The 144,179-nt window shown below is 31.7% G+C and overlaps 3 protein-coding genes and 1 pseudogene across 10 annotated transcripts in view; 1 reads left to right on the forward strand and 3 right to left on the reverse strand.

Moving 5' to 3' along the window:
• The first annotated feature begins 11,350 nt into the window (after positions 1 to 11,350).
• Positions 11,351 to 19,449, forward strand: LOC143227833 (enolase-like). 2 transcript variants are annotated; one of them, XM_076459116.1, is made up of 9 exons: positions 11,351 to 11,557; positions 12,812 to 12,909; positions 13,131 to 13,285; positions 13,852 to 13,921; positions 15,003 to 15,070; positions 15,665 to 15,882; positions 17,314 to 17,670; positions 18,028 to 18,144; positions 19,040 to 19,449. In XM_076459116.1, exons 2-9 carry the CDS (start codon positions 12,825 to 12,827, stop codon positions 19,269 to 19,271), a joined length of 1,302 nt encoding a protein of 433 aa, XP_076315231.1. In that variant the 5' UTR covers positions 11,351 to 11,557; positions 12,812 to 12,824; the 3' UTR covers positions 19,272 to 19,449. The 2 variants fall into 2 exon arrangements, with proteins under 2 accessions (XP_076315231.1, XP_076315232.1); XM_076459117.1 differs by having other exon boundaries at positions 11,420 to 11,510.
• Positions 19,450 to 19,530: 81 nt separating this feature from the next.
• Positions 19,531 to 78,193, reverse strand: LOC143227831 (condensin complex subunit 1-like). 3 transcript variants are annotated; one of them, XM_076459109.1, is made up of 32 exons: positions 78,057 to 78,193; positions 76,161 to 76,294; positions 73,219 to 73,294; positions 72,056 to 72,114; positions 69,700 to 69,881; positions 67,036 to 67,178; positions 65,699 to 65,820; positions 61,953 to 62,076; positions 60,264 to 60,411; positions 59,829 to 59,951; positions 56,340 to 56,549; positions 54,411 to 54,498; positions 52,952 to 53,099; positions 51,861 to 52,001; positions 50,813 to 50,898; positions 49,609 to 49,769; positions 44,809 to 45,062; positions 43,975 to 44,059; positions 41,680 to 41,816; positions 39,526 to 39,658; positions 38,515 to 38,599; positions 34,985 to 35,131; positions 33,284 to 33,525; positions 32,251 to 32,362; positions 28,626 to 28,749; positions 27,353 to 27,508; positions 26,321 to 26,498; positions 24,893 to 24,987; positions 24,063 to 24,143; positions 22,829 to 23,018; positions 22,450 to 22,585; positions 19,531 to 21,379 (listed from the first exon to the last, which is right to left on the reverse strand). In XM_076459109.1, the coding sequence occupies exons 2-32, from the start codon at positions 76,279 to 76,281 to the stop codon at positions 21,144 to 21,146; spliced, it is 4,323 nt and encodes a 1,440-aa protein (XP_076315224.1). In that variant the 5' UTR covers positions 76,282 to 76,294; positions 78,057 to 78,193; the 3' UTR covers positions 19,531 to 21,143. The 3 variants fall into 3 exon arrangements, with proteins under 3 accessions (XP_076315224.1, XP_076315223.1, XP_076315225.1); XM_076459108.1 differs by having other exon boundaries at positions 33,284 to 33,549; XM_076459110.1 differs by lacking the exons at positions 73,219 to 73,294; positions 78,057 to 78,193 and having other exon boundaries at positions 33,284 to 33,549.
• Positions 78,194 to 84,910: 6,717 nt separating this feature from the next.
• Positions 84,911 to 120,962, reverse strand: LOC143227834 (dnaJ homolog subfamily C member 16-like). 4 transcript variants are annotated; one of them, XM_076459120.1, is made up of 12 exons: positions 120,713 to 120,952; positions 118,433 to 118,701; positions 108,017 to 108,083; positions 104,024 to 104,229; positions 102,754 to 102,887; positions 98,744 to 99,428; positions 95,570 to 95,738; positions 94,773 to 95,032; positions 93,574 to 93,648; positions 92,587 to 92,748; positions 90,963 to 91,176; positions 84,911 to 87,809 (listed from the first exon to the last, which is right to left on the reverse strand). In XM_076459120.1, exons 4-12 carry the CDS (start codon positions 104,221 to 104,223, stop codon positions 87,567 to 87,569), a joined length of 2,142 nt encoding a protein of 713 aa, XP_076315235.1. In that variant the 5' UTR covers positions 104,224 to 104,229; positions 108,017 to 108,083; positions 118,433 to 118,701; positions 120,713 to 120,952; the 3' UTR covers positions 84,911 to 87,566. The 4 variants fall into 4 exon arrangements, with proteins under 4 accessions (XP_076315235.1, XP_076315234.1, XP_076315237.1 ...); XM_076459119.1 differs by lacking the exon at positions 118,433 to 118,701 and adding an exon at positions 119,408 to 119,544 and having other exon boundaries at positions 120,713 to 120,850; XM_076459122.1 differs by lacking the exon at positions 120,713 to 120,952 and adding an exon at positions 119,408 to 119,540.
• A 2,636-nt stretch (positions 120,963 to 123,598) lies between these two features.
• Positions 123,599 to 144,179, reverse strand: part of LOC143227835 (uncharacterized) — a 35,772-nt pseudogene continuing 15,191 nt past the window's right edge. Inside the window, exons 2-9 of the transcript XR_013015105.1 lie at positions 143,731 to 143,794; positions 139,894 to 139,927; positions 136,634 to 136,724; positions 135,335 to 135,466; positions 134,342 to 134,491; positions 130,288 to 130,464; positions 127,949 to 128,287; positions 123,599 to 124,376 (exon numbers count right to left, since the gene is read on the reverse strand). The product of XR_013015105.1 is annotated as an uncharacterized LOC143227835 (transcript). The remainder of the gene's footprint in view (positions 124,377 to 127,948; positions 128,288 to 130,287; positions 130,465 to 134,341; positions 134,492 to 135,334; positions 135,467 to 136,633; positions 136,725 to 139,893; positions 139,928 to 143,730; positions 143,795 to 144,179) is intronic.

Genomic DNA, 144,179 nt, shown 5'->3' on the forward strand with positions numbered 1-144,179 from the left:
AATGACTTTAGGCAAAATACAGTCCTGTAACGTAATCAGTAATCTTTAGTAGTCCTGTAACGTAATCAGTAATGACTTTAGGCAAAATACAGTCCTGTAACGTAATCAGTATTGACTTTAGGCAAAATACAGTCCTGTAACGTAATCAGTATTGACTTTAGGCAAAATACAGTCCTGTAACTTAATCAGTATTGACTTTAGGCAAAATACAGTCCTGTAACTTAATCAGTATTGATTTTAGGCAAAATACAGTCCTGTAACTTAATCAGTATTGACTTTAGGCAAAATACAGTCCTGTAACTTAATCAATAATGACTTTAGGCAAACTACAGTCCTGTAACTTAATCAGTATTGACTTTAGGCAAACTACAGTTCTGTAACTTAATCAGTAATGACTTTAGGCAAACTACAGTCCTGTAACTTAATCAGTAATGACTTTTAGGCAAACTACAGTCTTGTAACTTAATCAGTAACGACTTTAGGCAAAATACAGTCTTGTAACTTAATCAGTAACTTTAGGCAAAATACAGTCCTGTAACGTAATCAGTAATGACTAGGCAAAATACAGTCCTGTAACGTAATCAGTAATGACTTTAGGCAAAATACAGTCCTGTAACTTAATCAAAACTGTTCAGCTCAAGAATTAAAAGGTATTTATAGAATCATAATTGCTTTTAAGACAAAATATTTTGTAAATATTAAAATAATTCTTGAAGGAGAGGGAGAGAAACTTGATTTGTAAGGGAGTCTAAAGTTGTCTGAACATCCATCTTGTATCAGTATCTTTAGTCAGTTATTTGAAAAAGTAGGATAGAAGACAAATAGAAAACTATGGGTACAGAAGTAGGCTTGTGTTTCTACAATCATTTAAGTACTTATGTTCAAAGTCGGGAATAAATATTTGAAAGCGAGTACAGTTAACTTGCGTGACAGAAAATATGTTCTTATCCTCACATGGGAAGAACAGTAATTATGTTTCGAGCTGGTTGGTATATAGAAGTTGGTTCAAAGTTGCTTTAAGTTGGTAATTAGAAAGAAAATAATGTATTTTTTCAGAAACTTAAATTATTTCTGTTTTTAAGATTTTCAGTAAATCATTCAAAGTAAAAAGAACATGAATGCATTTTATTCAGTTACTAGCGAGTAATATATATTGGATTTCTCATTTGATTGTGAAAAAGTTACATTGATATATGTAATGCCTTCATGGGATTAATTTTATAACATTTCATTTCTGTTTTTAAGGTAAGCCTTTATTTGGACCACAGCAGGTTGTTATTATTTAAAAAAACAACAGGTAATACAATGCTGTTTGGAGCATGGAAAAGATTAATTTCAGATCTGTCAAGTTTTATCTCAGCTAATATTTAGCTGATCTTTTGTGCACTTTAAACAAAGTTGAGAAGTGTTGCAATATTAAGAGTTTTGTACGTTCTGTTAATTTTTGAGACTTATGAGATGGATTAATATTTTGTAAATTTTTCTTTACTTGCTTATCTGGGTTTGAAATTCTTTCAAAGTTAATTCTGATATAATTATTGGTCTTTAGTAAGAACATGAGCTTGTAAAAAGATATGGAGAAAAGTAAAATAATGTTCACCCAGAAAGTCTAGATTTTAAAATACAAGTGAAGTTTATCAGTCAGTGTTTTTACAATGTTAACTTCATTAGTGAAGGTCTTACAAGACTAAGTCTTCTAAATCTTACATTGGATAAAAAATATAACAAGTATGAAACAATAATTTCATTTGTTTGAATCAAGATTGTTCTAAGTTATGGTGAGCTATAGTGTTTTTGTTATATATTTAAAAAGAGTATCTGCAGAGTGATCACTAGTAGGGGAGTGAACAACATTTCAACCTTCTTCGGTCATTGTCAGGTTCACAAACAAAGAAAGGGTAACTGAGTGTAGGAATGTAGAGGGCGTGCTTAGATGTTGGATGTATTTATTAATATAGGTATAAAGGTGTTCCTTTGTATTGGTTTATTTTGGGCTTGAGTTGTCATATAACTAAGGCTTCTTTAATTTTGCAATAGAAAGGAACAATTTTATACCAATATTAATAAATATAATCAAACATCTAAGCACGCCTTCTACATTCCTACACTCAATTACACAACCGCCTTCAAATATTTGGTCACCTACCAGTCAGTTACCTCTTTCTTTCTTTGTGAACTTGATGATGACCGAAGAAGGTCGAAACGTTGTTAACTCCTCTACAAGTGGGTTTTCTCGTCATCACAGATTGTAGGGTTTTTGGTTTAGATATAAGAATAAGTAGCAATAACTTTTGTATAGAATTAATTGTGGGTATTCTTTTAATAAATATTCAGAAGGAACAACAGAGATTTTGTTTTTAATTTACAGGTTTATTGTAATTTAGCCACCAAGGTGAGAGTGAGCTGTTAGAAGGCTCGTGTTGGTTCTATGACTTTGATCATTTTTAGTGTTTGTCCAGATATTAAGTGGTGACTCTAGAGACAAGGTGATTTGTTTTTAATTAGAAAAAAGAAAAACCTTCTTATAATTTTAAGTATTATAAGGCTAAAAAATATTTTAATTTTCCATTAAAAATTTACAGCAGCAAGGAATGCAACATGTTTGAGCTGCAAGAAAATAAATATTAAATAGTTTCTCTTCTCTCTCTTCTTCAGTAGCTAATTTATCTGAATATATTTATGTATTCACTTTTTTTTACTGTGTAAATGTTGAGGTGTCTATCTGTGATATTATCTGATCATATAAGTCCATTTTTCTACATTACCTTGAATAGATTGTGTTATTTCATGATCTACATTAAACTCATTGTTATGTACTGACTTGTTATTTACCCATCTGCTTGGAACTAATCTTTCATGAAATAACTGCAACATTTGTTTGTCACTGTTAGTTTTACTGGCTATTCTGCAAACAAATTTAATCCTATTTTTTGACAGAAGTTCAAGGTTTGTATGATATATATCAATGTGTGTTTATTGAAGAGCTCACTTGCAACGAAACAAATATTTGTGTCGTTTGTGTTATTTTTCAATATCTGCAGTCAGTCTACAAAACAGAACTAGAATTGTCCCTTCTGGTAAAATTTCTCCACCTTTCAATTTGATCTTCGGATTCTTGCATCAGACCCCAAAGAAGATCTGAACTGACCTCAGATTAACTCACGTGAGCACTGGGTCATTTGAATCAAGTATAATTACTGATTGTGCGTGAACCTCACCACTTTCTGTATCTAACTAGCTGGGACCACTCTGGTATTGTTTACAGAAGTATGGTCGACTATATTTCTCTGTATCTAACTAGCTGGGACCACTCTGGTATTGTTTACAGAAGTATGGTCGACTATATTTCTACACAGTTTCTTAACAACCTAAAGCTTCAATACGATGTTGTCTAACATATATGTCACTTTCCTAAAACTCTCCCTCTAAATAAAAAGATCAACAGACAGGGATCTGACAGGAGACAAATGTAATTCATCTTACAGTACATTTAGGTACAATATATCATGAAGAAGTAACTGTGAGTGTTAATTTACATTAAATGGTGATGTATACTCTCATTAAATTTAAGTATGATTTTCCATGGATAATTTATTATGGAATTGATCATGTGTAATACTAATAACAAATTAGTTTTTAATTTTCAAAATGGTTGCAGCAGTGTTTATCCTTGTTTTCCATCTTCTGTTGCTACAAAGTTACTTGTTTCTAAAACAATAAAGTATTTCTGTTGGTTTTTCTGTTAATGACAACACAATGTTGTTTCTCCAGTGGCTTTTTTTTTTCTTTTCTGTGGTATAACAAAAATCTAAATTCTGATTTTAGGAAATCTTGATTGAACAAATTGAGCACGTGTGTTAAAACTGTTATAAAATATTGTGGAATTGCACATTTTTCTCATTAAATGTTCGTTACAAACACCCTTCGTTTGCAAGTGTCTGGTTGATAGAGCCCTACTGCTGACTGACTGCTCTCCTTGTGGTCAGAACTGCACCTGAACCCTAGACGTCTCTGATCTGGTCATTTAACCCACGTATACATAAATTACTTGGTCCAAGCTGAAAGTTTCATTCATTAATACTTACCTTGCTTAAGAATTAACTCCCACAAAATTTTATTACAAATTGGAATTCAGTTATTTCTGTTAACTGGAGATGATAAGTCAAGCATAAAAACATCCAAGATTTAAAGAAACCAAAAAGTGTCCAAAAATGAATATACCAAAATTTGAATAACTTTGTTGCTATTTACGATAAAAAGTGAATATAAAAACAAATAGTAGACTTGTAAGTTTTAGTAATTAATGAACTTCTAGAGGTTTTCCATCATTTGCTATAATTAATCTAATCCTGCATTCGTATTCTGAGAAGAAATTTTCCAACGCAGCAGCATGGATGGATAACATAGCATCACAAATCCGATGTTTCAGTTCTTAAAGGTTTTCAGTTAGTTATAGTAGACCTTTGTTTTCCAGAAACAGTTTGTACGTGAAAGAAACAAGAACAACACTTATAGGAATATTATTTGTATTCATATTCAATTTTTATTGTTATCTGAAGTAACAATAAAGATATTCAATTTCGTGTTTGATGTAATCATTAAAGGTTTAGAAAATTGGAAAAGAAAGGAGTAGGATGACACTTTTCAAAGTTAATTTGTTGTCTAACTGTGCTGTTTTCAAAATCTTAGAGTTTTAAAGGCAGAAATTAACATTAAAATAAGTGATTTTTTTCATGAGTACATGGATTACACATTGTTTATAAATAAGATTTTCTTGGTTGAAGAGAAACGTCAAATTAAATGGTGAATATGACGTATGCATCATGATAATGACTCCTTACAACTTAGAAAGCTGTAGTTTTTTACAAATGAAAGTGTGATACAACTAATACACATTCATTCTCTTATTGTATCTACAAAATCTATAAACTTCTCGAAATTCTGACTTCGAACACCAAATCTGTTTGTTGTCGTGTGCTAAATTCAATAGAACGTGTTCTGTCCATAGTGGCCAGGTGGGTTATGGCGTTCGACTCGTAATCTGAGAGTCGCGGGTTCGAATCCCCGTCGCACCAAACATGCTCGCTCTTTTAGCAATGGGGGTGTTATGTGACGGTCAATCCCACTATTCGTTTGTAAAAGAGTTGGCAGTGGGTGGTGATGACAAGCTGCCTTCCCTCTAGTCTTACACTGCTACATTAGGGACGGCTAGCACAGATAGCCCTCGAGTAGCTTTGCGGGAAATTAAAAAAAAAGTTATTTTACTACTTCCATTTTATTGTTTTAATCTTTCTTTGTGTTCCCAGTAGTTACATGGATCTTAATGGATGGCCCTTTAGAATTACTTTGTAAAAATAATTCCAAGTTCACATATTGATAAATAATTGATTTCTTCAATAACAGTTACTTCCAGCTGTCTTCACTTTGACATAAGAAGCACAACGTAAACCAATAAACTTACATTTACAGAAATTGTTAGTTAATGGATAGAGTAAATGAATAGACGCCATAACTCTCTGGTAACGCTTAACTGAATCACTCGCTAATTAAATAATATTCATTGACTCACTAATTATTTTATCTATATCATGTTTATTTGCTATTATAAGAATTTTTCAAACCATAATATCACGCACCTTCTAGAAAACAAATGATGTAACACTAGCAGCTTTGCCCGGGTTTTCGGGAAGGGCTACTCTCTTTGTTTACCCATTCCAAAAAAAAAATATTTGTTAATTTATGGATTGTTTTTTTGAATTTCGCACAAAGCTACACGAGGGCTATCTGCGTTAGACGTCCCTGATTTAGCAGTGGAAGACTAGCGGGAAGGCAACTAGTCATCATCGCCAACCCTTTGTGCTACTCCTTTACCAATGAATGGTGGGATTGACCGTAACATTATAACGCTCCCACGGCTGAAAGGGCCTGTGAATTTATGGAAAAAACATATTAGGTTTGAGTTTTTAAAATAAACCACCAACCTGTTTTAAAACGGGGCTTCGTTACGAAAAGCTCCCCGCTAGTACAGCGGTAAGTCTACGGATTTACAACGCTAAAATGAGAGGTTCGATTCCCCTCGGTGGGCTCAGCAGATAGCCCGATGTGGCTTTGCTATAAGAAAACACACACACACACTCGTTACGAAAATTTTTTTTTTTTTACTTCACTAGCAGAGATAACTAAGCCCTTATTGTTTACCAATGTAATGTTGTCCATGTGATAAATAAGGTGATGTCAATTCAATCCCCGTTACTGTCAGAGATTGACCACCCTGTGTTTTAATGGTTGATATCGCAAGGTTCAATTCGATTGGGAACTAACTGCAAGCGTTTGAACTCGGAGGGGAGATCGGTAAGAATTAATTGGAAACGTGGGATAAAAACGTGTTCCTTTGTCGTCCCCAGTGGGCCTGGCATGGCCTATCGCGTTAAGACGTGCGCTTCGTAATCTGAGGGTCACGGGTTCGCGCCAAACATGCTCGCCCTCCCAGCCGTGGGGGCGTTATAATGTGACGGTCAATACCACTTGTCGTTGGTAAAAAGAGTAGCCCAAGAGTTGGCGGTGGGTGGTGATGACCAGCTGCCTTCCCTCTAGTCTTACACTGCTAAATTAGGGACGGCTAGCACAGATAGCCCTCGAGTAGCTTTGTGCGAAATTCCAAAACAAATAAACTTGTCGTCCCCAGTAATGTATTATGTGGCAATGATTAAGATATTTTCTAGTTTCTTTTGGAACCTGTTTTGATATTAAAAATAATATGTAAACATTGTCAGTGTTGTGTGTAAAGTAACAGTATGAAACAAAAATGTGATTTTTTATCTGAATAAAATTGTTAGTTAATTTATAGTGATCTTTCTAGAGTTTGCTTCACACCTGTCATGTTTACTTGTATCTAAATATAATGTAATATATATAAATAAGTTATAACCATAATTTTAAGCCATAAATAAAACGCGGACTTACAGCGCTAAAATCCGGGTTTCGATACCCCTGGTGGGCAGAGCATCGATAGCCTGTTGTGTAGTTTTGTGTTTAACTCAAAAAACAAACAACAATAAAACGCGTTAAAATTGAAAAAATATTCCCTTCAAATTTTTAAAAAGAACCCAGTTTTCAACAATATATTACTACCACGTTTAATTAGTGTATTGTAATAAATTACAAAACAACAATATTAAATTAAGCTGCATTATTGTATTACAGTGTCACAAACAGATATTTTAGAACCACGCTAATATCCGGGATTCGTTTACTCTCAGGAAACACAGCAGATAGACAAATGTGTCTGTGCTATAAAAAAAACAAGAACAAAAAGTGGAAATCTTTAAACATAAGATTTTTAAATATAGTTCACTGGAACAGAAATAAATTAATGTAGTGTTAAATAATAACAAAAAAAAGAAATAATATGATTATAAACTTATACTTTGAGAACAGTTTTGTTAATATGTTTCCGAATTCGGTAATCTCTCTCTCTCTCTCTCTCTGTGGTGTTTAGGTATATATATTTGTATACCCAGAAGGGTTAGATACACTAGACCTCTTCCTCCTTCCATTACTTAGTTGGAATGGACTGATTAATAATACATTTAGAGTAAATACAATACGGCTGAAGTAATAACGTAACTTTAAATCTGGTTCTTTTCAAGACAATATCCATTTATATTTTTCTTTCATTTTTTTAACCTTTTTAAGTATAGAACGTAGGTGGCCTGTTTTATTTTAACACTATTTTATTATTATTTCAAATTTGATGTTATCTTAAAGATCAGATGTACAAGTTCAACGGGGAGAGGTGTTAGAAGCAATAACACCCTGGATATTGATGTGTAATACTGTTAATTTATCCATGTTTAACAGAGTTCGTGATGTATGTTAACATTTGAGGTAGGTATTTTTCGATGTTTTTCACAATTGTTTTAATGATTATGTCTGTTAGACTGTTTTCATTATTTGGATTTGTGTACTCTGTCAATATTTCAGAGAAGGTAGAAGTAATGGCATTGGTTAGTGTGTTTTCAATATTCATAGGTGTGGTTTTGTGTGTGTGTCTTCAGTTGTTTCAGGTAAACTTCATTACTTGTTCATGGTTTTTGTGCATGATTGATGTTTTCTTGACTACTGCAGCATATGAGTTTGTTTGTGTTTTGTGAATAGTAATTTGTTTGTTTTGAAATTTCGCACAAAGCTACTCGAGGGCTATCTGTGCTAGCCGTCCCTAATTTAGCAGTGTAAGACTAGAGGGAAGGCAGCTAGTCATCACCACCCACCGCCAACTCTTGGGCTACTCTTTTACCAACGAAAAGTGGGATTGACCGTCACATTATAACGCCCCCACGGCTGGGAGGGCGAACATGTTTGGCGCGACTCGGGCGCGAACCCGCGACCCTCAGATTACGAAGCGCACGCCTTAACGCGCTAGGCCATGCCAGGCCTTTGAATAGTAGTTGATTTTGATTGTTCTTGGATTTTGTTTGTTTGTGGCTTGTTCATGTTTGGATTTTTAAGTTTGTATAAGTGTGCCTTAATTGATTTGTATCCTTTATAGTTTGCCGTGTGTTCTTCCCCACAATTGCAGCATTTAGGCTTAGGGTTTTGTTTGGTACATTGTAATATGTGGTGATTTTCTCCACAGCCTACACAGCGAGCAATTGCTTGACATGCTGCTTTAATACATGTTTATATAACGTACATTTAAAAATACGCATCTAGTTATCCTAACACTCATCTAATAAAAAGCGTTAAAATAATCTAATCTAGAACATGGATATAAATAAACTGATGTTTGATAAATCAGCAAACGGTTTTCAAGTACAATGTATATTATGGTTTTGTATTCGTCGGCATTCCAAAATTATTTGATATTGTTATTTTCTTGTCCTTGTTTTGCAGCTGATTTGTACATAAAGAAATATTAAAGGAAGAAGGGACCGGGCTAGCCTCGTGAATAGTGTAATCGGACTGTAAATTTGAGAAATTTTTAAATTCGCGATCCATTACCAAAAAAAGGCGCTTCACGTAAGAGTGACTTCATATCCTAATACAATCGATCAGGAAAAGTCGGCTAACGGTGATTTTAACTAACTGTCTTCCCTCCAGTTTATTGGCTCAAAATTAGATGCTGCTATGCGCAGGTGACACATTTTTTTTCGCTTACCATGAAATTTTAAAATAAAGTACAGAAAGAAGTGCACGATATTGAGTTAGACCATGATTTTCAATGTCTTGTAAAGGTATTACGTATGTTAACACGACAATCTTCATTCTGGAAACACACATTGATCAGTTAAAAAGAACTGTGGTGTAATCAGAACCCCATTAACGGTGGCGCAATTGCGACAGGGCCCCAGGAGGTGAGGTTCTCCTACTGGACGATCTGGACCATCAGTTTAACTCTTAAATTTTTCGATGCGACTGGACCATCAGTTTAAACACTCCCAGCCGTGGGGTGTATAAACGGTCAATTATTCGATAGCCCAAAGTTGGCGGTGGGTGGTGATGACTAGCTTCTAGTCTTTTAAATTAGGGACGGCTAGCACTATTATTTGTTTTGTTATCACTCAATACAACAAGATCAACTTGACCGACCTTATAACCACCAAAATAAATCAAAATTACCATTTTTATTATTTCTAGAATTACTTCAAATTGTAGCAGGAAACATTTCTTTACATAAAATAGTTTAAACCTCTTAATCTTGTACAACTGCTTAAAATAAATGTTTATTGTCTTTTGGACCTAGATTTTTAAACTTCCCGCCGTAAGAAGTGCCAAAACACGCGGTAACATATAAATGTTATACTAATCAAATTACATAAATAAAGTTCATGCTACTCGTGAGCTGTTAGCCCTAGCGAACGTACCTCACAGAAGTGACGTTTGGTTTTCTACCTAATTTCAAAATTTTAAATGATACTGCTAAAAGATTGAGAAACGTATACTCTCCACATCTACACAGCTCTTTTTCCCGATGAAATGGTACAGTTTACGAAATTGTGTGATAGTGAAACACCATCTGTCCAAAATACTTCAAAGCAATTATAAAAAACCTCGAATCTGTTTTTCTTTGTGTTCGCGTGGCATTAAGAATAAACTTGTGTCTGATCGCTACGAATTACATTGCAGAGATTTTTCCAAAATGGCTTGAGTAAAAAATGATTTGCGTACTTCGATGTAACTTCGAATAAACGTTTAAATGCCTTTTCCTTGCTCGCAATAGAAAGAACATAGCTCAGACAAATACAGGGTGACCCATAAGTCCCTACCCATCCATATGCTATTATGTTCTATTCAATTACGCATCTATTATAATTTTTTTTTTTTCAGAAAAATATGGCCGATGTAAGCCCATTTACACTTGAAGAGCGTACTGTGACAAGTACGTGGGTACATGAACGCAAGAATACTGGTGACACCCTGGATGCAATACGATATATGGATGGGTAGGGACTTACGGGCCACCCTGTAGATTATGAAGATGTAATTAGAAATTTTGCTTCCGCCAAAGCAAGGAAAACAGATTTTAGAGTAATGTTTTGGCATGCTTCCGTAATGTTGCACAATAACTATATTTTTTATATACCTAATTCATTCTTACTTGCCATGCCCTACAAGTAAATAATAATTATTATAATTGTTTAATTTTAACATATCACCTCAGAAATTAAATGCATTATACTGTAATTTACTTCGAATAATTATCTCACATTTTGTTATTCTTCAAGCTACCTTAATGTGGGCTTGGATATCGTTTACAAGTCAAAATTATTGATACTTAGGCTAATGTTTATAATGATACAGAAAAGTTATTACCGTGATAGATTTACTGCAATGACAGCTACAGATATCTAGATTTCAACGTTGACAACTTGACATCCGTTGAAATTGTACATTATTAAAACTTATTAATAATAGATAGTTTTAATGTAAGCAAGTATACTTTCTTATTGCAAGTAATTTGTATGGCATAACAGGCCATTGAAAGGCAAAATCAAAACTGTTCCCAAACACCTAAAATACACACCCAGCTTTTATGCTGAAATTCGTGGGTGTTACTTTTCATATATTATCACTATGCCTATGTCATTCATTTTTCTTCATATAAATTAACAAGTATTATACGTCAGTAAATAAAAAGATATCTCTTAAAAACTTTTGCTTCACCGTACGGAATTATTTAATAATATCAAAAGTGAAGTAAATTTTAAAGAAGTTTCATAATCTATTCACAATCAGCATTCTGAAACGCAAGAATAAAATTAATATCCACTAGTATTACACTACTAAATTAGAGACGGCTAACGCAGATATGCCGCGTGTAGCTTTGCGTTAAATTCCAAAAACTAACAAACAAAACGAACTGTAATTTCCGGTGAAAGGACAAATCCTGTTCGTTACGGTTCTTTGGCTCAGCCCTCAAAGTCTATAAATCGGCGTCTTTGCAAACGTTAAATCTCACACGTTCCTGTCACACAAAGGAGAGTTGGAAGGAAGGGACCAGTCACTTTAAAGTAAGAAATTTCCAGTACTTAAAACTTGCCCATCTCGAGATAAGTTAGTAAGTAAACATTTTATTGATTTTCATTTGCAAATTTGGTTAAAAACCTGTTTTATTTATAAACATAATTTAGTAATTACTGCTACAATTCGAGGTAAAACTAAAATATGCCGGTATAGTATGCCGCATTCACATTGAGTGACCTTGGCTTCAGTTGTGTGATTCTACTTGTACTAGAGTATTTCTTCACTTCGAGTATTACTGAATATAATACAAAATATCTTTTATCGGTAATAAAACTGCCGTTATTATGTAATTTCTGTATTTCTTACAGTCAGTTTTTAGCTTAGAAACTGTGATGTATTGAATATTTTTCACCTTCAAAATGACCTATTCAATATTCAGTGGACCGGGTATTGTGAGAAAAAAGCTTAAAACAAAATCCTGTTACTTTTTAAGCCAATATATAATACGTTCGAAAAACAAAATCTCTTATTACGTGAGAATGGAATCAAAACTCAGTGAAGAATAACACAGTTTGTAAATTACAAATGATTAATTAAAATGAGTAGGGCTGTTGATGGATTAACAAATTGTAATTTTTGAGTATCGTTTTGTGGAAAATGTAAGCTTCAATAGTAACTTGCTTGATCTGTCTATACTAAAATTTAAATATTATCGTACTTAAGAAATAATTCTACTCTTCAAGAAAAGAAAACATTTTATAGGTTATTTTCTCGTAAATTTCCAGAAATTTTAGCGGTATGATTATAATCAAGTTATCTACTCACTAGGCATAAAAAATGCATACTTTGTTAACATGCATTATTTTCTCTTATGTGTCGTTTTTATTTAACGTATTGTTAATTTTTGTTACTTGGAAACTAAGAGCACGTATTGTACAACTAATTCTATACCAAAAGTAGCCAGTTTAATTTTATTGTCTAAAATAATTTAATTTAAACTAATTCGTGTGTAGAATGGTACTGCGTAACATGAAACACGTATCCAATAAATATATAGGTGCATCTCCGAGTTTGTAGTATGCAGAACCTAATAGAAAATATACACACACGCACATCATTCGGTTATTGAGATCTGTTATTTGTGGCTGTTTCTTCACCTTTACGACAGAACCTTTTGGTTTATAAGTAAAAAATGTGTAAGATCACAAAGCTCATTTGAAACTGAATTACTGTTACACCATTTTTTATATGTTTAAAATGTTGTAATTAGTTGCTTGTTTCACAATATGAGAGGAAGTTAGATCATGTCTTCTTGGTGTATGCTCATAATAATATTTTCTATCTTTAGTATCCATAGAACCATGCCTATCACCAAAATATTTGCTCGTCAGATTTTTGACAGTCGTGGAAATCCAACTGTTGAGGTTGATCTCACCACTGACAAAGGTATATAAAAACTTTTATTGTTATAAACTTTGGTAATATAAGCTGCTGATATCCATAGTGAGAAATTATATTTAAAATGGTGCCATTATCAGAATAGCATCTGTATGTATGTATGTATGTATTGTATAATATTGTATTTATTGATTTTTTATATATAAATTTTGTTTTCTATTTTGAAAAGTGCTTGTCAAACTACAGATACAACTAACATTTTTCTACAGGCATGTTCAGAGCAGCAGTACCAAGTGGAGCATCTACTGGAATATATGAAGCTCTTGAGCTGAGAGATGGAGACAAGACATCATATCACGGCAAAAGTGTTGGAAAGGCTGTCAACAATGTCAACAGTGTTATAGCTCCAGCCGTTTTGGCCAAGGTATGATAGTGTTTATATGGTAGTAAAAATATTTTTAAACAGCTCAGTTTTCTAATGCTCAGCACTTTTGTTGATTCAGTTTTCACAAAGTTTACCCCACAGAGGTATGTCTTCAGACTTGTAGTGTTAGAAAACAGGTTTTTGATACTCATGGTGGGCAAAGCACAGATAGCCCATGTTTATCTTTTGTGCTTAATATTTAACGCTTCATTTAAACACAAAGAAAATATTGTAGTGTTCTAGGTTAACATTAATAAGTAGCATAGTTTTGCTGTAAGAAACAAACATTTTTAAAAATAATTAGATTTTGTGAAAGAATACCATTCTGAAAAACTCAAAACACAATGCAACCTTTCTTTTTAGTGCTTATTAAAACTTAGCAGATCTGAACACTATTGAATTCACTGGAATCCTTTTAAAGTTTTGTGTTGACGGATACAATGAAAGTGTAAAAACAATGGTTTCTGGACAATTGGTTTCTTTCATGCAGTTGTGACCATGTTTGAAAAACAAATTTAAATAAAATTGTATACTCTTTTTTTTTTTTTTTTTTTTTTTTGAAATAGAATTTTGAACCAACTCAGCAGCAGGAAATTGATGAATTTATGTTATCATTAGATGGAACAGAAAATAAAGGTACTTAGCATTAAATTCAACTTTCATAATCAGTTCTTCTAATAAGTGATTTGAAATATGAACCTTTTGATAGGCACATCACGTTATTTGTTGTTGTTTTGAACACTAAGTTTTAAATATGACTAATTTAATTTGTGAACTGTTTTTGCAATTAAATTTTGTGAATTGTTTAAATGCACAAAAGTTGGCTTTGGAATTTGTTCTGTATGAAGTTGTACAATTTTCAGGATGTACCTAAAAGATTATCAAAATTGGTAGAATATGCAACAGATACATAGTATTACTCATGAGGTGTGGGTGGAAGTGGTAGAAAAATCTTAAACATGCTGTAAAGTTAGATAGCATGTAACACACATAAATATGTTGTGGTACGTAACGTGTAGAGTTCCATACTTCAAGAAAGAACACTGGAATCTGTGGAGTAATTGTTTGAGTAGAGACTATTTATAATCTTTATGATGTGGAAAAATGTCACTCGAGAGTTGTAAAAAGTCATTTTGTGCTTAACAAATATACATATAATGTTATACACTTTAGGAAAAAATGTGTAGTGGTCTTGCACAAGTTATGTCACTTGTATATATAACACTTATTGAGTTGTATTTAGTCTTAACTTGACCAAATAAAATAAACTTGGAAATGGTGTGTGGACAATATGTGATACATTAATAGTTCTAATAAATTACTGATAGGGTTAGTTTCAGTTGTGATGTGTGTACAATTTATTCAAAGGTGAAAGTAATGTATGTTGGAGGTAGTAAAATTGTTGTGTTGTGAAGATTTTCATTATTTACTTAAGGTCACATTGCATTCTTATGTGTAGACAATAGATTAAATTTTATGAACATAGGTTTACAGTAAATTTACATAGTCTTATATTTGTTAAATGTAGTTAAATTATACATACAAAGAAAGTGTTTTTGTCCTCCCCTCCTCCAGGAATCGTAACCTTGATCTCTGTCGTTTGTTTAGGGAGAATTTGCACGAATTTGCACTTTTGAAATAAGAGGGAAAAAAATACAGTTGAGATAGGATATTTGTGTCTATAAATAGGCTCATGTTTCTTGTGTCCTTGGTATAGCTAAGCTTGGAGCTAATTCTATTTTGGGAGTGTCCTTGGCTGTTTGTAAAGCTGGAGCAGCACAAAAGGTAATTCTTTACTTGTATCAGTTTGTTTAATATAAACTTGCTCATGAACTTGAGTTAATTTTATAGTAAGCAAGTTTAATATGTCTTGCATCAGTTCATATTACTACAATGTTTGTTATTTGCACCAGTTTCATAAAACTATTAAAATCCATATACCTGGCTGTAAAAAGTTGCACTTATGAAACGCATGTGTCTTAGGTTTTTTTAACATCAATATTATGTTGTCAAAGTAGGAGTGTGATGGAAGAATTGAAGTCCATATTTTAATATTTTACATGTTGAGAAATGACTTTATCAGAGATCTTGGGTAAAAGTAGACCATTAATTACAACTTACCATTTCTTAAATGTGTTAGAACATGGTTTACTATATCCTGCTTAGTAAACTTGGCTTTCATAGCATTTTACAACAGCCCTGCACAACTGTCTAGGTGATTATATTTATACTGATAGCTGGACAGTCATACTCATAAGTTTGTATTAAATTATATTTTCCTGATAATATTCTATTAATTTTTTTGTGAATAATCAACACACTCTTTAGTTGGTATTTATAATATTATTAAGTACTGTAAGTGAATGGCTTGTTTCGCAGGGTGTACCTCTGTACCGTCACATTGCTGACTTGGCTGGCTATGGAGAAGTGATCTTGCCAGTTCCTGCTTTTAACGTAATCAATGGTGGAAGTCATGCTGGTAACAAGCTAGCTATGCAGGAGTTTATGATCCTTCCAACAGGAGCTAGCTCCTTCACAGAGGCCATGAAGATGGGCAGTGAAGTTTACCATCACTTGAAGAATGTAATCAAGAAGAGGTGAATTTAGTTTTGTGTACACTGAGTGAAGTAGAGGATAGTAGTAAACTGTAACTGATATATTCCAATGTACCACAAAATGGGGTTGTACAGTTTCCATTTTCACCCTGCAACCCAATTACCAATACTGTTGCTTAAATATGAAGGTACGTCTTAGGAAGTGCAGCATCATTGTATTAAGGTGAAAACATATTCATGTAAGCAGTTTAACTAGACAAATCCATAAGTGTTCTTATGCCTTTTATTCTAAAAGAAATTACATAGGCTGCAATAAGTATACAGACGACAAACATGAGCTACTTGAAGAACAGGTTAGCAATCAGTTAATAAAATAACCATTGCAGAGAGAAATGGTCAGATAACAACTTTGTAACTTTATACAGTTTGTCTTTAATGAGCTACAAGAAGAAAGGATTTTTAATTAAGCTGTTGAATGTATATATTCAACTTGTTCTTCTGTATATATTAAACAACTTTTATCAGTGTGTGCTAATACAAGTAGGGTCGGTATAGTTCATAATTCAAGTTATAATCATATACTAATTAGTTTCAAAAGGATGTTAATAGTAGTCTAAATTCTCCCCTTTTCGTGTATATAACTTCAGTATTATAGCATCTACAGCATCTAATTTATCCTAGATGTTGTATATGAATAACTCCAAGGTTAAATGTGCACGCTTACTTCTGTAGTGAGAAATCAAAGTTTTCAACCCCATCAATGCTTAATTGTTAAGCAATTTGTAAAAAGCATTTACTTGTGTGTTAACAGAAATAGCTTGTGTTAAACTTAACCTTTTGAGGGGGAGGGGGGTTTACACTTGAACATTTACACAGAAAATAACGCAAAACAGGGTTATGTTGGTACAAATGAACAAGTCCAAACCTGCACAAAACTCTTTCCTCTATGAGGTGTTGTTTTCATGCAAAAAAAAAAAAAGAGTAAAAATGTAATAGTTCAATTTCTTTAACTTCACAATTTAAAGAAAAATATATCTTGTTTTGTAGAATGATAGATAAAGTAATTGGTGAGATTTACTTTTATCTTAATTTCAATAGGCTTCAAAATTTAAATACAGTTTCTCTATTAACTAATCTTAAATCTTTATAAAGACAGTCTAAGTGTGCATAAAGCATGTATTCCAACCTCATGTAAAAATAACTTGTGCTTGGATGTTTAAGAAAAGATTAATACTTGTAAAGTACATTAAATTTCATATAAATCTACTCAGAAAGAATAAAGTTTTTATTTTTGACACTGTTTTACAATTAACTACAGCATAATATGCAATCTGATTTTTTTCCTATAAGGCTTTCTTCTGTGCTTAACATTGAAATATCATTTAACGATTTCCTGTCCAATTTTGGATTAGAAAGAAGTTTGAGTACATAATTGCTTTAGTCTGTTACTTAAATGTTACTTTGTGGCTCCAGGTTTGGTCTTCAGGCCACTGCTGTTGGAGATGAGGGAGGATTTGCTCCAGACATCCAGAGCAACAAAGAGGCCCTCGAACTTATAAAAGAAGCTATCCAAATAGCTGGTTATGCTGGTAAAATTGAAATTGGGATGGATGTAGCTGCTTCAGAATTCCATAAAGAGGGCAAGTATGACTTGGACTTTAAGAATCCCAATTCAGACCCTTCACAGTGGCTTACACCTGATGCCCTTGCTGCCATGTACCAAGAATTCATTCGAGATTATCCTATTGTAACTATTGAAGATCCATTTGACCAAGACCACTGGGATGCTTGGACTTCTTTCCAGGCGGCTGTACAGATTCAAGTTGTTGGGTATGATGGTGTATTTATTTTCAGAATGAAACTACCCATGTTAAAAGCACCTCAGCTTTAATAAAAGTTAATTTATATACTTGTGATGTATTAACAGAAGTTAACTCTAAACTGAATTTTAAATAACTTTAGTTCTATGATATATATACATCATAGAACTAAAGTTGTGTGTGTGTGTGTGTGTGTGTATACACACACCAACACTACATAAGTTCAATAGATTTGGTGTGAGTATACACTCTCAACAAGGCCTGCTGAAAGTTGGAATTATATGAGGTTGTGATATTTCTTTTAAGTGTTAACAAGGTAAGTTTTGTTGTGCAGATGGGTGATGCTAGTAACTGTTTTCTGCTTTAGTGATGACCTGACTGTAACAAACCCAAAAAGAATCCAAATGGCAGTGGAAAAGAAATCTTGCAACTGTCTCCTGTTGAAAGTCAACCAGATTGGAAGTGTAACAGAAGCAATCAAAGCGTAAGTATAGCAGGATGGTTGAAACATTTGCTTTTTATAAGGGAAAAATAATTAGATGTACCTCCTACAACAAATAAAATCTCATGGAAACAAACCAGAGGGATGGAAAGTATTGCCTTTAGACATTAAGTTTTAAGTGATTTCTTCTTCAAGTAAAATACATGAGTAGGGAAGCTAATAACGAAATATTGACTTTGTTGTAGAGCTCTTAAGATTAATGTTTGAATTTATCATAATGAAATAATGTACATTCATAAAATTGAGGTGGTAAAGGGCAAGTTTGGTATACTTCATAAACTGAAAAACCCACAGGGTCAGTTGTAATTCAAATTGGTGTTATAAAAATGTTACTGAATAATTCTTAACGTGGAAAGTGAACTTTCCAACGGGGTGGAGGAAATACTGTAATGAAACAAAACCTTTTGTTTGGGCTTTTTTACATGATGGTCTGAGTACCTCCACTGGGAAAAGAAGAAAGATCATTCCCAGGACTTGTAGTTCAGAGTTAATTAATTTTTATCTTCTAAACTATTATGTAAGGGCATTTTAAAAACTACAGGTTTTGCCTTTCTTACAGACCTAATCTATTGTCGCTGAAGGGGTGGTAAATAAATGTAAATTAGCAGAAGTGCAGTTCCAGACAGGTGTAGATGGTGTGGAGATGATACTGCCACAACTTACAGGGGGGGGATTTGGACGAATGACTGACAATACTGTTTCATATCTGCCCTAATGGGCTTAGTAAAGTCTACCACACCTTTAAATGTTGAAGAAGAATGGAAGTAAAACTTAAAGTACAGCTTAATTAGTGTTCAAGGGTTAAAAAATAGCATGTTACTCAGCACCTTTAAAGGAGGTACCCAAAAATATTTACACACAACCATCTTCTTCCCAGACATCAGCTGGCTAAATCAAACAGTTGGGGAACCATGGTGAGTCATCGCAGTGGTGAAACTGAAGATACAACCATTGCTGACTTGGTGGTTGGACTGTGCACAGGTCAGATCAAAACGGGTGCTCCTTGCCGATCTGAGCGCCTGGCCAAATACAACCAGATTTTAAGAATTGAGGAAGAGCTTGGACCTAAAGCAAAGTATGCTGGCAAGAACTTCCGCCATCCCGTCTAAACTACTTTACCTCACCCAGTTGGAGGTTCTCCTAGTCCTTTGAATGCTTCATAATTAGAGTAGTGTCAAAATTGAAAATATGTTTTACTGATCAAACTAGAGTAGAACTCTCATTTCTCAGTGGACTATGTAATCTCAATGTTCCATTAATAAAGATTGAATTGTTTCATCCCCAGAACCCCTTGTACTCTATCTCTATTACTTTTATAAATTACACTCGTAGTAGGTTATTAATAAACATGAGCCACCACTCCTACTATTATATCTAAATCAATATTTATTTGTGGAAAAGTTAAAATTGTACACAGGACTCGAACGTCAGTAAATAAGCAGGCTAGAAAAAATGATCAAAACCCACATCTTGTAAAGATGAAAGTTTCCAGTCCCAAACAAAGAAAGCTAGAGTAAATTTTTTATTAAAAACGTACATGGCTCACTGGTTGGGGTGCTCAAACAAGTAGTGTCTTAGAGACATTGCCCTAAATATAACTTAATGGTGCATAATTAGAAAGAGAGGAATAACATGGAGGCATTATGCACTTTTCTAATATGTATTGAATTAGTACAGTGTTGCACACAGGTTATAGTGTATTTTCACATGAATAATCTTCATGCACTGGTAATGAAAACTACAGTTTAATACTTCAGTGCTATAGAGAAGGAGATAAAAGCCTCTTTTTGAGGTGTTAAAGTATTTTTCTACCATCCTTTTGTGATAAACATACAAATACAATACCTAAAGTAACAAATTATTCAAACATTAACTGATAACACAGCATTTATATCAAAATGGAAAATAAATTTAAAAGTAAACTGCATTTTATTAAACCAGCTCTCACTAGATATGAATGGCACGACAACCTGACCTTATGTGAAGTCTGTTTCAGAAATACCACCCAAAACTGGTTGCTTGTAGAAAGAATATTGAATAGTCCTTTTACTTCAATCATGGACTTCCAATAAAGAGATATTTCTTTAATTAATAGCATTGTAAAGCAAATGACTTAACGTGGGACTGCCAAAAAGCCTGTACTATGCAACATAATAAACTCGTCTATCTCGAGCAACTGGAGAATGGAAGTGTGTATTCAAGAAATTTCATACAAAAGTATACTTCTCAAGTCAATTGATTCAGTGAATATAAATTTCTATGCAAATGTGTTCTTTCACAAGGTGGCTTACAGAAAATCTTATCAGAGAGCCTTTCTTCAATGGAAACTACACTGGAGGACTATTGCCAAGATGCAACAAGGCTATATCATTTTAAGCTGCTGTAGATCTTCACAAGTAAAAAATTAATATTTATGACAAGGCAGCAAATATAATCATGTTTAGAAATAGCTGAGAATTGCTAACATTTATTGGTTTATGGAAGCTTGCATTATTACAAAATTGTAAAAAATTTACTAATAACTAAATACTGGACAACACTTATTGCTTAGCTTTTTTAGTCACTGAGCACCTGCTTAAGAAAGTGTAACTTTCTAATCCCCTAGTTAAGATAAGTGCTCAGCCACAAGGACATAAATGTTATTGAACACTGCCATCATCCATGGTCAAACTGGTATGTTTGGACAGATGCTGAAAGCATGTACTCAGGTTGAAAAAGTTAAATTTACTGGCTACAATATTAGAATATGACATATCAATATTTCACACCAACTTTGACGTTTTCTTACTTTCAGAAACTTCTAGTTTTAACTTCTAGTTTTAACTTAGCTCAAACCTGTATTATTGTTAGTCAAGAAACCTTCTACCTAAACACTAGTAGAACTTAACTTTTTTCAGTTCTTACAGAATAATCAAACAACATTGATGCACTCAGGTTTTCTTAATAATCTCAGTCAATTTGATCATACTTTACAAACCTGGTTAGTTACTATTTTCTTCTGAACTGTCTGAACTGAATTCTAACACTGGTGGCTTTCTGCAGTTTCTCCGTTGGGAGTGATTTGCTTTACCCCTGTTCTCATCATTGCTAATAACATTGGCCCTCTTGGCTGTTCTCCGTGACTGAGTTTTTAGAATATCTTCATCAGAGTCACTTTCTTCTGAACTGCTGCTAGAGGTTTTTTTTCTTTGAGATATTTTCACAGTTTTCCTTTTCCCTAGAAAAGGGTTGTACACATGCAGGTATATATTTACGCATTTGTATATAATTGTGGACTTAATCCCAATGATGCAAAGTCATTGCTACATTAGATTGGCCAACAACGCATAAAATACTTGTACGTCTAAATTTTTTGCCACTTTTTTAATATATATAATTTATTCTGTACCTAAAACACTGAACACATTTATACAATATATATATATACCTCTATCAAACATTTAGAAATTACTATCAACAAAAAAACTAATATTAGGGTCATGCTGGTTGTATGCATATCCACAACAAAAGAGACTTGTGATAATTTTAACTCACAAAGGCCCAATCGTAACAGTTCAAACTTGGAAACTAGCGTTACTTCTAGGACTTTTCTCAAGTGGGCCATCCATGTAATACAGTAGGTATCAACTACACAAGTCATAAAAGGTGTGAAATGAACAGTAAATTGAATAACTAATTTATTTAATTTGTGAATGTACTGGAAATATCAATGGATTCTTGACAAAACTTAAATGATAGTTGTCTTTTCTACACCTTTTCCTCTATTTCTATTTTGGCATCATTTTGATGGGAAAAAATAGTAAATTTTTTTTTCCTTCCATATTCAATAATCAATATCTCATAACATAAAATGAATCTCCCATAAAACCAAACGACATCATAATCCAGCCAATTATGTTCCATTGCACATCCAAATAAACTAATTATTGCTTGGAATTTCCTAGTTATGATCCCAATCTCTCATTAAGAGTCACTCATAATACATTTCAAAAGGCAGGAACACATGAAAAATTAAAATACGTGCTTACTTCAGTGTGAAACAGTACACACACAAATGATTGATTTGCACCAGTGAAAATTAAAAAAAATTCTTAAATATGCAATGCACACATCCTAGGGGCAACATAGGAACTGTGCATTAAATAAATTTTTCAAACAATTTTTGAGAAAGGCATTTTATCAATGCCAAACATAGAAATTAAATAAACCATACATTTTGTTTTTTTAATTTGCTCTATTAGATTTACTTTTGATTATTTGTTTTAGTCTTATCAACTTAAGTCTTACCATGTGGTGTTTTGCATCCTTTTAAGCCTGGACGAACCGAGACAGAAGCTTTCTGTGCCTTTTCAATAAGTTGATCTTCACTCATTCCTTTCAAGTGGCATTCCTCAATCATCTGTTCTAGTTCCTCCAGAATAATCTATACAAAAACCATAAATAGTACAGTTTTTTAATGCACTAACTTCTGAATTCTACAGTAAGAAATACCTCAATAGTTTCACTCTCAGCTAAACACTTAAAATTCTTCATGTCTTCTACATAAACAAAAATAATTATCACGCTTTAATGCACTACCTTGTGTTATTCTTCTACTAGGGAAATTAATTTCCTGAAGGTAATAGTAACAGAAGTCAAGCATAAGAAAAAAAACAAAAAAACTCACCTTAACCTCTGATTTGAGATTAATTCCTTTTTTTGTTGCTGTTATGATACACACAAAACTTTCATACACAGCATTATCATTCAGTTTATCAGCAAAACAAGTTACGTTTTCTTGCAGTTTATGTATACATCTCTCACTGTATGGTAATAGGCTTAGACAGAAAGCAAGGTCCTGATTTTGTCGATCAGTCCTATTGAGACAAAGTTCTTTCATAGCACCAACAAACTATTCATATACTTAACTGTTTGAACAAATATATTATATGCATAATCCAACATTTCTTTAATGTTTTATTTTAAACCATCATTCAGAAGATCATGTAAAATTAATATTTACGTTTACAAAAAATAAATACATAACGATTATTCACAGTCATATTTATAATTTGTTTTTTCTGTGGTAATGTTACTCTAAAAAATAAAATTATTGATCAGGTATTGAAACTGAAAAATAAAATTACTATGAATATTACAATGGAAAACTAAGTCCTCGAGGTAGAGGATAGTATATATATGTGGAGGCTTACACAAATGATAAAAAACATCTAAAACAATTTCAAATACAAATTCCATGTGTCACAATCTAAATGGTTTGAATATAAGTAATTTGAATAACAGACAATTATAAACTTGTAGAAAAATGCTTGGTTAATTTGTGTCAACATTCAGACTTTACTAGTGCTGCTACTGCAGGGATCTACTGGTATTTAGTTGGCAAGCCTACATACAAATGTGTATTTCCTTTAACCTCCAAAGCATTCTTTGTCTTACCAGTTTTACTGTAGTAGTAACGTACAAGCAAACAGTAAATTTCAATCATCAACATTTTATCATTGCATAAATTAAGTTATAGCTCAGTCAATTAGTCAGGTTTCATAATTCAAATTTTATCTTGTCATATAACATATGGAAACAAATACTTTACAAATGGCTACTTCTAGTGAATGCTGATTGCAGCAGAAATGTCCTCTTCAAACCACTACTGTATCTATTAAAAAAGTTTCATGTTGCATTAACCAACCATTTTTGGACATCTCAAATGTGTTTTAGAATAAAGGCATTTAGGCTATCTATTGTGTACGCTGCAGAGAGTCAAAGATTAAACTTGTGCAAAAAAGTAGACCCAGAGCTGATCCATTGAGGATTATATATCAAATTTCTTGTGTATGACCAAAGTTTTAATACATACAAACTGGTACATTAGAAGTTTGCTAACAAGCTAAAATATTAAATACCTCGTAGCTCTAAATCTATGACAAAGTTTTTCCACCAGACTCTCCAGTTGTTTGTCTTTTTCAATGAATGAAAACAGAAACCTAAAATAAAAGGAAAAATTCCATGTGTAAAATAATACCCTGCAAGTTACTAAAGAAGATAACATTTAAGTACAATATTAAAGTTTAAAAGAATTGTGTAAGAGTCAAACTAATACACTGAAATTAAATTGAACATATATGGTTATGTATAATTATACTATCAACAAAATAACTGTTAGCTTGATGCAAAAGACTTACCTAATTTCAGTAAAACTAAATTTTAGCTCTCCAGTTCTCAGCCTTAAAGACTGCTCAAAGTATAGAACATCAAGGAAGAAACATATTTAGCAATAGAACACTTTTTTTTTTACTATAACTAAAGTTTCAAGAATATTATTTTTTTCTATGAAACTGTTTTGACAGGTAATTATTTATATACCTTTCATACATTTTCATACAGTTTATCAATACACACTTCGATTTTAACAGTGAAATTAATCACATTTCATACCTACTGTAAAAATCTATCCCAATGATAATGGAATAAAAGGTTCTCATGAATTGGAAAGAGTAAATCTGGTGAGGGAAACGTAACTTCTATTTGTTAATTTTGTTGAGTCACTCTTTTGGTCTGGTAGGCTGTGCCACAAACCCAAAACTGAAATTATGACACACTGTGATTAGATGCCCATAACCATCTTCAGTGGTTTTTAAAAACCTTAAAATTTAATTGTGGAAAAAAATTACACACACAAAATGTGTCAGAAGTCTGGGCGTTTTAAAAGATTTATTATTTTCAAGTTACATACCTTAAGATTGTACGGAAATTTTCCCCATTCGTACCACATTCAGGATCTGACAGTCTACTAATAATGTCGGGTAAAATATTGTAGATTGCATTACCCTGATGAGAAAGTGAAACAATTTAAAATGACAATTTCTCAACACAAGGTAACTTTAAGCTTTACTGTACATTTAATGTATAGTTATAATTAGTAATTACTTTAGTAGATCCTAAAAACTATAAATAAAACGTGTGATTACAGCATATGCTCGATTCACTTGTACAAAGCATGTTCTATTTTCAGTTGAAAAGTCAAGTAAGCCAGAACATGAAATTAGCATTTCTAATATGGTGGAAAATTTGTTAGCCTGTCGTGCTTTTCATTCATAGATGAGTTTGATGATGCTGCTGAGGAAATGGACTAGGGTTTATTTTTAGGGTTAACTATTGTTCTTCAAGTCTACTGTGCTATCATAGACAAAAGTAGAAACAAGTTTTTTAAGTTATCCAAAATAATCTCCTGTAATAAATTACGTATTAATTACATATAAATAACATATTAAATGCTAAAAATTGTCAAAATAGCCAGTTTTTTTTTCCATGTTCCTCTTAATTTGTCCATTGTGGCTCAACATTAGAAGTGTTTAAAAAATGAATTTCAAATCTATCATTGACAGATATTCATACTGAATAATCTTTCAAACAATTATGCATCATCAAACACCTGAAACTATACTGATAACTTAAACTCTATTGTAATTACCTAGTCAGTCATGCAGCTTACACATATATATTTCCAACATGATACAATTACGAAAAATACATCTGGATAGTGAGAACTTCTCTTGTATGAACTAAACAAAAGTAAAAATACTTTCAATAATAAAGACGATCCGTGCAAAGATAATAAAGCCTTTTTTATATTTGAACTTTTTTTTTACACATAATTTTCACCAAAACTTTATCCATAAGGGAAGAATAAGGTGGGCCCAGCATGGCCAAGAGTGTTAAGACGTTCGACTCGTAATCTGAGGGTTCAAATCCCGGTTGCACCAAACATTCTCACCCTTTCAGCCGTGGGGGCATTATAATGTGAAGGTCAATCCCACTATTCATTGGTAAAACAGTAGCCCAAGAGTTGGCAGTGAGTGGTAATGACTAGCTGACTTCCCTCTAGTCTTACACTGCTAAGTTAGAGATGGCTAGCACAGATAGCCCTTGAGTAGCTTTGTGTGAAATTCAAAAACAAAGAATAAGGTTATTCAGTTACAAATATAGCTTGTACTACTTCTGTCTGCTTAAAATAAAAGCCTTGCTAATAAGCATTTGTGAAGAAAATAAAATTAACTTTAAACGGAATTTTAACAAATTAAACAATAGCAGTTTTTGGATGCTGTATGAAAAACCTTAACATATAAATGTGTTTTTTGTAGAAGATACACCTGAAACGAACCTTTTTGCTGAGTTCATGGAAAAATAGCTTTGCTAATCCAGCTACTTCTTCCTTGTTGTCCACAATACACAAAGCAACATCACTAATCTGACCTTTGACTTTCACCATATCATTCAGAATTAAATGGGTCAGAACAATAAGAGTGTTCTTACGAACTTGTACTGAATCGTCCCTCAGCCTGTTGCACAATATAAAACAGTTTTGATAATACTATAAATAATATAAAAAATTAAAAAGTAAATGTACCAGTTAAACTAACTGTTTATAAACAAGATAAAACTAAAGAACTATTTTTTCTTTAAATGCATTAATACACATTCAATTAACAATATTCTCAGTAAATACAAGTTTAATCTTACATAATATGGTCATTTTACTGTAATAAACACACACAAGTATATAAAAAAATGTCAAATTTTAACCAATATGTGATGGATGTTTTGGGAAATGCTGAGACTACATTGTATTCGCACATCTTATAAACGTTACTTAAAACTTTGATACCTAAACAAGAACTGAGCACTGTATTTTATATTCCATTAAAACAAATGATCAAACCAATTACTACTTGTACAAGCACTTAGAGGAAAGATACAACTCTTGGACTGTATGTTCTGCAATAACTATAATTCAAAACTATTCACAATTATAATACTTTGCTTAAAATAAATTTTACTTGTATCTGCTCAAACCTCTGTAACCAGAAAGAAATTGAAAGATTAAACAATATCTTGATCTCCTTTAAAACAGTGATAAACAGAAGCAGACTGAAACGGAGGTTGTCCATTTCAACTATGCAACCTCTGCTAACTATATTTTTAAAAAACCAGTATCAAATTAAATTTGCATTAATTTTTGGAGTAAGTTAATAATCATATATGAATAAAACAAATATAGTTCTTCCTTAGGTAATTCAAAGCTTTGTGACAGGTATTAACAAACAGACTGCTAGGCCCACAAAACTCTCTATAACTAATATTTCATTAAAATGTTTATGTTCCATACACTGTGGGCAACTAATGACAATAGTACCTGCTATAAAGATGAGGTGTCCACGGCTCAATAAGGTTAGGGAACCGAAATGACAAGTCTCCCAAGGCAATAATTGTGTTGGCTCGAATCAAGGGCTCAGGAGATTTTTCCATGATAGTGAAGAGCAGTGGAAGCTGAGACTCACAAAATGAGTGGCTAAGCATACACACAAAAACATACACATCACCCAAAATTTATATATGCACAGATAATTCTTGAAACTTTAAAACCTTGCTACTGTGAACTTGATGTTTAGAACCAATTAAAACCTAACGAGCATGTTGTAGTTTCTTAATTAAATCTAGTACCTTTCATAAATTTTCAATTATCAGGATCCATACAAAATTTCAATTATATGATGTTAGAAATGCTTGTGAATTTGTTTAATAAATAATACCTTCAAAAAAAGAAAAAAAGTGTCTTAGTATTTTTACATTGTACATATACTAAACATTTATTAAATGAAAATATCTGATAGGTGTAAAAGATTAAAAAACAACAGAAAATCAAATTTAAACAGATTAATAAAACTGACTTAACACTCTTAAAATGGGCTCAGTCAATTTAAACAACCACATTACCTCTTTGTATGCATTTAAAGTCTTTATAGATTTAATACTTTTAATTATCAATAATAATGTGTACATTTTTACAAAATGTGACTTTCAGTAAACATTACAAGTCTTTCAACATAGAAAAATGTTTGTAACTAAGCAACTCTTTAATTTTCTTTAACTACTTAAGCTGGTACTGCTAATCATTGAAGAGATGACATTTGCACAGCATTAGTCATTTCACCGTAAACTATTTGTTTGAACAAGTTTGAAGATTCTGCCAATTAAACACATTGTTCGATGTCACACAAAACTTATCTCAGGACTATCTATGCTAACTACACCAAGTTTTGAAGCGATAGACTAGAAGGAAGGAAGCCAGTCAATGCCACCTAAAGCTAAGTTTTATCAGAACAAACAGCAAGATTTGACCCTAATAATACACTTGTGGCTCCAATATAAGGAGTATTTTTCTGTGTGGTAACAGAACATGAAACACATTAACGATTAGACACACAAAGTGAAACTTAGTAATGTGTATAATGAAATAATTTTTTTTTATCATTATTATGGGTGTGGAACAATGCTGTCCCACAATAAAACATTGGTATTGGTTTACCAATTTTATTTACACTACGATATCTTTCTTAACAAATATGGGTATTGTTTCAGCGAGGAAATTCTCTAATTAAATTTGTTTAGCAATAACATTAACTGACCTAATCAGCATGTACTTCGCTAAAACTAAAGCAGCTGCACTACGAAGATGTGGATCTTTGTATTTCACTGGATCACTGCACACAGCAATTATCAAAGGCCTGATAAGTCCAAGTAGATTACCACCTTCAATGATAATAATAATAAAATCAACAGGGAAGAAAACTACATGAAACAAATACAAAGTGTTTCTAACTTCAAGAAAATAAAATTATTTTACGATATGAAAAAATATTATGCAATTTAAAATTTACATTTTTAAGAGATAAAAATAACTTTTATTACTTTATAAATGTTAATGTTACAGTATATATTTTAATTAATTTAATCTCTTATTTAAAGTTTTAAGTTCAAATTTTAGGGTTCAAATCTGTCAAATCATCATTGAAATCGTGCAATGGGTGACTATTAACAGACAAACTTCATGTTTTATTTTAAATGTGAAAAAGCTGTATTTTAATGATGTAGTTAATTTTAAATCATTTTTAGGTCTTTCTATTCTAATTAATAAACAGAGATGACTTAAAAAATCAAAGTACCATTTAACTACAGTATTTTTTCTACTTGAAATCGTTAATGTCCACAGTAAAAACAAGGAACTATACATTCTTTGATAAATACTGATATCCTATATATTGATGCTTGTATATATACTAAACTTTAGTTCTTTTTTTGTTTTAGCATAAAGCTGCACAAGAGGCTATCTGCTCTCTTTCTGTCCACAGCAGAGAATTATACCAGAGATTTTAACACTGTAAATTTACCACAAACCAACTTTAGACAATTCCATAGTTTCATTGTAATAATAGTTTTAACAGTGATATAATAACAATGGTCTTAAAAGTTTCAAAACCTTAAAGATATTGTATGTAATTACATTTCAGTATTAGTTTGTTTTCATGGATCTATAAGTGACACACTGTATTGCTTGACTTTGTGTTTCTTTACAAAATGCCTTTGTTTGAGACAAGGAGAGGTGGCTCCAAAATGGTTCTTGGTTACTTATTAAAATCATAAAAAATTTTCTTAACAGTTAAAAGTACTATGGAATTATTGCTGAAAAACAGTCAAACAAAAAACTGAGTAGTGCATTATAATTCTAACATGAACAAAATTCAGAAGTGTTGATGTAGCAACATGTCAATTTGGCAGTTTCTACTTTAAATTCCAAATAAACAGGACTTTGAATTTAACAAATGTCTACTTTACACATTTAAAGGTGACTAAAACATAAATAATTTGTTTATGACCAACCTTACTTTGTTATATTCCAATGAATTGAGGAGTTTTATTACTTTGCTATAATTTCACATCATGGTTTTGTATCTCAAGATGGCCAGAATGGGTATTGACAATTTTACTAATAAAGCAGAGAACAACTTTTCAATCTACTTAAGCCATCTTCAGGTTAACAAAGAGACTTTGCTGTTTGCTGATACAAGTCAGTTGCAGACTCCCTTTGTTAACCTGAAGATGACCTAAGAAAGTTGAAACATTGTTCTCTGCTTTATCAGTAAAAGTGTCAATACCCATACCAGCCACCCCGAGATACATTTCTACTTCAAGTGGGTTTCTCATCATCACAAAGTACTTCATAGTTTTGTTTCAGTTTTTATCATCCTTCAATGACAAAATAGTTCAACACTCCAGTGTAGCCAAACTTTTGTCTTTTTTAAATAAACTGTGTATTCAGATTAAAAGTGTCTTCCTCACTTGTTAAACATTTTTTATCTTCTTTCTTTACAATATTCTCATTATGAAGATAACTGTCAGCTTTCACATCATTCAGTTCCATATGAATGTACCTTAGTAAATTTATTCTCTAACCTATAAACTTTGTCAGGTTTTCATAGCAGATGAATACTGCTGCATCATGGTTAAAACTGTCAATATTAACATTTTTTTTCTCTCCTTATATTAATTCTGAGAGGTTCATTATTTATTATGGACTTTAAAATTTTGTCCAAATGTTAGTAATTACATCATTGTATTCCTTACATTAACTCGGAGAGGTTCATTATTTATGATGGACTTTAAAATTTTGTCCAAATGTTGCTAATTACATCATTGTTTTCCTTACATTAACTCCGAGAAGTTCATTATTTATGATGGACTTTAAAATTTTGTCCAAATGTTGCTAATTACATCATTGTTTTCCTTACATTAACTCCGAGAAGTTCATTATTTATGATGGACTTTAAAATTTTGTCCATATGTTGCTAATTACATCATTGTTTTCCTTACATTAACTCCAAGAAGTTCATTATTTATGATGGACTTTAAAATTTTGTCCAAATGTTGCTAATTACATCATTGTTTTCCTTACATTAACTCCGAGAAGTTCATTATTTATGATGGACTTTAAAATTTTGTCCATATGTTGCTAATTACATCATTGTTTTCCTTACATTAACTCCGAAGTTCATTATTTATGATGGACTTTAAAATTTTGTCCAAATGTTGCTAATTACATCATTGTTTTCCTTACATTAACTCCGAGAAGTTCATTATTTATGATGGACTTTAAAATTTTGTCCATATGTTGCTAATTACATCATTGTTTTCCTTACATTAACTCCGAGAAGTTCATTATTTATGATGGACTTTAAAATTTTGTCCATATGTTGCTAATTACATCATTGTTTTCCTTACGTTAACTCGGAGAGGTTCATTATTTATGATGGACTTTAAAATTTTGTCCAAATGTTGCTAATTACATCATTGTTTTCCTTACATTAACTCCGAGAAGTTCATTATTTATGATGGACTTTAAAATTTTGTCCATATGTTGCTAATTACATCATTGTTTTCCTTACATTAACTCCGAGAGGCTCATTATTTATTGTTTTACTGAAGGACATTAATACAGTAAGCTGATTAAACATTTTTTTTTTCAAAAAGCAGAACAAATATAAATATCAGCTGATAAGTACAACACAAGAAAAATGTTTGCAAAACATCATGAACTATCTTTTTCTTTGTTTTGCTTCATAACCACATTCCCAGCACACACTTTTATAGTTCATTATAGTAGAGGGACTTTTCAAAAATTTAACAGAATAAACTTTTAAGCTGTGTCTGGAGAGAAAGAACTGAGCATTTTGTACATTTCTCCAAAGCTTTGAGGAAACATAAAAACAGTCGTATACTCCCTCTAGTAATATATGGACTTCTTACCCCCTTACACATTTAAGTAATGTGTAACTTAAAATGACCAATTTGCTCCGGTATACGGTTTCTACCCAACGTGAAGTGTGACATTAAAACAACTCTTGGTCAAAAAACGTGTTGTATAAAACGTTAAGACTTTTTGGTAGTAAAACAGATTGCTATGAGACTGCTGATATATATTACAAGAATAAACTTGTAAGTTACAAGAACATGATTCGCTTTATATTTCAGTCAGAAAAATTGCATTTCAAATTGTAAAAACAACTCTTTCATTTTGTTACTCATAGTTATTCCATTTTTATCTTAGAATAAGAAACACAAAGATGTTTCAAAGTCATAATACAGTCTCTCTCTATCTCTTGGTGACAACTTCATCAAAAGATAAAAAATATACAACCAAAAAGTAGCTTTAGTTTACACTTAGGAATGAAAACATAAAATGTTAAGACTTCCTACCTGTGACAATTTCTTTGTCACAAACTTGGCACACATACTCAGCTTCTGTATCATCAGCTACTGCTCCGGTTAACCCTAGTTCTTCCTCAATCTCTCCTGACAGAACTTGATCCTGTGATAATCAAGTTTTTAGAACCAAAAAACTATATTGAAATTATTTAAAGTTTATTTTATTTAAACTAGTTGTTAAAATTACAGAGTAATGTAATTTTTCTTATTAAAACATCAAGGGTGTGGATAATTAAACAAAATAGTTTTTCACTAAATGAACCATTCTTCACTTACAAAAATTAAACCAAACATAAAATTCAGAGTTAAAAAATCTTTACATCCACTTGATTCAATAACATACTATTTATAAGCGTTTTTTAGCTAAAGTCAAAACCATAGTTATCACACAAAGTCTGATGTAACCACAGTTATACATCAAGTTTGACGAAAATCACTATGAAAAATATAAAACAAAAAATTGGATGGAATTTTGTTAAACTCAAAATTTTTTATAATGCTTTGTTTTTTGTTAATTTGTGCAAAACTACTCAAGGGCTATATGAGCTAGCCATCCCTAATTTAGAGGGAAAGCAGTTAGTCATCACCACCCACGACCAACTTTTGGGATACTCTTTTACCAATGAATAGTGGGATTAACCATAATGTTATAATGTCCCACAGATAAAAGGGCAAGCATGTTTGGTGCGATGGAAATTCATACCCACAACCCTCAGGTTATGAGAAACTGTAACTAGAATCATGAAAGGTTCAGGTATTTACAAAAGCCAGTGTTAAAATTAGGATTTCAGATCATATTTGAACAGATATTCTCAAGTGCATCCTAAAAACACACAGTTTTACACATTGTTCCGTTATCTAATAAAAGATGTAACAAATTAACTATTTTCAAGGGAGGCCACTTTTTTTTTCTTTTGTCAACTCTCTGTATGTAACTTTTTTTTTAATATTACAATTTGGGTAAAGACGTTTTTTCATTAAATGAAGCACCAAAAGATAAACTCATTACATCTATAACTCTCACCTTAAGTTTTGAATGTTCTGAAACACCAGATGCTGATTGTCTTTTCCTCTTCTTTATTAAACTTTCATTCTTCTGTTCTTGTACAAACTGTCTTCGTTTTATTTCGGTAAAAACACTAACATCAAGATAGACCAGATGTTGAAGAGCCATGTGGCCAGCAACTGATAAAAATCTTGCCAGCATGGCACTCTCAAGTTTCAAATTAAAAGCCTGCTCACCAGCATCTTCAGATTCTTTCTGGTCTGTTTCACAGAATGCTCTCTGTACTATATTTTCAGCCATTTGTAATCTTATAAATGTAACTAAAACAACCAACACTCACTAGCATTTTAATTACTGGTTAATTCTTTATAAGTATTAAAAAAAAACAAAAATCTAGAAAAATTATTCATTGAAACATTTCCATAACAAACTTAATATATAACTATGTTTAGGGGAAACAAGAAATTTACTGGCCCATCTTGACTGTCCCATCCTCTTAAGCTGAACCAAAACTATTAAAAAGATTAAAGTCAACCCTCATTATTCATATATCTTTCAAGCTTTCTTTTAAACTCACTCAAATTTACTGCCTTCACAACATCTAAGGACAACCCATTCCACAGGCTAACTATTCTACTTGAAAAAGTAAATGATCTGAGTTAAAGACAGTTTTACCTAAATCTCTATTTGTGTCCCCTGGTTCCATAATTCTTGCTTTTAAGTATGACAAATGTTGATACATCAACATTAGCAATTCTTAAACACTTCAACCAGATCTCCTCTACCTCTTCCTTTTTCAACAAAAAACAATTTTAAGATTCTTAATTTCTCCTCAATCATATAATTTTAGTAATTCACCTCTGATCTCTATACAACAATTCAACGTCTTTCCTGAGGTAAGGAGACCAAGATCGAACACAATACTCCAAATGTGACCTAACCAGTGACCTATAAAATTAAATAACTTCTTCAGACTTGTATTCAATAATTCTGCAGATACAATCTAAAATCCTATTTGCCCGACCAGTAACAACAGCACACTGCTTGGATGGTCTTAGAGACCAATTAACTTTTAATCAAAATCCTTTTCTTTCATGACCCAGTTAAGGTTATTCCCATCCAAGTTTCTTCACAAGCCTTTTATGTAGCACTTTGTCAAATAGTTTCTGAAAATCCAGATACACCAAATATGCTCCATTACCATCATCTGCACATGCAGTAACATTTTCAAAGCGTGTCAAAAAATTTGTAAGACTTTCTCATAGTGAAACTATGTTGACTATCTGATAAAATTTTAAACTTTGTTAAATGACTTTGCAAAGTAATTTTTATCAGACTTTCCAAACAGTTTCCCACAAAAGATGCAAGATTAATGGGACTATAATTACTGGAACAATTTCTATTACCTCCATTGAAAATAGGAATGACATTAGCTAATTTCCAATCTGTTGATACTTGCCCACTATTCAAGAACTAACACATATCCAACCCTTGACCTTTAAAAACCTCAGGTAAATAATAAAATTTTGGCCCAGAAACCTTATCATTCTTTAAACTTCCTAATTTTATTTTAACAAGCTCAGAATTTGTGCAGTTGTCTTGTCCAACTTTCTTATCATCTATCAATTGCTCAAAATGAGGAATATGTGACTTATCTTCAACAACTTGCTCAATATAGCTTATACATTAAAACCTGAGGATCAAAAATAGCTTTAGTACCTGTATCAGGATTGTTTAGCATGACTTGGTAAAGCTGTTTTAGTATATCTCCACAGATGAGATCAGGATGTTCTCCAAGTTTATAAATGGTATTTATTGCTTGCTCAACCATTGGAACATAATACTTGTCATCCAATTTTAGTAAACCTATGACAAAATAAATGTGCAAGTTTACAAAATAATGACATTTTAATACATCAACCTCAAAATATATCTCAGTGAATTATTAAAACAACTCAATATTCACTTAACACTACAATATTTTGTGTTCTCACGAAAAAAGTAAACAAGTGTAAACCACACAACAGAAAGTACCTGTATAAGAGCAATAGTGATAAGCCATACAAACCACATTATAATACAAAGTGTTCTTAAGTGTAAAAATGTGCCAAGTTTTAATCCTCATTCAGAAAATGAGAACAAAATAAATGTTCACAATAATTTTAATGTCTTAAAAGAATATTTTAAAAATATAAAACATAGTTTAACGTGCATGTGTGTTCTAACATACAGTCATGTGAAAAAGTTAGGACACCATATGAAAGCCTGTGTATTTTTGTAACATTTTTGGATATATAGATATTTAATCTCAATTTTAACAATAATTAGAGATTATAGGAATATAACTAAACAATTAAAACTGAAGAAAAGACTTTTCAAGATCTTCTGTAAATGTAATTTGACAAAAATGCATATTCTAACTGAGGAAAAAGTCAAGACACCCCCACATTTATTCTCACTTAAAATGGCTCAACTCACACACAGGTGTATCACACCAGGTGCACGTGTTTAGAAGATCGTTATTCAGCATTTTGAATGAGGCTTGTCCTATTTAAACCTCGGACATTTAGTTTGGTGTGCTCCTGACAGTTGAAGTGAGAGTGAGCACCATGGTGCAAGCAAAAGAGCTGACTGAGGCATTCAGAAAGAAAATTGTAGCAGTTTATGAGTCTGGTAAGGGATTTAAAAAGATCCCAGAAAATTTTGAAATCAGCCATTCCACTGTCCGGAAAATAGTCAACAAGTGGAGGGCTTTGAAAACAACTGTCAACATGCCCAGGTCTGGTCATCCAAGCAAGTTCAGCTCGAGAGCAGACTGCAAGATGCTAACAGGTCTCCAAAAACCCTAAAATGTCATCACAGGACCTACAGCAGGCTCTGACTACTGTTGATGTGAAAGTGCATGCCTCTACAATCAGAAAGAGACTGCACAAGTGCAACTTGCATGGGAGGTGTGCAAGGAGGAAACCTTTGCTCTCTAAGATAAACATCAAGGCCAGACTGAAATTTGCCAGAGAGAATGTAGACAAAGACCAGGACTTCTGGAATAATGTTCTTTGGACAGATGAGTCCAAAATTGAATTATTTGGACACCAAAACAGAGGACATGTTTGGCATAAACCAAATACAGCATTCCAGGAAAAGAACCTCATACCAACTGTGAAGCATGGAGGTGGAAGTGTCATGGTTTGGGGCTGCTTTGCTGCAGCAGGACCTGAACAGCTCATAATCACAGAATCCACCATAAATTCTACTGTGTATCAGAGGGTGCTCAAGGATCATGCAAGATCATCTGTATGAAAATTAAAGATGAAGCAGAACTGGACCCTGCAACATGACAATGACCCAAAACATACCAGTAAATCCACCAAGGACTGGCTGAAAACTTTGAAATGGAGAGTCCTGGAATGGCCGAGTTAAAGTCCAGATCTTAATCCCACTGAAATGCTGTGGGGTGACTTGAAACAGGCTGTACATGCAATAAACCGTTCAAACATCTCACAGCTGAAAGAATTCTGCATTGAGGAGCGTGGCAAACTTTCTTCAGAATGATGTCAGAGACTGGTAGATTGCTATAAGAAGCATCTCACTGCAGTTATTCAGCCAAAGGGGGTAACACTAGCTATTAGGGGGTAGGGTGTCCTAACTTTTTCCTCCGTTAAAATATGCATTTTTGTAAAATTACCTTTACAGAAGATCTTGAAAAGTCTTTTCTTCAGTTTTAATTGTTTAGTTATATTTCTATAATCCCTCAGTATTGTTGAAATTGAGATTAAATATCTATATAACCAAAAATGTTACACAAATACACAGGCTTTCATAGGGTGTCCTAAGTTTTTCACGACTATAAATTATACATGGTTGTATTCTGAAATTTCATGTTGTATTAGCGACACAAAACTACCATTGAAAATGTATTCAACACTTTCATTACCATTGATAAGTGGAGTTCAAGAAAAGCAGAGTTTATAATTTGTACAAAAGTTTAGTTGTTTTTTCAACTTTAAAAAGAAAATTTGTATGAAGTTCCAAACAGGCTTATATCTTCCAATTTCTAAGCACAGAATATAATCTCTTTCACAATTACAAAAAGAAATACTTTATTTGCAGTTTACAATAAAATAATATCAGAGCCGGCTGTTGTAATATAAATGAAAATGAACACAACAAACACTTAAATCAATTAAATTATACTGAACATTTTTCTCTAATTAGTTTTTCTTGAAAACAAAACAGTTTGTGATTTATTTCTGCAAAACTTCACATTTTCTGACCAAGAGAAGTTTAACAATAATTCCTGTCTGACTTAATATTTAAGTAGTGTTACATCAGTTGTACGTAACAATTTCTAATATTTGTTTTGACAATAATTCCTGTGTCTAACTTAATATTCAAATAGCATCACGTCAGTTGTATGTAATAATCTCTAATATTTGCTTTGACAATAATTCCTGTGCCTAGTTTAATATTAAAGTGTCAGTTGTATGTAACAATCTCTAATATTTGTTTTGACAATAATTCCTGTGCTTAGTTTAATATTAAAGTAGTGTGACATCAGTTGTCAATCTCTAATATTTGTTTTGACAATAATTCCTGTGCTTAGTTTAATATTAGTGTCACATCAGTTGTCAATCTCTAATATTTGTTTTGACTATAATTGCTGTGTCTATTTTAATATTAAATAGCATCACATCAGTTGTATGTAACAATCTCTAATATTTGTTTTAATTTTGTATTTATGCTACAAATAATTTATCAGCGAAAGTACTTCTATAAAATTAACGAACTTATTAAAATTAAACAACACGCCCCAGTAAAAATATACTTATTCTATTTACTACTCAATTACCAAGCCTAATGGAATCGAGTTTCTGATGTTCTCTCACTTCATACTAAACAATCAGTTTCCTTTTCCACCAGCCTTTTACTATTTAATTTTACATTTTAGACACACTGATCTTCTGTTGGATTTGGCTTTTTTTTTTAAGTAATAATAATGACCAATGAATAGAAGTCTGAGTGACAGCCTCACAATTTCATATTCTTAGTTAACTGTGTCCAAAGGAACTGTCTCAAGTAACCTTTTTCCACTGACTAATAAGCCATGAGACAAGTAAACCTACTTTGATATACCAAGATATGCATTCTTTTCATTCTCTATATTATTTCATTACATAGATCAATGTACAACTGATATTTTCAACTTCTTGTCAGGTGTGTGTGTGTGTGTGTGTGCAAATTATACCAACCTTTAACAAGAATGTCACTCAACTTCACAAAAATTTCATGGTCTTTAGGAAACTTGAAAGGAGGACTTTTGGCTTCTACACTTGGCTGTTGACAAGAAAATAAGAACACTGAGGCACACTGTTAACATTTATTTTTATTTTTAAATAAGTATTCAACTATTATCAAAGTTATATCAAAATGATGGAAATCTTATTAACAGATTGAAGTTAAAGATAATGATAAAGCAAACTTTAAAGATAATCTAGCATTTACTTCTCTTACTTAACACTTTAAAGCTTTGTTGTTTCACAAAATAGTTTTACTTAACACCTTAATACTTCCTTTAAAGCTTTGTTGTTTCACAAAAGTCAGTCTTACTTCCTTGTTTCACAAAATAGTTTTACTTAACATCTTAACACTTCCTTTAAAGCTTTGTTGTTTCACAAAATTCAGTCTTACTTCCTTGTTTCACAAAATAGTTTTACTTAACACCTTAACACTTCCTTTAAAGCTTTGTTGTTTCACAAAAGTCAGTCTTACTTCCTTGTTTCACAAAATAGTTTTACTTAGCACCTTAACACTTCCTTTAAAGCTTTGTTGTTTCACAAAATTCAGTCTTACTTCCTCAGCTCTTCCTTGTTTCACAAAATAGATTTACTTAACACCTTAATACTTCCTTTAAAGCTTTGTTGTTTCACAAAATTCAGTCTTACTTCCTTGTTTCACAAAATAGTTTTACTTAACACCTTAATACTTCCTTTAAAGCTTTGTTGTTTCACAAAATTCAGTCTTACTTCCTCAGCTCTTCCTTGTTTCACAAAATAGATTTACTTAACACCTTAATACTTCCTTTAAAGCTTTGTTGTTTCACAAAATTCAGTCTTACTTCCTTGTTTCACAAAATAGTTTTACTTAACACCTTAATACTTCCTTTAAAGCTTTGTTGTTTCACAAAATTCAGTCTTACTTCCTTGTTTCACAAAATAGTTTTACTTAACACCTTAATACTTCCTTTTTCAACAAGTTTTTACCTTAGTATTTCCTGTCAGTTTCAAGAGTGTGGCACACGTGTCTCGAACTATTTGAAAGTCACCTCCTGCCTCAGGATCCAGACCCACAGACACAAGGATATCAATGTTTGATCGTACAATTTTAACTTCAGCACTGTAGAAGAGAACACTGACGTTAATGATAAAGATGCTGACAAAAACAGAAACTTCATTACAGAAAAAAAATCAGGTTTTCATGATTATATTTCACACTTTTGTCCTTTGTCACTGATAAAACTCAATGCCAACTAGTAATCTAAATTGGACAGAGGGATCCAAATTTTATATTGATTGGTACTTATGACAGACTAGAAGAGCTCAGTTTCACATGTGGCAAACATTTTGAGAAACACATCCACAAACTTGATCCAAAGGTTCATACAAACTTTGAAGATTGAAAACAAACCACTTAATTTACTGTCAGAGAAACTTCAACCATGATTAGTGTTACGGAGATAGACGAAACCTCTGGAACGTAAACCAAATTCATTAATTTATAGCAAAAAAATAAACTAGTGATTTAGCCAAATCAGAAAAGATATCCATGACACTTCAGAGGTTCTACCCCCAGATGATATAGAAGCTTCTTGTCTAAGTTAAAATGGAGAAAAACTTGCATACTTCTAAAGTTTGAAATACCGTTCATAAAAATGCACGTAACACTTCAATTGTTCAGTTTAACACAATTCAAAGTGACAAATTGCTTTTTTCTAAGACACGTTAACAAATCCCACAGTCCAACAGTAAAATAAATATTGAGTATTTACTGTCTATAATGAGTGATTCGGTAACAATGGCGGCCTCCATAAAGCTGACATAGAGAGCGGATAAGGTAGATTAATGGTCGATTTCTATTGTAATATATTTTATTTATTTCCCAAATTAAAACAAATCCTTTTTAAATATCCCCTTGAAGTTATAAAGCCAGGATTAAATTCGTAAGCCACGTTTTTACACGTTCTTAAATTAGCAGTGAGCCGCGATAATCCTCGCTCACAAGACTTGCTACAGCGGCTTAAGCGATTTCACGGTTTACTGGTCCACGGCTTAATGGCACTCCACTGTATCAAGATTTTACACTGCGTCTTCCAGGCCAAAGGTTACATTGCTCATAGGCCTAAACCTAAGCCTAGAGGAAGCGTTTTGATACTAAACAGTAATCCAAGCCCCTCTGTATGACCCAGAATGAAATGTATAAGTTACTTAGTACTGAATAATAAATAAATACACAAGAACAGGTCACAGTACCTATGGTGGTGTAAAATCTGCACTCTTTTTAACTCTTCACGTTTAGAATAATGTTATTACTGGTAATAATATAGATATTCTAGTGGTGATATACGGTAAACACTATCAAAAGTACATATGATAAGCATGTAGCTCACGAAAAACGAGAAGTGGGCAAGAGTATTTTTGTACCGTAAGTCACTAAACAATCCATGAAACATCTTGGTAAGATTGGTGGAAGTGCTGCAACCTTATTCTTATATTTTTTTTCAAAATTTAGCTAATCGAAATGGGGATGTACTTTAAGTACTATTGCCAGTGAACATGTGATAACAAATTAACTCTTTCACTTCCACATTTTATAAACAAACTCCCCTATTTTACAGGTTTAATTTTAGGTACCCTACAAAAAAAAAAAGACACATCTTAACATTTTATAATTTAAAACTGGTAAGTGTTGAAAAGTTAGAAAGAGAGGAATACCCTTTTCTTTTATGGCAGCACTATAGCATATGTGGGGGAACAGCTGTGTCTACATGACATTTCTTTACTCTGTAATAAAAGTAACTTAAATGTCTAAAATAAAGATCTAATGATTGATGTTGTGAAATAATTAATTATGTCATCAAATGACCATTCTTTACCAAAATTTACCAAAGAAACCAGCAATAAAAATAACATACTATTCCAATTTCTTATTACTAATTAATTTAACACATATCAAGTGTTAACAAAATATTAACTTAGGGCACAAGATTATTAAATCAATTCCAAACACCATGATTTCTATTATAACACTGACACTTTAGATTAATTGGCCATCTGCAAAAAAAAAATCATTTTCTAGTAAAAGCTACTATAATACAGCATAACTGCTTTATTAAATTTTCTAACGTAATGTCTACTCACCCAGCAGCCATTCCGAGCAACACTAAAGCAGCATGGCTGTCTTGTGAAGTAACACTTGGCCCTCTTTTAGAGAACCGTTCCCAAAGAACCTGGATAACTGTTGAATTCAGATCCCCAGACTTCATGAACTCTTCCAGCTGAGTATGAAGTTTGTGGACACATATTTAAATTACCTCAGAATTAGAAATGTTTTAATTCATATAAAATAAATATATTCAACTTCACCACCTGTGATTTAGTGAATAAAAGTTCTATCTATATCTGTAAAATCAAAAGATGCTGAGGAAGTGCTATTTCTTAAACAAGAAGCTTTATATGTAAGTATGAAAGACATGTATTTCTGTAAATTCTATGAAGATATAAAAATAGAAACACTCCCATAGGAATGTCTGTATGTGCTTGCAGCATGCAGGTTCACTGACAAGTTTCATAGAACCCACAAAATGGATATTTCAGTTATGTTACATAGAGAATAAATTAAACACAAGCATAGGAAAGAAACACACAAATAGAATCAACAAATATATAAAATCTTTATTTGCAATAGCTGCATGCATTGTGACACTTACTGGACAACATATACTTTTAGTTGTAACAAAATATGGTTGCTGGAGTGAATGGTTTTCTGCACATGTCAAAAAGGCCAAAGAAAATTTTGATTTATTGTCCAAGTTCAGACAAAAAACATTAATAGTAAAGAATTCAATCAGCATGTGGAACAGATATTCCATGTTACAAATATAAGGAATAAAAACTAACTCATATCACTTTGTACAAGTATCTGAACCACTCATTGGTTTGGGTTCATCCCTCCAGAAGTAAATTTTTACTATTCAAAACTGATGCTACAACATACTAATTTGGAGACTAAACCTTTAACAAACAAAATGTTAGGAAAGAAGCTATATCTTTTACCCACAAAGTTTGTTTTTTTCTTCTTGTATAGATTTGTACATGTCTATACCCTGAGAGATTTGTATACTAAAGAAACAGAAATCATTTTGTTGAAAGTAGTGTTTTATTATTCAACTATAATTTCTTAACTAAAACTGCCCTTTATATTACTAATTAACATGAAGATGTTCTGATATGGATTAGTTACTGACTTTCATAATACAGAAACAAATGAATATCACTCACATTCACCCTGCAGCAACTCAAAGTTCATTGCCTTATGTGGTGTTTTTGTCATTTATTTGATAGCATAAAGATTCATTAGCTCTAATGGTTCCTCTGGGAGGACAGCATGTTTTCTTCAATGTTTCTGATTTTTATTCTTTTAATATATGGATTTTATTCAACTATTGGAAAAATTAGTTTCAGCTCAATATGTCTTCTTGTTTTATCTTTAGGAAAAACCTTCTCATAATTGCCAACATTCAAGAAATTCCTCAGAGTTAAACAAGGCTCTTTTGGTAACCTGACCAAAACTACACTTACTTTTAAAAACAAACAAACAATATTTCTAGATATTAAACCTAATATGAAAAGTCTTTTCTGCATTTTATATAAAATACCATAATCTTAGAGTTTCCAATTAATTTTTACAAATAAATATGATTTGTTGTTGTTTTTTAAGATTTTTCTTGCAAAACTACAAAAAGGACTGTTGTCACATAGCCTTTCCTGATTTTAAAATGATAAATGAGATGAAAGTCAACCAATAAACAGAACCCTTCACTGACCAACAGGCTATTCTGGTCTACTTTAAAAGACACTGTTAATGGACTGCATCTGTTTAAAAAGTATTTGGACAATGTTTTGAGTTGCCAACACAGATCTTTATTACACCAAATAAAGATCTGTAGCAGCAGCTTAAAACACTATTCAAAAACTTCCAAACAAATTTAGTCAATTAACAATGCCTTTTGAGTATTCTTGTCCAATTGAATAGCGAAATTTGACTTTCACTCCTAAAGCATACTGCAGAGTCAGGCAAATTAAGCACTATGCAAGTCTGTCCCTAAAAAAAAACAACAAATGTATTTAATGACTGAAATAATCCTGAATTTCATCCTTTAACAAGAACTACAGAATACATTTATATTTAGATATAATGTTTCTCTACAAGTAGTCTATCACATCTGCATTGATTTGATATCTTAATGTTGTAAACGTGTGCTAATGTTTTTTTTTGTTTTACAAGTAATATACTGTAAACTTTGTTCTTAAGACTCAAGCTAACACACAAGATATTTTGACTGAAATACATCCAATTCACATTATGAATTACGTTAAATTTATTTAAAACAGGCTGTCCTAAAGAATTAATTAGTAATTATTATATATACCTACCAAATGTTCAAGAGACATCCTTTCACCTAAGTTACATGTTTGAACTAAGGCTGTAAGGTTTTGAACAACAGCCACTGCCTTAGCCCTAAGATTAAAAAAATAGGATTTCCATCAAATAAGCTAAAACTGACAAACTAAAAATGATTTTTTATAACATCCAAATAAAAGCAATAAGAAATTGATTATGTGATAATCTTCAAAACAACTAACAAAAGATATTTTAACACTGTCAAACTTTAGTAAACAAAATTTTTGCAAAATAAATTCAACCTAAATAAAATGCATTTTAAAGCAAAAAACAAGTTAATATGGATTGTTAAATTATTACATCACGTAAAATTTTCATTATTTTTCCACCTGAAGACATGAAAATTTTTTTAAACAAATATCACAGACTTATTAGATATTTAATTCTGCTTTAACAGCACAGTTCCTTCCATGGTTTGTTTGTTTTGAATTTCATGCAAAGTTATGTGAGGGCTATCTGCACTAGTCATCCCTAATTTAGCAGTGTAAGAGTAGAAGGAATGCAGCTGGTCATCACCACCTACCTCCAACTCTTTTACCAACGAATAGTGGAATTAACTGTCACATTATAACACCCCCACAGCTGAAAGGGCGAGCATGTTTGATATGATGGGGATTCAAACCTGCAACTCTCAGATTAAGAGTCAAATGCCTTAACCCACCCGGCCATGCTGGGCGTCTTTCCATGGTATTTTGAAATTATTACATGTAAGAACAAAAATTTGTTCACATAATAGCAGAATTATACTACAATACTTGAGAAAAATGAACACCTGTCATAACTATCCAACTGAACCCAAAACTTACCTCGTGTTTCCACCTTCAGGACACAAGTAAAGCCTTCTGTATGCATTGACAACGGCATCTTTAACAGCATTTTCTTTCGACCATACTAGCAGCAACATACGCTGGATTCCAGACATAGCATCCCGTACTCCAAACTCAAAGGCTGTGACAAAAAAATCAATGGCTTCTAATACATCAGAGACTGTCCTCGAGCCAAGTAACTGACATACGATAGGCAGTGCTATCTGAATCTTCTGAGCAAATTTTACAGAGTCCTTTATAAAAAAATATATAATAAACTAAAATTCTGAAACAATGACACGTCTGCAAGGATAACTTTCAATCATATAAGAAAAAAAACTTAACGTCCAATTTCTATAATAACAATTAAGAGAATATCCTGACTGGAAACCTTTAGAAATATGATACATGTACTATAGGTATTGATGTGATAAGTTTTTTTTGTGATGTCGTAGTTTGGGTTGTTAAAAATACCTTAACATTAACTGATAATGTTAACTCAGCTGGCAGAGCACTTGCTTGTAGCAAGAGAACTCTTGATTTCAAAAGAGATTCAACCACAGAAAAGCTGGCACACAAGGTAGGGGCCACCATTATATAATCCTGAGACAAGGTCTGAGAATAAGCCTTATTTGCGAGAGGTGAAGGTTGTGTAGTTAGCATTAAAAAGTGTCTTAGTAGTAACTGCTAGTGGTTTAATCCTCTAGTTCAATTAACAAACCATTCAGTTGCAGTCCAAGTGTTTGCGAGTTTCAATCTTACGTCACAAAACCACAAAATTCCCATATGCTCAAAGACAAATTTCCAGAGGGTTAAGCCTATTGACTATTGTTATTAATGATTGTTTTTTTTCCAGAAATTCAAGCTACAGGTTCTTTCTCTTTCACAAATAAGATCAGTGTTTAGGAATTGTTTCAAGATTGTGAAGCAAATACTTCATTCATGTAATTTCAAGCCTTGTGACCAAACTTCAGATCTATTGCACATTAAATGATTGCTTTAACAACTTAACTAATGGGTTAAGTTATCAGTTATTCATAATAAGCTATTTTCTTTTTAACACCTCAAACTGCCTCAAACCATTTGAACAATTTAAAACTGCACTATTATACAAGTGTAATAAATAATGCAGATGTACATATGAAATTAAACCCCGGAAGACAAAATTTTCAAAACAGGATATTCAAAACTGACCTTTAGTCTCCACTGTATTGGCTGTGTTTTAGTGGACTAGTATTTTGTAATATACAGTTACATTTCAATTATTATACATTATTTATATATGTATATATACATGCATATAGATTATTACTATTTAGTAAAAAAATGATTAAACTTATTTTTCTTAAAATATAGAACAATAAACCAAGAAGGAGCACAAACAATTATCTCATCTTGCTGTGATCTTTGTACTTGGTTGCTGCTGGACATAAGTTGCTAAGCCTTTTAAAATTTTGCACATGAAGAATATGAAACAAAATTTATTTTAGGTTTTATATATATACAGTTGAACAGCCAAAACGTCATAAATAACTACTGATACCATAGAATTCCATCATAATTTATTAAGCTTACTAACTGAGATTCATTTAAATTTTAAAAAATTTGAAACTTTGAGCAGGCTAAAGACACAACTTACCTCCTTGAAAACTCGGATTGAATAAATATGGTAACTTTTTCAAACATTAAAATGGCTGAGAAAACCACTGTGTGGACATTATAAGCTGTTGATTGGTTATTCACATGTCATATATTGTAGTAAGAATATACAAGGGACCATTTTGAAAAATTGGAAGAATTGAACAGGGCCACTGTGTTTGATTCAGTACACAAGCCATATCTCAGCAAAATAAAAAGGTATGAGGTTTTTACTTTATATTCTAGCTTGTCAATATTATTAATTTGAGTTCATAATTTGTACAAAATTTGATGTTGTATTTCAACATCACAAACATCTAATTTTAAACAGTGCTGCATTCAACATACCATGTGACTCACTAAAACCTATATTTGTGTTCTTTTAATATTTACTTTCAAATTAACTTATATATAATATTAAGGGTCGAATTATAATCTACAATTTGATTCCAAACTTACTGTAAAAATTCATAAAGTAGTAGTTCAATAGCATTTTGAATGCGAGTCAACACATGTAATGACATGACCTTTGAACCCTGATCCATTGCAAAAAGGTAGTATGTTCTATTAGTTAGGATTTAATGAATTTAAAAAAAACATACACGTACTTCGTGTTAGCTCATTTGATTTATGAGATAAGAATTTTTCGTTTAAGCCATAAATAAGTCAGTTAAACCAGTTGGTTCTCCATAAAAATAACTCAGTTGTCAAATATACATTTCTGATCTCAAACACATACAGCACAAGAAGCTTCAAACCTACTATTATTTATATCTCTTTCTAACTATCACATAAATAGTTTTACAAAATTCTATTATTGCTCAAAGCAATGTCTTTAATGACATCCAACTGTCCTCAGGTTTTACCACCAAAACAAAACAACCACTACACTTATGGAATTTGAGTGCAAATACGTCCAAAAACAGTGCCAGAGGGAATTACATACATTTATAAAAGACAGAGGACATGGAAGAAGCATATCAGTGTAGGTTAAATAAATAATGTAGTAAAAACAAAGAGAGGGTGAATCTGACATTCCAGCTCGTCAGTATATAATATGTGTTTATATATTAGTGGTTAAACAATCCGAATCCCAAGAAGAAAAAACAATTCTATAAATGTGAAAAACTGCAGACTGAGAATTTAAAGATTTCTTTGTGAAATTAAGGAATTGAAATTTGATAATAAAAAACACTTAATACACATTGATAAAAAACTTCCATTATAAACTATCTTTTGAAGCCAAGTTTATTAATACACATTGATAAAAAACTTCCATTATAAACTATCTTTTGAAGCCAAGTTTATTAATACACATTGATAAAAAACTTCCATTATAAACTATCTTTTGAAGCCAAGTTTATTAATACACATTGATAAAAAACTTCCATTATAAACTATCTTTTGAAGTCAAGTTTATTAATACACGTTGATAAAAAACTTCCATTATAAACTATCTTTTGAAGTCAAGTTTATTAATACACATTGATAAAAAACTTCCATTATAAACTATCTTTTGAAGTCAAGTTTATTAATACACATTGATAAAAAACTTCCATTATGAACTATCTTTTGAATTCAAGTTTATTAATACACATTGATAAAAAACTTCCATTATAAACTATCTTTTGAAGTCAAGTTTATTATTACACATCGATAATAAACTTCCATTATAAACTATCTTTTGAAGTCAAGTTTATTATTACACGTTGATAAAAACTTCCATTATAAACTATCGTTTGAAGTCACGTTTATTATTACACGTTGATAAAAAACTTCCATTATAAACTATCTTTTGAAGTCACGTTTATTATTACACATTGATAAAAAACTTCCATTATAAACTATCTTTTGCAGTCAAGTTTATTATTACACATTGATAAAAAACTTCCATTATAAACTATCTTTTGCAGTCAAGTTTATAAATACACATTGATAACATGACAGTTTAAATTATTAATGTCACGAGTTGCACTTTGATCCTCTCTAGTCAACAGATTTATCAGAATGTCAGACAAGATATCCAATAAATTTGTCTTTCCCAAGTTAGTTATTCACAAAACTAAGTCAGTCAACAGGGGTATCATATACATTTCTTCATGGGAGAAACTGTTTAACATCAATAACAATGTATAGAAACTGACAGTGATTTTGCAGTAAGAGTGACTGTCAGTCACAAGGATATCAACTCTGCCATGAAAATAATAACATTATTATTACTGGAATATAATTCCATGTTTTCTACTCTGGGACAACGATGAATAACTTATTAACTTCAGAGAAGTTTGAATATGACTTGATTCAGATTAACATAATTTTATCTTTAACTTGGAAATTAAAATTATAACTGTAAATCATAACTTCAAAACTTAATATTGTATCTCTTGTTTCCAGTATAGGTGTTACACTTTTCAATTGCCATTAACAATGACCATTGTATCATTTAAATAAAAATTGCTTATTCTGTGAAACTTATGTCTGAAGTCTCTTTCTTTGTGTCAAACTCAATCAAGTTAAAAGAAAATTATATTTGTATTACTCAATACATTTTCTGGCAAATCTCCAGTTATTCTGTATTTTTATCCAATTAACCAATGAATAATCAACTAGAAATATTTTAATATTAAGATGGAAAATCAGCTGGTAAACAGCATCCACAGCCAACTCTTAGCCTGATCTAATTATATAGTGACTAACTCTTGCAATGCACCCATAGCACTAAAGTACAAAATAAGTTTTTTGCAACAAAATGTTAACCACAAAACTTCAGGTTCACAGTCTGACATGACTGCAACTAGGACACATCCAATAATAATAATAATAACAATAATAAAAACAGCCTACACCAACATTTACAAAATGCAATGGATTCATCTGCCTTCTAAACATTGTGAAAAAATTGGTATTTCTATCTCATCAGTCTACACATCATAAACGACAAAAAAAAAAAATCCAAGTTACTTAAGATTGTTTTTGATGGAAGTCAATAAATTCAACATAATAATTTAACATTTTATATTAATAATCTTAAATATCAAATTTAATATTTTAATATTAAAATAGTTAAACTAATATCTAAATCCTCAGAACTCTTTATAATTTTACAAAGTTATTACCATTAGAAGAATTTAAAAAATCTTTGAAATTATTGTCATAACTAACCTTTAGATACTGCACTAATATTTGCTGCTTGGTGACCTCATTCACAACATTATGTTCTGTGTTTCCACCGTTACCCATTGCATGTTCAGTTTCCATAGCAACATCAGAAACTACCTTATCTTCCATTTCCAAATGAGCCAACTGGCTGTCACACTGGTTACCTGGACCCATATATCAACATAAATTTGCAAGAGATTTTAAGAATGATATTACACTACATTTTTAATGTCTAACACTATATAATTATTCATTACTTTGAACTCTATATCTGTTAAGACATATATACTTCATTATAATCCAAGATTAACAGCAAATTATAATATACCATTGATTGAGAAAAAAATGATACTCTGTTAAAAAAAAAAAATCTGTGTACAAAGCAAAAATAAAATAGCTGAGGTTTAGTTAACTAAGACACAAAACAAAGGTCTTTTTATAACAAAGTTACAAATACAATTTTATATATTTCAAAGATGATTAGTATATAAATAGTTTGTTTGTTTTTGGATTTCACACAAAGATACTCGAGGGCTATCTGCACTAGCCTTTCCTAATTTAGCAGTGTAAGACTACAGAGAAGGCAGCAAGTCATCACCACCCACTGCCAACTCTTGGGCTACTCTTTTACCAACAAATAGTGGAATTGACTGTCACATTATAATGCCCCCACGGCCGAGAAGGCAAGCAAGGTTGGTGTGATGGGGACGCAAACCTGCAACCCTCAGATTACGAGTCACATGCCTTAACCCACTTGAGCATGCCAGGGGCTATATAAATAGCATTACAAGTTATTTATAAAATATTGGCACAAGAAAAGTTTCTAAATAAAATACAGCTCTATCCCTTCAGAATGTTCTGCTGATAAAGTATCTTTTAAATTGGAAGTTATTATTTCAAGTAGGTACAGTTAAGAAGAGAGAGATTGTTTGTCTATATTAGAATTTTTGCACAAACAACCTAAACAAAGGCTACTTAAACAATCATTTTTAATTACATACTAATCAATTGGAGAGAATACTGCCTATTAACTACATCCACTATCATTTCTGTTCCAGTGTACAGCAAGTTTTTGTGGCAAACCATGAATCCTCAGACTCTCAGTCTAGACACTAAACACTAAGCCATACATATCCTCAAGAGAGTCTGATAATACAAAAGCAAAAAGTATCTGACTCAATTTCACACTGAAATATCAATTACTTACCAAGATATATAGACTGAAGAATTTTAAAAATATCTGGGACGTCTTTATCTTTGGTGTCTTCTTCCTTCGAATCAGAGAATGAAGATCTGACCAACAAAAGATACACTTAGATTTTTTTTTTAAATTAAACAGTTTGAAAAAAGGCACAGTATAATTTTTTGTATATTAAATATGTATTTTTAACTGACCTGAAACATATTTATTGGCAATTTTCTTACCATAAACACTCACTCACACAATCGAATATCAGTTGTATTCTTGTAAATAAAGGGTCAAAGAGCATTACTTAACAAGACAGAAAATAATATATTAAGTATATTGCATTGTTTGGGATATTCATAAAAATATGAACAAATACTATCTGCTCTAGTTGTCCCTAAATTTTGAATACTTATAGATTGGATGGAAGGCAATAACATCCTCTATCAACTCTTGAGTTACTCTAATTGAAAAGCAAAATTTGACCATCACTCTTAGAATACCTTTGATCCTAATGTATGGACATACTTTTGCAGCAATGGAAAGTGAAACCTCAGATCAACAATCCATTACAATATGCTCAACCCACATAAATTGAAAGAGCATATTTCCATAATACCAGTTACGCTATCTTCATATTAGATATGTCTCACCATTTATTCCTTCCGGAGACTAAAAATTACTATTAAAAGGTAAAAATACATTACATTTAAAAATTAGATGAGAATAAAGTTTAAGTTATAAGTAAAAGTTAAGATAAACTTAATACAGTTATCCCATTAATAAAAGTTAAGATAAACTTAATACAGTTATCCCATTAATAAAAGTTAAGATAAACTTAATACAGTTATCCCATTACATTTCAAAATGTTATTGTAAATTTCTAATGTCCATTTTATTCATCACATAGAATAATAAAATAAATAATAATAATAATAATAATAATAATAATAAAGACACAAAACTCTTGCTTGCTTCTTTACAGGATTTTAAAAATTATCTTTTGATAAAAACGTTTTTTTATTTAAAATACCAAATTGATGTTAAAGTATATTACTAATAGACATACGTTAATGGTTCTTCTGACTCCTGAGACTGGACAGAGAGGAACAGCTGATGGTCAGGAAATAATTTCATTGCTTGCCGAGTAGTAGAGATGGCTTTTCGAAACTGGCCTTCATCTAGTAGCTGATGTACCTTTCTAAATACCCTTACAAAAATAACGGATATAAACAGAAAGGATTAAAAAAAAACTGTTTACACTAATTTTACAACTCATCAAAATGTAAGAAATAAAACATGATCTCCAGATATAAATTGTTATGTAACATCAATAATAAAAAAAAAAATCTAGTTTTAACATGTAATACAATCCCTATCAAGGTAGTACATTTTAGCAAATAACATAAGAAAACATTAACTTCAGTGAGAATGATATTAAACTGAGCAAAATTTCCTATTTCCATTTTGATAAAACTCAACATTACAAATGTAGCACATACCAAAAATTGAAACAGTCTTAAATTTTAATAACAAAAGTAATTTTCTCTCTCTCTCTCTCTATATATATATATCATATTCAAATGCCAAACCACTATGGAAACAATTTTTTTTTCCTGGTATTTTGATTTTTCTGAAATGAGGCAACTGTCAGAACAATTATAAAAATACATACATGGAAGATTTCTCAGAAAAATCAAATATTCTGTTAAAAAAAAAGTATTCTTTGTTAAGCTTCTTCCATAGTTGATGTTTTTTTTCTGTTACTTCCTCATCAAGTGCCATGCTTTGTAGCATAGGTAATCATGTCTCTCTACCTTTTCCAGGCCCAAACACTTGTGATTCCATGATTCACCCTCTTTTTGTGTAGCCAAACTGTTAAATTACCCAAGATCTTCTCTTGCTGTCTACCTTTATTTCTTTTACCCACAAGTTACCCAGTAATTACCATGTGTTCCGTCCCCTTTCTCCTCATCACACTACCAGCGAACGCTGTTCGTCTTTTTCATACTTCTGGTATCAATGTTGTATTTGTTTCTGCTTGTTGTAAAGATTTTGGTCTTTGTAGGAAACTCTGTGTAAAACCCATATGTCAGTTGTATTAAGTGATTTTACCATTTTTTGTTTGGTGTCCATGATTCACAGCTGTTTGTTACTTACTCAGATATTAAAATACTGTCATCAGCTTCTTCATACTCTTCAGTATTGTCTTCATTATTTGTTTCACTCATCTCTCGAATTACTGCCAGTAAGTCTTTGGACATAACTTCCCATTTACCATCTAAACCACCTTCAATGCCTCCTATATCTGGTAAGTAAATATAAGATTAATATTTGAATGAGCAAAACACTATCTCTTAAACCTTACATGTTTCTCTTCTCATAAAGAAAACTAAGTTAATTTCAAAATGCACTGAATTCATAAAGAAAAAATATATCTATTGCTCATATACCACACAGTACAATTTAAAAATTACAATAAGTATACTTTTAATTAGACTGGTTTCACATGAAAAGTTAGCAGGAGAAAACTTGGTTCCATGCCATAATATAGGTTAATTATCTCACCTTATCTCACACTAAAAGGCTAAAAAGAGATGAATTTTTCCAATCAAAACGTTAAAGTTTTTGCCCATTAGATTGAGACTGAACTTCAATTTAAAAACAAAACAATAACTTTTCAAGATGCAAGTGATAATATCATATAATATAATACAAATTCACAAAAAAGGTTTTCTTATTTATCACTAAATATGAATTTAAACTGGCAACTGGCTGACTTAAATAACCTTTCAAATCTCATCTGATAACAAAACCAAATATACACAAAAAGTGTTGTACCTGATTCAAGCCTAATTCTGTGTGGTACTTTTAACACATGTATTAAGCATGCCTATCTTTCACTTAATCTACAGTCAAATCTATCTGAAACTCCCAAGTCTTATCATCTCAAAAAAAATCTTTGTTAACAAGCATAAAAAACAACAAAATATCTGAGCACGAGATAGTAAATATTTATTTTTTTTAGAACACACATTTGTGATTTAAAGCAAGGCTTCAGAAATAACGTTAGGCAAATAAAAGTTTAAAACGTCTTATTACATAATGCTTTTATAACTTACATGAAATAAAACTGTCAAATTTTAATTTTTTTTTGTTTTAAAAATAGAAAACAAACTGTCAAAAATATAATACCAGACTCATGACAGGTGTACTTAAATTCACTGAAAAATTGTTATTTACAAAATACTCCAACATTAACTTAATAATCTTGAATATAAAAGAATGTAGTATTGTGTGTAGCAGTTAGTGACAAACAACAGTAAATTAAACAAACTGTCAGAAGTCTTGATACTGAAGAAATAAGTTTGGACACATTTGTTTATCCTCTTCAGTCTCGCATTTTCTTTTGACAGTTTGTTCCATTTACTGGGTTTTTTTCATATAGTTTTGGAGCTAAATTTTCTTTGTTTTCAGATACAAAGCCACACAGTTAGATATCTGTGCTGTGTCCACAACAGTTGTTAAAGCCTTTAGGCTTATAACTAAGTCACTAGAAGAGCCAGACCTAGTAATGTTGGCGTAACATAGACAATTTTGAAAACAAAAACGTGCAAACCTGATTCTTCCACAGGTTCATCTGGCATCATCATCTTTAATTTCTCAGCTTCCTTCTCGTAGTTAGCTTGTAGTTCTTCCAAAGTAAGCTAGAACAATACTAAATTTATATTAACCAATCAGAGAAATATATATCTTGAAATTTAAAAAAAAGCATGAAATATTAGTAAATGGATTTGAAAAATGTGACACTTAAAAGTGAACATAATTATACATCACATTTTCTTTAATAAAGTGCACCTATTTTCTTTAAATAGCAGTTTTTCAAGCCTTCCAATATGCTACACCCACCAAAATGAGAATAACTTTAAGCATAACTCAAAACAAAACGTAGAATTCATATCAGAAAATAACAGGTCATGATATCAGAAATAAAGGACAGTATGTTATTGAAATGAATGATAACTAATAATATTTCATAATTAAAGATGTACTTACCTAGAAGTTTGGGTTTGTTATAGTTTTACATACTTAGTACATATATTAGTCTTCCAATACCAAGGATATTTATAGAAACTTTCTCACTGAAATATGGAACATCTGCATCAGCCAGGTTCTCTCTCAAAAGGTTTCTGTTACAAAAGAACAACCTGAAAACATTACACACAAATTTGTTTCCTTCCCCAGAAATAGGGAGGGAAACCAGGAATTGTTTGAAAGCCTATACAAGGTAAACTGAAACTTGTCATTCTTGTTCTCATCAAACTGTAGATGTGCAGAGAAAGAGGTTTCTGACAAAAAAGAAATGATGAGGTCGTCGTATGTTTTTCATGACTTATGAATGAAGACATTTCTAGTTACCCAGATATTAAACATTCCAAGACTTGTGTTACAGAAGTACATGAGGTTAAACTGTTTTTAACAATTGTTTAAAACATTTACACATAAATAATAACTGTTTGACATCAAAATGTTGGATTTTATAGAAAAAAACAAACAAACTCAACCCCTTGTCAAAACATCTGCAATCAAACTTATAATACAATGTACAAAAGTGCTAACCTTGTCAAGATGGTGTCCAAGGTATGCTACAGCTAAAAGTACAATGTACTAGTGACAACTTTGTCAAATGACATCTAAGACATCATCCAACACACACTAAAATGCACTACAGTACTAATCTTATCAAGATGGTGTCCAAGACATCCTGCAATAGAAAGTACAATTCATTACAGTGCTAACCTAGTCAAGATGGTGTCCAAGACATCCTCCAAATGATAATACATTGCACTACAGTGCTAATCTCATTGACATAGTGTCTGAGACATTCTTCAACTAATACTACAATGCACAAGTGCCAACTTTATCAAAATGACATCTTTACCTAATAACACAATGTACAGTGTAAATCTTGAGAATATGATGCCCATCAACTAACTATACAGTGTACTACAATGTTAACCTCATCCAGATTTCCTCCAACTAAAAAATACAATGCAGTTAATTCATATAATCCAGCCATTAAAAGTTTGTTTGTATCTTTTATGGCAAAGCTACTAAGATTATCTATTGACATATGAATTTTTGAACTTCTGACCACAGAGAAAGAAACCAGAGGGCAGCACCAATTTTGCAAATGAATTGACTGTCAATTACAGCTTTCCACAACTGAATATCCACCACCATGTTTCTATAATGTAACCTGCAGATTGCGAGTTCAACACCCTACTCAAGGATATGCTGCCAGGCCTCATTAATGTTGAACACTTGACCAGTGATTGTCCAGTAACATCCACAAGTACATGAAACACAACAAGCTTCTACACTAACGATTATATCAGTCAGTGAGAATCGTTTCTAATAGAACAAGTAGTCCGATGAATCAGCTGGAGTCACAACATACTAAATCACCCACAGTTAACAGTTTGATTTTTCAGATATCATAAAATATGTAATTTTTATGGTTATATTACATCTTTAATCAACAAACCTTGGCAGCAAAAGGATTCCCTTGAAGAAAAGCTGTCAAAAACTGAATAGCATACTTTCTGACACTACTGGCCTTGTCGTGCAGTCGTCCTATGATCAAATCAAGGAGATTATCTTGTCGAGGGAGGGGGACAGCTTTTTCAGTACACAACTGGTTCCATATCTGAAGAACCTTACTTCGAACAAATGCATTCACATCATAAATGTGATCCTAGGATGAGAAAACAAAAAACTAAAACATTTGTGATTTAATTAATAATTACTTTAACACGTTGGCTCCTAAGCCTATTTTGCCAATACTCTTCAGGATTCCACTAGTCATTTTACAATTATTTTTTTTAGGAAGAGCATAAAATTTTTATGTCATGTTAGGTACAAGTCAAAGACATTGTAAAGGTGATTTTTGACCCACGAACGAGTTGCCTGGAACCTAAGAATGTAATTAATCTTACTATATATGTAAAAACAGCTCTACATAGAGCTTTCTCTACCCATACCAGCCATTTTTACTATATATATATATATATTTTTCTCTACAACTGGGTTTTCTCGTTATCATGAATTAACCTTACTGTTCCACATGATCAACCCATGGGCCTTGTTAGAATATCAGAAGCATAAAATGTTTGGCACATGAATCTGTGTATAATTATTTTTTCTGTTTTTCAGACTTTTTGAAACATGAGTTGCAACCAATATGATGAGCCAATAAATATTTTTTGTTTCTAAAAAAAGAAAATCAAGAACATATTCTTTGAAAATTGAGGAAAATTCAGATATTGAAAATAAAGGTTACGAAGATTCAGATTATGAACCTTCTGGTAACAAATCATCCGACTCAGAAGATGAAAAAACCCTCACGTCTGAAGATTTTGAAAACACAGAGTCTGAAAGTGAAACTAATGGTAATGCCCAGCAGCACACTCCATCTTGTGGATAGTGCCCAGTAAACAGTTCCATCCAAAAACTTTTTAATTTATTTCTCCAAGTTCTGTATCATCTACAAGTGCTATAGTAACACCTTTTGACATGTACAAGTTTATGGACAATAATGATACTTTTGGTTTTATAGTTCAATAAACAAATCTTAATATCACCAAACTAAGGCAGCTGGTAACAGAAAGTTTCTTGGAATTATTTTGAACATGGGACTTGCGAGATACCCAAAGATCACCTACTACTGGCAAAAAGATCTGCTCGAGGAATTCTTTCCACAAAATGTCAAGAAATAGGTTTCAAGCACTCCTACATTTTGTTCATTTTGCAGATAATCAAACAACTGGGAGAGATCATTTAGAAAAAAATTAAAAGATTATTTGTGATTCTTGGAAAAAATTTAACAAGAGCTAATACTCCAGGTGAATGCATTGCAGTAGATGAAACAATGGTGTCTTGGCAAGATCACCTAGTGTTTTGTCAATATAATCCTTGTAAGGCTCAAAAATATGGTTTGAAAGTGTATAAACTATGATCCCTAAGGTTACACCTACACCAACACTAATTTTGTTTGAAAAGATGGTATACAGCAACAGTGAGGGTGTCCCTCAGATGAATTCACCCATGTAACTCAAATAGTCCTTGATCTTACTAGACTATCTAGATGTAGGGAAAACAACCACTTCAGATAATTTCTATACATCAATTGAATTACCAAAGGAGCTACTAATGCATCAATGTCACCTTGTGGGAACATTATGAACAAACAGGAAAGGTAACTAACCCCAAATAAATTAAAGGTGCAAAACTAAAGAATGGAGAAACTGTAGGTCACCAACAAGATGGAAAGACAAATGCAATGTTCTTATGTTGTCAACAAAGCATGATCTGAGCTTCAAGGAAACTAGATGCAGAATCAATGATGTGAATGTCTAAAAACCAGAAAAGGTTTTCAATTATAATATCATAAAACAAGAAATAGACATATCCAATCAAATGTCCAGTTATTTCTTGCCACTAAAACAACACTATAATTGGACGAGTTTCGAAAACCAATCATTGTGTCAAGTAAAAGCTCAAAAGCAGCAGTAACACCAAAGGTAACATCAGGAAGAGCCAACACATGACACATTATGAAGACACACTGAAAGTAACAAGTCTAACAGAATAATTTGTAAAAGATGCACTGACTGATACAGTGAAATAAGAAAGACAATAACTGCAAAAGAAGCAGATAGAAAGACCAAAGAAGTTTGCACATACTTTGAAGAATGTGAAGGTAGCTCTGCTCTATGCATTACAGGTTTCAATAAACAGATCATATAACTTCAAATTATACCATTAATAATGGATGTCACTTTGTACTGCTTTCCTACTATTCATTATTTTTATTTTCATAGTGAACGGATATACTTATTTTCTAATATCTTTTACAAACAATATGTTCGAAACTTTACACAATATTTCACTTAAATTCTTTTTATGATTTTATTTTACATTCACTATGTCAAAATAACAATTTTGTTAGAATTTCTTATTTCTCTAATATCCATTTATGTCTAAATAAAGTTATTTGCTTAGTATATTTTGTATATACTACATACAACTATCAGGTTAATAAAACAATAACAAAAAAAAAAAAATAGGTGGGCTTAGAAGAGAAATGTTGTCCTGATGTCCCACTCTCATCTGTATATGTAGCCATTGTGTTCCAGTCAATAAGTGGCCCTTTAAAAAGAAAATAGAGCACTTCTCACTGGTTAGTCACATGGGTTTTACTGGAAGACTATCACGACCCACCAGTGGGTTGGGTAGGAGCCAACGTGTTAATTATATTTTTATTATTATTTTGGACCACATTTTATTTTCAAGTCATATCCACAATTTTAGCAAAAACATGATTATCACTTTGAAGGAAGAGATTTGTATCAATTGAAACAATATGAACAATTTGAAGAAAGCTATTTCACAACATTAAAAGTATTTTTTCTAGGATTTCTTTCAGCCACTATTAACTTAGTGCTAAACTTAAGTTTCTGAATCAGCTGTTTTATCAGCAAATTATTTTTATAGACATCTGAATTGTGATGTTTCAAGATCTGAAAGCTTGTATAAATTCTTTTTTCATCACAAAAAAGTTTAAACTAAAAACTTCAGTTAAACTCTGACTGTATTAATTTATTCATTTTACCTTAACCAGAACTCATGATTGAAGTCATTGATCAATAAAAATTATTCAACAATAAACAAATAGCTCAATATAAACAATATATGCATTAAGTTTTGTGATTAAGCCAATTTAGTTTTGTTACAATAATTACTCGTAACGACGCATTTCTTTTTGTATTAATTTCTAGAATCATCCACACAACAGTAACATTAGCAGCTCGTAACCACCTGAATGTTTTTACACTATGCATATTCAATTTACAAAGTTCAGTGTGTTGTACTAGTGTTATGGTATGTAGTATTTGTAACACCTAGACTGAAGAAACAAAACAGGATAAGACAAACATACATCTTGTCAGATGAAGAGAAAACCATAAAATCAAACCTCAAGTTTATCTAAGAGTTGATCTCTCAAGTCTTTTGATTTGCTCTCTAGATCATCTCGACTCAAGACTTTCAATATGATCTCCCCAAGGATATTAAGTACACAGTTTCGCATTGTGTAAGCCTAGAAAAGTTAGAGAAACATACTGAAAATCTTCCCAAATTGAAAAAACAACACCTAGTTTTTAACAACAATTAAAAACTTTTTTTCCAGGTAATTTGTAAAAATGTGATCCTTAAAAACTTTTTAATTTTGCCATAAAAAATATTTTTGTAAAAGTTACAAACCACTGCATCAACCGTCTTCATTAAAAAAACAACCAAAATAATATCAAATGTTAATAGACACTTTTAAGAAAAACTGAAGTTATTTTTCAAACTAATTTAATCATCAACTTAAAAAGGACAAAAAAAGAGTAATATAAATTTGTCTCACCTCACCATCCAGATAAGCTAAGAGCAGGCTAATAGAAGGTAAAACAACAGAGGGAACTTTCACAACCACCTCCACAAGAAATTGCGACAAAGCTCGTGTGCCTGAAGTGTCACGAGCGAGATCATTCATGTCCATTCTCCCAATCTCCCTGTTACCAAAATAAAGTAAAATTCTCAAATCAAAATTTATTTCACTTCTCAGTCAAACCTATGTAGGATTTTGTTATAACATCCTTTTTAAAAATATATATATATATTTCAATAAATCTATCTGACATTCACTATTTATAACCAATAAAAAGACAAGATTCAAATTTACTGATTTCCATATAAAGTTACCTTATTCTTACAAAACGTTTTGAATTATTCAGTCTACAGACGGTCCCATGAATTAAGTAAGAAAAGTATTTTAACCCACTGATACATTAGTTGGAAAGTTGGTTAACTTATAATGGTTTTAGATCAATGTACTTTTTCTAACTGATAATACTGTGTATTCTAAATTACATATTTGAAATAAGTATTTCACATACCACTACTACTGTCAATGTTACGAAAAATTTGAGTTAAATTTTGTTGAGAGCAGAAAAACAACACGCAAGATATAAATACTGATTTTTTTCTCCAAGTTTTCATTTTATTGTTATTTTATTGGTATTAAAATATTTAAATTAGAAAGTTAAGTTCAGTTAAAAAAAGACATAACTGAAAAAATTTCTTAACAAGGTACAAACAACAAATTCCTTGTGCTACATCTAATTCAGAACTTTGTTGTAATTTCAGGTATGCGCTTACCAGATGATTTATTGATTTTTTATGCAGGTTCAAGAGTGGGACACAACTCAAAGAGCAATAAAACAACAAAATTAAAGGAAAAAAAAGATGTAAACTCTTAGGAGTTTGTTTTTGGAATTTTGTGCAAAGCTACTAGAGGGTTATCTGTGTTAGCCGTCCCTAAGACTATCATAAGACTAGAGAAAAGGCAGCTTGTCATTTCCACTCACTATCAACTCTTGGGCTACTCTTTTACCAACACATTATAATGCAATCATGGCTAAAAGGGCAAGACTGTTTGGTGTGACAGGGATGATCCTCAGATTACAGATCAAGCACCCTAGCCACTCGGCCATGCCAGACCAACTAGTAGGAAATTTATGATATTTTTGATAAATAACAATAATTTTCTGTTAAAATACGCAGTCATTCTAGAAAGAGAAAAGTTAATCAGATTTAGTTTTTCAGGTTACAAGGCCAGTAAATCTACTAAGTCCATGCAATGTTAAGATGGGAAAAATACATATAGTTTCACTGAAAAAATTTTTTAACATTTAGTGTGTTCTAGAAGCCACACAAATAAAATTTAAAAATTACAGAATAAATGACTAAACATGTACAGCAAAAAACATAACATCATACAGTACCTCAACAAAAGAAGTAATCAGCAAAGCTGAAAGACAAACTACAAAAATATTAGCAATTCATTTTACAAACCATTTTTCATACAAATTATTTTTCACTAAAAACATTTCTCAAATGAACAACTTTCTCGTGTTTAAATTTAAAAAAAATGCTTGTTAGTTTTTAGCAGTGTGTACATAAAAAAATGCTTCAACATTTTAAAACATATACGTACAAAAAAAATCATAACAAAGCCTAAAAATTCAAATGAAAAATGCTACATTCATCTTACCGTATTATTTCATTCAGTATGTTCTTTACACCATAACTATTTACAAAAACTTCAATGGCTTGAGCAAAAGATGAAGCTAAGTGTTCAAAATGTTGAAGAAGCTGAATGATCTTTAAGCTGCAAGCTAAAAACAATAAATAATAAAACTTTGTATGTAGATTGATTGTAAAAAAAAAACATTTTTCCTCTCTCTCTCTCTCTCAAGACAAGTGAAAGACTCAATTACACAACTAGAGATATCTGTGAACATTTACCAAGAAAACACAAAAACAATATCTATATAATTACCATCCTTTTTAACCAGTATAGTTTTAGAGCTCTTGGCACATCATTCCCAACATCTTGTTGTTCAGTGCAAAACAAACTAGCAACCTGCTGTACAATAATTTTGTGTTACTAATAGTTGGTGATATGAAAATTATTGCTGAAAATTCTTTTAATTTTTAAAACCTACTCTTAAAAATTTTAATTTGCTTAACCTTCTGTTTCATTTAATCATAAAAAGTCAAGCAAATACATTTAGAAGATTATTACAAAATTGCAGATGACTAAAAAAACATTTTTTCTCATGAATTTAACCCAGAAAACTTTAAAAATATAAGAATGAACCATTTTATTGTTTATATAAGGTCAGTAATACCTTAATCTAATACGCGGTAAGTAGTTTCTATGGTTTTAAGCCACACAATAATGCATGTTGTCACAAAATCACAATTCAGATTTTTTTTTCTCCCTTCAAGCCTATGATAACAGGCATTTTTTTAAATATGCATGACAAGAGGTTTTAATAATTTACATTTAAAATTTATTTATCTACTTTTTGTTTATGTTATTTCAATTAGTATTACATAAAATCTTAGCTAATAATCCAATATTTTAATGGTACACAAGTTTTGAGTTTTTACTTTTTACAGAAATATTATTAAAAAACCAAGAAATTTATTTTGTGAGACACATTTTTTGCATGCATCTTCTACGTTTTCCATCAGCCCTTCGATAAGTACAAAATTCAACATAAATTACTTACCACAGAATATCATTGCTCAGACAAACCATAATTTCGTTTGGTTTTAAACAGAAAATCAGACTCATCTTTCCACACCCCTATCACATCCTCTTTCAGGATTTGTTAATAGTTCTCTCTTATGTTTAATTCTGTATTATCTATAACTAATAGAAAGCCAAGGTTTTCAACTATCAAATTATTGTAGAATGCTGTTTTCTGAACAGAGAGCTGTCAATTTCATTGCCAGTACAAGTTTCATCCTCACAAGAAAGATAACGACAAGATTAGATATATTAGTATGCTAGAGAAATTGTAAGAATTTGGAAAAATTGTCTACTTTTTGCATGTTATTAGTTTATGTTCTTTGGTTAAATAAAAATTTAGTGCATTACTACCACTAATATAAAAAAAGTAGGATAAAGTGCCATCAACAGTCAACAGCAAAGAAAAGAGAGATTCAAATAAGTACTTTATTTCATGTTTTTATTTATTATTATAAAAGTAATTAAAAATGTAAAAATACAGATCTCTTTATTTCATGTTTTTATTTATTATTATAAAAGTAATTAAAAATGTAAAAATACAGATCTCTTTAGGTCAGTTACAGTTGTAATAAGTAAAATAATTAATAATGTTTCATGAGCAGCTCATGGGTAATATAAGCTGATAGTAGCTAGACAGTTCAAATTACTATAAAACAATAAAATTTAATTATAAGTAGCTGTAAACTGTTACAAGCTTAAAGCTACATAGAGCAAACACATGTAAATTTATGTTACAATATGATATCGTTCTAGAAAGTAAAAAGGGTAATTTAGATTTATTTCTTTACTTTTGGTGGTTACAAAGTCAGTCAAATTGACCAACATTATACAGAGTTAGGGAATAAACAATAATAGATAAAATATAAAGGTTAATAAAAACAAACTTCTGAAATGTATTTGGGAAGTTTTAGAGAATAAACAAAATGATCTGATATTTTTGTGACGAAGAAAAGTATTTTTTTTATCTTAACATGAAAATCACTTTGTACATGGACTAGTCAGTCAAAACAAATACTTGATATATTCATGGACAAATATTTAGTAAACATTCTTCATTAATAATTACTTTTTATAGTACAAAGTTGAAGATAAACAGATCATATTAAAAGTTAAAGTATTAAAACTATATACAAGTAAAAATGGTGCTGTGGTTGGTCACTGAGACAGACCCTGTATTGTAAGAGTTAAAAGAAATATACTAACAACAGTCATAACTACATAACATATAATTAATAAAACATTAATCATATCTTTATACATTAAAAGGAAATTAAAACTGAAAACCTTATTAACATAGGTACCTTGGCAGCTGTTACACCTAAAACACCTGAAATATTTTTCTATTGCATTTAAACATCCTTAAACCAAAACAAGCTTTTCCACATATTTTTATTTATTAAAAAAAAATATCTCCCTAAAGTTGGGAACTTTCACCATTAAACATATATATATATATATATATATATATATAGGAAAATCCCCACCCATCTTGCAATTAAGCCAATGTGACTCAGCAATGAAATACAATGTTTTGTTATGCAAGTTAAGGGTTTGAATCCAACCTACATCAGATTACTTTTCTTACATATTTTTTGATATAACTTTGTAGAAAAGTTATTGAATATTCCATACAAAATACTTCTCACATACTTAAAATGATGTTTGGTTTCAAACACCAAATGTTGTAAAATTCAAACAATTAAAAAAATTAAGTAACTGTATTTGAACCAGGAAAATTGCTAATGAGCTTAAGATGGGTTTTTGTTAAGCTCAGTAACTACGATGTATTTAGATTTTAAAAAATTTGAAACTTTGAGCAGACTAAAGACAACCTACCACACTGAAATTTTGTATTAAAAGGAAGTGGTTGGCTTTTTGAAAGATGAAAATGACTAAGAAAACAACTCTGGGGACATTCTAAGATGTTGATTGGTTATTCACATGACATATATTGAAGTAAGTGTACATAAGGAACCATTTCAAAAAATGAGAAGAACTGAACAGGGTCACCATGTTTGATTCAGTACACAAGCCATATCTCATGAGAACTGAACAGGGCCACCATGTTTGATTCAGTACACAAGCCATATCTCAACAAAATAAAAAGGTATGGCATTCTCATTTTATATTATAGCTTGTCAATACTAGTAATTTGAGTTTCTAATTTGTATGAAACTAGAGACTTGGTATTTTGACTTCAGAAACATCTAATTTTAAACAGTACTGCATTCAACATACCATGACTCATTAAAATCTATATTTAGATATGTTCTTTTAATATTTACTTTTAAATCACAATATTAACTCGCACATAATATTAAAGTTAGAATTATAATCTGCAATTGTTTCCAAATGTATTGACATAAATTCATAAAATAGTAGTTCAATAAAATTTTGAATGCAAGTCAATAAGCATGATGACATGACCTTTGACCCATGGCCCATCACACAGGAGTTAATTCAGAATTCCAAATCAATGGTTTATATATTCAATCTTACAATTGCCATTAAATATTTTCTAGCAACATCTAAATACGTATTTTTAATATATTATTATAATTCATGTAAAAAATAAACAAAAACTAAGTCATCTGAAGTGTATTAGAAAAGTAAAGTAAAATAGGTTTATATTTTTAAAATCTGTTTAATACATGCTAGAAATTAAAGAAATGTTCACTAACAAGAGAACAACTTACCAAGACCATGTCCATGTTTTTTTAAAGATATTCCCAAAAGATGAAATATAATATCTTTAGTGGTTTTGGAACGAGCAATAAGAGGATTTTCAAAAAGCTTGTAGCAGCAGCCAGTCACGAGACTTTTAAAGAAAACAAGACCTGTTTACCATTCAAATTCAACACAAAAATTATATAATAAGAGCACAATATATTGCTTTACCGTAGATTTTTTCCTCCAAAGAACATGTCACCATAGCCTGCAAATTTCTCATGAAATAATCATTGCCTTTTGCCTTAAAAAATACATCATTCTTTCGTTTTGCAATTTTTCAGACAGTACAATAAGAAGCTCTAAGTTTATATTTGTCAAATGATACACATTATATTATATACTAATACTACTAGTGTTTAAAAAATGGAATTCAGTGTTTATCCAATGATCTCTGTATATTCAATGAAAACATTATGATCAAATTTTATTTCTAAACTAGAACATTAATAACAACACCAAATATCCCACCACATTCTTCTCTGGCAAACATTATTATGTAACAACCTAATAAATTTTTAAATTTCATATTTAACATTTGAACTCAAAACCAGATATAAAACTAAATATTGACCACTACGGTATTTTCAGATGCATTAACAACATCTTATATAAGAACACAATTAAACATAAAATGTAAAGATAGAAAAAAAATATTTGAAAAGCTGAAAATTTTCAGAAACGCTTACACTAAAGAACACAGAAAACGTTAAATATGCTTTGTATAACAATACTGCAATCACGTACATTTGACAACAACAGTGGCATCTTGAGAACTAAAAAGTAACACGAACCTTGTCACTTAAGTGGTATACAATTGTTCAAGTTTCAACTACAGTCACACACAAAAACTAAAAACTAGCCTTTGAAACATATTTCATTAAATTTATTAATTTTATTATTATGAAACTAACCTGAAAACTAGAATTATTAAAATTTGAAAGTAGTTAGTTGAGACAATAAACATTTCCTATGAACAAGATTTTCAATTGTTTTATCTATTTTCTTCAGTCTAGTATTACCACACATTTCAAATTTCCTCAACATGTACTCAAAATGCGCAGATATATGTATACAAACAAACACAATTTTCAGAAGATATCTTGTTCAAAGTAAGGTTTACACCAGGTATGTTTCTCTATACTTGTTCTGGCATTAATCTCACCACGCATGTTATTTTGTGAAATTGCAACAAGCTCTATAAATAGTCCACATAAAAACATCCAGTAATTTATTAGCCTGTTTCATAAAAATACTGAAATAATACATGAAAATACATAGAACTTCCTGAGATAACATATCATACTTAACAAATTCTTCCTCCACAACAGGAGGGTCCCAGAGTCTTTGCAGAGGAAGCTCATAAAGGTGGAAGAGAGTTTGGAGGCATTTTTCTTTTTCTACTTCCCAGTCCCAGCCTTGGTTAGTTCTCTTTTTAGTGTGTTTTCTCTGTCAGAATTAAAATAGAGAAATTGGAATGTATACAATGACACTGACGTTGTAAATAGGACATTTAAAAGGAAAAGTGCAATATTTTTGCATTGTGAGAATGTTAGAGACATTAACATGACATATTTGAAAAGTTAATGTTATGAGATTGAACCATGAGCCATTTTAACTACAAACACACAATGGAACATATTGAATTAAAATAGACAAGTTTTAAGAGAGAACTTGTAGCTATACATGCCATGAAAAAGTATCCAGGCCAAGCCACGGTCTGACTGGCTTTACTACTTTCTATGGCCCGAAATGAGAATGATTTCATAATACATGTAAATTACAACTAAAAAAGATTTTAAAATAATCCATTCTGCAAGTATAACAAGATCAATTTCACAAAATGGAGTAATCCAAAGCTTCTCAGAAGGGGAGGTAAAATGTTGTTAAATATCAAAGTAAGCTTTTGTGCCTTTTACAATTCTATTTATTCTTTTTAATTATTAAATATCCAGTGAAAACTAACCAAGGCTTTGTACAACTCAGTCTCACATTGTTTCAAACAACCAGTAAACTCATCCTCCAGGTCTCATCTGATTGGATAAACTTCTTTCAGTTGACATTACGTTAGTATAAACACTACACACATTAAAACAAATATCGTAATAATATTATACTATCAGCAGCAGTCGCAATATAGGGCAAATTTTAAAGTATTCAAGGAATAAATCTTGATATCCAAAATGAAAATAAAGGAAGGGCAGAGCTCTTCAGTGAAGATCCTGATACCAATGATATCAGAACCAATATTCACAGCCCTCGTAGTTTGTGACACACAAAAATATTAAAAGGGAACTCTGTCTCTGATATATCTGTACTAATATGTGAAAAACTGCATTGGTGAACAGTGTTTGACTGTACAAGCAGCTGTAAAAAGGTTAGATGATTTAAGCAATATAAGCAGGCAGGGTTAGTTACATTATAGTTTACAAGAGGTGTGTGTGTGTGTGTGTGTGTGTGTGTGTGTGTGACTGGTAGAGAGAGATTTAGAAGATGAGCTAAATAATACAAGTAACAAACTTGTATAGTATATAATAAGTTTATTTTTGTGATAATAAACAGAAGACATACAAGTAAATATGCTTTTAGTAATTTTTAGTCAAATTACCCTACTTTAACATCCATTGTTTGTTACAAAGGTATATGTTTTGTATGATTTGGAATTTCATGCAAAGCTACACGAGGGCTATCTGCACTAGCAATCCCTAATTTAGCAGTGTAAGACCAGAGGGAAGGCAGCTAGTCATTATCACCCACCACCAACTCTTGAGCAAGTCTTTTACCCACAAATAGTGGGATTGACCATCACATAATAACACCCCCACGACTGAAAGGGCGAGCATGATTGGTGCGACAGGGATTCGAACCTGCAACCCTCAAATTACAACTTGAACACCTTAACAACCTGGCCATGCCGGGCTGTATATGTTTTGTATAGATAAATTACATTTCTGTATTCTTGTTGTGACTTTAACAACCAAATGCTTCATATATTACACTAAGTATTTTACTCAAATTGTTTAATAAATGTCTGCTTGATTTACATTTTAATAATAACTCATTATTTCTACAAAGATTAAACATAAAATATCTTACAATTTCTGAATTTCTACATATAACCTATTTAAAATTTTTACACATTTTGCCATGGATTTGGTCTCCCTTTAGTCTTTGTATTCTGTAACACGTCAAAAGTGTTTCAGCACAAAGGTGTGTCCCATTAAACCAATCATTTGCATCAGCACAAATGTGTGCCCCATTAAACCAATCATTTACAGATATCTTTCTGTACACCTCGACATCACAGTTTATATTTCCATTTTTTACAATACATTTCCTCACTTCATAACCTAGAGTGGCTTGGTGGTTAGGGTGTTTCACTCCCACCTGCAGGTTGTAGATTCAAATGCTCATCACACTGAACATGCTTGCTTTTCAGTCATGGTAAATTTATAATGTAAAAGTCAATCCCACTATTCATTAGTAAAACAGTAGCCCAAGAGTTAGCAGTCAACTATGTTGACTTGCTGCCATCCCTCTAGTCTATCACTCCTAAGTTAGAGACAGCTAGTGCAATTAGTCCTGGTCTAGCATTGCACAAAATTTGAAACAAACCAAACATCACCTCATACTTAAACCCAAGCCTTTTGCACGTAAGGAAAATTACATATCTTGTTAAAGAGCTAGTAACTTAGCACTTACTACTATAGCTCTTTTCCTTTTTTCATTAACTCAAACTACTACAAAAGCACGAAGGGAAAATTATAGCCTCCAGATTCCACCATGATATAATGGATAATATTAATATCTAACTGGGTGAATCTCTTGATGTCCTGTATTGATTATTTACCATTTGTTTGTAAGTTTATTTCTGTTGTGTCAACCCCAGAGTTTCCCTTTAAGCACAAAAGAGAGAGAATATGAAAACTGACTAAGCCTATATTAAACTAAATAACACAGACTATTTTACCTTCCCTGTCACTACTGTTTGTGTAGTGGGTTTCAAACTTTCCACTTCAAATGCTTCAATAAATTGACACAAAATGTAGCAGGTCATTTTCAGCAAATTTAGCTGTTTTGTTCGAGTCTCATAGTCCAACTGTTCAATATCTTCTAAAATCATTGATTGTTGTCCACACAGCTTAATGGCAGCTACAGAAATAGTTATGGTTAGCACTCTTCATTACAGAAAAATGTTTTTTACTTTTTAATGACTAGATAAAAAAATAATCTGTGGCATCAGTTGTTTTTGTTAAATCCCATTTTGTATTGTATTTTCAATACTTATTTATGTAGCACATAAGATGTTACAACTATAGTTAATACATGCAAATATATGGGTTTTCAATGTTTTTATACCATATGAAAACAATGATTCATCTTCACATAGCTGTAATCCATGTTTAAAAGCATGACAAACATATGAAACAACTTTCTCAAAGAATAAAACAACATACTGAAATTTAATGAATTAAGACTGAAAATCTCTTATCACTTACAAGTTTTATTCTTTCATGGTACAAGAAACTTAAATGTATTTTTTCTAATAACCTTCTTCAAAAACTAAAATACTAAACATTAAAAAATATACATACAGTTGATTTCAGCCTATTTAGAACATTAAACACTGATAGAATATCAAGTGTCAAATCCTCACATATTTGGAGGATTTCCATATTTAAACATGTACAGAAGTAAAAATCTACAAAAAGTACTGATGTACAGCACATGAGAAGACTGTCATACATCATCACCTTTGTGGAAAACACAAACAATTCCAAGAAATATCATCTTGTTTTGCTTTTGTTATTTACTTGTCATATAATTTTCAACCATAGAACTAATTGTGGGAAAGTTTCTACATCAACAATAACAACATATTATTCAATCATTTATAAACCATACACACCAGTATTTCCCACACATACAATTAAAATATTCAGACACATACTAACAGTCACTAATTACAAAGTAAGTCCCTACACCTGTGACATTTACGTGAACAACAATCATATACTACATAGTTACTCAGGAATTATATACACCAATAGGCACAAGCACTGACAACTTTACTGATGAAAATGTAAAAAATATTTATTAAGTGTCCAAAAAAGGAAGCTTTATGTGTATGACAGTTAATTAACATGACTAAAGAAGCCATAAAGTACAAACTTTTATCTGGACAGTACTTTAGAGCTATATGGCCAAGTCAAAGTAAAGGAAATGCAAGCAATCAACAATGCAGTGTCTCAAACCCAAGATTCTCTGATCCAGTCTGATACACTAATCACGAGGCAACAGCAAACCCAAAGAGACACGGATTTTTAACCATTTTTATTTTGAAATACTTACACAACAAACATGATCAAAATTCTAACAACAGCACTGCATAAAAATATAAATTTAATAAAAATAATAATAGGAAAATTAAAGAAAGGAAAATTTATTTATTAAAACAATAAGTGTGAATTTTAAAAAAACATGTGTATATTACTATATAGTAATATAATAGAGAAATACCAGTGGTGAATCATACATAAATTCTTCAACAGACAAAACATTTAATTAACTCTCATGACTAAACGTCCACCTATAACAACCATCATGCATAACATTCAAACATAATAATAATCACCACCCAGTTACAGACAAAAATTCCAAAACTTTCACAATCTGCTTAAAATATCAAATAAAGACATGTTTGTCTTATGTCCCTCTGCAATCTACAATTAGAAAATCATTGTCTTGGAGTATGCAGAAAAGCAGGCAAACACAAACCAAAATTATAAGAAAATAAAAATTACTGCACAATAAATATATAATTTTTTTACAGATCAATATAACTGAAATTACAGGTCATATACTGTGATGTTTTATATAAAATCATGTGTGGTGTATGTTGGTTTGTATTGCCATAAGATATTTACAGCACAAACCAACATCCACCACACAATTCCAAAACTGTCAGGTGCTAAAAATGCAATAATATTCCTAGTTGAAGAAATCTATACCCCGAAGTAAAATTATATAAAGTGTTTATATCATAGCTGAGTGAGCAACAAGAATACAAAATTATGTCAGTAAAAAGACGTAATACACAAAGAATGACTGTCTCTTTGTGAGTGACATATTCATGTAGAGGTAGAACATAAAATTCAGTATATTATTTATATTCGTTATTGACTTATGACAAACTGTATATGGAAAGAGTGAAAACGGTTTATTCCTGAATTGGCTACAAAGAAATAAAATTTATGACACTTTGCGTTATGAATTACTAAACAGGGTAATAAAATAAAAAAATATCTTTAAGAAACTATACATACTTGTCACGATCATCTCCAATGATTCTTGTCTAACTTCAGGTTCTAATTTATTAAAATGACTGTCATAAAGAAAGAGTATTAAATTGTTATAAATCAAATTATCTTACAAAATTATACATAAAACTTTATTAGAATTTTACTATTACTCTAACAAACCTATTCTTTTTTAAAATGACTACTGCTTCATTTTTCTTTTTTTTTTGAAACAGTAATGTCAAATAATATTAAATAAAGGGTGCTACTACAGGGAACAGTCTACAAGGATATTTACACTATAGCATGAGGCCTACACAGATATTATTACCACCACAATTTTAATGGTTTACTAAAACATAATTTATTGTTAAACAATTTGTTTCTCTCCATGTTTTTGTTCACCAAATAATAATTCAATAAGTTGTGTGTTCCAAAAAACAGAGTACCTTAGACTTAGGTCATAATTGTGCAAGTTTTGGTTGATGGAACTGGTTTCATTCCAATTATATCTGCCCCAAAAATGTTAATAAATGGTATTTTGTACTTTATTAGTTTAAAAGCATTATTTATAACTGATTTCAACTGCAAATAATCAAAAGCTAAAAGAGTTATGATGATAGTATCTGTGTAGACCACACCCTATAGTAGCACAGAATAACCGTTATTGTCTCATTAAGTGTCTGTCACACTTTTACGTTTTCTTGATAATGTGAATGGCTTTAAAATACATTAAATCATTTAAAAATATCTTAAGAAAAATAAAAACTGATAAAAGAAATTACAATATAAATTACAATATAATATACAATATACAAATTTGATCATCAAAATGCACACACAATTTATTTTTAATGGAATTGACAATTATATGGTTGACAGAGTATATTGACAAAAATAGTTTTTAGTAAATTACCTACAACAAAAGGTGAGGCAGTTGCTTAAAAACTGTGAAAATATATTTTATGTAAGGACTGTCTAAACTTGGTTTCATTAACCTTCCTCCATTGTAAGATTTGATGTTTATTCACAATATTTAAGTTTAATTTATGAAAGTATGCAAGTCAAGTACTTCACAGAAACACTAACTTGTTTAATTTATTTAACTTTTTCATGTAAAATTAAAGGGTCCAAAACCATATCATAAATCCTGATTAATTCAATGTCTTTAAAGATAAACAAGTACTTACTAAATTACACTATAGTACGTGTTAAAAGTTTCTAAAATACCCTCTGCTCCCTCAGTACGTAACATTTGTTCACACTCTGAAAGACAGAAAATAAAAGAAATAATTTACAATTCTTAAATTTTGATAATATTTACTGGATATTATTCCATACCTCAAGTTGTTTCTAACAGAAATGTCACCATAAAACAGGCACAGCATGAACAAAAAGCAGAATATCCTGATGCTATCAAAATCAAGGCAAATGCTGAAAACATCTAACAAGTTGACCAAACCTACAAAGTTGACACACACACACACATTTAATCTGACAAATTAACTGGTAAAAACAATTTTATTTTATACATAGGTTACACAACAACTATCTGTCAAACTTCCACGAGAATAAACTATTGGCCAAAAGTGAGTTATCACCAAAAATATAGTAATTTTCTTAACCCAAACGAGCCGTTTTTACATATATACAACGACAGATGGTCTAAAATGGCTTTTCTGGCCAGAAATTTCATGTGCTAAAAATAAACCATACTCTCATCTGAAGAAGTTTATAGCCCAAATAACCGTTTTCTTGAGATGTATTTATTGTAGAGGGTTTAAATGATTCTTTCTATTATCATTACTTGGAAGCTCTGAAAATTTAATACATTAATAAATTACTGAAATTAGGAATTAGCTATGCATAGTTACAAACGTTGTGTACATTAGTAATTAATAACTAGCAGTTAATATGGTATTTCAGTTTGATTTTTCATCTTTATCTATACACTATGAAACAGCTTAGTTTCAGTTAAATTTAAATATACAATTACTGGGTGGGGAGATTGGTAATAGAAAATGAAGACAAGTAATCTTTATAGTGGGGGGAAGGGGGAAGAATGTTGTCCAGAAAATTACAGACCAGTTAGTCTTACTTTTATAATGGTAAAAATTGTTGAAAGTCCTGTAAAGGAACCTTTACAAAATCATATAGTTAAATTTGATATCATAAATGAAAGCCAACATGAATTTACTAGTAACAAATTTTGCCTCATTAATCTGTTAATGTTTTTTCAAGAATGTTACTTACGATCTGGATGATGGAAAAGATATACTTAGGTCTTGATAAGATGCTACATAAAAGATTACCTAAGATAATCACATCAGTAAAGATATGGGAAAGATTAATTAATAATAGAGTGTTGAATAGGAGAGGTCAAAAGATTGTTACTAGTCCTTTCTTTTATTTACATTACTGACACTGACATGAGTAAATCCTGTTAATGATATTAAATTCTTGGGTGTTTATATACACATTAGTTTTGATCAATTGATGTATTGGACAAATATTTTAAATATACTCTTTACTTATAGTACATACAAGTTAGTGCATTTTGGTTAACATAATTTCAGTTACACATTTAATATATATTGGAACCCAATCACTCTAGTGACTCATTTATTTTTGAATTTCACACAAAGTTACACGAGGTCTATCTGCACTAGCTGTCCCTAACTTAGCAGTGTAAGACTACAGGAAAGGCAGCTATCATCACCAACCACCGCCAACTCTTGGGCTACCTTTTTTACAAACGAATAGTGGGATTGACCGTACTTTATAATGCACCCACAGCTGAAAAAGCGAGCATGTTTGGTGCAATGGGGATTCAAACCCGCAATCCTCAGATTATGAGTCAAGTGCCTTAACCACCTGACCATGCTTGGCCTCCAGTGACTGAAGAACAGTATCTTGACAGTGTGTTTGATATGTCAATCACAACATTGAGGTAGTGAGCTAGCAGTAAAGTTAACAGAATTTATGGTGTATTCATAGATATATTAATTACAAAACAAAAGTGGTAATAATCTATCAATGCAAATCACTTGTGAGGTTTCACTTATACTTTTTTCCAATTTTTTGTCATCTTATCTACAACAGAACATAGATTTATTATAAAGAGCTTAAAGACAGGTATTACTGGGATGATTCCACAAAAAGAAAGGTTATCTTATGTAAATAGGATAAAACTTCTTATTTTCTCTTGATAAAAAAAAAAAAAAGATAATTTATCCAAAGTTTATCAAACTATTTGGGGGATCAACAGGATAGACTTTTGATTTCTTATGACTATATCCTGAAGACATACAGAACAACAGGACACAAATTTACAATTTGGAAAAGACAAGTTTAATTAGGACAGTTATTATTTAAAATTAATTGGCTAATGGAATGAATTACCACTGGCAATAGTGGGGGTTGGCACTTTAATAATTTAAGGAAGAAGCCAAGAGTTATAAATAAATAAATAAAAAGATAGGTTCAATATTATGCTATTCTCAAGGCTTAGTTCCTTTCTGCCTATAAATTATCTCACTGAGGTTAATGAAAGCCTTAATGTAGTTGGATAAAAAGGTATAATAAACAAGTTTAAGTCATTTCACTATTTATTTTTGGTATCAGTAAATTCATTATTGTCATTAGACACCAGTTGTTCATAATATTATTAAGAGTGCTACATGTAAAATGTTAAACACAAAAATAGAATTACTGTTGATTCAAAAACTTTATTTTTTACCTATTTAAATGACTTGAGGGCAAAAACTAAAAGAATAAATAATTATTGTACTTCACCCACCTGTCCATTTTAATTACGAGTAGTACATCTAGTACTGATACTTGTATTCAATTAAGTTACCACATAAATCCCAGAACAAAACAACTTTTTTAATCAAAAAGAAGAAACACCATTTCTCATTTCAGGCACATTTTATTACATTTTTCCTTGCAATTTGGGGCACAAAAATAAAATACAAGTCTAAAGCCACAATAAATATTTGTTCTTACTTTTATTATCACAAAAAAATTAAGAAATAAATCAGTGAACTGATCCATTAACAGAAAAAAGGAACAGCTAAATTTATATTTTGAATTTTCATATTTGCAGTTGAAAAATCATGCACAATGTTACCTTGCAATCTGTTCGAAATGTCCCGTACATAAACCACTTCATCTACAACATAATGACGAGTGTTCTGAGATGTTCTCAAGTCTTCAAAGTTTAGAGGCAAGACAAATTCAAAATGAGCCATTCTTCTAAAGTTCCTGAAATAGTTTTACACACACACATACATATCTTTTGCCATCATTAATTTACAATGAAATAAATTGAACATTCAAAACATATTAGGCTCATGTCTTATGAAATGTTGCTTTTTACTTATGGGGCTGTTATTTAACCAGAAATCTTTTTAACTAGTTTATACATCAATAGGAAAACATTATGACTTCACACTTTCTTGCATAAAATTATCTACAAGTTATATTCAAGACGACAGCACATATGTAATAACTATAACAAATCTCAAACAAAAAAAATAATTCTTCAACCAAAAAAAACCCTTTTGAGATCCAATATATTTAACTACAGCAAACATCAACTTGTGCTCCATCACTCAAAACAACAGTTCTCAAACTTTAGTAACTAGAAAACCCCTCTTTTAATTTAAATTATTTTGTAAACCAGAAACTTGTTAGTTTTTTAAAACAAAGGATTCCATGTTCAAGAGAAATTATATTCTAAAGTTAAATGTTTTAATTTATATAAATTTAATATTCTATAAATCATATTTTTTTAAATATTTCTATAAAACTCTGGATATGACGTGCAGACCAATCTGAGAAATATTGACTAGAAACACCAGTAAAAACATAGCTACAGCATCTAGCAATGACATATATATAAAAGTTTTTAAAGCAAGCTCATGTACTTTTCATTTTTAAAACAATATAAATAAATAAAATAATATTCTACACAAAACAATAAAGATTTTATATTAATTGAAAATTGGTTATATTGCATTTATAGTTCCATCTTATATGTTCCTTCACACACAATTCATATACTTTTTTTTAAATGTAACTCTTAAATTATTATTGTGTTTGTACAAAATTCTAGAATAATTTCCAAAACTATACTAATGAATTAATCATCTTTTGATTAGGTTGATAGTTACAATGGCAAAAGAAACTCAAGATTTCTCCCCTTCACAAATTTGTGAAAGAAAAATGATTTCAAGTTTTATTCCCTATTTCAATAAATTTTGTGAAAAATACTTTTTACTGTGTTGACTCAAACAAAACACTTTTGTGATACAAACGTAAAAGTAATCACAACAAAATAACCAACATTAAACATTGAATATGATACGTTTCATGAGTGATAACGTGTCAGCAGAAATTGAAACTTTTACAATCTTTGCTATTTTGTTTACTAAATTACTCATTTTAATATCAGTTTTAAAATTTGTCCCGTTTAAATAATTATGTATTTTAATATTTTAGTGAGCAAAAGAAAATTTTCAAAATTGAAAGATACAACTGTAAAACTCGAAGCTAAACAACTGATAACAGTTAAATAATGTTACAGCTTTGTTACTGCTAACTGCATTACACCAAGTCTAACAAAATGTACGAATGGAAATGTCATACAATCGGTATCATCCTTATAAACTTACAGTTGAACTCACACTAGTATTATTATGTCAAGAAACTTTAATTAAATCATATATGTTCTGTTCAACTTGAAATACAACTTTACAATTTCCAAAATTAGTTCCAATGCATTAAACAGTACAGCATTAACAGTTTGTTGTAAAAACTTATATTAACATGAAAGTATATACAGAATCATTGAAGGCCTTGAATTTTAAAAGTTGAATTTATTATTAAGTTTAACATAAACAAAGACAATTTTAGAAGAAAACATTAAATACACAAAACTTAGTAATAAAAAATGCTATACATATAGGCGTTTGTTTCACCATTGTAGTTATAATAAAGTTCAAAAATGTATATATAAACTTACAAACAAAATAAATCTCAAACGGTAGTTCCGTATCATAACAAGATATAATTATAATCGACTTCAATAACACACCCCTGTTCAATCTGCCGCGAAAATTTTCGTTATGAGGTTATCAGAGCTAGCCAATCATATTTCGGTGTTGAAGGAAGCAAAATTAAAACCGTCACAATTATCTTTTAAATAACTGGAAAATTATATTGAGTTATTAATAAAAAAAACTGAAAATACTTCAAATTAAGTATGATTAAGAAATTGACAAATGTAATGTTGTATAAAATAAAATACAAAAGCTATATGTTTTGACACAGAGAAAGATAAAATATTTATTATAATTTCAGCCGACTAGTTTCGGGCTTATTTTTTCGACGTGATATGTGTAACCTTAGAAAAAATATTTATTCAAAATACCATTTATAATAAACCCTTATAACGTTTGCATATGAAGACAATATCTGTAGATTTAGAGTTCTCTATTACATAAATGTCTTTTTTTATATTTTCTACTTTCTATCTGTATAAAACCCAAAAGTGAAGTAAAAAAAACAAATATATCTTCTTTCGTCTTTGAAGGTTGTAGCAGAGTATCTGTATAAAACGTTAACTAGGTCGAGCAAAATACAATGGAATGTAAGGGGAAAACCCTAATTCTATGAAATATTCTGGTCCCTACTATCCTCTGTTAAACCAAAAGAACGTTATGAATTCATTTCAGTCTTGGGGGTTGCCGTAATGTGTTATTATGCAAAATTTCATTTGAATGGATCAAGGTGAAAAGAAATGTCAGGTGGAAACCTGATGTTGTAATCTTTGGTTTCTGTAAAATTATAGGAAGTGAGTAACTAACAAACGTGTCTATTTTAGTCTGTTTGCGGGGGTAGGGGTTTTCATTTCCAGTCGTATTTGAATTAATTGAGATATAATAGAGCTGCTAGGCAAAATATGAGATTTTATGTTTCACTTTGACTTCCGAAAATAATTCGATTCCCCTCAGTGGACACAGCAGATAGCCTGATATGGCTTTGCTATAAGAAAAAACACACACACGCTAAATAATAATAAAAATTAAAATGTATATGGACATGAAAATTAGAGGTCTAGAAACAAAGAAACGGAGCAAAATTATAACTACTAGAAAGAAAAATACGAAATATAGAAAATACAATAACTTTCAAATTACCAAGTCATTTTATACCTTTCACTACTGATGATGTCCACATATTGTATTACAGGGAATAATTTTATGTCCCCCGTTAGTACAACGGTAAGTCTATGGGTTTATAACTAAAATCAGGGGTTCGATTTCCCTCGGTAGGCTCCTCAGATAGCTCGATATGGGTTTCGTGTAAGAAAACACAAATGAATAATTTTCTTTTGTCTGCTACAACGCTCAGCATAAAGAACTGAGATAAAACATTGGATGAAATAACTCCTTTTCACAGAAGACTCCAGCAGCTGAATCATGGGGCCAGTAAACAATATATATATTTCATAGAGTATTTCAGGATCTTATGTAAAGTATAATGTACTACAATGCAATCATATTTTAATTATTTGAGTCGACTTCATACCAGTGAACAAAAAAGAAGTCATTTAATATTGTTGAGTCATAACCAAGGCACATATAGGAGGTGAAAACAAGAATTAAGATGAATAAAAGATTGGCAAGACTTAAAACTATACTACAAAAGAACGGTCTGAATATCAATCATCTAAATGAAAATATGAAAATAAAATTCATTTTGAGTTAAATTCAATAAACATATTTGAAGAGTTGAAGGAAGACTAAGTTCTGGATAATTTTTATGAACAACTAAATCAAATTTTAATCGAAGAAACAGAAAAAAAAAACTGATTTTCAAAACAAACTTTAAATACAGATGAGGAGTATGAGCTTATAAAGAAAAACGGATGACAGGAGAAAGGAATTAAGACGAGTAAAGAGGAAAACCATACAAGAGAAAGTTGAATATGTTGAATTAACAAAAATAATAAGGAAAAATCTTAAATGCTGGTAAAGGACCTATGAGTATCAATAGAGGGATTGTAAACAAGAAATATATATATATATTTATGCTCAATAAAAAACAAAAAGTAAGCACCACAAATGATAGAACAAAAACATTCGAGATATGTGCAGATTTTTAAAGAAATTTCTATGCATCAATTATTAAAGATTAAACAGGAATAAAAATTAATTTTGAGAACAACAAAGCAAATAAAATGCAAATACCTAGAACTTTAGTATCGAAAGTGGAGAGTGCATTAAATGAGACGAAGACTAGGAAAGCTATTAGAAATAATATGCTCATCACTGACATTTTGAAAGCAGGTAGAACTGAAACTTTAAAGTAGGTAACAAAATACTGGAGTCAAAAAAGATATCAAAGAAGTGGAAGGAGGCCAAGATAATCATTTTATATAAGAAGGGAGACAAGCCAGATGTGAAGAATTATTATATCATAAGCCTATTACCTCACTTATGTAAACTATTCACGAAAGTTTTACAAAAAGATTGGAAAGAATTTTGGACGAACAACAACCAAGAGAGCAAGCAGATTTAGAAAAACAAAATTTCAACAACAGATCATATACATGCGACTAACCAAATAGTAGAAAACTTAAATGGATATAACCAATTATAATGACACAGGTACCAGCATAATTGAAAATAAAGAAATATAGAAAGTGTCAGAGTATAAATATTTAGGACAAACCCTCAAAATGGAAAACACAACAAACGAAAAACTTATTGTAAAAATAAAGGCAATGTGGTGATGTTTTGGAAGATATAAAGAAATTCTAGAGGATCAAGATACCCCCGTTACTTTGCAGAAAAAGATCATTGGATCAGTGTTTACTTTATTTAACACATGGCGGCTAAATATGGACACTAACAAAAGAGATAAGTAAAAGATAGAAAGCATACAAATAGTTATGGGGAGAAAAATACTTTATATAATACTACAAGACAGTGGAGAAATGACAGAAGAAAAACAGCAAATATAATAAATGCAGAATGGTTTATTCTAAGAATTAAATTGAAACGTACTGGACACGCAGCAAGGTATTGCGATAATAAGTGGACATTAAGAATAGGAAATAGTATAGTGGTCTGAACGAAAGCTACATCTAACGAGGGATTACAGCAGCTTCGATAGTTAAATATCTGCTTTTTAGTGAATCAAACCCCAAATACTTTCAACATCTAGTGGTGCCCTCCCCGACGCTGGATTAAGACATGGGCTTAACAGGCTGAAGCCCAGAGCCTCACACTAATTTGGGGGCCTATAAAAGTTGAAAAGCCTAAGGGCAATAAAACCCTTAATCCGGCCTTGGTCCCCACCCATTAATAATTAATGGGGTTAATTGAATTATGGTGTTTTTGTTTACAATGTGTGACTACATGTTATTAGATACGCAGTAACCAACAAAGTTACGAATCTGCAAACAGTTTAATACGAAATCAGTTTATAAAATTGTCTTTGAAAAGACAGCCGACTAACAATTTTATAATTAAGATAAAAGACATTAGAAGAATGTATTATTCGTACGTCAGTAAACTACAAATTGTGTTTTATTTGTAAAACATTAAACGTTATTGATTCTTACTCCCTTTTCGTTATTTTGAAAAATTTTCTTTCGGAGGTCTCAACCACTTTCTCTATATATGACGTCAGCTGTTAAATTTCAGGTTTTTAGCCCCAGTTGTTTGTTCGATCAATTAAGTTTTCCTATCTATTAGACTGGAAGGAATTCATCAGATGTACGTGGATATTGTAAATAAGGACTCGTAAAAAATGTATTTAAGCTCAAATTTTCTGAACTGTTTCTTCCTTCAAACTTTCTCAGACGTATCTTTTTCTTGACATAACTTATCCTCTGGATGGAAGATCGCCGAGAAGTTGCAGTGTAACAGTTGCCATAATGAATGACATTTGAGGAAACTTAATATTATTTATAATTGTTTTTCTGTTGGATTAGTTGTTCATTTGTACCGTATACAATTTTTACTACACATACTGTGTATCCATGCTTATGTTAGGCGTGGTATTAGACTAATATTATACTTCTGTTACATGTAATGTCATATTGTTTCGTGCACTTAACATAAGTATATACGACATTCCAACCCACACTATTACCCAGCCGTTACTATATAACCTGGGAAGTACATGTTCATGTACCGATGTTTCACGATTAGCAGTCAGCAGCACCCTACAATTTTTGGAACCTGACACTCAAGATCTCAAATCGTCTCAAGCTTAAGTTTACACATCATCTAATAGAATATTACAGTGGTCGTGTTCATTTATTTGTATTATTACATAGTTCCACTCTTAGATGGCCTAAGTACCGATCAATACATGTAAAAACAGCATATGTTACTGCAGTTATGATTATGCTTTTCCTTAACATAACACAATATTATTTTAAACACAGTACTGCAACTCTAAAGAGAAGGTAACTTATTAAACCTTGTTTTCCAAAGTTATTTACATTTCTCAATTAATTTTAAAAGCAAAAACAATTTTCTGTTTCCTATATAGTTTAGTTTTACTTGAAGCACTTTCCATTATATTCGTTAAAATATCCTGACGTCACTGAAACTTGTAAGTAGTAATTTGTTAATATAATTTTTTCTTTTAACCAAATATTTTGTTTAATTCTTCACAAAGACACTCAAGGGCTGTATGCACTAACAGTTCCTAATTTATAGATGATAGACTGGAAGAAAGGGAACTAGTCAACACCACACATTACCAACTCTTTACGAACAGTAAAATTGACTATTAGATTACAACGTACCACAGCTGAAAGTCTATCACGTTTCATGACAGATTTCACTCCTGCTAGACAAGCATTCAAACTGACAGATAAATTAACAACAAGATAAGTAGATTGTTTCAGTAAAGCAAGAATACTTTAATCTCTAAGTGCCTATTCAAAGTGAACTAAGAAAAAATAGTACTTCTCAACGTGTACCAGAAATAACACAAAAGTGTATTACATAAAACAAATATTAACACACAACTTTCTTTGGAAAGTAAGAGATGCTCTTTTGCTTACAGGTTTCAATAATACTATGTAACAAAATTTTTATTTTTTCTTGTTCCTGGGCAGATATTGTTATTTCCCAATTGCTTGTGCCTAATGTAAATGGAAAAGACCTATTTTTCTCTTCAAACTTTGCTCTTGTGACCTGGGAGCATGTAACGAAAACATGATGGGAGACTATATTTGGGGGCTGATACGTGAAAGTGATTTACATTACAGTCGAAAATCTCGAAACACTACCTGCTTCTAAACATTTTTGTATAACTTTAGTATAAATACATGTAAATCTTGATTCATATGTTGTTTTATTCTGACCTTATGTAAATGAAAATGTGCAAATTTGCCCGTTTTTACATAGAAAACAGGTTAATTTCTAAACTTCATTATCCATGTCACAAAAGCAAAGTTTGAAGGGAATTATGGCCATTTTCTGTACTTTTACAACACAAGCAATTAAGAAATAACATACTATCCAGGTACAAAATTTGTGTTACATAGTGTAATATTACAACTCATTTTGATTGTAATATCCTGAAGTACATATATATTATAATAATAATACCTTTTGACACTGTGCACATAACTAACAAAAGGAAAATATTCCACTGCAACTGTTTATTTCTTTAATATAATGCAACTTTGGTATTTGTTGTTGAGAAGATACTAATTAACCCTAACCACATCTACAGTTATGCACATTCAAAACATTTCTTAAAATGAAACTTCTTCACCTGTAAGATCACCATCACTATACTGGTACAATATATATGATGTACCATATGCTGTGCTTCAAATGGATTTTCCTGTAACGTGTTAGTAAAGGTATCTAACTGAGTATCACATCCATCTGCAACTTTGTACTCCAAAACAGCTGATTTATTATTTTATACAATATTTTCATGCACTGGTGAAAAGACATTCTTGTGTTTCACCCACATCTACAGCCCTAGTATCAATACCAATCATTTTAATATTTTCAAAGTACACGTACATATTGACCGGTACAGCAAAAATGGTCTAAGTTGCTTATTCAGCTTTATATAAGTTCATATTTCTCAGCCAGTTAATGGTACATGGATTACCACAGAGAAACCTTTATGAGTGGTAATAAATAACAATAAAATATTAAGTAACAAAAATTTCTTGAGAAGCTACACAAGGGCTATCTGTCCCTAATTTAGCAGTGTAAGACAAGAGGGAAGGCAGCTAGTCATCACCACCCACCGCCAACTCTTGGGCTACTCTTTTACCAAAGAATAGTGGGATTGACCATAACATTATAATGCCTCCACAGCTGAAAGGACGAGAATGTTTTGGTGTGACGAGGATTCGAACCCACAATCCTCAGATTACAAAGTCGAATGCCTTAACCACCAGGCCTTTAATTATAATACATAATATATGCATATAATAATTGATATATTACCATTATTATTATGCACATTTTAATGTTTTTATATGTTTTATAATGTTTGAATGCAAAGCTCCAGTTACTCTTACCATGAATAAATTTTAAAAAAAATTACTTTTTCAACAACCAAACATGGAGAAATGAGTGGTCTTGACATTCATTAACTGAGTTTCAGTTATGTAAGATTTTTGTTTCCTACAAACTATGTACTAATTACTGATTTTGGTGTTCACTGTACATAGAGAGTCTTTGTAAAATGATGCTGTAAAGTGAATAAACAGTTTTGAATCTTCAAAGAATTTCACATATGTTATAATTAAAATCAAAACTTCAAAAACGTTTGTACACCAACTTGTTTTTACAATAATAACTGAAACAACATTAAATATGCAGTTCCATGATGTTTTTTACTTCACCGTAAAAAGTTATTACCAGACTTACAGTGCATGTTTACAACAAATAATTGTTGCTTAAAGAAAATGACAAAAAGTAACACTGAAAACACTTTTGTAAAACAAAAGTACATTCTTAAAATAGTACACACTCATATGACAGCAAGGCATATCTGTAACCTACTCTGCAAAAAGGATACTTCCCAATATTTAAACTACTTTTTACAGTTTCAAGAAAACTTACTGTTTCATTCATGTAGTTATTTCCCTTTCTCTATTATATACACAATATCCAATTAGTAACATTCTGAAAAGTTTAATAAATCAAATCACAGGAGTTACAAATTTAAATCATAATAATTATTGGAGAGTTCTAAAACATAAAGGATATGTTTAACACTAAAATTAATATTAATTACAGACATTCTGGTGTTTTATGTACAGAGGGTTAAGATTTCAAACAAGCAATTCTGTAGAATAAAAATGTCAAACTGAACAGTACATGAAGTTCAGACATGATTTTTCTTATCCACATTTAAAGGAAATCAGTAACTCAACACTGTGCTAGTTACAATTTTAACAGTCTCCCAGGCATTAAATCAAAGAATTTGATTTTTGGAAAGTTGCACATATTGTAATAATGGGTAAAACACACTTAAGTGAAAATTACACATTCCAAATTACACATACACTGAAAACATTTACTTAAATAGTTATGAATAAATATAATTTGTGTGGACATAAATACATAGTAAAAATGTACAACACAGTAATAATGGTTGATTCACATAGATAACAAAACTATGTTGCAAGATCCCAGTTTAAAACAAGGTATTTTTAAATAGTTTTCATGGAACATGAAATTTCTAAAAAGAAATGTCTACAAAATAGATTGAATTCAATAATGTTGAAAGTCACTAACACAAAGAAACATTAAAACTGTATTTTACTAACATCTTTACGATTATTACTCAATTGCCCAATCAGGTTGAAATCTGCAACATTTATTAATATAAAATCACAGTGATGGTACTTTGTTTTGTAACACGTCACTGAATATTGTACAGCATTTAAAGGTATTGCAAGTTATCAACTTACAATGAACTCAGAAATGTATTTTGACATTCAGTAAAAAAACTCAGCATTATACATACGTACATGTATATTATTTTGCTTTAGAATACATTATGTACCGTACAATTAAAACACAAAAACTCCATTTTTATATGTATTATTAAAGATTCTAGAGTTAAATTTTGAAAACTATTCATTATTTTAAGAGTTGCTATCTTATTAATGTTACTAATAAAATACATTTTAATTTTTTATATTAATCAAATTATTAGAAACATTACCTGGATAATAATTTATACAAAACGTTTACAGACAGAAACAACAAATTAGTCATCAATATAAGTTATTAGACAACATTTGGGATGATAGCCCATCATCTAGTATGAAGATGCAATACCTCATAAAAAAATAGTGTTATATATTTTGACTAGATCAAAAGAAGTTAATCTAATCTTGACAACACTGCCTTAGAGTAGAAGGGCTGTCTTCTAAAATATTGTCCATTTTTGTTTTACACTTCAAGTTCTAGTTGGTGACTTTAGTACTGAATCCATCAGATTAAAAACAGAGCACATTCACATCAATAAACTACAATAACAATGGAACTTCAAGTCAATCAACAGATATTACAATTGAAGATTTATTCAGAGTGATATTTTTTAAAATAATTTTCTTTCACTTACTGAATAAAACAACAATGAAGATAAATTATTCATACTACTATAAAGATTTAAGTAACAAAGAAATCTCAGGGTCATATTACAAGCCCTTTAATTTGGGACATCTTACACATCATCTTGGTTCACCCATGCATTTCAGTTATTTTTAACTGCTATCTAGATTTCATAACAGATGTTTCCTTATGAGGAAATGCACTTGAAAAATCCAACAATTTATTAACAGGGACTAGATTTGGTAATCATACAACATGCATCTCTCGCATATTTCATTCTAAAACTTCAAGATTACTACAGATGTTTTATATAAAATGCTACTGAAAACATGCCATCCAATATTTCATGTCAATAATTTAAGGGAAACAAGAGATACAGTGAACTCCTGTTTTGCAGCAAGAAGCTGTTAAAAAACCACGAGATGTGAATGGTATCAAGTGCTTACACCTCTGTAGAGTTTTCTTTTCAAATTACATATTGGCAAAGGTATTTCATTACTGACATCAGCCATTACAAAGAAATTCATAACTTATCAATATTAAATTTAGGAAGCAACACTAACCCTTAAGAATGACAAACAAAAGTAGTGATATCAAATAAATGGAATTTATGTTGCCTTTCTCTTGGTTGGTGTTGATTCTAAAATGTGTGAGAAGTTTTATTGCACAAAACCTCACAGCACATGGTGGATTGCAGAAGAGACAAATTAGATATTTTTCATTTGGTATAACAAGATAGGCAAGTAGCTTAGTTTAAATTTTTACCATAGTAATACAATACGTCATATGAGTAGCAGCAATTCTGGTAACAAAAGTTTATATGGTTTCATTCCCATACGAAATCTTATGAAAACACCAGAACATGAGCATTTTGTCCTAGAAGTAGATTAACGCTGTACAAGTTTCTATTTCATGTTTACTGGCCAATACTGAATGTAGTACCGCTGAGTGGTTCCTTCAAACAGTCGATCCAGCCAGTTTGATAACCCGTCGAGTAGATGTTCCTCAAAAAGCACATTATTCGACTTCAATCTGCCATTATTTGTGTTTAAGAGCTCTCCTGTTTCAATATCGCTGCTCTCTGACTCACTACAGCTCTCCTCAAATCCTATGAAATTACCACTGATACCATCTACTTTTTTGGATTCCTGAAGAAAAAAAACAAAAACAAAATATCTCTCAATGATGCATTTACGAGAAACATAAACAAACTTAAGACTCGTATATGAGGGGAAAAAAAATTTAATTTAGTGATCAACAAAAACAAAAGTTAAATATATGGTATTACAAATAACTATGGAAACACAAACAATACTCATACAAGGATAAAGCAGTTAACTTGCAACTAAACTGTCTGGTTAATTTATAATTGACACAGATATTGAGTACAATGTATTAAAACTATTTTAGTCATTAGTTAAACACTAGTCATGTTTTGTATAACAACTGTGTCTTACGAAAATAGCCATTGCATAAAGGCTATGTTGTATAACTGTCATGGTCTAAGCATACCAAATGTACCTGCAGGCTTTCAATAACCTATATATTACAATGACAGTTTCCCCAGTTGTGAAAATAGCCATTGGAAAAAAGCTCTGTTTTATGGCTGTCACATCCAAAACATACCAAACCTATCTGCAGGCTTTCAATAATCCATATAGTATATTAGAATGACAGTTTCCCAGTGCCTGTGTGAATTGTCTGTTCACACAATAATCCAAAGAAGCTTTGTTGACAATATAACTGGCATACCTTCTTATAAAATAGTATGAATTACCCAGTCTTCAGCCGCTTGAGGTATGCAAAATTGGAATGGATATGCCACAGAAGTAATTTGTGTACACAAGTGCCTTGTATTGCATTTTCAGACAAAAATTTTTGTTGATTACTATTGCTTAAGCCACTGAACTTTGCATTAGTAGAATTTCACTTGTCACATTATTCTGCACTATGCTTACCATAGCTGATGGCGTGCATTGTTACAGGTATATTACTGGAAGATTCTTATATCCCAGAGTGAACCATATTCCTTTTGTTTATCAATGCTGTTAAAGCACAAGATGTTCCTGTCTTGTTTTTTCTAAATTTCCAAACTGAACACATCTTTATAATCCAAGAACATAAATACTTTATATCAAAATGGCTCTTACTGCTATCATGTGTTAAACAGATGATTGTGGAATATTACACAAACTGTTCAGCACGAACCCCTCCACCCACTCAGTCAAGTTCTTAAATTGCTCTTTAATTTAAGATTTCACATAAACTAATACCTTTAATAATATTAATTTTAAGACTTTGTGCATACAGGACTATGGCTGTGAGTTTTCCCACTAGTCCTTTTTTTTTTCATTTCAAAGTATCATTCCACCATATTTTTTATATACTTGGGATCACTGTCTTACCCAACAAGGCCTTGTTCCTGAGGTCAGGGGCATAAATCCTGGTGGGGATGGAGAGTATACACCCCCCCTTCATTTTAGGTTGGGGGTATGGTGCATACAATCATCCTCCCCCCCTACAGTTTGGTCTGTTGAATTGTTTTATTACATCACAGGCCTACAAATTGTATGTTTGTTCTTGTGATTCTCATGTTCTTACCAACTGATTTACATAATTAGGCCTAGATGTAGGCTTTTTCAGTAGCCGAAATGCAGATCTTTAATATAGGCGTGCTTCTAAGCTTTTCGGTCTAAGCGATAGTTCATAAGTATCAGTCAGTAGGCCTAAGTATACATGCAACAAGATTACTCTGTGACTACATGTTTACAGCTTTCAGGTTCACGTAATCAGATTTTACCAATTTGCAAATTGAACAGTCCATGTAAGTGGTTGCAAAAATCACCCCAACCCCCCAATCGGGTGTAAAAAATCTACGCCCCTGCCTGAAGTAATTACACAATCAATAAGAATCTACTTGTACCTGCCAGCAGTGCCAGATCAAGATAATCGTAGGGCCATGAAGTATACCTGGGGTCTCAATAACAATGTTATGGTACTCTCTTAGTCCCTTTTACATGAGATATACCTGGGATCTCAATAACAATGTTATGGTACTCTCTTAGTCGCTTTTACATGAGATATACCTGAAGTCTCAATAACAATGTTATGATACTCTCTTAGTCCCTTTTACATGAGATATACCTGGGATCTCAATAACAATGTTATGATACTCTCTTAGTCCCTTTTACATGAGATATACCTGGGATCTCAATAACAATGTTATGATACTCTCTTAGTCGCTTTTACATGAGATATACCTGAGGTCTCAATAACAATGTTATGGTACTCTCTTAGTCCCTTTTACATGAGATATACCTGGGATCTCAATAACAATGTTATGGTACTCTCTTAGTCGCTTTTACATGAGATATACCTGAGGTCTCAATAACAATGTTATGATACTCTCTTAGTCCCTTTTACATGAGATATACCTGGGATCTCAATAACAATGTTATGATACTCTCTTCGTCGCTTTTACATGAGATATACCTGGGGTCTCAATAACAATGTTATGGTACTCTCTTAGTCCCTTTTACATGAGGTATACCTGGGGTCTCAATAACAATGTTATGGTACTCTCTTAGTCCCTTTCAGATGAGATATACCTGGGGTCTCAATAAGGATGTTATGGAACTCTCTTAGTCCCTTTCCGATGAGATATATCTGGGATCCCAATATTGAGACATTATGGCACTCTCTTAGTCCCTTTCCGATGAGATATATCTGGGATCCCAATATTGACACATTATGGCACTCTCAGTCCCTCGATGAGATATATCTGGGATCCCAATATTGACACATTATGGCACTCTTAGTCCCTTTCGATGAGATATATCTGGGATCCCAATATTGACACATTATGGCACTCTCTTAGTCCCTTTCCGATGAGATATATCTGGGATCCCAATATTGACACATTATGGCACTCTCTTAGTCCCTTTCCGATGAGATATATCTGGGATCCCAATATTGACACATTATGGCACTCTCTTAGTCCCTTTCCGATGAGATATATCTGGGATCCCAATATTGACACATTATGGCACTCTCTTAGTTCTTTTTGATTATATATATGATGGGTTTTGATAACAACATGCTATAGTGCCTTTTATGTTAGACATACATTAGATTAGTTCTTGAGCCTAAATGGCTTACTTAAAAAAAAGTATGAAAACTGTGACAACTAACAGACAGATTATGCTAAAATAGAAAAATACAATGTGTTTCTACAAAGTGAATAAATTTTCTGTCTAGTACTTTAAATATTCAAAATTCTTTACAGGATTGATTAAACCTACCTTGTAATTACAGTGATCCATTCGAGGCTCAGCATGTTTGGCATGATATACACAGAAATACTTGAGGTATCCATTTAGTGACAAAACAGTACCAATGCAGTTCTTAGGGTTGATGCTGAGCTTTCTAGGGTCTCCTAAAGTTTGAGTTAGAATTTGATGGTACCATTCCAAATTTTTTTCCACCATCAGGAAAGCAAACATTAAGGTTTTGTTCCTTCATAGAAAAAAAGAGAAAACAAAAGGTTAAAAACATAATGTATAGACAGAACTCTGAGACAAAAAAGATATACATTGTTTTCATGTGGATTTTATTACTTCTGACAAATGAATACTTCCATTGTGCTCTTCATAAAATCCTAAACAGCCTGAAATAAGGAAAAATTATAAATTCTTAAGTTTTCTACAACTGACAAATATCTGATATTAATGGGGAGTGAGAACCACCGAGTGCATATTTGTAAGCATACCAATTAAAAATGTACCACTCTAAGTTTTTACAACCATAAAGAAAACAAGTATTCCTTCTACTCTATCCACAATACTAGATTCTAAGAATGTGGTTTAAAATTAAACTATTAAATTACTTCTGGTCTGGATGAAAATCAGCTTCTAGATATGATTTACAAGGTAATAAAACTGACTTTGAGTATTAGATGACATGTTTGTATAAAAAAAATAAAAGAAGAATATGGACTTTTGGAATTAATTTCCATAATAGCAGAAAAAGACTGACTTCTGGAATTAAGTTCCATATTAGTTGGAATAAACACTGGCTTCTAGAATGATTCCCATACTACAGGGTGTTCGGAAAGTCACTGCAGTTTTGTCTGTTAATAAATATATAAGTGCACAGTGACTTTCCCTGTAGTAGGAATAGAGACTAGTCTCTATATTTACTTATCATATTTGCATGAATAAGGACTGACTTCTGTAACTAATTTGCATTTTGTTGTAAATAAATGTCCAATTTCTACAATTAATTTACTTTGTTAGAATCGAAAACCATCTCCTAGACTCAATTCACATACCTGTAGGGATAAAGATTGACTTCCATAATAAATGTACATGTTTATAAGACAAAGAATGGTTTCTAGAATTAATTTTAAAAATTGGGAAACACAAACTATCTGATAGAATTAAGATGTGCACTAGGATAAACAAGGACTAATATTTGAAACTATTTCACAGAGCAGAATGAATAAAAATTAGGTTAAACATTACAAGTCCTGTCTTGAAAGTTTTAAAAGTATTTAAAATGCATTGCAGCAGTAAGGAATTCCCTGATACCTAAGTAAGATATACAAATACTTTTAGATGTACGAGTTCTGCTAATGCCTTCGTGCGTTAAAGATGGCAGCCAAGTTTTGCACATAAATCACTAGGTGGTGTTTCAACTAATTTCCACCTTCAACACACATCTTGTCGTAAACTACAGTTTCATAATAACATTTTTCAATTAAATTATTCTTGAATGTAATTTGTTTCTGTACATTTAAAACATAATTTAGAGTTTGAAATAATCCTACTATAGTCACAGAATATGAGCTACCACTGTTATTGTTTCTGAAGCAGCAATATTCAAACACAAGGTGGTAATCCAACATTTTAGGATATGGGTACTCACTTTCTATAAGGGTAGACAATCTTGTAAAACTTGGGCAACAGCTTGGCCTTGGATTCATTGTCCAATACAAGTACAATTGTCCTAAAACCTGGTTTCAGTAACCTCACCAACCCATTGTATGTCTCACCTCTCAACTCGTGTATGTTCAGTTTGTGTTCTTCCCTGTATAATAGCAAATTGAGCTGGTCTCAGAACATATTTTATCACATAGTTTCACCTTAAACATATTTTTACCTTTCAAAACAACCATTAAGTTTCTAAAGTCTTTTGTTACACAGACACATAAAGTTTTTAAACTATATTTGTTAAGAAACATATTCACTATTTTTAAGAAAAAACAGAGAGAGAAAGACCAACACTGTAGTTATAAAACGTTAATATAAAAACTCATGGTTTGTTACTGTTGACTTACCCAACATGTTTAGCACGTTTTTCAAATAAACTGAGAAGGAAACAAGACTATATTACTTGAACTCTACACTCCTACAGTGATAAGAAGAAACCTGGTCTGATTTGGGTTTTGTGCAAAGCTGCATGAGGTATCCGAGCTAGCTATCCCTAATGTAGCAACGAAATATTAGATGGAACACAGCTAGTCATCAAAGCACACCACTACTGAGCTGCTCTCTTCTCAAAGAATTGTGGGTTTGACCATCACATAATACCACTCCCACAGCTCAAAGTGTGAACACACCTGACGGGATGGGAATTCAAATCTACAAACCACACATTGAGACTTGAGCATCCTAACCATCTGGCCATGCCTGGCTCAAGAGCAAACCAATTAGGGCAATTTCATAAAGTATCTCTTTAATAGTGATATGTTTGAACTAATATTTTGAAAACAGTATAGCTATGTGTATACATATACTTCACATCTAAAGTGTATTTATTTTTTACACCTTACTTTTTCTGCGATATTCTTTGGACACACCAAATACAAGTATACTCTAATTAATGTGCTGAAACAAAGAAAAATACATTTACCGTATTTTATCATGACCTTTGGATGGCTTTCCTTCTTGACGATATTTTTCTTGTATGTTCTGTTCTTCTAGATTACTGAAAAAATGAAAAATGCATTTTTTAATATGTGCACACACACACACACACACGTAAACAAATAAATCAGATTTCATATGAAATGGTGCATGTTTTTGGTATCCACCAACTGTAACGTGTTCCATAAGTTATGTTGTGAATCCCTAACAGTGTGTTGAATTATGTTAATTATTTCATTTGTAAAATTATGGAATAACGAATTATTAAGGAAGTGTGTGAACAGCCATAATACGCGAACTATTATTACATCTTGCTCTAGCAAAACCAATCACATTTGTGACTATTTTATTAAATTTGAAGTACACATGCCATAACCTTTATTGGTACTATTCAACATGATATTATGTATTTGATGTCACACTTATCAAATACTCATTTGTATCCAACACTGCTCATTTAGTGACAGTCCATGTAAGACAAGACTAAACACTAGATACGGTATACAGGGACATTTAAAAAAATCTGAAGATATCCAGAGATTATAGAAGTTACACAAATATAATGTGCAAACTGCATGATGAGCACAAGTATTTTTATTCCTTCATGTAAGCATCAGCTTAGATAATGACTCGTTAGACTGACATCTTCAATTTGAGTTCAAATACTTTAGTAACACATCTTATTTTTTGTACAGACACAAACCTGCACACATTACTACAAGTTTGACACACTTCACATAGATACACATAATAAGTTCAGAATCATAGTCAATGCTTTTTCTCCAGTACAGAGTTAGTCAACTGGATTGACCAGATACACATTCAGTCAACTGTTTAAATCATGTAGCCTAACCCAACTATCCAAATTATTAATCAATTCTACTGTCAAAACAATCAGTTTCTTGAGTCAAACATGCTCATTTTAATGTGAAGATTTTCAGTATGATCTGCATATCTCATGAAAACAGACAGAAACCAACATTCTTGTTAGAGACTTATTATTCAGATTATTTTCTGGTAATTAAAACATTTTCAAAATAACTGTTATGCAAATTAGTTTAATCTTAAACAGCTTATTCAAATCTGTAAAAAATTGTAGAAAACAAAACAAATATATTTCATTGTGATAAAATTCTGTTAAAGTGTGTGTGTGTGTGTACATAAAAAGAGAGAGAGCTAACTTACACAAGATAAGACATGACATAGCCCATAATGATGATGAAAGCAACAGTCAAGATAACGGAGATAGCTGGTAAAATTTCCTGCTGACTGATGTTATCCTGGAGTATTTCACCCATGATGACAAGTCTATTTACAATACGACCTAAAAACCCACTCTCATGCTCATCAGTAAGTGTAACGACTTTAGCCTGATAGGGCAAGGATTCGGTCGTTTGCACAAGATGCCGTAGAGAATCTTCCAGCTCTTGCATGGTATTGTTCACCTGCAATAAGAATTTCATTTTTCAATTGTATAGCACAGTATCTAAATATATGTAAACTGTACAAATTGTTATATTATAAGAAATAATTAACAATGAAGTTTAAAACTTTAACATAAACAAAAATCATAGTTAGGATGTCAGTACTTTGGGATATTTTTTCTCAATCTAAAACTAATCAACTTAAATGCTAATTTTCTAATTCTTAATATATAGTAAATAGTCTATTAATATAAAATGGTGGATTAAAGTAATGACAAACAACACTTTCAGGTGAACCCTTTGGAACTCTAGACTTATACAGCTCTGAACATACTAACTATTTTTACACAACCAAAACATTGTTCATGCCACAACTAGCATAATCTTGAATATTTTTTATTCAAAATTACACTGGTTAAAATACTGAAAGCACAAAAAAATAAAAAATAAAGTATTATAGCACAACAATAATTTTTTTACCTAACGTGGATATAACTTTACATATTGAGTGCTTTATTCTCAAGACGCGAACAAGGAAAGCAAACTTAAAGTACATACCGAGTTTGGCTCCACAGACCATACACTGTCGAGCCACTGGTAGCGTACTTTGTCAAATTCCTGTCGCCACAACATTACAACATGAAGATCTGGTTCTAATGGTGCACCTTCTCCAGATGATAAAGCATTAACAAACTCTGTCTGCTTTTCTTGAAAAATAAACATAAACCTGTAGGAGAAGACTTCCTTAAGTACCTATATTTATACACAGACAAGAAGGAAAACTGTAAAATAAAATAAATCATTTAAAGATCACTCATCAAAACAGACTGATCATCTCTTAACACATTGGCTCTTAAGCCTATTTTACCAATACTTTCCAAGATCCCTCTTGTAATTTTACAATTACTTTTTAAAGAAGAGTGTACATGTAACTGTTGTATCCCAGCCAATATGTGTGTGTTTTCTTATATCAAAGCCACATCAGGCTATCTACTGTGTCCACTGAAGGGAATTGAACCCTGATTTTAAGCATTGTAAATACAAAGATTTAAGCTGTCTGGGGATCACAGCCAATAAATGGCCCTTTAAAAAGAAGATAGAGTGTGACTCACTGGAGAGTGGTGTGGAAGCCATCTGTTAAGGATAATGGTATCCGTGTAATCTTACAGTTGAAAAAACAACAAGAATTAAAACTGTTCAAACAATGAATTGGAACAAGTTAATTTTTTGATAAGAAGATATTGCTAATACAATTGCACAATTCTAGTTAAGATAGTTCATTACACTATAAAGTATTTCAAATTATTAAAATAACATTTGTTAAAAAAAAACAAAAAACACCTACTCCACTCTCCTTTTTACAATCTCATAACTAGACACACTAATTACATGTGTTACTTGTAACACACATGAAAAGCCATATTCAGTTCCATTATTAAATATATTATACAGGGCTTAAAATTAATGGGAAACCAGGGGTCAATGGCCCTATAAAGTGTCTGATAGGAAAACTACCTGGCCTTCAGAATCAAGAGTCATTAAAAGTTTGATTTCACACAAACTGATCTAAGTGTTTCTCAACCAAGGAGAACTTATGACAAACCATAAATGGACCTTCCCAAAATCATAAACACTCCTCAAACATGGACAATCCAGAAGCATGCCTATGAATGGCTTGTGTATTCAAAGAAAATGCACTTTCATTAATAAGAATGTCATTACTTCATTCAATTTTTAAACCATTTGTATTAGTGTAATGAAATTGATATCAAAACTTGGAATACAGAGTGATTATTGAACTTTAATAAAAATGACCACTGTATTAAATCAAAATGGTACTGCTTTTGAAACTTTGTCTATATGATACCAAGCCTACATCAAGGCTCACACACTCAAGTAACTTATGTACAATTTCTTTCTTGTCAACACTTTCCAAAAACAGACAAGTAAAACTTGCAAACTTGTAAGTTGTTTGGAGAATCTATTTCACTGTATGTATACTGTAAGTGTATGCATAACAAGGCAGACACTTTTGAATTCAAAGATGGAGACTGCACTTACCAAAAATAAAATAAACATAATACTACTGTTTTACCAATCATGTCACAAACAGAAACCACCGATTACTATAGTGCACAATGGGCTGATTACAATTGCATACAATCAAGTTGATAATGTCATTGTGTAGAATTCATTCTGGTTCAAACACTCAATTCAATTACTGGTAAAATGCTATAGAATATAAAACAATAACTTAAAATGAACACAAAATAATGACTTAAAAACAGGCATAATAATGCAGCTCTTATGATCATTTCTCTAATAAATTTTCCACATCTATTTCATTACTTAACCTCCTCAAGCATAACAAGAAAGGTCAACCATATGCTGCTTCCATCTCCAGGAATAAATAAGGAAGAAATATCTCACTTGTAACCTCTTTGACCTACTGCTGGCTGTATCAGCCAGCTCTGATGAGAGAGAGAGGATTTAGCAAGATGATAAAGACCAACACCAATTTAAAATCTTGCCTGGAAGCTGACAGGATCACTGATCAACTCATGGTCATGTTCCACTTGCCTTCAATAAATGACTCTGATCCCATAAAAGCTATCCATCTTTGGAATTCAGGATCATTTCAACAAGGATACTAAATGCTGGCAGGCTCCACACTGAAAAACTAGACAAAAAACGAATGAAGGAAGAATCCAAAAAATGGATGTTGAGACATCCTCGGACTGATGTACACTAAATTTCCTTTCATTATTTACTTTGATCAGGAAAGAAACCTAACCTAAGTTTAGTTCATCACAACTTAAGCCATTTTTGAAGCGTTCGTATGTTTCCAAAGTTTGCTAATTTGAGGATTTTGTTTATTACATATCGAAATTCGTGAACAACTAATTAACAGACATTAGTGGTGATGTAAATTGTATAATTTTTCCATATCTCCATCAAAAGTGTGACATTGTGTTGACAGATATGTGTCAGCTAGATAATAATTAGTTATATGAAAATAAGGATAGATTACACTAACAGCAATGCATGGATTATCTTCTGTTATTAAAGAACTAATTTAAACAGGAACAAAAAGTAACTGTTATACCATATTCTAACATGAAACAAAAATCATTTAAGCAGACTGAGAAAATGAAATAATTTGACTTGTATTTTTTTCAAAATAAACTAAGATATATTGATATCCTTAGTTTTGTTATGATCTGATGAAGAGCACTAGTTCAAAACTTTATCCTTCTTTTACTTAAGAAACAAAAATAACTTGGTGATTGTTCAACCTGTAATCTAATTTCATGCAAAACACCAACTACAGAGCAACACATTTTTCCATGTTCACCACAAATATACCCAGAATATGAACACACACATTCCACACTTATTAACTGAATATGACCAAATTTTTCCAAGATGTTTACACACTTTAAGTTTTTGTTTTCTGGTGATCCACTGTACTAAGTTATCTAAACTTGGCTATTCATACTAGCTAATTGTTTACTTAGTTATAAAAAAATATGCAGAGCAGATTTGTTATACTATCTTGAAAATACCTCTTAACCAAAATTATTCAAAGCACTTAAGTGTAATAAATTATTTAAACACAGTAAAATACAATACTTCTAAGCTATTATTGTCCATAGTTAGAATGAAATTAAACTGAATTTCTTACAAAACCAATATAAAACAGAGTTAAAAATAATGAAAAGAAATACGTGCCTGACTTTCTCTTTAGGGTAGTTATTCTGTTGAATAAACTCTCTCATTACAGCTCGATATGGGTCATGAGCTTGGATATTCCTAGTGACAAGAATAACACACAGTCGTTTCCTAGACCTGGCTGCCTCTGGGGGGCAGAGTTGATCGAAAAGCAGCTGTGAAGACAATCGAGGGAGAAGAAGAAACTTGTTGGCATCCAGCACATCCCTCATTGTTTGGGGAACCAGTTCTCCCATGCTGAGAGTGGCCACGGGGGATGTCGTAATCTCATTGAATATCAACAAAGATTCCATTTTCTTGTTTATTCTGTAACGTCTGCAAGTCTTGTGGGTCTTTGAATTATCAAGCTTTACCAATCCAAAGGATGCGTATGTGTTGTACTGAAAGGCCAACAGCAGGTAACGAAGGCGAGGAGGCTCCACCTGACTAAAGATTAGTGCGTTGACTTTATTGTCAGGCCATCCATTTAAAAATTCCTCCAAGGAATCATCATTCACATTTACTATTGTTTTGTAGGGGAAAAGTTTACGGGTAAACTCAATGATTCGCAGAAGGCTTATTTGGTTATCCTTATAGTGAATAGGCCTGCCATCAATAACCCCAATGAGATATGGAAGTGAGTTCACTCCAATCTTCTTTGTAAGGGCTGGTTCCTTCTGCACGTGAATAGTTCCTAGGCCAAGCCCTAAGAAAATTAAAAAGTCATGCAAGTTTCAAGTATCTGTACTAAAGTACACACGTTTTTCAAAATGTTTATTCAATTAATTAATAGCTAATGACGTACAGATTTAATTCCCTTTAAGTAAATTAATACTATTTGTGATAAACTTATTTTCAATGTTCCAAAAAATAACATTATCTGGAAGGTTTACATATTCTAGAAAATTCTTTAGCACATAAATTTTAATTTCAAATCTGTTTTAGAAACCACACAGTTTTCAACCCTTTCATTTTTTGCAACGGACTGTTTTCAACCCTTTCTTTACAAGCACTACTCACCTAATACCACATATCAGTAAAGTACCTTGTACACGAAATAACCAACAGGGGATCTTCAGTGGCTGTTGTACTTAAAAATCTTTCAGGCAGGATTAGAGTAAATTAACCTATGGGGCCATTTTCCTTTTTATCACTTTTATTATTTTTTATTTACACATATATACCAGATTCAATTTCATTACCCATCACAAATTCTACCAGCTAACCCTCAAATTAAACTTATTTTAGGTAGGATTAGAGTACATTTATCTATGAAACATTGGGTATGGTCAAATATATAGAAAGGATTTGATCTCTTGAGCCCAAGATTATAATTAGATCTCAAATAAGTCAAGAGTGATGAAACTATGAGTTAAAAGTTTGTAACTGAAAAAGAAATAAACAAAAAGAGTAAAAAACTGATATTTTTATACCTTTCTAAACTTGACTTTCAGATGTACACCTGAAAGGTGTTCACTGATCATAACAGGGTTAATAGATTTCACAGGTTTACTGAGAAGCCAGAGACTTGTTTTTTTTAATACTTTTCTCTGTCAATGAAATCCATGTATGAATTTATTTTCATTACTTTTATCTTTTTGTCCAATACAAAATTCAGTGTAAAGAACAGACCTACATCACTGGGTTAAATCATTTATCTTCTATATTTAAAATACTGCGGTAATTAGTGGAGTTAATTGTGAAACTCATGTGAGTTTTGTTTGAATTTTATTTTGAGACTCACATGGTATTAAGGACTGTGTAACAAATTTGGAAAAATGTGTTCAAAAAACCAGATAAAGTAATTCTAACACTGACACAATAAACAACTTTCATTATGTTCATCAAATACCTGCAACTATATGGTTTCATAACTTGAAGCTTTCTAAAGACTTGTTTTGTGGATGCACATGATCATGTTACACTCATCACAAACTATAAAAACTGAAATATGCTTGGTAACAAATATACAAGGTATTCTTTACCTCTTACATAAAAGTGTCATGTCAGAGCTAGGATTCTGGTCCACATTGGTGCAGTTTTCATCAGCTTTAACAATTCCATCAAAAAATGCATTCCTTGTGACACAGTATCACAGCACAAGCTCAAGGCAGATGTCAAATCTGTCCTCTTTGTGTGGTGATATTAAGAGATGGTTCAAGCCAGCCATTCCAGCATATTGTAAATATCTATTATTTGAACATCACGAATATCAGTTTCCAATTCAACAACATCTCAGACGAAGATTCATCTCATTTTTATTAACATCCTAACAACCATCTTCTCATTTACCAATGTTTGTTGCAGACATTATTTTAATTCATCTCAGACAAAGATTCATCTCATTTTTATTAATATCCTAACAACCATCTTCTCATTTACCAATGTTTGTTGCAGACATTATTTTGATTCATCTCCGATCCTTGACTCGGCAGTTACTCTTTAATGATTGTGATGCATGCTATCTGTCACAGAGACAAAACACAGTGGACACATATTAACTAACAGAACCGTTTGTCAACCAGAATGTACCACATTTTCAATGTATGAGAAAAACTTCATTTCTTTCTGTAAAATGTGCTCCTCTTAAAAGTAGATACGACTAGATTGTAATTCTTAAGCATTCATTCTGGTGGATACTAGAAATATTTACCAATAAAAGTTCAATAATTTTGAGGAAAGTTAACAAAGTATTAATGTATAAATTATTTCAGATACAATTTTCATAATGCTTTATTATGTTTTACTGCAGCATAACCGGCAAGAATGTGAGAATAAAACAAGTCAAAAGCTTCAAATATCTTGGATATACTATAACATCAAATGCAAAGAGTGACACAGAAATAAAGAAAAGAATTGCAATGTCCAAGGATACTTTCAATAAAATGAAGTCCATATTCACAAACAGGAACATAACAAATATCACTAAAATTAACACCTTGAAATCATATGTGTGGTCTGTTCTCTTATATGGCTGTGAGAGCTGGACACTGAACAAAGATACAAAGAAGAAATTAGAAGCTGCTGAAATGTGGTTCCTCAGAAGGATGCTAAAAATATCATGGACTGAAAGAAAAACAAATGTGGAAGTCATGGAACTGGCAGGATACAAAAGGTCTCTCATGAAAACTATAAGAAGACAAATGGAATTTCTAGGACACATCCGCAAGAAGAATGGGATAAAGAAACAGATGCTATGTGGAAAAATAGAAGGGAGGAAAAGTAGAGGGTGTCAAAAAACTAAATATATCAACAGCCTCAATAACTATGTCACCAAGAACTCAATGAGCAACATCGAGTTGATAAGAAGGATTGACAACAGAGAAGTCTGGCATGCCATGGTCGTCGATGTCTGCCGCAGATTTGACACACGAAGAAGAAGAATTATGTTTTACAACCATTTTTAAGAGCCATCAAAAGCAAATTATACAGACTATAATTTGAGCCTAATATTCACATATACATGAAACCAGAAATTCAAAACTACAGTACTGTAGGTGCAAGAACACACTGCTGTTCCATGCTGCTAACAGATAATTTATATGAAGTTACATATGTACAACTTTTGGCATTATTCAACATCTATCTATTTGTGGTATAGCAAGTTAAATTGTAGTTCATATTAGTTTTAATTATCAGCTCACTGCTTAAAGTATTAGCAGTTTCTCAAGGTAGTGGAACATCAGGGTCAATTTCTAATTTAAAATATTTTCAAGCATATAAATTCAAACACAGTTGAGCAAAGAAAAATGTATTTAGTATAATTTATAATGTATAAAAATTTTTATATGTTGTTTTTAAACATAAAATTGATTGAAACTTTAAAATCTTATTACAACATGGAAATAAAATTTTGAAGACACTTTTCTAGCCAGTTATTCCATTTACTATTAAACCAATAAATGACACTTATTCTTTCAAAAGTAACTTCAAGAGAACAATTGTCTACTAAAATACACTCATGATTATGTGAAATGAATATAAACTAAAGCTCTCTTATCAAAGCTTTATACCGTTTTGTATATACATACCTATTGGTTCTAGCTCTAATGCTACCTTTTGCCACACAGGTTCAACGTGAATACAAGGTAAACTAAAATCATTGTAGAAAAGGATCAGATATGGCTTTCTCACACTTCCTGGAATGATGTGGTTTTCATAAGTCCTAAAATAATTGTTCCAAGTTAAAGTTAAATAATTATTTAAACTGACATTAATCATAATATTTTCCTAGTATACTCTTCCTATAATAAAAGCTTATTTTTATTATTTACATTGCTTCATATAAGTTACTAAAGAAGTGTAAAATTAAAAACATCCATAAAACACATTACACTTGTTATCAATGACAACATTTAGAACAATTTAATGTTCTTAATCCATGATAGGTTGTCATTGTTTAGAATTAAGCACAAAGCTACACAATGGGCTTTCTGAGCTCTGCCCAGGAATGGTATCAAAACCCTGTTTCTAGCAGTGCGTGTCCCCAGACATGCTGCTGTGCCACAAACGGACTTTTCAAATTAAGGTATTAAGAATAAAATAGTAATTGCTGCAGTGATCTTGTAAAAATCATTTATTTTTATCTCCTACCCTTATACTAAAAACAATTTGTGTATATTCGTCTCTATAACATAGGATACAGATATGTCTGGGCACCATTTACTGCAATGACAATGTTTATTTATTTATTTATTTTTTTCAATTGTATTCTGCCAGTTATTTAACTCCTTGTGTACGCTGATTCCATTCAAAGTAACATTCAATGTGTTTGTTAAATTTGAGTTGGAAAACATTAACAAGTAGACAGTTAGATATGATATTCAATTTTGGAACAGGAGTCCCATGTTGCACAAACCTGCTTGAGTACTTTAATAGCAGGAACAATATGATAAAAATAAAAATAATTTTCCAGTTCATTCAACCTCAACTAAAGCACTGGAATCATCACTTTTTCAAGTTACCTTACAGTGCTGATTTCACAACAATTCATGTTAAAATAGAGAAAATACCAGATACAGTGTAAAGTGATCCCATAAAAAACTCGAGATACACATTTAGGAAGTTGTACAGGTTATTGAAATACAACTTACAAAGTGTTTGATGAACAAAAGTATTTTTATTTTTCACCCAAAACTTAGTATTACATAAGCATAATGTGCTTCCATACTCAACTATCCACAAGTTATGTAACTTACTTTACGACACCACTTTAGTTGGGCAATTAGAACAAAAAAATCAATAGGTATTTTTCTTTATAAAATATTGTAAAATGAAGAAATTACACAGATACTGTGTTACCTTGAAGTGATTGTGTATTTGTGATAAACCAGTCCTCCATTAAAAGGAAACTGAAACTTAAATCCTCCATGATTAAAAAAGGAATCAAAAGGATCAAATTCAAATCTTCGAAAACCACTATAGTCCGGCTGCTGTCTAAAGTTTGGACTGTCTTCAACAGTTCCATGCCGATCAAACTGCTCTTTTCTTTGAGGATCCATTAGCAGCTGAAATTAGTAAAAATTGGTTCTGTGAGAAAGTTAATTGAAAAAAATGACTAAAAAACACAGAAAATCCATGTAACATTACTGCTTGTCTGATTTGTTGGTTGACAATATTTTGTAGCACAAAGAACTGTAATAATCTAAAATCATCAAATTTTTTGTTATTATTCGAGAACATGAAAATAAAAAAGTTTACAGTCTTGTCTGTTCTGAATAAATCTTCTGATACCTGTTTCACATACAAGTCTCTTGTAAATCATGAAAGAACTTTTCAACTAGAGCTCTTAAAATTACTCACAATCATCTGTATCTTAATAAAGTTTTCAAAATATTGAAATATAAATTTAAATTTATGATTTACTCCAGTTGACACAGCAGTAGATGGCAGCAGAGTTAAAAGATAAATTGATGTGCACTTTAGGGTAATCAGTTCTTTACAATTGCAAACAAGTCTATTTATGTACCACATTACTGGTGGGCACATGACATTTTTGTTGGTTACAGGGTGTCTAATAATATATAAGCCATTAAAATCATTCAAACAAAAATACTTTCCATATTGCAATTAATAAATAGCACAAATTACCCCTGATGTTTTCGGTGCATTTTAAAGTGACAATAATGGTTATACCTAAATGTTTATACAATTCTTTACACTTTGATAATGTTGGTCACCCTTCACTGATAACTGACAACCAGTTATAACAATGACTAGCTCATTTGAAAGTGAAGATTAAGAACGCCACAGACACACCAATCCACGGTATAAAAGAAGTGCTGATTAAGAACGCCACAGACACACCAATCCACAGCATAAAAGTGCCGATTAAGAACGGCACAGACACACCAATCCACAGCATAAAAGTGCCGATTAAGAACGCCAAAGACACACCAATCCACAGCATAAGTGTCGATTAAGAACACCACAGACACACCAATACACAGCATAAAAGTGTCGATTAAGAACGCAACAGACACACCAATCCACAGCATAAGTGTCGATTAAGAACGCCACAAACACACCAATCCACAGCATAAAGGTGCCGATTAAGAACGCCACAGACACACCAATCCACAGCATAAGTGTCGATTAAGAACGCCACAAACACGCCAATCCACAGCATAAAAGTGCCGATTAAGAACGCCACAGACACACCAATCCACAGCATAAGTATCGATTAAGAACACCACAGACACACCAATACACAGCATAAAAGTGTCGATTAAGAACACGACAGACACACCAATACACAGCATAAAAGTGTCGATTAAGAACGCCACAGACACACCAATCCACAGCATAAAAGTGTTGATTAAGAACACCACAGATACAGCAATCCAGAGTATAAAAGTGTTAAGAATACCACAGATACAACAATCCACAGCATAAGTGTCGATTAAGAACGCCACAGACACACCAATCCACAGCATAAGTGTCGATTAAGAACGCCACAGACACACCAATCCACAGCATAAGTGTCGATTAAGAACGCCACAGACACACCAATCCACAGCATAAGTGTCGATTAAGAACGCCACAGACACACCAATCCACAGCATAAGTGTCTATTAAGAACGCCACAGACACACCAATCCACAGCATAAGTGTCTATTAAGAACGCCACAGACACACCAATCCACAGCATAAGTGTCTATTAAGAACGCCACAGACACACCAATTCACAGCATAAGTGTCGATTAAGAACGCCAGAGACACACCAATCCACAGCATAAAAGTGCCGATTAAGAACGCCACAGACACACCAATCCACAGCATAAAAGTGCCGATTAAGAACGCCACAGACACACCAATCCACAGCATAAAAGTGTCGATTAAAAATGCAGCAGACACACCAATCCACAGCATAAAAGTGTCAATTAAGAACACCACAGACACACCAATCCACAGCATAAAAGTGTCGATTAAGAATATCACAGATACAACAATCCACAGTATAAAAATGTAGATTAAGAATGTTACATAACTGAATAATTTTCACAAATAAGTGTGATAATAAGAATACACATAAAACCACTCAATATGACACAACTCATATTGAACAGTAGCAAACAGTTTATAACCAGTCAGTATTTTTCTGGTTAGTGAAATTCCAACTAAAAACAAAACAATGATAGCAGCAAGTGTCACTGAAAGAAACAATTAGTACAGCAGAAAACAAAAATTAGGGCTATTTCCTCTGTAAAAGAAAAAAAAACCTGTAAACATTTACAGATACGTTTCAAATTATGTAACATTTATATAAATTTTGCATCATCTATAATTTAAGAGCAACAATCAGGAATGTGATGGATCAAAATATGACATTCCTTTTTGTTGGCTTTTCCAATCAGGAATGTAATGGATCGAAATATGACATTCCTTTTAATTGGCTTTCCCAATCAGGAATGTGATGGATTGAAATACGACATTCCTTTTAGTTGGCTTTCCCAATCAGGAATGTGATGGATCGAAATACGACATTCCTTTTAGTTGGCTTTCCCAATCAGGAATACGATGGATTGAAATACGACATTCCTTTTAGTTGGCTTTCCCAATCAGGAATACGATGGATTGAAATACGACATTCCTTTTAGTTGGCTTTCCCAATCAGGAATGCACAGGCAATCTGCATTCCTTTAAGTATGCCCAATGAAAGAGACTGTGCTGTATGGATTAAGTAAACAAATAATTTATGAGGGAATCTAATATTTCAAATAGCTTTCCCAAGAGTAAGTGTAAGTTTATTTCATTAATGCTATCCCTAAATTTGATAAAGATAAAACACATTTAAAATACTAATTAATTTCTAAAATTGAAACTTTTAAAATCAGTGTGGTTTGCATTTCCATTTTTTAAAATAGTTTATATGCAAAAACGGCTCGTTTGGGTTGAGAAAATATTTTACATAGAAGAGCGAACAACGTTTCGACCTTCTTCGGTCATTGTCAGGTTCATGACCGAAGAAGGTCGAAACGTTCTTCGCTCTTCTATGTAAAATATTTTCTCAACCCAAACAAGCCGTTTTTGCATATAAATTTCTCAACAAGTGGGTTTCTCGACATCACTGATTTTTAAATTTTTAAAATAGTGTTTTAAAAAGAGTTCATTCAAGTAAACAATCCATACAAATCACTTATTTTCATAAATTAAAAAAAAAAACAAAAACGTTTGCCTCTAAACTCGAAAGACTTGGGTGTCTGGATGATTAAACAAAGAAATAAAAAAACAGCCTGAAATTTACACAAATAAACATGTTACGTTCTTTATTTTAAATTCAGCAAAATTTCAAACATATTCTGTGGAACACACAAATCCAGGTTAACAAATTAGAACATAATGAAGTGTTGTATCAATAGCTTCCTCTGGAAGTTACTTACTGATTATTAGTACCACTATTTAAGTTATAGATTTTACAGCAAGGAAAATTATTTTTTAGAAGATGTACGACGTTTTGATTATACTGATCATTCTTGAGTATACAAGTTTTAATGGTAAAGATCAAAATTTTTGTATTTGAAAATAATCACACCAGTGGTCAAAATGCACCTACTCTATGGAATAATCTTCCTTGCTATAAAATCTGTAACTTCTAATAAAATATTGTTGATAATTAAAACTATTGTTAACATTCTGCAAGACATTCCACTGGTATATGTAAAATAGTAGTATTATAACTAAGGGTGATTGACATATTTTATAAATTCAAATTGAAAGTTTAAGGAAATATAACCTGGGAAAGATAGTTTTAAAGAAACATAGTGGAAGAAGAAAAAACAAAAAAAGTCTTACTTCATATGCCTTGTTGATCTCAATAAATTTGGATTCTGCACCTGACTCTTTGTTCTTGTCTGGGTGCCTGAAAATTTAAAAAACTAAGTTAAACTGTCTGTAACAAGTCACATTGATAAAGACTTGGCATTTCTCAGATACACTTCTCAAAAGATGTATTTTAATACCTTAAAAGTACAAACTAAATTAACTAGCATAGGGAAGATAAAACCTAAAACATCTAAAAGTAATGAGTTATGATTAATTAAACTGAACAAGCTTGGTATAAGGTAAAAAAGTTCATACACATATTTGCACACATTAAATATTTATACTAACTTATGATGCTGTACACGTCTTCACAAAATTTGGTAGAGTTTTGGTAGAGTTATTAATATATCTGAAACTGTTTTCTACTGAAAAAATAAAAATATTAGAAATAAATATAAATTAAATGGTGTCCGACTGGTTTGGCATTTTATGGTACAAAGCAACTAGGCTATCTGCACCAAATATCAGGTAAAAAGTGAAATTTAAAGTAAAATTATTAAAATTCATAAAAAAATTAAGTAAAAACAAAACAAAGTTTAATTTTTGAATTAAAAACATAAATATCATTAAATACAATTTTTACATCTTGTTTACAGCGATAAGAGAAAAACTACAGTAATATAAGTTGTAAAGAACTTTCTGTAACATAACTAATTATCATAACTTACCAGGATAACTAACGAATAAGTTCAAAAATTAGAGTTAGTCACCTGAAGTTGGCCATTCTAGTCCTAGTTAAGTTATTTGATGTTATGGACATTTTCAGAAAGTAAAGTAATACAAGTTTTAAAAACTTGTAGCAAAATTTTAATTATTATAACTCATCAGGATGACTAACGGGTAGTTCAAGCATCAGTGTTAGATGCCTAAAGTTGGCCTTTCCAGTCCTGGTTTCAAGTTATTTGGCGTTACAGCCATTTTCTAATTTCAAATCAAACTAGATGGACTGTGATTCTTAAAAGAGAATCCCATTAAAAAAAGGTTTAATGTATAAATTAAAAAAAACTTAAATAGCATTAAAAAGATTGATGACTTTAAAAAGCTAAAAACATTACCAAGGTGGACAGTGTCACCATCACCAATAACACTGTCTAGCATTATGGATAAACCTTGGGACAAAATGTTTCAAATGGTGCTGTCATTGAGAGTTGTAACGACAGCAAGTCAGTAAAATATGGCTTATTGTGACCTGAGTGTTACACAGACATCACACTGATACATCAGTCCTAGATAACAGAAAACAATGAGTTAAAAAATTGTGACCAATGTGCAATCTAGTTAGAACAACTTCCTCTTTCTGATCCTTACAGAAGCACGATGGCCAAAGTTCAATAGAGGGTTTTATTTGAAAAAGCTTGTTTTCACATTGCTCACTCCAGTCGACTGCCAACTGGCATGGAGCCAAGCCTTGAATACAAGACCATAGTCCATGTATGGAACAGGCACAGCAGTGAGAGAGCCAGAGCAAACATGTAAACCATATAAATGGAGGTCTTGCAAAATCCCATACCTCCATGTTGTATCATAAGCCTTCTCAAGGTCAAAGAATATTGATAGAAGGTGTTGTCATTTGAGAAAGGCTTCTCTGATTGATGTTTCAAGTCAAATCAGGTGGTCCATGGTGCTGCACTGTTGTCAGAAACTGCACTGGGTGGGTGAGAGGAGGTTGTCTGATTCTAGGAACCAAACAAGAGAAACATTCACCATCATCTCTCAGGTCTTACAGAGACAGCTCGTCATAGTAACTGGACGGTAGTGTGAAGGAGTCTTGGGATCCTTCCCAGGCTAAGAGAAAGGTAGGACAATAGCTCAGCACCAGGCATAAGGATAAACAGTCTCCTGTCAGATCTGGTTAAAACAATAAGAAGAATAGCAAAAGAAGCAAGAGATAGATAGCGCAGCATTGCGTGGTGTACATCATCAGGTCTGACCAATGTACTGCCAGACCGATGAAGGACCAGTTTAAGTTCCACCAGTGTAAAGGGACAATTATAGTCATAGAGACAATCAGCTCGAAAGGAAAGAGATGATCACTCTGCCCGAGTTTTGATGGCTAAGAAGGTGGAAGATAAAGCAGAAGTGCTAGACATCTGGCAAAAGCTTTCACCTAGGGTACTGGAAATGCTCTGGGTTTCAGCTACTTCCTGGCCATCAGAGAACAAGATCAAGAGAGAGACAGTATTATGTTGCCAACTGACCTTTCGAATCTTGTCCCATATGTCTTAGGAACTGGTGATAGAAGATATGCTGGTTGTGAAGTTAATCCAAAATTCCTTCTGGCTTTGATGTCTTACCCATTGAGCATGTGCACGAGCCTGCTGGAAAGTGATGAGGTAGAGAGTGTGGAATACCTAAGAAAAATATCCCAGGATTCCACCACAGACAAGGATATCGTGGAACATGTGACGAGGTTTTAGGAATACATTGAGCAGCTGCCTGTATAATACAGTCAGTTACTGCTGCCACACAGTAATTTATTGATGGCTTACAGACAATGGCAGGCTAAGTTCTGTGAGAGCAGTGAAAGAGAACCAGTTTGTTTGATCCAGTTCTTCCATCAGGGCAAGCAGGTTGGGTGGCATCGACTACAGCCAATCTCTCTCATAATTATAGAAGATGTGCCCGAGGAAATGTCCGTACATGGAACCAAAGGAAGTGGATCTTGGTGCTTGCTGGAATGAATGTTAGAGAGAGAAATGGATGCTGACCTTGTTTCATCAACTTTTTTAACCATGGAGGTCAAAAGACTTTTCATTTGGTTTAAGAATAATTCTTTTGGATGCACAGAAAGAGATCTATTTGCACTCCAACTGTAGTAGTGGAAAATAGTGCACCAGCATATGTCCGAGATGAAATTGTAGACAGCAACTTTCGAGCCTCAGAATAAGTAATGTTTTAAATCATCTTTAAACACTGCACCTCTTTTTCTTCCAACCATTTAGGGAAAGAACTAAAACAGAATGGGTGAGAGCCACTGCAATTAACACAATGAGGGTTCGTTTCACACTCACAGGCATTGTGGTCCTTGCCACTACAAAGAGCACACATCAAGGAACCATGTCATGATATCTTTTAGTGACCAAACCACTGGCACTGGAAACATCTGGGAGGGTTTGAAATGTATGGCCATACCTTGCAATGAAGATAACCTCCCTTGATGGTGGCAGGTGGATGCAGTAATGTAAATATCAGAATGAGGACATAGGTCGGAATCATAATTCCATCTTTACGAGTGTAGATATGGTTCACTGCAGAAATTCCTTGGATGGAGAAGCCAATGAGAATCTCTGACTCTGGGATGTTCCTCAAATCCCTCTTAATAATAACTCCTCATGATGAGTTCAAAGTAGCATAAGGCATAATCTCAATAGGTAAATCACCAATTGCCTTTGAATGCAAGAGGAGTTTACTGTGTTAAGATGTGGATGTTTCCACCAATATGTCACCAGAGCAAAGCTTTCTGACTGACTTTAAAAGCCAGCAAGTCCCTCTAGTCGTTTCTGAATGAAAAGGGAGACATTTGCCCTTATGGTTTGTCTGAAAGAGAATGTAGTATAAGAAAATGAGGTACAGGCATTACAGGTGTTGAAGACTGTTGCTTAGAATCTTCAAGATGTGGTCGTTTACCTAGTTTTTTTCACTATTTAATTTAAGTTTTTATTTGGAGGACCCATAATAAAAAAAGAATTTTTAGTGCCCACTGACCTCACCTACCATGAAGCCCTATAAGGAGATGGACTACAATGCCAAACTAGGATGCTGCAGCAATGCCAGAGTTTCATGAACACTATACCCAAACACCAGCATCAGATACAATGCCAACATAGCTGTTGAGAACATCCAACACAGGTGCTTAGTTGACCCTGACCCAAGTAGACCAGCCAACTGACCCTAGGGGGGCAACCCCAAGGCTGCTCATCTATAGGAATTCAAGGCCAAAGTGGTATGTTAGGGTTGGACCCCTCAACCACCAAGATCCTCTCCCCTTCACAGGTCACCACGCACAGCATGTGGGTGGATGTTTAGATCCCGGAGGAGGTAAACTGAAAGAGCAGAACCTTCCCTGCAAGGTTCCCTCATCATGTAAAGGAATCCACACCAAGGGGAAATGATACCTAAATGATGAATTCTAGATAATTAATTAACCCTATCTGAGCCAGTAAACAGCTTCACATGGTCAAAAAGTTACAAAGGATACACTTGCAAATTGAATTTCACAATCTAAGTAAAATGGTCATTTTAATTTTACCTCAACTGTTTCACCTGCAAACAAAGACCTTAAAGAATTTTTCTGCTCTTCTAAGAGTTTAGGTTTACATTTACCTATACCCTGGAATTCTTTACAAATAGAATTATCAAAGGTTTTGATCTTCACTCAACTTTTACATTATTCTCAATGACTGTTTTGAAGAAACTTCATTGAATGGCTTTTATGATACAACAGCAAGTGAATTAGGTAATAATTAATAAATCTCAGCCTTCAAAAGATTTTTTCTATCCATGTAATGTAAATAACACTTGTATAAACAGTAATGTATTATTTCTGAAAAGCAGACAAGCAAAAGTTCTCATAATAAAACCAAAGCATTTTAATGCAAAGTTCATAAAATTTAAAAATAGGTAGGTAGGTATTTTATGTTTATTGGCACAAAGATACTAGGCTATCTGTGCCAAACAAGATGTAGTGCCCTGTAATGATATATGGAAATGAAGGTAAAATACATAAAATATGTAAAATTAAGACCTGCCAGGAAGACTGAAGCATTAAGTTCAAACTTGCTGTCAGTCACCTAAAGTTGACCTTTCTAGTCCTAGGTTCAGGTCAAAATAAAAGTAAAATATGTAAAAGAAATCATGCTAAAACAGTGTATAATCCAATAAAAACATTAAGTTAAAAAGACCAATGACTCTTAAAAATGTAAACACATGAGTGAGGTGTCAGTATCACCTATGACATTGGCTAATGTCAAGGGCAAACCTACCTTTAAAATATGTTTAAAATGGCAGCAGCATTCTTGGTTGTAACAAAGGCATGATAATAAAATATGTATGATTGTGACCTGAGTGCCACACAGACCACACATTGGTGCATCAGTACCAGATAAAAGAAAGTGGTGAGTTAAAAAACTGTGACCAATGTGTAGCCAAAACAACTTCCTCACTTTGATCTTTACAGAAACAAGATGGCCAAAGAGCTAAAGAAGACTTGATTTGAAAAAAAGCTTATTATTTTGTTGCTCACTCCAGGTCAACTGGTGTATAGTCAGGTTTTGATAACTGGACCATAGTCCATGTATGGAACAGGGATGGTGGTGATAGAGCCAAAGTAGATGGACTTTGCCGCTCTGTGAACTAGCTCATTCCCACAAAAACCAACATGACTTGGTATCCAAAAAAACTGGACAGAAAAAGATGATAGAGAGAGATGGGCCAGTTTGTTTTGGATATTGATAAGAATAGGATGGTACCTAACACGAAATGATGTCAGGGCAATAGACAGCTGGGTGAATCAGCATAGACTGTACAAATTGTATATTGCATAGTTTCAATATGATTAAGGGTAAGAGAAATGGTATACAATTCAGCAGTGAACACAGAAACTGTAAAGGGGACTCTGCATGCTACAACTGAACTGTAACAAACCATGGCAAAACCTACAGAGTCACCTGATTTTGAGCTATCTGTACATATGGGAACAGATGGATTGTTTGAAAGATGTTCAGCAAATAAAGAGCGATGATATTTCCAATCGAGAGTATCTGCCTTCCTCAGATGATTCAAAGATAGGTCACAGTTGGGGATAGTAATTAGCCATGGTGGAAGAGGCCAAAGTGTCGACACTGCTATGCTATTCAAAGTTATAACCAATTTTTCTGATTGTGCCCGAATACGAAGGCTAAAAAGAAAAATGGCAGATTTTCTATTATAGAAAAGTGTGGCCCAATGAGGATAGAAAACACAACCCCAAGTGGGATGCTGTGGTAAAGAGAGAAGTTTGGAAGCATACATAAGAGACAGTTAAAAATGGCAAAAATACAGAGGGGGTTCATGGGACTCCACATATATACTTTGGACTGAAGAGGTACAAAACGCCCCAGTGCAAAACCGAAGCCCCTGATGGTGGATAGGATCCAGCATGTTCAGTGCTGAGGTTCTGGCAGAACCATAAACTATAGATCCATATTCAAGTTTGGATCGGATAAGGGCATGATAAATTTTAAGCATGAAGTATCAATCTGCTCCCCAAGAGGCAGAAGAATGGACACGAATTATGCTCAATGCTCTTATACATTTGACACGAAGTTGTTTGATATGGGAAATAAAGTTTAATTTACAGTCAAATATAAGACCTCAGAACTTTGCCTCAGAGATGACAAAAAGTACAGAATCATCAATACAAAGTTCTGGATCTGGATGAATACACCTTTAGCAGCAGAAACTTACACAAACAGTTTCAGAAAGAGAAAGTTGAAAACCATTTGCTGTGGTCCACTTAAGTATACGACTGATTGCAGTTTGTAGCTGCCGCTCAATAAACCTCATGTTTGATGACTGACATGAGATGTGAAAGTCATCAATGAAAAGACCATTTGCAACTGTAGGGTGTTGCTGTTCACTGATGGCATTAATTTTAATTATGAAATGTGTGACACTCAGAACACAGCTCTGAGGGACTCCAAGTTCCTGTTGGAAAAAAATGGGAAAGTGTTGAGTCCACACAGACCTGGAATCAGCAATTCATTAAAAAATGCTTAATAAAAAGTGGCAAATTGCCATGTAATCTGTATGAGTGAAGGTCTCGCAAGATGCCAAATCTCCATGTTGTATCATAAGCTTTCTCTAAATAAAAAACAATAAAAACAAGATGTTGTTGCTTGAAAAAGCTTCTCTAACTGATGTTTCAAGGCAAATTAAGTGGTTTATCATGTAGCGTTGTCTTCAGAACCCACACTGAGTGGGTGAGATAAGGTTGCTTGATTCAAGGAACCAAATATAACAAGCATTAATCATCCCCTCTAAGGTCTTACAGAAACATTCACCAAAAGTATTGGCAATGCTCTGAGCATCAGCAACTTCATGACCATTGAATATTAAAATAACAGAGGGGAGCAGAAGTATACCGTCCACTCACCTTTGAAATCTTGTCGAATTTGACTTTTGAACTGGTGGTTGAAGAAATGCTGGAGGTATATTTAATCCAAGATTTCTTCTGGCTTTGATGTCTAACTTTCCCAGCCTGTGCACAGGCTTGCTGAAATGCAATGCAGTATGTAAGCATGGGATATATACAAAATTTATCCCAAGCATGTTTCTGAGCTTTTCGTGTTAAAGAACAAGCAGAATTCCACCAAGGGCAGGGATGCCATGGGAAAAATGTTGAGGTTTTGGGGATGCACTGAGCGGCTGCTTGGACAATACAGTTAGTTACTGCTGCTGCACAATAATCTATTGATTATTTACATAAGATCACAGAATCAAGTTCAGAGAGACCAGTGAAAGAGGGCCCATTGGCCTGGTCCAATTTCCACTGAGGCACATGGGTCAGGTGGCACTGACTATGGCCAATCTCTCTTAATATGATAGGAAAATGATCACTACACCATGGATTGATGTCAACGTCCCAAGAAAATAAAGTGAAAAGTGAAGAGGAGCAGATAGCAAGCTCTAAAACAGTAAATAACTGACAATGTGCATGAAAATAAGTGTAAGAGTCAGTATTGTAGAAATAAGCACAAGACACAAACTTGCAATTATGTTTTATAGTTTGTTTTGCTTCTATTTTCATTTGTGACATATTGTGTATGTTATAAATCTGCAGGAATATTCTTATATGAGAAGACAAAGGAAGAATATTTAGGGTTAGTAAGCATAATAAGCAATAGATCCTGTGACAAAAGTATTTAGATAATAAAAATCTTTTTTTATTTTATGTATTAATAAATTTATTATTACTTGAATAACAGACAAGTCCAAGAACTCCTCTATTACTGAAAACAAATTATAAAACTAGTATCTAATGAGTATGAGATGAGTGGGCTATTAAATTTAATTTCTTCTTTGGCTTTTACTAATGAATATTTGTTCAATAGTCCACATATTGAACAGTTGATAGATGAAAATGAGATCAAATGAAATAAGCACATTAATTCTTAGCTGGTTAAGAAAAATTTGAAAATTGAAAAAACGATACAGCTCCTGGGCCAAATATTATCCCAAGGGTTTTAAATAAGGTTAAAGATTGGATTTGTGAGCAACTTATCAATTCTTTTTTCTTTAAATCAGTCTTTGGACAATGGGCAGGTGCCAGAGTATTGGAACTTAGCTAATGTAACTCCTCTTTTCAAGGGATAAGACAAAAATTGTCCCAGTAATTATAGACCCATTAGTCTTACTCAGTTGTGAGAGATGTTTTGCAAAATCGTTTAACAAAAGTGTAGAATGTTATTGAATAGTCAAAATGGTTTTCACTAAGAAAAAAAAAATTGACATTCTCTAACAAGGTTAAAGCTTATGTGGATGAGAGTAAGGGTTTAGATTTGGTGTATTTGGATGTTCAGAAAGCATTCAACAAGGCACCACATAAAAAGGTAAAAAATTATCTCTGTAGGTGTAGGAGACAAATTAACAAATGGGATAGAAGAGTGTATGGATGGAAGGAAACAGAGGGTTGTTATAAAAGGAGTTCAGTCAAACTGGATTAATGTCAAAAGGTAACCTCAGGTCTTAGGACTTTTGCTCATTTGATTTACACCAATGATATAGTTGAAAAAATGGTCAATAAATTACTTAAATTTGCAGACAATATTAAGGTATTGGGTGTTGCTAGTTGTGAAGAGGATGTTGCTGATTTACAAAAGGATTTAGATCATTTAGTGAGTTGGACAAATAAGTGGCAGATGGGTTTTAATTATAATAAATACATGTGGATAAACATAATTTGAATGGTAATAAATGAACAGTGTCATGAAAGAAACGGGGCTTGGTGTAATAGTTGATCAATATGTACAGACATCCAAGATGTATAATGTTGATTATACATAAATATTAGATACAAGTCTAAAGAGGTTATAATTCCATTGTACAGGTCAATGGTTAGGCCACATGTAGAGTATTAGGTTTAGTCTTGGGCTCCTTACCTTAGGAAAGGCATTGAATTGTTGGAAAGGTTTCAGAAGAATGTTACTAGAACATTGTCTGGGATGGAAGGGTTGTGATGCAAGGAAAGGCTAAAATTTCTCAAACTGTTTTCTCTTGATAAATAAAGAGTTAGGGTGAATCTGTTTGAGGTGTTTAAGATTGTAAAGGGAGTTGATAGTATTGATGCAATATCTCTATCCATATTTAATAACAAGAGCAGTAGGACTAAAGGACACTATTATAAATTTTGGCAGGGTAGGAGTCATCTTCAGCTAAGTCGGTTTTATTTTTCTAACAGGGTGGTTGTTCTTTAGATTCAGGTGTTGTAGAAACAGTAAATTTAAGTGAGTTTATGAAAAAATTGGTAAGTAAAAGAATTATAACAGCTGGTTTAAGGTGTTTATTTTAAATTATTTTATTAGTTTAGTTTAGAAGATGAAACAGTTGAGATAGCCCTATAGGTCTTATATTGTTCCAAAACTTATGTTAAACAATCTGAGCTTGACCAAATACATCACCTGGAAAATATCACTTATATTAGTTTAGGTCTAGGATACAAGTGCTAATTGTTTTCAATGATCAAATATTTTAGTATTCAATGGTATTTCATGCTATTCTAATTTCCTTTTTGAATATTTTCAGTCGTTAATTTCTTCGTACATACAAGGCTGTATGTACAGACAAAGCAATGATATCAGTGATGTCGAGAAACCCACTTGTTGAGAAATTTATATGCAAAAACGGCTCGTATGTAAAATATTTTCTCAACCCAAACGAGCCGTTTTTGCATATAAAGCAATGATATGTTGTAATTAAAACATCATAGTCAACAATTATGGTTTTATTAGAAAACAAGATAACTTAAGTATTCCGATTTTAGACACATGGGTTAAAAAAATTCTAAAAGGAAAGAAAATGTTCCTAATCTTTTTAAAAACAGCATTTTAAACCAAGATTGCAGAGAATTTACAACCTAAAATGTGATACAAATATTAAACCAAATTATATAATTTTTTAAAGCAAAAAACTACATACTATTTAGAAAGTTTGCACCAAATTTCATGTTTTTAAGATGAACACATTAAATGTGAGAACTAAACTAAAAGCAGTGACACATCAATATCCTACCAGTCCAGACAGGACTAAGAGAACTTGCAGTACTGATGTATCATCTTTTTTTTTCTTTTTTTTGCATTTAATAGAATGACAAGACAAATATAATTTTTACAGAATATTAATCATTTTCACCTTAGTTTTACTTTTATGCAGGGTAACTGGTCTTCAGAAAGAGCTGTTTCCAAATATGGTGGGTACAGTAAATTTCAGGGAGTTTAAGGAAATTTCAAAAAACATTCAAATGATCAAAGCAAAGTTTGAGTTTTCAAGCACATGGAACAAAACTGATGGACCACCAGTCACTGTAAGTATTATGCTCTTAATGAAGTCCACTCAAGCTGGATCCTTATTACTAGTGGAATGCTTCAGGAATTGGTGATTTGTTTTCTTCTTTACATTACCTACATTGATAGAGGCAAAATTAATAAATTTGTAAAGTGTACTGGTGGCATTCAACTCTTGGTTATTTCTAGCTCTGTTGAGGAAGTTGAGATATAACAAAACAAAATGACTTTGATCAATTTATAAATTGAACTAGTTTTACATCGAGTAATGCATGACTTATTGTAGCCAGTGTAACATTTATTATAGATGGGGTTTGCTCAGAAGCATAACTGAAGAAAAGGGCCCTGGCACAGTGATAAATAAGTAACTTAATGCTTAAGACATCAAGACACTGCTCTGCTGTTAGTAACAAAACCAATAAAATTTGGGATGAATTATATACAGATTTCTTATAAAGTCAAAAAAGGCAATTAGTTCTCTATACAAATCACTAGTCAGACTTTACTTGAAATATTACATACACTTTTAGTCTCCTTACCTGAGAAATAATATTTATTGGAAAGTTTGAGAAAAACTATGAGATAATTCATCTTGTAAGGGTAGGTTATCATATTTTCATTTGAGAAAAAATAAATGGGGGATAAGAAATGATCTTATTGAAGTTAACATGACCATACAGGTGTTCAAAAGAATAAATGTGTCAATTTCTTTGTTCTAAGGTAAATAGGACCAGAGGACACAAAATTAAGATTTCAGAATGACAAGCTAGGCTAAAATTAAAAATAAAACAGTTTTATGTTTATAACTGAGTGACTAACTTACGGAATGAGTTGCCATTGACAACAGTAAAGGCTGGCATATTGAAACATGAAAAGTAAAAAGGTAATTTTTTTTTACTATTCCATGTCATGGAGAAATGATCTACTGTTGTTCATGTATTACAAAAATACATCAAAAGCCTAAACAAAGAAAAAAAATTATAAAAGAAACTTGTTAACAAAGTACACAAGTATGCCAATATGGATACAAATTAATATACAACTCTTACACTAGTTATATTCAGGTCAAGTATAATTAGCTAAAAATATTTAGCTACAGGTTAAACATTGCAGTTTTTAAGTACTATATGCAAGGCATAAATAATTTCAGAATAAACACAATGCTATTAAAATAAACAGACTTTAACCATTTTTACTCTGTAACTGTTGCACTCGAAGTGACATACACCAGATCAGTTGTTTATCTCTGGCTCTTAAATATACTAGCACTTGATACCCTCAGAATCTTTCTTGATGTGCATGTGATCATATCAACATGCTCTCATCATAATATGCATATCAATTGAGTGTATTTTTTAAAGTGTGTCTGTGGCTTTACAGCATTCCTTTTATAATAAATATACAAGTGCTGAAATTATAAACTTATGATGATTAACATGAAAAAAAATCATTACTGAGTAGCAAAGTTTCATACTCTCAGCACAAGTATTGAAGAGTCAAGTTCAAAACCTAATTTCAGGTTGTTTCTTCTAACATGATAATCAATATATGTGCCTATTTACTTTCACAGTGGCCTATAATAATTCTGAAAGAAAATGCTCATCAAAACTGCTTCACAAGAACAAAATGTTTATGTAACTATTACTTAAAAATAATAATAATAAATTATTCCTTTTTTTCGCTACGACTGTCACGCAAAAGTAAATAATTACGTAAATCTATAACTAATTTTTGGCTTACAAAATGTTAGTTCTATATATCATAAAGTGTAAAATGTTTTAAAAATTGTTAAGTATTTTTTAATTGAAATGTTTATAAAGTTTATATTATTTCTATAATATTCACACTTAGTCGGTCATATTCGTAAGTAAGCTACTTCCCTAAAGTTTGTGCTATATTTCATGTCCTTAATTATGTATGTTATGAAAATAATTACGATCTTTCATTAAGGCTCCCGAGTAGTAGGCCTACTAACACCAAGCAAAACATCGCATGTATTATTACTTAAGCGCATATGACGAGGAAAATTTAACCAAAGACTTTAAACCTAATCAGTAATACTAATTAGTAATAATATAAGACTATATTAAATTAAGAGAAACTTCAAGAAGACTTTCACATTACTAACCACTGTTTTGCAAGCCTCTTGTAAGCTTGTTTAATTTCCTGTATATTAGCTGACGATTTTACTTCTAATGTTTCATAAGGATCTCTAATACAATAAACTACTTCAATTATAGCTATAAATGTTACTAAAAATGAGCTAACACACAATGGTTTTAGTTCACGCATATCGTAAAAAATTTATTAAACACAACCGCTGTAACCACAAACTCCATCTATATCGAACCCTCCTATATAAGGCAATTATTCGATAGCCATCTAGTGGTAGACTGACAAAACTGATATATGTTATTATCTTCTAGTAAAGGTTCTTTCTTAGTTCGTGTGTGAGAGAGAATTCTCTCTTAAAGCCCAAGAGTTGGCGGTGGGTGGTGATGACCAGTTGCCTTCCCTCTAGTCTTACACTGCTAAATTAGGGACGGCTAGCGCAGATAGTCCGCGAGTAGCTTTCGCGCGAAATTCAACAATAACCAAACTCTCTTAAATTTCAATAAAATGTTCACTACTGGTAAAAGTATTTATTACGTTCAATACAAAACGTATATATAATCAGCGTCGACTCTAACAATCTTTGAGTACTTGTATATTAGATTGTTAGCAACGCTGTTACTTATATTGACAGTTTTAGAATAATAGATTGATAAAAGCCAAATTTTTTATTTTAGGCATGCGTTTTTGTCTTTTTACGAGATGGTACAGATTCACTTGAATCAATTGGTAGCTCAATGACTTCTTGGCATACTACAATTTTATCATTATCTTCTTTTTAACCCCTTTTGCCCGTAACTCACCAATAAATCTGTTAAGTTTCTAATTCCATAGTGTGCACAACACAGATTGCCTGCCCATCGTATAACTTTGAGCTCAACCACGAGTTTATAATGAAATGATTTATTATTTGATTTAGTATCTTCATTGTTTGTAACATTTGAGGCCTTGATTTTAAGTTAAATGTTTACTAACAGATATAATACGTATGATTTACTGTTTAATTTAACAATTTCGAAGTTTCTTGTAATATACAGAAACAATAATGAGGTAAATACGATAGATTAAACTTTTAAGTCATTTTAATGAATATATAAACACAGTATGAACAGTTATCGCATCAACACTTTGCTATTCAGTTGCTCCTTAACGTGTTTATAAGTCAAATATAAGTTCGGTTGAATTTAAGCCTAAATTAGTATCAGAATTTATGTTGAAAGGTAAATTCATAATATAGGCCTGCAAGTGAATGAGCTGTAGCAAATGTTTATTGCAGCAATAAATTAAATCACTGTCATTTTGTAGACTGAACTTGTGTTTCTACTAAATAATCGAAAACATCCCGATCAACCACAGAACACAATTCAACACTGATGTAGTTGGAATATTTTTGTGAAAATGTATGTTGACTAAACTTTCAAAACGGATAATTCGATCATGAAGCGGTATCGAAACTTGATTAGATATATTGAAACAAAATAAGGCGAACAGAAAGAGTTCGTTCGTTTGCTTTCGAATTTCGCGCAAAGCAACTCAAGGGCGATATGCGTTAGCTGTCCCTAATTTAGCAGTGTAAACTAGAGGGAAGGCAGTTTGTCATCACCACCCACTGTCAACTGTGTGCCTACTCTTTTACCAACGAACAGTGGGATTGACAGTAACATTATAACGCCCCCATGGCCGAAAGGGCATGTTTGATGCAACAAGGATTCGAACCAGCAACCCTAAGATTAGGAGTCGACGTCTTAAACCACCTTGCTATGAAGGGCAAACAGAGAAAGAAAAATTAAATTACCTACAACGATGAGCAAACAAATAAATATTGAAAAAATAAAATTAGAAAAAGATTCAAAAATATTAAAAACAAGAAAAAAATCTAAAAAGACGAGCACGAAATTCAAATATATACATATGACCGAAAATAATTTTTATCGAAAATGAAGGCAAAGAAAATTTTAGAAAAAAAAATGTTTTGGAGCAGGATTTATTTGTTCAAACATGTCAGTTGTTTTTTTTGTTAAACTTTTTTCTTTTGTTTATTCCATTTTTAAGGAAAGATGCAGTCAGTTTTTGGTATCTGAAAAGATGTATTATTTTGATTTATTTAAATTTTATCGTTTTTCAAAGATCTTAAGTCATGTGAAATTAGATTGATGCTGCATGAAAATACACACTTATCTCGATATTAAAATTTTTTAGTAAAAATACCAAGGCTATAGACTTCGATTTTCAAAAAAAAATCAGATTTTTTAAAATAGAAAATTGTATTGGAAGTGGTTTTTTTGTGTTTTTTTTAAACAGTGAACCGTAGCAACTTTTGGCCTATCAAAACAAATACAATCTCGATTTTGAAAAATTGATTTTGTGCAAATAAGTCCTTTGTATTATATGTTTTCGTCTTCAAATAAAATTATCCTTTCGATTTGGATTTCAAAAATCCAATTTTATTGCCAATGTTCTCATTTTTTTTAGCCTTACGGATTTTAAGAGCATTTTGACAATATATTTCGCCCTTCTGTTTCTGATACGCTCAAACAGTTAGAAATTTAACACTTTACCAAATTTATAAGATTATAAGGTTGTGTCTGTTTCTCAAAGTATTTTATTTTGATGTTATTAAAAATGAACTTGATTTATGTATTCTAAATACATCTTGTGTGGGTGTTAATACTTTAATCGTTAACAGTTCCACGGTACAATTGGGCAACATGAATAATAGATTTTCATGGAGTTAGCATACACACACGTACTGACTGATTGACATGCATCGTTCTTTCAATTACCTAAATTGTCAAATTATCTACTTCGAGACAGTTCAGTTCCTTTCCTATTTAACAACTTTTGCACCATAGATAATGTATGAAATTCTGCTGAAACTTCAATGTGATACACCAAACCTTCATTACTGTAGAGTTTATTTTATTCATAAAATGTTTTACACAAATATTAATGAACAGAATCAAGTTTTATTGCAAATGCACATTTTACAAAGTTTAGATGATCTGTACAAGTTTAATGCCACAACGAAAATAAATTTCTTACTTTAGAAAATAAAATTTAAAATTGCTATGTTTGACTGTAGTAGTTCATTTACAGAAATAAGTTATTTCTTTGGACTTCCAAAATGCTAAATTTGTACAATGAAAACTACATGTATTACAGAAGGCAGCCTTCTTTAAAATTAAATGTTACTTTTTTGTTATTTTAAAAACCCTGATATATATCACTGCCAATAATTACCTCCATGTTAAAAACAGACCAATAATAATTCAAGATTGGTATTTAACAATTCTTAAAAAGATATGTTGCTATTCATTGAAACCAGAAAGAAAAATGTTAGTTACAGTTCTGGTTGCCATGACATTTCCATAAACATGTCTGTGTTATTACAATTTTATTTTTATATTTAAAACAGTGCAAACATATTCATTACTTTTCAGCCTTTGGTTGTTAATATTAATAATAATTATAATAATATGCACTTGCTTGTTGTTCCTCAAATAAAAAAAGAAAAACAAAAACAAACTCTTACAAGAAACATTTTCTGGATGTAATAAGTACCCTGATCTACTCAGAAGATTAAAAAGTTGTAAGGCTTTACTGTCTTGCAGTTTTATTTAAGCAGACACAGTTCCTTCTGCTGGTACAGAACCTACATCATTTGACTGTAGAGTTGGATTCTAAAAACACGAAAAAAGTGTATTAATTAAACATTTAAAAACAAAAAAACACCAATTAAAGATAGGATAAATTATCTCATACCATTAACTTTAGAAGCATTTTCAAAAAGTTAGTCTAGATCCAAATTTGAATTCTGGATCACACTGAAGCATTTTTCATAAGGAGTTCGGTCACTCTTGTAGAATTGAATTAACAACTTTGTAAAATCTGATCATATTAAGATTGAAACTCATACTATAAAATAATCCAGATCGTTGACCATTCTGAATGTTAAGAGGATTTTTTGAGTTCACAAAGGTGAAATTTGATGGCATCCAATATAAATACATGCAATCTTAAAAAGGTGCAGTGGAATGAGGGTATGTAATCAAAACATAAGTAACAATAAAACCAAAAAACTTGGTTTAAGTATTTAAGTTTTAAATAAAACAATGTTTGTTGCACAAACTGTTAAAAAATACTGTTCCTCACCAATACACAAATTACCTATTATTCTGTCAAGATCAGTTTTAAAACTCGCATGCCAATAAAAAACCAACCTAAGCATTCATCATATTTCTGTATCTAGTTACACTATCATAAAACTTCTTATATTTATAAGGTTGGTTTGCACAAAACTTACAGAAATAAACATTATGTCACCTTTGATACAAGTTAAGATATGTTAAGAGTCCTTGGGAGCTGTTGTTTAGGGATCAACTTCAGCAATGTCATTTATATCCCCTTACCATTGCTTTTATTTTCTCCAACAAAAATATGTGAAGCAATTTAAATTTATCTCCATAAGATAACTCCAACTTCAAACCTGAACCACACAAACAGCTTTTTCTGGACTCCCTTTAACAACTCAATTCTCTTTCTTAAATAATATGCTAGCATCTTATGGAGTGAACACCCTTAAGATTTATAGTCAGATTCTATACACGAAATAGATATTCTATTTGTTTTATAACTGGTTAACATATTGTCTAGAAGGCTGTAGAACTTCTTAATAGCTATGCCGAGATCTTTTTCCTCATAAATGTCAACTAGTTTCTATAGCAGTAAGAATAATTAGTGTTGTGATAGCATTTATATAAGAAAGGTTATGTATACTGGTTAAAGTCAAATGTCAGGTATCAAAGTTCAAAGGGTCTGCATGTTTTTCTGGAAAGTTACAGCATCTTCACAACAATAAAAAAACAAACATTTTTTTAATCAAACAATCAACTTTATGGTAATCCAATTCTCAATCTTATGAACAAAAACAGAAAACATCAAAGGACATAGCCCAAAACTTGTGTAAATCATTCTTTAACATAGAACACTATGACTTTATTCTATTAATAAGAACTGTGCTTTATACCAGCTTTCCCCCATGATACAACAGATGCAAGCTTTCTGAGATGTTTATATGGTGCCTTTATCAAAAGCCTCTTCAATGTCCAATAGAGGAAGTCCTTATTTGCATAAAATATAAGTTAAATGATTATTGTGTGGTTCATCATTTTTGCATTGTCACCATTTTGAGTTTTCTGTTACAAAAGCACCTTTGATTCTACACAGCTTGAAGATGTTGTACATTCTTTTTTCTTTGTTATTATATTCTACAAATAAGAGCCACACTTTTAGCAGTCATCAACCACATTCAAATGTTAAACTACTTACAGTTCTTCCCTGTAGTCCTCTCAAAACTGCCATAATTTTGTGCCATAATCCAGAAATCAAAACGGGCTTTTATGCCACCTGAAAAAAAACGTATGCTTTTTTTGTAACAAAAGATTCAATTAACATGTCCTTAGATTCCCAATATTTAGCTTGATGCATTTTGGAGGTTCAAATAAGATAGACTTGAATATCAAATCCCATAAACATCAACACTTAAGGGCGTATAATGTCTTAGTCATCTGCTGTATATGATAGTGCTATAAAGTACACTCCATGAGGAGGGAATGCCACCACAAAAGGTTATGGATAGTTCAGAATGTTTGATCATCTTAAGTTGGGTGACCTGAAGTCAAATACTGTCCTTAACTTTATTCATGGCTTTTGCTATTTCATCACAGTCAGTTGTAATTTTATAACTGGAGTGGTCAATGTATTCTCAAGATTGCTGGAATCAACTGAAAATTAGAATATCTAGACCAAAGGAAAGTCCAATCGTCTTTGTAAACACAATAGGACAACCTCTAAAAGATACAATGTTGGCATGTTAAATACCAGCGAAGATTCACTTTACTCCAGAGCCATCAAAAAGTGTTTTCATACCAGCAGAAAACAACATTATGAGTTTGAATAAACCACCAGATATTAGATGTGTTGACATCTGGGATAAAGAGTGGGAAATATAAGAGCAAACAATCGGTCTGCTGAGGCCCAAGCTGGCAGATGATGCAAGGCATCCAGATATTAGCAGACTGTCATATTTTCTCTGTTTTTAGCATAATTAAGGTAATTCATTGTTACTATACAGCAACACTTGCAATGTGTGTTTTGTGCATCACAGTGTGTAATACCAAAAAATATAGGACTAATTCATGGTATTTTGTGATGGAGAAATGATACTGAATGGGAACTGACTGAAATCTTATTACATGATAAAAGGGTTAACTGTTGTTCCAAAGGCACATGTACCCATCTTCTGCGACTGGTGTTGCTTACTGTTGCAAAGCAAATTGTCTTAACGATTCACCAGTGTTCCACCAAATGTGCCAAAGCACAAGCTTGAGCTCCTAGACATCAACTTTGGTACACTGAAAAGTTAGTTTATTAAGGTTCCAGGCAGGATCAATGGCAGATAATTCACTTGTTCTTTCCCTGCAAGATCATTGAGAAGCTTGCTATCTCAGTAGGACACAAGTGAGAGTTGGCTGGAACTGTTCCTTTGAGTTTTTGAGAAATTCTTTACAAAAGTGGTTTAGATCTTCAGATTGAAGAACTGTTGATAACTAGCTTCTACACATCATGATCTAAACTGATCTGTGGCAGTAACAACAAATGTTGCCCTTCAGTCACTCAACTTGGTTCTATGCACACCTCCGACTAAACTGGGAGTCATATTTCTTCTTGTCCTCATTGTAGCTGCAGAAGGTAACAATTGCTCCTCTATCCACCAACCTCATCATCACTGCTGCAGGATAATTCCCAACAACTGACAGTTTCATTCAGGTCTGCTGTTTCTGCTCTGGACACTATTTTCTGTCCACAATATCCAAATTTCATGTATTTAAGTAACTCCTAAATGTTAATGTAGATAAAATTAGGTGCAAACTACTTATACGTTGGAACAATGAATGAGTGAGATGGTGTAAATCAAAATTTCAAAAATAAGGATGACTAACTACAACACACTAAATTCACTTTATTACTATACATAAACTTTATAAATAAAAGAAAATCTGTGAGAGTTTTCTCCTTCTGAACTCAAGCTGATTGTTCTTAATATAAAACATTTAAACACTCTTACAGAATTTATGTATGGTAAAGGTTCTGATAACTTCCAAAACAAAGTAAGACTATTTTTAGATTACAGTGACAGTAAACTAAAGATAATTATATGACCATAAAGTTGAAAACAATAAATGAGACTCACCTCATCACTAGTAAGTTTGCTGTCAGATGAAGCAGCAGCAGGATTTCCAATGCTGGATTCTCCCCCTCCTGACAGTTCTAAAGTCTGACCAGCATCACCACAAGCTGCTATTTTAGTGCTTGAATCAGGTTCTGTAGTTAGTGAGGCAGCTGAAATGTTTGAAACTTCATCTCCTCCAGCAGTGTTGTCTGCACTGTCTACAGGATCTATTTTAGACTGTGGTGGCCCTCTACGAGATCCTCCGCGAGAAAGACCAGAACTACCTCTGAATCGAGGCCTACGAAATGGTTTTCTATCTTCTTTATTTCGTTGGTTTTGTTTTTTTTCTGGTTCATTTTCCTTAACAATAAAATTGCAAAATTATCCACTTATCTCAAGAAATATATGAAATTAAGTACATATTTATGTATAATAAAACCCCACACTTGCACAAACTACGTTACATTTATTTTGTGATAATACTACCTTTTTTCAATCAAGGTATTCAAAATAAGTTTCTGTCTTTGGGCCAAACTGGGAAGATTTGGCAAGTTCAACTGATTTAAACCCTATCCTTCCTATTCTTCAGTATTATTATTCTATGTGTTTGCACCCTATTAACGTAGTGGTTGGGAATATGACCTACTATCATTCACAGAACACTTGGTACTTGTATAATAAAAAGTTGGGAATCTTGAATTAGTTCCTGGTCACTAAAATTTAAGTTTTTTAAGAAACAAATTACTTCCACTTGTCCTTGAATAAGCTGAGTACTTTACAAAAGATTTGTAGATAACATGACAAATGTTTAAACCTGGCACCAAAAGTCAAGACAGCGCATCTTTGGTTGTATGGTATATAGAATGACGAAACATTGAACAGTACACAAACAAAATTCAAGTCAAAACATGTATAGGTGTGTTGGTAATTTTCTGTCATTAAATGTTTTGGAAATATGCTTAAAATAAATTATGACACATCAATTGATAAATATTAGTATCAAACAATTGAAAACACATACCTTGATCAGCTGGGTAAGGTTTCAATCTTATAAACAAACTGTGCTCAGTAATGTTTTACTGTTTACATATTAGTTTAAAAAATAAATCTTCCTACTTTATGCTTTTTAATTTCAAGTAATTTAAAATTTATTTTTCCTATATTAGGCAGTAATTTTTAATTATTTCCATTGTTATAACTTATACTTGGTGTTAGTTTCTTGTTTTATGTTCAAGTATACGCATATCTAGGCTAAGTAATTCTAAATGTGGCTATTTTACTATTGATAGAACACTAATTTTATATCTTCTAATATAAATTACAACTAATGAATGATTTGTTTTCAATTGGTCTACATTTATGATTATCAATATAAATAACATGCTTGCATTTGTCTTTTTGGAACTTCTCTCACAAATGTTTCAATAAAATGCTACAAGTCTCATTTTTAGAAAGGCTTTTGTCTAAGAAGTTTGAATTACATATTTCCAATCACAATCACCTTACCTGTTTTTTTGCTAAGTTATGTTGTTTAATATAATGCAAAAAAGGCAAGTATTATATTAAATACAATTGGTAGGGACTTTCTCAACCTATTTAGGTCTAAAATATACAGGCACAGTTCATTTAAAACCATATACTTATTACATTGTGAACAAGCATTCAGATGTTTCTGAAAAAAATCAGATGAATTTGTCTTTATTACAACTTTATATTTACTTTACTTTGAAATAATTTAGTTTCAGTTTATTTCCTACACTGCTATAAATACCTTCCAGCTATTTTTATTTATTTATTAGGTAAGGAATTAAACCTTCATTTTTGTTTTAACTCAAAACCATCTCATTCACTAAACACTCTTAACTGCTTCACAACTTACACTATTATATGTGTCACTTACTTGAGATGTAATTTTATTACATAAATAATCTATGGAAGTTTGATTGACTGCATAAAATGTCTTCAAATAAACTAAGATTTATCTATATAACACAATCAGTGTTTTTTGCATATGTATATATAACACAATGCCTCAAGATAGTATAGCTTAAACACTGTGTATAAAAATGATAAAGAAAATTCAAGCAAAGGTCATGAAAACTATCTCGGATGTTTTGCAGGTCTCAGTTAGTAACGTTATAATATTACAACATACTTTCTCCCAATTTCATTTTTTTGGGGTACTTTATTGTTTCAAAAAATTCTGTGAATTCATTATCAATCAGAAGTACAATATTAAATCTAGCTTTAATACAAAGCTTTCTAATGAACTATTACATCCTCTAAATGGAAAATGGATACAAAACTGAAAAATGTTAAGTGTGACAACATTATATTCATCAGGAAAACAACTTAAATACCTTCAAATCACCACCACTCTGACTACCTTCTGTGTCACTACGAACTTGCCGAGGTCTTCTGTTGTAAGAATTTCGTGAATAAAAACGACGAGGACGCCTGTTAGAGTACTGGCCTTGTTCCTGTCCATGTTGTGGACTTCCACCTCCACTGCTATCTTCATCAGTGTCATGTTTTTCCTTTGAAAAGAGCAAAACTTATCAAAGTCTAGCAATAATTACAGAAAGCTTATGAAATCTACAGTAATAATGGAGCGTGATTATAAGGGTTTAAAAAAAAACCTTTTGTCCTCATCACTTTGTGATTTGGTGTTTATAATACACTTTTAACAAAAAGGTCTAAATGCATCACTTAGTTTTAAATATTTATATTGATATGTTCAAATAATGGTGGCACATACTTCTAGTTGAATTTACAATTAGTTTATACAAACACGCTGTTGTGATACCATATCTGTAATCTATCAAGATAGTTTAATAATAGACCAGTAAACTTTGTTACTACATTTTACTTTGGATCTCTTTACACTATTTCTTAATGTTATATAAAACTTGTTTTTTTTCTTACATATATTTTATTTCTTCTCTTCTCTGAATTAATATCAGCATTTGACATAAGCTCGAATGATGAATTTAATCTCCCCTTTGGTTTAACTATCAGCTGTTATAATAGTATTAAATATTATCAAAAGACAACAACTGTTTCCACATTTGTACTTAACAATAAAGATACAAAACAGGAAAAATTCGATATAAAAGAATTACATTGTCATGTTTTCAAAGAGTCTTCACAAACAAAAGAATTAAAACAAATTATTCCACAAACAAACATTTCACAGGTCTATATTTACAGATCTAATGTCTGACTTTAGAACGTGAATGAAAAAATTATTAAAACAACTTGATTAAAAAAGGTTTAATTTGGAGTTGGTCAATGTGTCTGAAAACCACAGATCAACATAATAATCATGTATGTCTGTTATAACAACTTGTACAATTTACTAGTATGGGTAGGTACAGTTATATATTAATGGTCATTTGTACATTAAAAATATAATGACTAACTTTCTCAACATGGGGTTAATCAAACTGACCTCTTAAATTTGCATTCATTACGTTTCATTACTATAACTTTTAATACACTAAGTATATTTTCACAAAATTTGGCAGACTTAATGAACATGTTTGTACATGAAAACAATCAATTTTAATGAAATGTTATTACTAAAGAATTGGTTCATAGTTTGTTTTTTCATCTAAGTGCAAAGTGAATTTGCAGATAAGATTAAAAACTTAAAATTTAATATGCGTAACCTACAAAACCTCCTAAATAAATATAAAACTTAGTTGTTTTCACCTCTACCTTAACAACTAATTTGATTCTTCTGCTAGTAAACATCTTCAAAACTATAATGAAAAGTTGTAAAATCAGAACAAGTAAGCAGCTATGTCCTCTCTTTATTACTGGTCACAAAATGTCAAAGTACTTATGAGTTTGAACTGCTAAACACTTCATATTCATTTAAATCTGCTGAAAATAATGCAACAAATCACCATTTTTTGTGTCATCAGATTGGTCATGTGGCATTGTAATATGATACTCAAAAGCAACAAAACTCATGCAAAGAAGTACATTGACTTGTCACCTCTTCTGATAACATTATATGTCACTTAACAGTTAAGTTCATGTATCTTTGTGTTTACAATGACAATTTCCCACAGTAATAAGATTGCACTTTAAATCTGTGAGTGTTTACTATATGATAAATAGACAATCCAACAAGTAATACAAGGGTTTAATCACTGGTCATCCTTTTGGGGTGTTTGGAATTTAACATTATATAGGCATATAAAGTCATTACTTTTGCTCATGGTTATAAAATCTTATTTTCCTTTCAGCAAACTTATTCATCAACCAATAAATAGTATTTACTCACAAATGTTTAAATAATAGTTATTTTTAAAACATACAAGGATAAATACTTTTTAAAAACAACTAAAAAGACTGATTAAGGAATTCTGTTTGTGTTTCATACTTACTAAGCCTCACCATCTTATTAATTCTTCCAAGGTGTGTGTGTGTGTGTGTGTGTGTGTGTGTGTGTGTGTGTGTGTGTGTGTGTGTGTGTGAACAAAGGAATTTGAAAACACACCATTTACTAACCAAACTATTTTCTTTTGCATGTTTTTACAGAAAATTACAATCACAAAAGTGGAAACCTTGAAGCTGAGGATTTTTTTGTACCATTAGTAGAAGGATTGATGAATGTTAGCAAAGATCTCATGAAATGCACTCACAAGCAACACATTTCAAGTGATTTACAACTCATAATAATAGTTAGGCACAATTCAAAGGCCAATAAAAACAATAACATTTAAGTATATATACATGTATACTGTTATGATATTAAAGCTACTTTAGATAAACAATTTCATATTACAATTTGAAGTCATTCTAGAAATAAAAAGGGTAATTTAAAAAGAAAAAAATGTTCAAAATTTATTTAGGTTTCAGAGATATTGTACTTAACTCTTGTTGAGGCTCTGTTGATCTGACAAACTATATGAACTATTTGTACTCTTTTAAAGTCTTCACAAAATGTGAGTTAATAAACATTACAAATCTTTCAGATTAAATAAAGTGAAGCATTCTTAATAATCTAAAAAAGACTTGTTCATGAATATACTATTTGTTTTGAATAATCCATGTACAATGTGATTTTCATGTTAAAATTAAGAATACTTATCTTCATCACAAAACTCTCAAATTTCTCTTGTGTAATCTCTAAAACATCTTAAATACATTTCAAATATTTGGTTTCAGTAAAACTTACTATGTCATTTGTTAGCTTCTCTATTCTGACTCCATACAAGGGAGTCACTATGACTGACTTTAAGCACACAAAAAAAAAGTTAAATTAGTCTTTCTTTCTAGAAAGACTCTAAATTGTAACATAAAACTATTTGTTTATCCTAAGTGACCTTAAACCTCTAACAGTACTGTCTATACATAATTAAATATTGTTTTATTACATGTCTACTATCTCCACCACTACAAAGTTGTGAAACATTTGGGGAACTTGCAGCTCATGTTATGCTATCAAATTATGTTACCCAAAAGCTGCATGTGTGCATTCCTCATGGAAATGTTTTATTGTATTACTACGTATTTTACATAAACTAAAACCTAACCTAGTAAAATCCCCATTTCTATATTTTAGTAACTTTTATAAGTGAAGAATAAACATGAAAACAAGAAATAAAACACTTACCCATGTCTTCTTGTTTTTTTTGTTGATAACACTTAATATAATAGTGGTAGTAATGAAACAAATACTTTTTATTTAATTAAATAATACACCAAAGAATACTTATGAGCAAAAATAAGACAACTCCATCTAAATATCACAATTTTTCTGGCATTCTAAATATGCAATTAGAGCTGTTACAAATTCGTTCAAGCTATTCATTATCTTTCCTGTGGGAACAAAGCTAAGAGAAATTAATGATTCTGCATTTGGAATATAACAAAATCATTGCTCCATATAAAAGATGAAAACCATTCCATCAGTAAATATATAACTGAATTATATTCAACAGAAAACCATTAATAAATAAATCTGAAAAGAGAAGATGCAACAGGTGGGTGTGGAAAGATCAGCCTGATTTTTCTATTTGATGTCTCTGTAACCAAACAAAACTGTGGTTTGTCTAAGCAATGATATTTTATGATAAGTAATTTATGTCGAATTTTGCACTTAATGATGGGATAATGGAAAAAATATATAAGATACAAAATAGTAAAGAACTAAGAACTTAAAACTTGTACATTACGACATGGATTATTAGCCACAAGTTTATGTTATACCAATTGGTATAACCTAAATATCAGATTAAAAACATTAATTGTAAGTCACTAAAACATTATGATGTGCAGTGTGTGATGCCTGGGAGTTAAAGGAGTACTTTAGTCTAAAAATACATGATTGTTATGGCTTTGGTCCACTTTTACCAACTACATTATTTGTATGCAAGTTTTCTAAAAACACTAACTCGCCTCATTAAGCTGTTCCTGTCGGTTTCCACGTGGAGGACCTCGAGGTCGACGAAAGTAACGTGGATAATAACGCTGCCTTCGTCTCCTGCGTTGGGGTTCATAGATTTCCTTACCTTCATTTTTCTGTTCTTGACTCCCAGTAGAACGACTCTATAATATATTTTTTTCTATGTTTATATTGACTGAAAAAAATTAAATTATTAATTTATTAGACACAAAATTACATTTAACCCTTTTACTTACAGATCATTTACTAAATAAAAAGGATGGAGCTTGAGGTTTTTACTTCATAGAAATTTAGAGCATTTTATTTGTTGAAGGTTGTATCTAACCTTCCCACTAACAACTGAAGACAGTGAAAGGCAGCAGGTGCTGGTATTGTGGGTTCACACACTAACTCTCAATCCATAACTGATTTTCCTTAGTTGCTAGTTTGCTTGGGATCTAGATTTTGTGTGATAGATAGAATATCCCCATTGCATTTGGCTGCTATAGCTACAGACTATTTCTTACAAGTTTTAATGATAACTATAATTCATAATGAGAAAACTAATTTTGAGTTTTGAGTTTTTACATTTGTGATTTATATTAATTTCATGATTGTTTAGTTGTGATAGTCAAAAGGAAAATATCATCTACTCACATTTTTTAAAAATAATTGATGTACTCTGTCAAATATTAATATAATATACAACAGATTAGTCATGGTTATTTTTATGATGTAAGCAATTATATGATATATCTACTTTAAAACATTTCCTTAACATGTTAACTGCTGTAATAATCTACAGCAAATGCTAAGTTTTAGTTCAATACTGTTGTCTTCAATTTAAACAATAGCAATAATTAATCAAGAACATTAGAACTAAAATAAAATATTTATTAAAACCGTGAAAAAACTGCTTGATAGTAGACTACTGAAGCCAATGCCCAATAACACAACTTCTTTACACATATTCAAAAATTTTATATTGAGACAGTGAAATGCACTACTCTAGGAGGCCTTCTTCCAAATCCACGTCGTCTAAGAAATCGTCCATAGAACCATCTCCTCCTATCAGGAGCATATTTGCTTCCTTCCACTGGTGCACCCTCCGGTCCAGTGACATTAGCAGCTTCATTCCCCTACATGAAAATAAAAAATTACTTTTCTTCACTTATGCATTTTGTAAACAAACAAGATTTAACAAAAGATTCAGTTACATTCAGAAAATAGTTCCAAAGAATGAAATTTGGCTAAACATTTTAATGTATGTCTGATTCAGAAAATATTCTATTAAAACAGGCAAATACTTTATTAAAGTAACCGAATTAAAATCAATCGGTAGTAATAAAAATTCAATGTATAATAAATTATTAGAGAACTATATGCATCATTAGGTGTAGTCTCTAAAATATAAACAACCTATTAAGGACTTTCTACAGTAATTTTTTTTTTAACAGCGTGTTAAGGCTTTATTTGTAACAATTGCCTCACAGTAGAAATCTGGTATTCTTTTTAAATGGTTATCAAACATGCTGTTACTTACAAGGTTTCTGTGCATCATGGAAACCATTTAACACATGAAACACAATATTTAAAATTTAAACTAGTTTTTCAAATGGTGCTCGGAAATTGTATGAAATGAATGATTGCTTTTTGTTGCTCTGGATTTATTAAATAAATTAAATAATGACATATATTAACATTTTATATTAAATATACTGAATTATTTAACTGAATAAAACAAACTTTTGACTTAAATCCTAAGAGCTTGAGATGTGGGAGCACTGACAACAGACCTATTACTTATAAACAGTAAATGTTTCTACTTTACTAGATGGCTTCTATAACTAGCTAAGCTTTAATACCAAGTATCTTAAAACACAGTAGCATTACACTTTTAACTACAAGCACATACTACAACACATGCTAACTTTTAGTAACTATTTATAAGCTGTAAAAAATCTTTACTACAAAAAGTTGCGACATGCTTTAAGATATGATGAGGAAAACACATCAACTAAAAATGAAACAGTTACTTTATAAATACATATTCAGAAACTACCGAAAATTCCAAAGTGCAAAACACAAAGTAGTTACAAATAACATAAAGATTAACATTACATTTGAGAAGGTGAGGAAACTTAAAATGAAATTATTTCAATTCTTGCATTCAACATGTGCTATCTATCCATGGATCATAACTTCATAAAGTACACTAAAATCTGGATAAACTGATTTTACAAAATAGATTCTTTAGCATTAAATGACAACAATAATTTAAGGTTACAGTGACAGTTATAACTTGCCTTTTCTCCCTCTACAACGTCAAATTCCACAGTTTCTCCATCACCTACACTTCCGTAGGATTTTTTTGGGGTTGTTCTTAACAATGGCAGTCTAAAAAATTAAAATCCACAAAACTTTATATTTATTACAGTAAGAAAGTGATTTTCTAATGAGTAAAATTACAATACTGTTAGTAAAATGTTTCATTTTATTCTTAAAATCAATGTTCCAAATAGCCAATATGCAAAACATTTAAATCTGAACATCTGAAACAAGTTACAATGTTAGATTTCTTTGCAATATACATAGCTAGTAAGTTGAAATTAAAACCTTATTTCTGTTCCAGTTAAAAGAATACATCTTAACCCTCATTTGGAATAAAGCCTTACACTGTATACACAGTAGATTTTAATAAAATGCAAAAGTTACAACATTACTTTTAAGTCAAGTTTACATGCTGTAACATGAAATATGTTCCACTGCTTCAAACATTCTCTTCATAAAAAATATACATTAGAGGCATTAATAAATAGCAAATTTGTCTTTCTTTATGCAAAAGTACTGTTACAATAATAAAACTAATGTTATCCAACTAGATTGGTAATTACCTAGTACTTATTGGGTTTTAAAGTTTGTAAAGTTATAAAAATTAATAAAAGTATATATTTTGACTGCATGAATAATATCTATATAAATGAAAAATTATCCAACAATACTTTACACACAAACTAATGTCAGAGTTACTATGACAAAAGTTACCTTTCATCTTGCTGAATGTTGCTTACTGATGACATACATATAAAAACAATTTTGTTTTGATGAATATAAATATATCCTGCTACCCTTGGACCAGAAATAAAACAATGTAAATTATAAAACAACAAACACAAAAGAAAAGAAAGTATTCAGTGATGTCGAGAAACCCACTTGTTGAGAAATTTATATGCAAAAACAGCTCGTTTGGGTTGAGAAAATATTTTACATAGAAGAGCGAACAACGTTTCGACCTTCTTCGATCATCGTCAGGTTCACAAAGAAAGAGGTAACTGACCGGAAGCTGACAACATGTTTGAAAGGAGTTGTGTAGCGTTACCTTTATCTGCTTTTAGAATTTTTATGTTTTTGTCTAGTAACGCTAATCATAATGAACACGAATGAATACATCCAAAAAATGAATAACATCCTATCAGACACGAACAAATTTAAACCAATACACACAAGTCCAACAAAGACACACGAGACGCAACTGAACAAATTGCTACTACAAATGAAAAAAGCCAACACAATTTCACAAACACTTTATTCCTACCTACGTAAAACCGACTCACGCACACCGCAAATATACGGCATCCCCAAACCTCATAAACCAGATTGTCCATTACGACCAATAATGTCCACATATGAATCGTTTAATTACAATCTTGGTAAATACATAGCATGGGCATTCTCCAAATATGTAACATCAGCCAGCTCATTCATCAAAGACTCTTTTAATTTCAAGTCTAATCTTAATCAACTTAATCATAAAGCCTTATAGGCCAGTTTCGATGTTATATCCCTCTTCACAGAAGTTCCAACCACTGAAGCCTGCAAGATAGCCTTAGAACTCTATATCCGAGACCCTAACCCAACTATAGACATTCCCAGTAACCAGTTAGCAACCCTCATAGAATTCACCACGGTAAAGACAAACTTCATGTTTAACTACTGAAACTATATACAAACATATGGCCTAAGCATGGGCAACCCAGTATCACCAGTTCTAGCCAATATTTTTATGACACAAGTTGAAACACAAGCAATTAACACAGCATTACATCCACCACTATACTGGTACAGATATGTAGATGACACGGTTGCGGGATTCAAATCTACGGAACACATACTTAATTTTTTCAATCACATTAACTCTATACATCCTAACATTAACTTCACATGTGAACAGGAAAAAAGCAATCAAATATAATTTCTTAACCTCAAAACTACAAGAACTGACACACAATTCAAAACAGAAATCCACTGAAAAATCACCCATACTGGACTATACATTCCTTGGGACTCAGCACATGAAACAAAACAAAAACTCAACATACTAAGAAACCAAATAAATACAGCCATAAAACTATGCTCACCAGATAAAATTAACGATGAATTAGACAAAATAAAACAATACTTCATCAACATCAATAAGTTTCCTCCACAAACTGTAGAAAACATTATACGCACACGCCCAGACAGAAAGCAAAATCAACCAACTAAAGTAAATATATCTCACGAATCAAAAAATCACGAAACCATATACTGCTGTATACCATATATTCCTGACATCAGCAAACAAATAACCAACATTTGGCAAAAACTAGTATCAAAATATGACATTTCAGTTAATACCAAATTTAACCAAAAACCAGGCACAAAACTGAGGTCTATACTATGTAAAAACTACACTGACAAACACCACACCAACATTATTTATAAAATACAATGTGATAACTGCCACGACTTCTATGTTGGAGAAACAAGCAGAAAAATGGAAACCAGATTCAAAGAACATAAAAAGTCACCTTCACACGTTTTCGAACACTGCAAGTCAAATAAACACAACATAACCATAGAAAACACTCAAATACTAAATAAAGAAACAAACATAAACAAACACAAAATTAAAGAAACCTTACTTATACAACAACTTAAACCCAAAATAAACCAATATAAAGGAATGCCTTTATACCTATATTAATATAATAAAATAAATAAAATTATATATTCAAACATCTAATACCGCCCTCTACATTCCGACACTCAGTTACACAACCCCTTTCAAACATGTGGTCAGCTTCCGGTCAGTTACCTCTTTCTTTGTGAACCTGACGATGACCGAAGAAGGTCGAAACGTTGTTCGCTCTTCTATGTAAAATATTTTCTCAACTCAAACGAGCCGTTTTTGCATATAAAAAGAAAGTATTGTTAAAGTCACACTTCAATTATGTTAATGAAGCAAGGAAAGTTTAAGCTAGATCCAATCATCTTAAATAATATAAAACTAATAATGCAGTGCAACGTCCTTCAAAATATATACCACGAGTAAATCCAGTTTTGAGGAAGAAAATATTTGAAAAAGACCGCTACAATTAGTGCACTTTGTTACAAGTTATAAATTTCATAATAATATACTTATAAAGTAAGTAGTGATAGCTCCATCATAGAATTATAACTACCAATTTCTGAAGACAAAAACTTTTCTTAAAAATGTTCTAACAGTCTTTTAAATGCATCTCACCTGGTGGACAAAGATGTCTTCATTTGTATCCACCCTGTTAATTTAAAAATAATTGTTTAATTCTCTTTTATGAATTACAAAAACTTTGGTTTTTATTCAATCCTAGAGAAACAGTATTTATTCAATATTATTGTAGATATATTTGCAAAATATTACCCAAGCTTTCTGTACACTTCTACACAACTTTTCAACAATATTCATCACAATTGAGACAAACAATGCACATATACTAAAAAATCAATGCCTATACTCGATTTAATTAAAAGTTGTTGAAAAATATAAATGACATATTGATTAAAATAAAAACATTTCATACATAAATATCTGCAATGCAAATAACTTGGCAGTCTTTATCTTTGCATGTATACAAAGAACCTAAACTTAAAGTCATTAAATAGTGTTCACAATTGTGTAATTCTTTCCTAAAAACTTAAAATGTTGGAATATTTAGTTACATAATTACTAGGCAAGTCTAGAAAAGTTTCCCAAATACACAAATTTCTTTAACATATTTCTGTATTATACTTGAATACCATCACTTCACTAATTTAACATATTTCTGTGTTATACTTGAACACCATCACTTCACTAATACCATTAAAAACAGTTTTCACAATACTAAACCTTTTAATAATAAATATACATTAGAGTTGAATAAATTAAATATGAAGCTAATATATGAACACAAAAGCAAATATTAAATAGCTTAAAAATATCTGTAATAACTCAAACTACTTGAAGTCGTGGAATTTATCAAAAGCTTTGGACAGTTACTAAACTGTGTATGTTAAGATAACAAAACAATGTAAGTTTATCCTGCCATAATGATATAGTTTTGCATGTAATAAATTTCAGTTCATTCTCGACTGTTAGATAACATTAAACATTTTTATTTTTATTTATAAATGAAACTAAAGAACAATTAGAATATAAATACAAAAAACTAAGTTTTTATATTGAAAACTATCCAATATAAAATGTTTATACATGAAGAGTTTATAAGTTACCTTTTATCTTAACTAACTGTGGTTTTAATAAGTATTATAAAGTTGATGATGTACAAATAAATAGAATATTTCATTTGATGGAACAAATACCTTCTACCCATAAAACAGAAATGAAATCATAATATGTAACAAATCAAACAAAATTAGTGATAATTTAACACTTCAATAAATTTCATAAAGTACTACATACAGTAATTAGAAAAATGATTCATCCAAATTAACACTTATAAGGCTGGATAAAAATGAATAAAATACTAAATTAATTATTCTCTGATGAAGACTTGAAAGATAAACTTATAATTTGGCTAATATTAAAAATTAGAATTAAAACCATATGCGTATAGTTAGAGCACATTTATCCTTACTCTTCAAGATAAATTTAGAAGCAAACACCGTCTGAGTAGGTATATTCTGAGTAGGTATATCGTTACAAGTTTAATTTTGGTTTTATAATTATTCTTTTACACCAAATACTTTCTGAAATTTTAATGTGTGTGTGTGTGTGTGTGTGTGTGTTCAACTAAACTTCAACTAGGTACTCACTCATGTCTCAAAATTTAAGGGTTATAGTTTAGCATTTCAAATCAATGCCTTCTTCTAAACAACCATCTTGACTTTAATATTGTGCTGTATGTTATACAGAACTAAAAGGGTTTTACAGTATTGGAATTTTTGCATGTTCTACAGTAATTCCTATACGATGAACATGAAAATATCCATTTTTCTCTGTTATGTGCAAATTTTTTAGAAAATACACATACAAGAAGGTTCACTGGTTTAGTACGAGGGCTGTTCAAAAAATACGCGGACTGACGTCATAAAACAAAATGTACTTTATTTAGAAGTTACAGGTCTGGGACCTCTTCAAAGTACTCTCCTCACCAACGCACACACGTATCCCAACGGTGTTTCCACTTGTTGAAACAGTCCTGGTACGCTTCTTTTGTAATGTCCTCCAGCTCCTTCGTCACATTTGCCTTAATCTCTGGAATCGTCTCAAATCTTCTTCCTTTCAAAGGTCTTTTGAGTTTGGAGAACAAGAAAAAATCGCAATGAGCAAGGTCAGGTGAGTAGGGAGGGTAGGGAAGAACAGTGATCAAGTGTTTGGCCAAAAAACTCACAAGTTCTGAGGCACAAATTTCGCAGCAACGCGGTGCATCTTCAATTTTTCTGTCAAAATATCGTAACAAGATCCAACTGATATCCCACACTCTTCGTCGATTTGCTCGCACCAGGGTGTTGATTTTGTCGACGTGTGGGTCGTCAGTTGACGTGGAAAGACGTCCAGGATGCTCATCATCTTCAATGGACTGTCGACCATCCTTAAAACGTTCATGCCACTTGAAACATGCCGTACGCTTTATAGCAACATCACCGTAAGCTGTGTTAAGCACAGCAAAAGTTTCAGTCGCAGATTTTCCAAGTTTAACACAAAATTTCACAGCAAGTCGTTGCTCCTTCAGGTCATTCATTCTGAAATCTGCCAAACGAAAAAATCGCACTTTACTTAAAACCGCGTAGCTAATACACAAATGAAGATATCTGCAATCGGGAAATGGCGTCGTAATCAGCTGATCTGTGCGAACCTAGCGACACCAAGTGAATTCCCCTGGAACCAACTGGAGCCGCGCAATTCAAGCAGTCCTCGTATTTTTTGAACAGACCTCGTACAACAATACTGCTGATATAAATGTGCTATTCACAATGGTAATATATATGTTCTGTTTCTATTGCTCATAAAGTTTACCGAGAGGAAATGTACAAAAATCTCAAACTTAATAATATAAGGTCAATACAAAAAACATGGTTGGTCACTTTGTGGAGACCTAAAAGTTTTCTATATTGTTGGGTCAAGATTTCCAGTTATATAGCATCTCCATATTTTTTGGGTTTTTTTGTTTTTTAAATGGGACACTAGAGCACAAAATCAGCATTGGATGAAGTAATGGCCACACAATCAACCCGATACAAGGATCAAAAAACATTGAACAAAAACATTTGGTTGACACAAAGAAATTCCTAGTACCTCCACTTACATAAAAGTGGCTTGACAAAACAGTTTGTAAAAACTTTAGTCAAACATGACAACTGTTTCAAGTATCTTCAAAAGATAATTCTAGCTCTTTTAGAAACAAAACTTAAAGAAGGGATTTTTGCTGGGCTTCACACTGGGAAATTGACTTTGGATGAACAGTTCATTAGAACAATGAGGAAAGTTGAAAAAGATGTGTGGATTGCCTTTAAAAACATTACTGACAAATTTTTAGGAAACAAGCAGGACCAAAATTATGAAAATACTGTCAATAATATGCTCAATAAATTCAAAGAGTTGGGTCTTGTCACGAGCTTGAAAGTTAATTTCTTACACTCACGTATTGACTATTTCTCTGAAAATCTTAGTCCCACCAATGAAGAACAAGTGGAAAGGTTTCATCAAAACATCAGTGACAGGACAGGAGATATCAGAGAAGATGGAACATCAATATGATGGTTGATTACTGCTGGCAATTTGAACAAGATGTTTCAAATACAATGCATAAAATACCACAATATGTAGTTTAGAGACTAAAACACATTTCACAAAAGTGTTCTTCCCTTTTTTTTCTTTCAATCTGTAGTTTTTTTTTTAATGAACATAAAAAAAAATGTTCACCTTAGTAAACGAAATAATTTGTTTCTGAGTAAAACTTTTTATTCCCAATTTGTAAAAAAATTTGTGATAAATGAATATTTACTAAATTTGTATAGCTTAATTGTGGAAAATCAGTCATTAAAACCAAAACAACTTTTACAAAGTTTAAATTTGTAGGCCTGTTTTATTTATACTAACCTGTTTATAAAACCATATCCATTCTTTACGTTGAACCATTTCACAGTTCCAGAAACCCGAGTAGCTGAAAAAGATCACAAAATTGTTTCTAATCTACATAACAAAGTTTAAAAATAAAATACTACAATAATAATTTTTAGATGCGTCTTATTTGCAACTAACAATACGAAAATATAGTAGATTTAAATAAAAAATATCAAAATTAAAATGTCTAGTAAAAATGAGGTAAACATTAAAGTGTAATTCATAGAAACATATATACACACACACACACACACACACACACACACACACACACATATATATATATATATATATATATATATATATACACACACACACACACAGCTCATTAAAACACTCAACGTGGTCTTAGTCAATTTGAATATCCATGTGTCATCTTTCTCCTAATTTATACACAGATTTCATACTTACACTCTATACATGCA

The sequence above is a fragment of the Tachypleus tridentatus genome, chromosome 10 (genome assembly GCF_004210375.1).
Source record: "Tachypleus tridentatus isolate NWPU-2018 chromosome 10, ASM421037v1, whole genome shotgun sequence".
NCBI lineage: Eukaryota > Metazoa > Arthropoda > Merostomata > Xiphosura > Limulidae > Tachypleus > Tachypleus tridentatus.

What these genes read in the sequence shown, in the direction of transcription:
- LOC143227833 (XM_076459116.1), top strand. Translation starts at nt 12,825, where the DNA reads ATGCCTATCACCAAAATATTTGCTCGTCAGATTTTTGACAGTCGTGGA. An exon ending in AGATGGAACAGAAAATAAAG is followed by an intron (nt 13,922 to 15,002) that starts GTACTTAGCATT and finishes TCCTTGGTATAG; the next exon opens with CTAAGCTTGGAGCTAATTCT. An exon ending in AAGAATGTAATCAAGAAGAG is followed by an intron (nt 15,883 to 17,313) that starts GTGAATTTAGTT and finishes TTGTGGCTCCAG; the next exon opens with GTTTGGTCTTCAGGCCACTG.
- LOC143227831 (XM_076459108.1), bottom strand. Translation starts at nt 76,281, where the DNA reads ATGGCTCATTTTGAATTTGTCTTGCCTCTAAACTTTGAAGACTTGAGA. An exon ending in TGAACCTGTGGAAGAATCAG is followed by an intron (nt 53,100 to 54,410) that starts GTTTGCACGTTT and finishes TTTACTTACCAG; the next exon opens with ATATAGGAGGCATTGAAGGT. An exon ending in GGATGTCTCTTGAACATTTG is followed by an intron (nt 41,817 to 43,974) that starts GTAGGTATATAT and finishes CTTCATACTCAG; the next exon opens with CTGGAAGAGTTCATGAAGTC.
- LOC143227834 (XM_076459118.1), bottom strand. Translation starts at nt 120,876, where the DNA reads ATGCGTGAACTAAAACCATTGTGTGTTAGCTCATTTTTAGTAACATTT. An exon ending in AAGAGGCTTGCAAAACAGTG is followed by an intron (nt 108,084 to 120,712) that starts GTTAGTAATGTG and finishes TTAAATTTTCAG; the next exon opens with GCACCCAGACAAGAACAAAG. An exon ending in AGATCAACAAGGCATATGAA is followed by an intron (nt 104,230 to 108,016) that starts GTAAGACTTTTT and finishes TACTAATTTCAG; the next exon opens with CTGCTAATGGATCCTCAAAG.